Raw genomic sequence first — 121,854 nt, 5'->3', positions numbered from 1 at the left:
CATGCTTTCTCTCTCTATCTCATTCTCTCTCTCAAATAAATAAATAAATAAATCTTTAAAAAAAAAGGGTGAAGAAGCTTGCTGTTGAGAATCACGGTAGAGAATGAGGCAGAGGACTTAAGGAAGAAACTTAGAAATTCCTGAATCTAAATAATATTGACACATAAGCCTACATTCTGGGAAAGTTAATCTTGGGATGCTGGATTATTAAGAGATCGCTGCTCCTACTTTAGCAGTGGAAGTGGCTGGAGTTGACAGTTCCCTTGGACATAGACTGGGAATTATGAGCCTATGATGGACATTCTTTCCCATTTCGTTGAGCGAAAGAACAAGACTATCTAGTCAGTTCTGGTGGCTATAACAAAATATCACGGACTGGGTGGCTGAAAAAATAAACCTTTAGAGGTACCTGGCTGGCTCAACTGGTAGAGCATGTGACTTGATCTCGGGGTTGTGAGTTTGAGCCCCATGTTGGGTGTAGAGATTACTTGAAAATAAATAAGTAAACTTGAAAAATATTAAAAACTAACAAAGAAGCATTTATTTCTCACAGTTCTGGAGGCTGGGAAGTCCAAGATTAAGGTCCCGGCAGATTGGGTGTCTGGTAAGGAGGACTCTCTTCCTGGTTTGTCGGCAGCTACTTTCTTCCTGTGCCCTTACCTGGTGGAAAGAGAGGGCGTTCTGGTCTCTTCCTCTCCTTCTGAGGGCACTAACCCCATTATGGGGGTTCTACCCTTATGACCTCTGACCTCATCTAAACCTAGTTACCTCCCAAAGGCTTCACCTCCAAATGCCATCACATGGGGGCTTAGGGTTTCAACATACAGATTTTGAGGGGATACATTTAGTCCATGACAGAGACCACGAGCTGCTGTGATTTAATGGTCAAACCTGTTGCTTCATTCACTGGGTTTGTATGGAATCTTACTTCACGAGCTTGCCTCTTTGCAATCTTGGCAAATAATGCAAAGCTGTCAACGTAAATTTATTGAGCCAGATATATTTTTCTCTGCATATTGTGGGAGACATTTTTCTTTCATATTTCTCTCGTATTAGTGCTTCAAATGCCTAATACAGGTCCTAAGCAACTCAGGCTAGGACGTATGATCTCTTCTGAGAAGGAATATTGGAACCCAATCTTGGGATGTGGAAAGCAAAGACCTGACTGCCAAAAAAGAGCAGCATTAATATTTAAACCAAAATCTTCTTTGGTGCTTATCGGTGTCAGTCCCTGCTGGGAGCACTTTATGTATATATTAACTCATTTAATCAGTTCAACAACACTATGAATAAATACTGTAATTAGCTTCATTTTACAAATGAGGATGTAGAGGCACAGAGAAGCTAAGAAATTTAGGGAACTTCACGCAGCAAATGGAGGAACCATGATTTGAATCCAAGCCTTTGGTTCAGTTGATAATACTCTTAACCACTATTCTGATGTGTTAACAGATGGTAATAGCACTTTGCGTTGATATAAGACTTTAACAGATTCTAAAATTTTTGCTATACTTGGTCTTATTCAAAATAAGCAAACGTTCAGGATAAGATTTGGTTGCTGAAATAAAAAGTCAGTAGTTAATTTCTGTAACTTTTCAAAAAGATTCAGCTGTACAAAAATGATGAATTTCTCAGACTGATCCTTTAAAATGGATTGAAATAAATTTTTGGAGCTCTAGTGCTCCTTGAATCTATACTGTGTGTATGTGTTTGAATGGGTCCAGGGATATATGTACCTGAAAATGGGACTAGTAAGGTTGGACCTTGAGAGTATGGAGCTTTAACAAACACTGGCTTATTTTATCAAATAACATGTAACTTTCTAAATATTTTGGAGATTTCAAGAAATCTTTCTGTTGTTGATTTCTAGTTCAGTTCTATAGCAGTTATAGAAACTGCTTTATATGATTTCAGTATTTTTCAATTTATAGAGATTTGTTTTATGGCCCCAAATATGATCTTTTTGGTGCATAATCCATGTACACTTGAAAGGAAGTTGCATTCTGTTGTTCAGTGGAGTGTTCCATACATATCAATAAGGTCAAGTTGATTGATAGTCTTGTTTAAGTCTTCTATAACCTTGTTGGTGTTCAGTCTGCTTGTTCTATCAGTTATTGAGAGTGTTGACATCTCCAACTGTAAGTGTGGATTTATCTATTTCTCCTTTCAATTCTATCAGTATTTGCTTCATCTATTTTGAAGCTCTGGTATTAGGCACAAAAACTTTTAGGATCGTTAGGTCCTTTGATGAAGTGACCCACTTATTGCCATGAAATGTCTCTTTATCTCTGATGAATTCTTTGTGTTAAAGTCTACTTTGTCTGGTATTAATTTAGCTATTCCAATTTTCTTTTGACTAGTATTAAAGTAACATATATATAAGTAGTATATATATAAGTAGAGTGTTTTAGGATTCTCCAGAGAAAGAGAACCTATCTCTCTCTCTCTCTCTCTAAATAAAAAATATATGTATATTATATATTTATTATTTCTCAGTGATTGTTAGAGTTTAAGAAGTTCCATTATCTACCATCTGCAAGCTGTAGATCCAGAAAGCCCCTGGTATAAATTCGAGTCCACTTATGTGTGACTGCATCTTGCACAGAATTATCTGTAAACCAGGCCCGAGTTTTCTCTTCCTCTGTCAACTGATCATAGGGAACACCCCTTGAGGCCACAGGTATACACTGGGAGAGAGAAGGCAGTGTAGCTGGAGTAAGGATAATTTGGGTCACTTCTTCACGTAACTTGTGACTTTAGGACATGCTTGGGCCCGATCACTTCTATGTGATGATGGAGTGTTGCTGTGCCTGCCCAACTTTATGGTTTGGTGTGTCAGATAATATCCAGTAAATGAAGGGCAGCTCAGGGTGCATGGTAACTTGGTGGTCCACAATTAAGCATTTGGGCTCTAATAAGGCCTACTAGCAGGCCAAGAACTCTTTCTCAAAAGGAAAGTAGTTATCTGTGGAGAATAGCAGGGTTTTGTTCCAAAATCCTAAGGCCCTAGACTGGGATTCCCCTATAGGGACCTGCCAAAGGCTCTACCAGCATCCCTATCTGCCACCAACACTTCAAGCACCATTGGATGTGCTGGATCATATGGCCCATGTAGCACAGCAGCTCACAGAGTAACCTGGATCTGCCGCAGAACTTTTTCTTATTCTATGATCTACTCAGCACTGGCATCTTTGGGGTCAGTCAGTAAATGGACTGGGGTAACATACCCAATTGAGGAATACATTGCCTCTAAAATCCAAAGAGGTCCAGTAGGCATTGTGCCTTTCTTGGTTGTAGGAGGGGCCAGATGCAACAACCCATCCTCCACCTTAGATAGGATATCTTGACATGCCTAGACACTGGCCTCCTAAAAATTTCACTGAGGTCCTTGAATTTAGTCAGATTTGTGTCCCACCCTCTGATATGCAAATGTCCTACCAGTAAGTCTAGACTGCTATTTCTTTCTTATTTGGTCCAGTCAGTGTAATGTCATCAATGCAATGAGTTGGTGTGTTATAGAAAAGGAAGGTGATTGAGATCTCTGTGAACTAAACTATGACATAAATTCCACTTGATCATGTGTATGATCCTTTAAATGTGCCTGAATTTGGTTGGCTAATATTTTGTTGAAGATTTTCGCATCTGTGTTCATCAGGGATATTGGTATGTAATTTTCTTTTCTTGTGGCTTCCTTTCTGGGTTTGGTATCAGAGTAATTCTGGCTTCATAAAATGAGTTTGGAAGTGTTCCCTTCTTTCTTGTATTTTTTGGAGGAGTTTGAAAGGATTGGTATTAATTCTTTAAATGTTTGGTATAATTCACCATTGAAGCTGTCTGGTCCTGGACTTTTGTTTGTTGGCAGGTGTTTGATTACTAATTTAATCTCCTTACTACTAACCTGCCCTGTCATTTATTCTTATATTTCCTTAGTCTGAAAGTCCATCACTACTGTCTGATTTACTAGTTTATCTACTCTGTTAGTCATATGCTAAAGTACTTATTTTATCATTTTACTACTTTGATCAAGAACTTCTAGTGGGGCGCCTGGGTGGCTCAGTCATTAAGCATCTGCCTTGGGCTCGGGTCGTGATCCCAGGGTCCTGGGATCGAGCCCCGCATTGGGCTCCCTGCTCGGTGGGGGGACTGCTTCTCCCTCTTCCTCTCCCCCTGCTGTGTTCCCTCTCTCACTGTCTCTCTCTCTCTGTCAAATAAACAAATTAAAAAAAAAAAAAAGAACTTCTTCTGGCTACCCACTATCTTCCAGATGCAGTATAACTTGATTTTTCATTCAATATTTAGCCGTCTTTATTTCTTAATAAAACATTTCTGCTGTAGTCAGGTTTCATTCTATCTAGAATGTTACAGACTAGAAAATGGCCATGCCCATAGGCCTGTCTACCTTCATCCATAGGCCTGAGCAGAACCTCCAAGGGTTAGATAAGATTTTTCTTATGATTCCAGTGGGATCAGGGTAAAGATAAATTCCCTTTTCTCTCTTTTTTTAAGATTTTATTTATTTATTTGAGAGAGAGAGAGCACTAGCCAGGAGGTAGGGGGTGGGGGTGGCAGGGAGAGGGAGAAGGAGGATCCCCTCCCCGCTGAGCAGGGATCCTGAAGCGGGGCTCGATCCCAGGATCCTGGGGTCATGATCTGAGCCAAAGGCAGATGGTTAACCAACTGAGCCCCCCAGGTGCCCCTAAAGATAAATTCCTATTCCACCTCTACTCTCTGAAAAATTAAATGAGTTTTAGTTAACCTATCCTTCAGGCTAATAAGCAATTCTCCAGGCTTTCCAACTCCAAGACAGGGCCTCTCTTTGACCACTGTGGAGTTAAGAAGTTGTTAGGCATTGGTCAGTTTAAGCCTCAGGATTTATCTCAGAATATTTGGAGAAAATGGTGGGTAATGTAGAAGGATTTCTTATCTTATGGTTTTTAGTGGCTCCCAAATTGAAAAAGAAGCTATGAGTCACATATATTTATAAAATTGTGCTCTCTAAATTTATCTTGCTTTCAGGATAACCACATAATTCAACAAATAAAATCCAGGACAGTTTGTCCAGAAGGACTACAAATAAGTAAGGATGTTCTGTTGGGTAAATAAAGTTTGACAAAGTAGAAGTAAGAAGCAAATGCCATTTCTCGTGTCACGACTTGGCCCTTTTATACACACACACACTCGCACACACACTTTTGTGATGAATCCCACTGTCTCCCCCTCAGGTTGCTCTTGAGTCTATATGTTTTCTACTGTCCCGGTTTTAGGGATACCTGCCAAAAATGAATAAGAAAGAGAAATTCCAAGAAGTGATAATTCCCAGAGTGTAGCCAGATAAAATTGCTTTTCAGAAAGTTGCTCTCTGTCAGGGGCTTAGATGAAAGCTCCTGATTAGCTCACAGGTTCCTACCATGTTCAATGGACCAGGTATTCTCTAGTTACATGCTTAGGTAGTCTAAAGGATAATGGTAGGGTTGGGGGCTAAATCTAGTAATAAAAGAACACTATTAGAAAATCTCTGTTACAGTCTCAGGGTGTCTTGAGGGTTCCAGATTCTTCTGGAATCTGGTCTTGTACTTTATCCCTTAAAACTAGGGCTGTGCAGGGACAGTGTCAATTAAGCAATTCCCTGGCTTCTTTCCATGGAAGCCCATTTCTTTCTTCTCATCTGTGATCTTTGTTCTCCTCTTTTCTGGTAAAATTATTTTAGCAGGGTCAGCCAAGCTAAATGTCCCTGATTTACCAGCAGAGCCCTGGCTTTCACTGTTGGGTCAAAAGGCAGAGTACTGAATTGCAAAACAAGTGCTCTTGAGCCCTTTAAAGAAGTGCTAGCCCATTAAGCATCTCTAGCCTAAAGTAAACACGAGTTAAAAAATGATTATTTGTACAAATAATAGTGAGGCAAGCAACAGGAGTGAGGAAGCTGTTAATTTCCTCAGTGGTTCTTTTTTTTTTTTAAAGAGTTTATTTATTTATTTGAGAGAGAGAGAATGAGAGACAGAGAGCACGAGAGGGAAGAGGGTCAGAGGGAGAAGCAGACTCCCTGCTGAGCAGGGAGCCCGATGCGGGACTCGATCCCGGGACTCCAGGATCATGACCTGAGCCGAAGGCAGTCGCTTAACCAACTGAGCCACCCAGGCGCCCTTCCTCAGTGGTTCTTGAGCATGCTTTTCCTCTGTAGCTCTAATTTCCCTGAGACCTCCCCAAAGTGTTTCTCCCTTGGGTGATATGCATGTGTTTGAACCATGGAGATGAACGTGTTGGAGGACTGACTGGCAATAGAGGCTTCAAGGCAGGCTGGGGGCAATGCCGAGAGGGAGGGATTAATAGAAATAATTGTTGGGGAGAGCTAAGAGATCTAAACTGTTCCTGCCACACAGCCTGACTGTGGCTAGTGTGATGTGAAAGCCAGTTGGAAGGCTTTGATGTGTACTGCAGGGACTCTGAGGTAGCCGCAGCAGGAGTACCAGCTGCTGAGCTGGGATCTTCTGACTGGGGCGGGGGTGGGGGAGCTTGGGGGGAGACAGTCTCATTTTCAGCCTCCCAAGGAGGGCAGCAGCGTTCATGGGGCCAGCAACATGGCCCCATGGAGGTGGTGTAATCAGCTGGCTTTATATACCAATTGCTGAGGTTACATTAAAATTTGTGAGTCTAATGATACATTTGTTCATGTTATTAATATGTATATTGTATAGATAACATTTACTTAACCTTGATCCTGGGCCAGATTTCTAAATGCTTTGCGTGTACATTAATACATTTAATCCCCACAACAGTACCTTGAAGTAGATATTATTACCCTAATTTTACAGATGTGGAAATTGAAGTACAGAGGGGTGAGTTAAATGGTTTCCCCAAGTCACACACAGCTTGTAAGGGCTGTTGCTGGGATGTGATAAAAGTTTGCTGGGAATTCTTGTTAAGAGAGAATCCTTCTAAGATTAGGGTTTAGACAGATAAAGTTTCAATGGCAATGTGGGTTTCATGTAGCTGTACTACCTAATTTATTTTTAAATTGAAGTACAGTTGACACACAATGTTACATTAGTTTCAGGTGTCCAACAGTGATTCAACCAGTCTAGATGTTATGCTGTGCTTACTACAAGTGTAGCTCCCATCTGTCCCCATGCAACACTATTACAATGCTAGGAGGGATGGAGAGTAGTAGTGGAGATATATAAATTAGTATCAGACAAAGTCCTGTGTCAGTCAATTTATACTTATGTTGAGAATGTCCTATAGTTCTGAGGTGGCCCAGCTCAAATTCTCTTAGGACTCTTTGCCCCAAGTTTGGAAACTTGTCTTGTATCTGCTACTACTTGTATGTACTACTGTAGCTACTAGCTACATATGGCTACTTAAATTAAACTTAAAATGTTAATTCCTCAGAGAGAGTAGCTACATTTCAAGGGTTCCCGTTGCCCTATGTGGCTAGTGGCTACCATATTAGTCAGTGCAGATATAGAATGTATCCATCACTGCAGAAGTTTTAGTGGACAGTGCTATTTTGAAAAGTCTTTTGACTTGAGATAACCTGCCAAAAGAGGCTGAATAGACCCATATCTCTTACTTTCTTTTTCTTGCTCTGTTTCATATATATTATGCTTGGGAATAGCTTCTGAGTTCATTAAGAATTTAATGAAAGCCATTACCCTGAAAATGCACCTACACAATTATACACAGAAATTTGCATACAACTTTGGTGGTATCATGGACTTTTCGTGTAATAGTTACTCACCGGTGCACAGCAAATTACCCCAAAACTTAGTGGCTTAAAACAACAAAGATTTATTATCTCATATAGTTTTGTGGTCCAGGAATTCAGTAGTTCAGCTTAGTGATTCTGGCTCAGGACTCTCATTAGATTAAAGTAGGGTTGCCAGATTTAGCAAATAAAAATACAAGATGCTCGTTTAAATTTTAATTTTAGGTAAACAATAAATACTTTTTTTCAGGGTAATAATCTTATACTTTACTGAAAAATATTCATTGTTCACCTCAAATTCAAATTTAATTGGGCATTCTGTATCTTATCTCATAATCCAGGCATGTGTCAGCTGAGGCTTTCATCGTCCAAAGACTTTCAGATGAGGGCTCATGGATCCGTTTCCAAGATGGCACATGAACATACCTAGCAAGTTAGCTCTGGTTGTTTGCAGGGGGCATCAGTTCTTTGCCACATGGAGCTCTTTTTGGACTGCTTGAGTGTTTCCCTCACATGGCAGCTGGCTTCCCCCAGAGTGATTCAAGAGAGTTCAATACCATTTATGACCTTACCTTGGAAGTCACACTTTGTAATTTCTGAAATATTTTATTGATCACACAGGTCACTTCTATTCATTGAGGGAGAGGATTAGATGAATACCAGAAGCAAGAATCACTGGGGGCCATCTTGGAGACTGGCTCCATCCTCTGGAATTTATACATGGAGTTCGTAGCCTATAAGTTCCATGACAGTAGAATTTTTCTATTTTTTTTCCTTCATAGTCATAGCCCTGGTGGCTATAACAGTGCCTTATAAATTTTAGGCACTCAATAAATATTTGTTGAATGAATGAATAAATGGACTCAATTCAAATGCTCAGACCTAAAACATTCCTTTGGTCCCTAGAAGGTCTTGTAGGAAAAAAGATGCTTCCCCAAAGAGGTGGAGAATAAAGATATTAGAATATAGTAATAGGGATTTGTAAAGGGATGCATCAATTTAATCATGTTCTTAATGAATGTTGGTGATGGTGGTGGTATTCAACAAGGGCCAGCCTCTGTGTTAGAAACTTCTTGGTATGTACATAATTTCATGTAGGCATTGTGAAAAAGAGTAAGGAGTTATGATTCAAATGCTGTGAAGAAGGTTAACAGATGCATGTGCACACATGCACAAATAGGCACACGCACCCACCCACAAACACACCCATGCACCCACGCCTTTCAAAGGAAGGAATGCTCTGGGATAACAATAGAAAGGAAACCATGAGATTTAATACAGTGTCAGAATGGGTGTTTTGTAGAAAACACCTGGCATAGTCTCGACACAAAAATTACAGCCTGAGAAAGAACACATAGGTTAAAGTTTATCATAAGGCTGCTTTTTAGAAAGTAAAGAGTGTGGGTTGTAATTCAAGGCAAGCAGCGATAATAAAGGACAGGGCTATGTGTGGAAATAACTGTGGTCCTCTTAATGGCAGCAGACTTGTTTCAGGTTCTGTTATTTTTTGGGATCTGCTGGGACATAAGCTTCCCAAGATAGAGGGGTAACCTGCGCAAAGGTCATGTAGCCAGCACCACTCAAATCACAGGTTATCGCTCAAGTGAATTTTTGGGATTTACTTTTTACTAATGGAAGTTGGCAGGGAGACCCTGGAGGGTAAAGAATACACCATCCCTTCAAGATCCCGTGCTAGGCACCATCTCTTTCCTCAAGATGCTGTACGTTTGTAGGTTGTGAGGATGAAGACAGGAGTCAGTTGTAGAAAAAGCCTAGCAGTTTATTTCCTGATGGTTTACAGAAGGACATTTAGCTCTTTACACCTTCTCAGGAGGGTCTGCAAGGCAGCTTCGGCTGCTCTCTGGACACTGATGCAAGGGTCTTGCCGAAGTGCTTGGAGCCCTGAAACAGGAGGAAAAGCAGGGTTCAGCGAACGAAGAAAGCCAAGGCTCAAGCTATGCTGCAGGGTGAGGCTCCATGTGAGGGTCAGCTCTACATGGAGCTGGGGCCCCATGCTTATGTTCTATCCCAATGGGTAGGATTTGGATCTGCAAGCTGAAAATCTATTTTAACACTGAAATAGGGGAAGAGAAGATCCTGACCTTGTAATCAGTAGGTTTACAGACAATCGGAAAATAACAGTCTGTTGGGAATGATGCTTGCAAAGGGCTGGAGCAGGGGGTTGTTTTATACTCGGGAGAAATTCCAGTTTCTAGGGAGCATTAGAGACAATCATGAGGTACTAGGATTTTCAGTTTCTGGGATAACAGGGAACTTGGTGCAGCATTAGCTTCTCTTTCTCAAAGATATGTCTTTAACAATATGCTGAGCAGAAACTAGGGTTGGTACTCACGTGTGGTCAGTTGTTCTTTGTCTAATAAATGCACATATTGGTTGGTCAAGTTGAGAACAATGGCATCTAAAATCAACAGGGGAAACAGATACTAATTTCATTATGGAGGAAGAGGCCATGAAAAGCATGTCAGGTCAGACTCTACACCTGGTCAGAAGTTAAGTGGTCTGGCTAGTGAATGAGCAAACTATCTGATTCTTTTTGTGACCCCAGGATGATGCCAGGGTGATGTCTCTTGGGTCTTGAGTGCCATGTCTGGAAGTGGTCCCTCACCCAACATGTACTTGGGAAAGATGATGCAGTGTCCTCCCAGAGGGTGCCAGTTGTTGTCAGGGTTTCAAACATGTGCCAGATAGGATCCTTGTCTTCAGAAAGTTTACAGTGTAGCTGGAGGGATCATTCATATGATCCAATTAGAAACCCTTAGTTTTTAACTGTCTTAAGGGTGGCCAAGAGAGTAAGCCTATTCATGGTGGGCTGGATTAGTTAGAATAGGCGTCATGATAAAATTTAGAATTTCATAATTGAAGGATCCTCAGGGATTCACTTACATTCCTCTTTTATTTCATAGATCAGACAAAGAGGTAACACAGAGAAGTTAAGTGAATCGTCCAGAATCCTATAGCAGAGCCAAGATCGGCTGGTCTCCTCACTGACACACTTTCCACTTGTATTATGTAACTGCTAAAGCTCTCAGCTTCAACCCAGCTTAGGTTTACTATGGCTTATGTTAAGGGAGGATGCAAACGAAGCATTTAGGCATGGCAGCAGGCTTGGGGCAAAGACTTGGGCAGAAGAAGGAGCGATGACTTGGAACCAGAAGAGACATGGAGTGGGGAGGGTTTAATGGGAAGAGCAGCAGTTTTGGGAAGTCAGAAGACATTACAAGTTTTCATTTGCAAAAGAGAACAGGTTCCTTTGAGGGAAGATATTCCAAGATGCAAAACGAGTTCCTCTCTGGCATTTTGTTGTTTTGTTGTCATCCCAGTCATACCCGTGTTCATGGTGGAGTAGCTTCCCGCTGAAGCAAGACTAGATGGGAAGGAGCAGATCCATCTGAGTCGGGAGTGCCAATGTGCCCTCACCTGTGAGTTTGACGGCAGCACTCCGGATCATCTCCCAGGTGCTGCTGAAGAAGGTGAATGAGTGTGTGTGGAGGATCCACAGGATTTCCTGGTTTTTCTTTGCCTAAAGGAGATGGATATTACAAAGAGGACACCTGGGAAGTGATCCATTATGAAATTTGGCATCTGGTATGTCCTACAAAAGGAAACTAAAGGCCATGAACACTCACACAGCCATTAATCATTCTACTGGAAGATGTCTTATGGTTATTTCAAACCTGAATTTAATCAGGAAAGTACTGGGCCTTTGGGACTAATCAACAGGTGTGTTTCAGGAATCCCAAAGAACATAGCCCAGTCAGGACTTGGGAAAGAGTGGAAGGTAATGGGGCCAGACACCAAGAATCTTTGCGATCCTTCCGACTGGGCCACAGATCCCTTGCTGTGTTATTTGCCTTTCTGGCATCTGCCTGGACTCAGGGCTGTGCAGCGCTTGCAGGCAGTGTTTACGACACACTCACCAGTTTCACACAGAATTGCCTGTAGAAATCCCTGGCCCTTGGTAGATCTTGGCCATCGAGGAGATGATCTAACACCCCATAGAGTTCCTGAAGGCCCAGGAAAGGGATGCAGATGATCAGAACATCACGGCAAGCCTAAGAAACAGAGTGTTTAAAGTCACCGTCTATAATGCTGGATCCCCTTCTGGAAGGGAAGGTTGCTGCCTAGTGCTGGGAGTGGGGCAGCGGACACCAGTGATGTGAGGGGCTTAAAGTCAGTGCTGGTACCTTCCCAGTTTCAAAGACGGAGGAGCAATCTCAGACAGAGAGAGCAGGCAAGAAAGAACCTAGGGTTGAAGAAGCAGTTTTCAGGTTCGGTTGAGAGAGGCGGCCTCAGATCCAGCTTCTGGACCAGCTAGACCAGACTTATTGGCACTTGCTGGCCGTGGGGGAGGAGGAGGTGCAGGTGTCTGTACAAAGTCCACTTACTGCTCCGATCTTGGGATTGGGATCCCAGAGGTGGAGAAGGAATGAAATCATGCTCTTTTTTATTTCCTCCGCAAAAAAAATCTTCCACCTTCTTCCTGTTAGGGATGCCAGATTCTCAAATAAGAGGATGGCGGTCAGTCTCACATCATCCTGCTCCTGTGATGACAGATGCATGTCACGGGTGAGTCCCCCTCATGGGCCACTCCTGGCCGGCACCCACTCCCGCCCCGCCCTGCCCCATGTCAGCAGAGGGAGGCTGCAACACAGGTGCTGCTGTGCTCTTGTCACAACCCTTATGCGCGCCAAGAACGCCCTTCCATTCCTAGCAGCTCCGTACTCACGCTCTGTGAGTTTAAATGACCACGGGTCTGGGGGTTAAGTGATGCTCTAGAGCTGGAGACTTGGTTTCTATCGTTGAGTAGCTACTGGGGAAACAGACCACAGGAATGGTAAACAGGGAGTACTGGTGGCAAGAGGCCAGGGAGGGTTCCTGCTTATTGTGTATTTTATACAAATGAGCCTGATGGCACCACTAACCTAGAATTCTGGGGCTTCTAATTTAAATTGCCCAAGGCCCAAAACTCTTCTCTGAAATCCCAAATACTTTCCAATGGGATTAAAGGCAGCTCAGAAGTTTGGGCTCCGGGTATCGGAGACAGAGAAGAAACAAAGAAGTGCCTAGCCCTACGTTTGCATATGTGAAATTTTGGAACTTCCTTGCTTGTTGTCCAGGATGGTAGCTAATGATTTTAAGAACCAAAGGGTGAGGTGGTGGAGAAAGACGGCCTCCTGTTATCCAGACACTTTGCTGACACTGATCAGAGTTCTAACAAACGCTGATGGATTTTCTGAAGGTTTTTCTTTCTTTCTTTCCCTCCCAGGTCTAGCAAACTAGTTTAGAATACCCGTATAAAGGCAGAGGGATGAAGAGAAAAGTCGTCCTGAGTAGCAGAATATTATTTTGGATTAGCAATAAACAAGGGCCAATGAAAAGCATCCCCGTGAATATGAGGAAAAGAAGACAGAGTGGTATTAATTTTGATGGCAAGGTAGAATGTGTCTGAAATGGGCACATAAACAAAAAAGCCACAGAAAAGGAAGTTAATAAAGATCTTCCTGAAAATATAAAGATGGCTGGTTGGGACAATGCCAGAAAAGTTAAATGAATACATGAGACATGACCTCGTATCATGGAAATGGAAGTAGAAATGTTTAAATGTACTAGGAATGAGGTCAGGATATATTTTTAAAAGGTCTATTTATTTAAAAGATTATTTATTTATTTATTTACTTATTTGTGAGAGAGAGCACGAGTGAGTGTGGGTGGGGAAGGGGTGGAGGGGTAGGGAGAGGGGTAGGGAGTGAATCTCAAGGAGAATCCCTGCTGAGCATGGAACTCAATGTGGGGCTTAATCTCACAACCCTGAGGTCATGACCTGAGCCGAAACCAAGAGTTGGACGCTTAACCAACTGAACCACCCAAGCACCCCTATTTATTTATTTATAAAATATTTTATTTTTAAGCAATCTCCACACCCAACATGGGGCTTGAACTTACAACTCTGAGATCAAGAGTTGCATGCTCTGCTGACTAAACCAGACATGTGCCCTAAAAGTTCTTTTTATTTTTTAAAAAAGATTAATTAATTTATTTATATGACAGAGAGAGAGAAAGAGGGAGGCAGAAAGAGAAGCAGGCTCCCCGCTGAACAGAGCGCCCGACGCGGGGCTCAATCCCAGGACCCTGGGATCATGACCTGAGCTGAAGGCAGACACTTAACCGACTGAGCCACCCACAGGCGCCCCAAAAGGTCTCTTTTTAGAAAAAGAAAACAGACCAATTACAAAACACCAAAAAGGTAGAAAGGTATTTACTTTTTCCAAATCTTTTAAATTTTCTGAAATCAAATGATAGGACCTAATGATAGGTCAAGGAATGATAGGAAAAAGCAGAAAAGCAGCAGCAAACCTGTTGTGGGTGCTGAGATACTAGAGTTTAGTGTCCTTGTTTCGAGTTGAGAAAACAGAGTCACACAGAGTAAGGTGACTGCTTGGGGTTGGTGCAGGGACAGGAGTGAACAGGGCACGGTGCGTGGGGTGGCCGCCATATTTTCTGTTCTACCATTTTGTTGAAGTGTCAGCATGTTTTGAGAATTCCAAGAAAGTGCTTAAATATTGAAAGAAAGGGAGGAGGGAGGAAACTTGGAGATGACAGAATTGTATGCTTGATCCATAGAAAACTATTGGGGCTAAGTTTCATAAAGTATAGTTCAATTTACTTGTGGGAAGGGAGCATTAGCAGAGAATGAGTAGCATGTCATTACTAAGTCCTAAGTTTTTTTTTTCTTAATCAAACTTCACTTTTGTACAAAAACGATGGAACTGATACCTATTGGGGATGAGAAAGTTCTAACCTAACAACCTAGCAAGACTTTAGAATTTTTTCCTTCCGCATAACACTGAGAAATATTATCTTGACCACAAAACTCGTAGGTGATTGTTGGAGGCTCAGATCCAGGAGAACTATCATCACTGGACCCACAACAACCCCGGGGAAGCTAACAAACCGGCGGGGCGCTGTAGGGGTGACTTCAGCCCTTTGCTGTCGAAGATTGTCATCAGTTATCTGTGTAATGAAAAAAGGAACATCTTTGTTATTTTACAGAAGATACTATATTGAGTGGGAGCCAAGTAAGCAGTTTTGAGGACAAGATGAAAATTAAAAGGAATGTTGGTACACTGGAGAAAGTAGCTGGACACAAGCAGAAAGCTGCTTTCAAAGGCCGGGATTAAGCTAGCAAGGAAATAACGGAAACTGAAAAATAAACAACTGGAGAATTATCGGCCATGGGCATATATTGCAGACTAAAATCTAGAGGCCTGTGTGGTTAACAAATTGCCAAGGAGTCAGGAAGAAAGGGCAAGATTTAAAAAAAAATTGGAGTGGCTAAATAGGAAAAAATCAGACCTGAGAGGTAATTCTTCTTTAGGTTGTATTCAGTACTTTGCAGGCCACATCTAGAGACACAACAGAGTTGCTGGTTTGTAAAATATTTAAAGAGCTGAAAAATTAGGTTTATGATGCATAATGGAGGAAATGAAGACTTTTCAGTCTGGAGACTGGAAGGTAGAAAGGTAATTTAATCAAGCCTTAATGTTTAAGAGGAGGAAACCAGCAGTTTTCCATCTCCTCTGACAACACAACATGAGGAAAGAGGTCTCGATCACAAAAATGTATGTAAGTTGGAGGGAAATAGATTTTTATTCTGATGACAATGAATAAACCAAAATAAATAATAAAATCTAGTTTTCCAGGAGGTACAAAGGAAAATGACCTTCCTTTGCCTAGGGTTACTGACTGATCTTTTTTTGAATTGATTTCTAGGCTACTGACTAGATTGGGGGTTTTAACAGAAGCTTTTTCTGTGAAAGGCCAGACAGTAAATAATTTAGACTTTGGGGGCCATATGGTTTCTGTAACAACTAATCAGTTCTGCAGATGAAGTGTGAAAGCAACCATAGACATTATGTAACCGATAAGCATGCATGTGTGCCAATGAAACTTCGTTGATGAAAAGTTGCTCCGGGCAGGATTTGGCCCTCTGGCTGTGGTGTATCCTGATTCCTAGATTAAATGAACCATGCAAGCATTTTGAACCTTTGCATCTTGGATGTGGAGAAGAGTGTTGGAGGTGAGAAGGCCTTTATTTGGGTCCTTGCTCTCTGTTGAGTACCGTCATAATTTGTGGGAATGAGACAGGGAAGAGAGGAAAGCTACCCAAAGGGAATATTAAGGAGTGTATTTCCCTTATGCGCAAGTGGGGCTCAATCCTTCTGACAGAGGAGGAAGCTGAGGAGTTCATTTGCAAACTTAACATTTCTTGTTGTTCGAGGGTTCTCCCCCAACACGTCTGCACTCCCCGCGCCTCCCCCCCCCCCACCCCAGAGCGATCATGATACCAGGCCAGAGAGTCCCCTCAGGCAGAGGGAGAGCCAGGAAGCCAGCAGCCTGCATCTCTGTGCTGGGGACACACAGGGGGAAGGCCAAGGAAGAGAGATAGGACAGCGACCTTGCCTGCTACAAGAACTACCTGAATCTTTCTCTGTTCGCTCACTGCTGGGGAGGGAAGATTCCTGAACAGGCTCACTTACGTCTTCAAAGAAGGTTCTTGTTTGCAGCACTATCTCTTTGAAGTAGAAGCTCACGTCTCGGTCTGTGAGCAGTTCCAGGATCTTTTTTAGAGCCTTCAAGCTTTCACAGACGACTTCGGTGCGGGCCAGGTGATACAGGCCTCTGATGACAGATTCTAATATTATCTGCTTATGCTTCTTCACCTATTTTGAAATAAGGTCTCTTAATCTCGAAAACTGTTCTACGTGCAGGTGGACGAGGGTAGGGGACGCCCAGCAAGGAAATTAGAATTCTGTTAGGGTCACAGTTTCTTCAACCCGAGAGATACCACTGTAACAATTTATTTGGATTTTTACTTAATTACTATGCAACCACGAGGTGTGGGTTAGTAAATCATTATTTTAAACTCTACTTACATGTCCCCCCGCCCCATACTCCTTTTACCTTGTGAGGGGCTCCAGAAGCTGTATTACCAAGTCCTCGGATGGCCATTTGCCTCAATGTGGCATTGGAGTCCCAGGCACTCTGATCCATGAGGATCAGCACTTCCCGTAGATTCCCATGCTTCCAAAGGACTGGCTCCTTCACGAGCTGAAAACAACCACTTCGCCCCTTTAGTGAAGGGAGTGGCCTCCCTCCAGGACAGTGACAAGTGCATCATAACTACAGTGAAAGTGTAGTAGGGTCCAGCCACTCACGGAGTGGAGGAGGTAGCCCTGGGGTGAATCAGCAAGTGTTGCAGAAACTAATCTCTAGATACAAGCAGCCCCCAGGTCAAGGTTACGTGGTGACAAGAACCATGAGACCTAGTTAAGAAGAGGTTTTCTAATTGAAATGGAAAAAAGGGGAAAACGGGAGTTACTGACAATGTTCCTTCTCTGGGTCGGCTGCGACAACCTTTGTGCCAGGGTGTGAGGTGACAATAATATACCGTTGACTACTTTTTGTTTTGCCCCTGTCATAATTATTCTCCAGGCTTCTCTGTCCTGGGAGGGTTGGTTTCTTCAGACTGGAGCGAAGGAAGAGATTGGGGGTGGGTTCTCGTTTTTTTTCCTCTCTCATTCCCTTCTCGGGTACCATATTTCTGGCAGTGGCTGGAGCTCTCCACTCCCCAAGCTTCCCCGAAGGGCCAGCTCCCACTGAACTCTTGACCCTGAGAGGAACTCCCCCAAGGGGACCCAGACAGCCTGCTGAGCAGTGACACGGCCCCTCTCTCTTGCCTCAGAGAAGAAAGCTGTGCCGGTGACCCGGTAGTTCTCCGAGGAGGAGGTGAGAGATGAGAAGAGTTGCTCCATGATGTCCAGTATGATGCCACGTTGCCACAGTGCCATGCTCCTAGAAAACGCAAGGCTCCAGTTGTAGCAGAGACTTGGTTCTTTCTAAACAATGGAGGACATTTTGGTCTATTTCTCTCTCAGGAAAATAAATGATCTAAAAGGGGATGTTCGACGAAAGAACACTAATGCTTGAACTTGAAAATAGCTTATCCAAGTGCCCAATCTAGGGGCAGTTTTCCTAACACTGTTCATTGCATCACTATATTTTGGGGGCATGGTGGGATCTGGGTTGCTCCCACCACCTCTTCCCACGTCCCTCTGCTCTTTCTTCCTTGTTTTTCCTCCTGAACTATAAATCCTTAGTGAGTCCACTGCTCCCAGTGAAGCTGCTTACATTGCATTTTTACTCAATTTTTCATTTTCTCCTTTGTGTCCAGTTCTAGAAGGCCCGCTCATTACCTGGCCAGTGCACACACTCCTACATGGTGGGTACTGGGACTGCTGAGGAGGGTCCACAAGTTGTCCCCCTCATCAGATTCCTTGGCAAGACCTTCTTTCATGGCTTGGGCTTGCACGCACTTCAGAGTCACCGTCGAGAGCCTGAAGGAGACAGTCGGCATCACAGAAGTAAGCCAACCCTACGCAGGGAACTGTGAATCCCCAAGTTCACTTTGTCTGTTCCCCACAAGGCTCCCTCACTCCTGGATGAAGGGACACCACGCAAGGGGAAAAACCGGCTGCCTGATCTCACACTTTAATTTGGGGTCAGAGGGGACATGGAGATTATCTGAACCAGTAAGTAAAACGCCACAAAACCTCATCAACCTCTCAGGAGAGAATAAAGCCCAAAGGATGGAACATGCAAACTCCTCTCTTTTGTTGATTCTCAAACAGCCCTCCAGAACCAGGCTGCGTCTCACAGTGGATGGTGTGTTGTGACGGTTGGCCAGACAGTGGTCGTGCTGGAGTCAGGAGGACCGATGCAGGCCTGGGTACGTGCATGGATGGAGGCAGGGCCCTTGATACTGCTGTCATTTTAGTGAAGTGACATTTATTAATGGAACTACATGTGTTGGGCCTAAATGTTGCTTAGAATGTCTTTCAAAAGATTGATTTGACACTGGAATAAAAAGTTATGCAAGAAGACGGAAACAGAGCCTTGCGATAGAGGATAAAAATCTATACCTAATCATTTTAAAAGAGCTCTTTGAATAAATATATAGCAAACATTTGAAAGTATAAGAAAGCATTGATTCATGGCTTAGTTGGGATTCTTTCTTGCTTTTTTAAAATACACAAAATAATTTTGCTTCCTTCAATGGGTGACGTCTTCAGTTTGATAAAATATGGTGTCAATTTTTATTTTTCTTCTTTCCTTGGTGGCCTTGGATATCACAGAATTCCAGCCTTCCTTGAAGGGTCTCAGTGAGAGAAAACAAATGAAACAGAGCTCTGTGGAAGCACACAGAGCAGCTATTTGTTGTTCTGGGACCGTTCTGGGCAGCGACCCTGGGGCCCGGCTCAGGGAAGAAGAGTACCAAGGGCTCAAGGTCAGCAGAGCCTTGTTTGCTCCTGGGTAGTGGAGGCCACAGCAGAAGGCATAGGCCTTGACTGCCACGGCCCCTCGTCTAGCGTCTGGGATCCCCACAGCTGGGGAGGGCCCTCCTGCCTGGCCATGTACCTGCAAGGGTCTGCTGTCTGCTGCCGTTCTCCCTGCTGCATTACTCGCCGTCTGTGTCTCCAGGGGGAAGTGGGCATTTTCTGGCCCAGTGTGCAGCTGACCAGCTTCAGAAGAAGAGTGAACACCTCTGGGTACAAGCTGGTGATGGGGGTGCCTGTTGATACCACTTCATACATAGCACAGGCCACCTGAGGGGAGAGAGGACCCTGCAGTCAAGCAGGCCCCTTTCCTCCCAGGACATCTCCCGGGCCTGATCTTCAAGTTTGTTTTCCTCCCCAGAGGATTGCTTTCCAAGGTGACCACACTCATGGTAAAAACAAAGCAAAACAGAGCAAAACAAAAATAAAAACAGCCCTAAAAGAGAGGATGTATTTGTCTGGAAACTTCTCAACTCAAAATGTGTTTCTCTCTCAGGACTGCCATGTTGGGCAGCTCCAAATTCCAGTGGGGAACCAATCAGGTTAAATGAAATCCTTTCCAGCACTGAGGTCTTTCAAAAAGCGTGGCTTTTGGATCTCTTGAAGACAAATTTGGAAATATAGATACATGAATTTTCTTTGAGATGATGAGAAATTTGGTTCTAAATGTGACAGCCACAGACAAAATTGCCACCATATTTGTCCAATATAAGTTGGAGTTGATTAAAAATCAGGGTATGAGAGGGGAAGAAGTATGATTAATGCTACATCACCAAGTTCCAGGTGGGGACAGACCACGGAGTGGGACGCTATTCCAGGCATGTGATGGGTGGTCCAACTCACTGAAATCGCCTCCATCCCAGCTAGGTCATCTTCTAATTCATTCTCAAGTTTGTCTGTTAAGGCTCTCAAGAGCTTACCACTGGAGGCTATGTTCTCAGCCAGAGCCTTCCACAATGTCTTTGTGTCCCTAGGGTAGTGAGGCAGGAAGCTGATAAGAAACAACTCTTTGGAATATGAGCATTTTCATCTGTTCCCCTCTAAAACAACATTATGACTAATCAAAATTTCAAGAACAGATAGAGATGCTAACATGCCTGGAGATAAGAAGGATGTGTGATTTAACAGTCCAGCATTCTGGACGTGGGTGACTTAGGTTTGTTGATGTCCATTAAGGCAGAAACCTCTCCCATAGGTGTATTCTAGGCAACCAGAAGGAGGAGAAATACTCATTTTTCTAATACTCATTTATTCCTATGATGAATTTAAAAAAATCTCATCATTTAATGAGGATATGTATATGAAAAACACTTGGTGAAACATCCCTTGTGATTCAAACACCATTTTTGAAATTATTATTTGAGATGTTCTCAACCTTTGTTTTTGCTTTCTTTCTCTCAAACCACCAATTCTTTCTCAATGCAGATTAGCCTTTCCTAGGAGAATGGACTGGTTCAGTTAGGATCTACCTGTCAAAGGGCAGAGGCTTCTGTAAAAGGTTGGCAACAACTGCATCCATGTGAAAGCTGGCGATCTGAGAGATGGCTTCCAGCATAAACTGAAAACTTTCCTCGTTTTGTCTGAGGACTGGCATGTGATGGTAAATCATGCTCAAGATCTCCAACAGCTAAAAGAAAAAAACAAAAAGCCAAATCAAACAGGAAGTTGTCATTTTTCCTCTACATGAATGGCTTAGGACACATATAGTCAGCATATTATTCATGGGTGGTTGATGAATTATAAACCAGGTTAAAAATAATAATCCGTTCTGCATGGCCTATCTCTTACTCAGGGGAATTCGAGCTATATTGGGTATTTATTCTTAAGTCGATGTAGCAAATATTTGGTGAAAGCCTGCATTAGGCCAAATATTGTGCTAGGCATTGTGGGGAATTTACCAAAGATGAATAAGATGTGGCCCTTTCTCAAAATGAATCAGTATTCTAATAAAGAATGTTAGCCATACAGGGTGATAGACATTGGTGAGGGTATGTGCTATGGTGAGCACTGTGAATTGTGTAAGACTGATGAATCACAGACCTGTGCCTCTGAAACAAATAATACATTACATGTTAAAAAAAAGAAGAGAGAAGACAGTAGGAAGGGAAAAATGAAGGGGGGGGGAATCGGAGGGGGAGACAAACCATGAGAGACTATGGACCCTGCGAAACAAATTGAGGGTGCTAGAGGGGAGGGGGGTGGGGGGATGGGTTAGCCTGGTGAGGGGTGTTAAAGAGGGCATGTATTGAATGGTGCACTGGGTGTTATACGCAAACAATGAATCATGGAACACTACATCAAAAACTAATGATGTAATGTATGGTGATTAACATAACATAATAATAATAAAAAAAAGAATGTTAGCCATATATCCAAAGGCCTGTGCAAAAGGCAATGTATGGCAAGTGGTATATAAGAGGTTCACAGGACTGATAGGGGAATCCAGAAATAACTGAGGTCACTTTGGACACAAAGATGTCCTTTGGAGGGACATCTGGTCTGAGTCTTGAAGCATGTATAGCAATCTCAAAAGGCAAGGTGGAGATGGTGGGGGAAAGTCATCATCAGAAGGAAGAATACAGATAAAAATGTAAAATAAAAAAGCATGAGAATAGATAAAGCACAGAAGATTTTTAGAGCAGTGAAACCATTCTGTATGTTACTGCAATGCTGGATACATGCAATTTTACATTTGTCAACGCCAAGAGTGTACCTTAATGGAAACTATGGACTTTGGGTGATAATGACGTGTCAACGTAGGTTCACTGATTGTAGCAAATGTACTACTCTGGTGTGGGGTGTTGATAGTGAGGGAGGAGGCGTGTGTGTGGGGAGAAGAGGTATATGGCTATCTGCTCTATTTTGCTGTGAACTTAAAACAACTCTTAAAAAATTCTATATAAAAAAATAGCAAGAGATCATGAGCCCGAGCAAATATGGTGAAGATTTCTGGAATAGGAGAATGGTCCAGTTTGGAACACAGAGAAAATGAGGGTGATAAAAGAAGATAACAATAGAAAATATGAAGCCAGATCCTAGAGAAAACTGAAGGTCGCCCTTCCAAATTTGGGTGTTAATCTGTGGGTAGTAGGGAATGATATTATACATTTGGATTTTAGATGTGGAGAAAGGCAAGTCTCTCTGCTAAAGTAACTTTGCTTTTAGTAGATACTTCTCTTATTTATTATTTTTAGGTTAAACAATACATTTCCTCTGAATTATAATTCCTTAAAAATAAATATCTGGCAAGTATGACTACCACAGAGTCTCATTTCAATGATGTTAGGAGAGGATTTAGGTCCCTATTATTCCCCTCTGTGCTAAACACACGAATACGACATTACAAATTTATAAGCCTTTGATTCTCTCATGTTTGGCCTAGTGCCTGCCATAGTATGCACACATTTTTTGGGGTGCCTGGGTGGCTCAGTTGGTTGAAGGTCTGACTCTTGGTTTCAGCTCAGGTCATGATCTCAGGGTCGTGGGATTGAGCCCCACGTTGGGCTCTGTGCTCAGAGGGAAGTCTATTTGGGGATTCTCTCCTCTGTTCTCCCCCCGACTCACGTGCTCTTTCTCTCTCTCTGAAAAAAATAAATCTTTAAAAAAATAAATGTTTTTGCATTTAAAGAAGAATTAATACCTATTCTTCTGAAACTTCCAAGAAAATAGAAATGGAAGGAAAACTTCCAAACTCTTTTTATGAGGCCAGCATTACCTTGATCCCAAAACCAAAGACTCCATCAAAAAGGAGAACTACAGACCAATATCCCTGATGAACATGGATGCAAAATTTCTCACCAAAATACTAGCCAATAGGATCCAACAGTACATTAAAAGGATTATTCACCACGACCAAGTGGGATTTATTCCTGGGCTGCAAGGTTGGCTCAACATCTGCAAATCAATCAATGTGATACAACACATTAATAAAAGAAGAACAAGAATGATATGATCCTCTCAATAGATGCAGGAAAAGCATTTGACAAAGTACAGCATCCTTTCTTGATTAAAACTCTCCACAGTGTAGGGATAGAGGGTACATACCTCAATATCATAAAGACCATCTATGAAAAACCCACAGCAAATATCATTCTCAATGGGGAAAAACTGAGAGCTTTTCCCCTAAGGTCAGGAACACGGCAGAATGTCCACTATCACCACTGCTATTCAATACAGTACTAGAAGTCCTAGCCACAGCAATCAGACAACAAAAAGAAATCAAAGGCATCCGAATCGGCAAAGAAGAAGTCAAACTCTCACTCTTTGCAGATGATCTGATACTGTATGTGGAAAACCCAAAAGACTCCATCTCAAAACTGCTAGAACTCATACAGGAATTACTAAAGTGGCAGGATATAAAATCAATGCACAAAAATCAGTGGCATTTCTATACACCAACAACAAGACAGAAGGAAGAGAAATTAAGGAGTTGATCCCATTTACAATTGCACCCAAAACCATAATATATCTAGGAATAAATCTAACCAAAGAGGCAAAGGATCTGTACTCAGAAAACTATAGAATACTCATGAAAGAAATTGAAGAAGACACAGAGAAATGGAAAAAGGTTCCATGCTCATGGATTGGAAGAACAAATATTGTGAAAATGTCTATGCTGCCTAGAGCAATCTACACATTTAATGCAATCCCTATCAAAATACCATCCACTTTTTTTCAAAGAAATGGAACAAATAATCCTAGAATTTGTATGGGACCAGAAAAGACCCTGAATAGCCAGAGGAATGTTGAAAAAGAAAAGCAAAGCTGGCGGCATCACAATTCTGGACTTCAAGCTCTATTACAAAGCTGTCATCATCAAGACAATATGGTCCTGGCACAAAACCAGACACATAGATCAATGGAACAGAATAGAGAGCCCAGGAATGGACCCTCAACTCTACGGTCAACTCATCTTTGACAAAGCAGGAAAGAATGTCCAATGGAAAAAAGACAGTTTCTTCAACAAATGGTGTTGGGAAAATTGGACAGCCACATGCAGAAGAATGAAACTGCACCATTTCCTCACACCACACACAAAATTAGACTCCAAATGGATGAAAGACCTCAATGTGAGACAGGAGTCCATCAAAATACTAGAGGAGAACACAGGCAGCAACCTCTTTGACCTCAGCCGCAGCAACTTCTTCCTAGACACATTGCCAAAGGCAAGGGAAGCAAGAGCAAAAATGAACTACCGGGACTTCATCAAGATAAAAAGCTTTTGCACAGCAAAGGAAACAGTCCACAAAACCAAAAGACAACCGACAGAATGGGAGAAGATATTTGCAAATGACATATCAGATAAAGGGCTAGTATCCAAAATCTATAAAGAACTTATCAAACTCAACACCCAAAGAACAAATAATCCAATCAAGAAATGGGCAGAAGACATGAACAGACATTTCTACAAAGAAGGCATCCAAATGGCCAACAGACACATGAAAAAGTGCTCAACATCGCTCGGCATCAGGGAAATCCAAATCAAAACCCCAATGAGATACTATCTCACATCATTCAGAATGGCTAAAATTAACAAGTCATAAAACGACAGATGTTGGCAAGGATGCGGAGAAAGGGGAACCCTCCTACACTGTTGGTGGGAATGCAAGCTGGTGCGGCCACTCTGAAGAACAGTATGGAGTTTCCTCAAAAAGTTGAAAATAGAGCTACTGTATGACCCAGCAATTGCACTACAGGGTATTTACCCCAAAGATACAAATGTAGTGATCTGAAAGGGGTACGTGCACCCCAATGTTTATAGCAGCAATGTCCACAATAGCCAAACTCTGGAAAAAGCCTAGATGTCCATCAACAGATGAATGGATAAAGAAGATGTGGTATATATATATATATATATATATATATATACAATGGAATATTATGCAGCCATCAAAAAACATGAAATCTTGCCATTTGCAGCAACGTGGATGGAAGTAGAGGGTATTATGCTAAGCGAAATAAGTCAACCAGAGAAAAACAAGTATCATATGATCTCACTGATATGTGGAATTGAAGAAACAAGAAGAATGCTGAAAAAGAAAATGCGAAGATTATAGACGAAGGGAGGGAAAAATGAAACAAGATGAAACCAGAGAGGGAGACAAACCGTAAGAGACTCTTAATCTCAGGAAACAAAACGAGGGTTGCTGGAGTGGAGGGGGGTGGGAGGGGTGGGGTGGCTGGGTGATGGACATTGGGGAGGGTATGTACTATGGTGAGTGCTGTGAATTGTGTAAGACTGATGAATCACAGACCTGTACCCCTGAAACAAATAATACATTATATGTTAATCAAAAATAAATATTTTTGAAAAAACTGATTGGAGAGTAATTAGCACAGAAATAATTTCTAAAGGTCATACATTAGAGAATTCTTTAATTTAGGGTGGTTGACCCTGGGATATGGGGACCATAACTTTCAAGTATTTCCCTTGAGGTGACTTCATTGAGTTAAAGATTCTCTTTCTCCTTATTAATCGTTGAATTGCTTGACTTCTGCTTCTGACCTTAAGAGAGAGAATAGAGCATCTCCATCTGGAGCCCTTAACCAAGCTTCCTGAACTCAAATCTTCTTCACGCTAACTCTCCAGCTGGGAGCAAGGATTGAGGACTTTCCCCCAATCAGTTCTCCAATGATAGCCTTCCTTACCAGAGAACCAACCCTAAAGTTGTGTGGAAGAGCAGCTTGACGAGTGGCAGAGGGATTAGAAACTCTACTGGCTCTTATTGGCTATTCCAAAGGAGATCCACATGGTCACCCTCCTCCTTACAGATCTAACAATCCAGTTTTCCAGGACCAAAATGCCCTTGTTCAGAGCGGCTGTCTCTGGCCAGAGAGCAACATTTGGGCAAGTTTTGTTTTGTTTTGTTTTGTTTTTTAAATCACAGAATAGAGAGGCAATTGAAACAGGTTGAGACAGGCACTCAACATGAGCCTGGTTGTTAGTACATAACTTGGGTCTCTGAGGAGGTCTCCTAAGGCTGTGCATGCTCTTGCCTATTGCCTATCAGAGGACAAACTGAGGAATGGCAACCAATGTGGCATTTCAGAAGTGTTAAGAGTTCTGCTCAGTGGTCAGACTGGCTGTCAGTTTACCTGTTCTTCCAAAGCAGCTCCCTGTTCCTTCAGGATCGTGATCATCCATATGCCACAGGCCTGGGTACAGGTGGAGTTAAGGCTCTCCAGACCATCCAGGGTTTCCTCCAGGAACATTAGAATTTCTTCAACTGGGATGAGTTTACTGACAATCTGAGAATGTATGCAGAAAGATTCATGTTATCAACCACCTCACTACATACAACATGCTGCTACTGTTTTAGGATATTGGAAACCATTGGAATTTCCAAACAGCTAACCCATGACTAGGGCATAGAAATGACAGAAAATACAAAAAGAGACATAGACATTACCTTGAAACTCTAGGCAGACTTTTCCTGGAGCTGTTCTTTTATTATTTTATATTTATTGAATCCCAAGCTTGCTGAAGAAATTTCTTCTCCAAACTTCAAAGTTATAGTGTACCCCACAAGGGAAAAATAATGTGTGTGGTTTTACATGATTTTATGATATAAATTACTCTCACATACGTTTCATATATCACAGAAATATGTCATGTGTCTTCCAAAGAAAAGCTAAGGCTTGAGAATTTAGGAAAATTAATCACCATGTACTAAGTGCCATGTTCAATACCGGATGTATCACAATATCCATGTAAGTATGAATTATTATGAGTTCTGTCTTTTGCACTTTCATGTTTCAAAATTAAGAGTAGTCAACAAAAGTTCTAGAAAATAAAAACTTTGCAATTTTGGTCTCTAAATACAAGAACCATACAAATGGGTGATAGCAGTGTGTGAGTATGAGTGTGTGTGTGTGTGTGTGTGTGTGTGTGTGTGTGCGCGCGCTAATGAAAAGGCAGGCAGGGAGGTGAAAAGTTGGAAGTTTGAATGAATTCCAGGGACATTGTCTGGGGCTTTAATCAAGGAAGATGGTCATGATTATGAGTTTGTAGGTATGAAAACATTCCTATTCACAACTGACTTCCCTCTGCATTAAGTGGTCCAATGACTGATATTTGGTAGAACTGTTCTTGAAAGAAATTAATCTCTTTTCATTAGTAGGTGCATGTCTCAACCAGTTTCTGAGTCATTTTAATTCCAAGATCAAAGGACTAGACTGCCACGTCTGTTCTATGTAACACCAAATGCTTGCCTGGGCTCCATACTCAATGGTTACCTGTGTTTTTTCTCTTCTCATATTGGGATGGATGATGGTTTAGGAAGAAAGGAAGGAGCGGGGCTCATGTTTCTGAGCACCTACTATGTATCAGTCACTTTCTTAGGCATTTGACATATGTTCCCTCTGTGCCCCCCAACTGGCTTCTCTCCCTTATTCTGGTCACCTTCTTGTCATCTCTGCTGTTGCCACCTTAGTCCAAGCCACCTAATCTCACACCTGGATTCTTGTAGTTTCCTCCAAACTGATTTTTTTCCCATTAATTTCACTCTTGTTGGCCTATATCATAGTCTGAACACAGCAGGTAGATGACCCTTTGGAAATATAAATCTGATCATGTTCCTTCTTGCAGAAACACCACGAGCTTAGAAGAGGTTTTTACAAATTAGGAAGAGACACTTTGTCCTCAAGACAGTTCACTTCTCTCTGTAAGTATATGGTCATAATGACTGAGGGTAGGTGTTTTGTCTTTTTCTATTCTTAGAGCCTAGAACAATGTCTGGCATATGGTAGGCGCATAGGGCATAGTAGGTGAATGAATAAATGATTAAATAAATGAATGAATTCATTGACCAATTCTCGGAACTCTGAGAGGTAGGTTCTGCATTTTTTTTTTTTTGAAATGAGAATGGGCTTCAAGCAAGTTCACACAGCATCATCTGATAGACTCCAAAGCCCTTGTATCTTCTACTCCACCACACTGCCTCCCTCATCCTGAAGAGGGATGCTTGGTTCATAAGATTTCCCAGAGTATGAAGTGATCAGTAGCAGGTGTTGACTGGGCACATGTACCCAGGGTTAACACATGATAGGACAAAGAATGGCTAGACTGTTGCTCTCCTTGGTAGTGGGGTGTACACGGCTTACTCATTTGGAAATCAACTCAGAATCATCTTTACATCCCTTGGCCAGTCCTCCATATCTATTACCTTTGCTATTTTAGAAGAAATCTTGATCTGGACCTGCACATCGTCACATTGCAGCCCTTCCTGCAGACTCTGAAGTCTTTCCACCTCCAGGTGAGTGCCTAAAATCCACAAGGGGAGACAGATGCAAGAGTTCAAAGACCTGATAGGGGTTAAAGAGGTTGGCTATACTCTGACATGACCCTAATTCAGCTGCTGGATGCTTTTAACAAATGCACCAACGCCTGTCTGATGAGAGGGTGGGTGTAAGAGCAAACACATATTGAGTAGTTTCTGCATGCTGGCACAGGGCTAAATGCTCTGCATACAATGATCTCATTTATTACTCGTCAATATCATCTGCGGTAGAGGCTCCTGATTTTGCAGACAAGAAAGTTGAGGCAGAGAGCTATAAAGCCATTTGGCCACAGTTATCCAGAGACTAAAAATAGGAGAGATAGAATTTGAGCCCTGGTCTGCCTGGCACCAATGCCTAAGCTCTCACTATTCTGCCACACTGCTGTCTCCGTTGGAGTTCCCTTTCATAGTAAGCCACTTCTGGGAAAATGGAAATGGAAAGCTAACTATTGCAATAGGAACATCAGCAACTTTGCAACTGATTGCTGAAACCAATTAATAAACTCAGACCTAAACAGTAACCATTTTCTATTTGCTGTTTGAATGTAGAGTAATTGTGGAAACTAACACCTGAACCCTTCTATGGAAGGCAGCCCAGATTGGTAGAACTGGTAGAACACACAGACCTGGGCTCATAGCCCAGCTCTACTACTTTCTGGAGCTGGTAAATTTCTTAATTTCAGCGCTCTCATCTCAAAACTGAGTTTTAAGTGGGTATTTAATTTAGCATCACACTAGTTACTTGTATTCAGCTGGTGTTTAATAATCATATTCTTTCTCTCTGCCATGCTATTTGATCTATCAAGGAAAAGAGTTAAAATAAATAATGAAGTATGGGATTTTTTTTAAGATTTTTATTTATTTATTTGATAGAGACACAGCGAGAGAGGGAACACAAGCAGAGGTAGTGGGAGAGGGAGAAGCAGGCTTTCCGCTGAGCAGGGAGCCTGATGTGGGTGCTCAATCCCAGGACCCTGGGATCATGACCTGAGCCGAAGGCGCACACTTAACGACTGAGCCACGCAGGCGCCCCTGGGATTTCTTATTAACAAAGAGTATTTGAGAACCTGAATTTTGCATGTTTCAGGAAAATAAAGTACACTAAAGGAAGAATAGGTAGAACAATAATAGGATTGAAATTCCTCTCTTCCTATGAGGTTCCTCTCTGACACATTTCTTCTCTTACTGGGATGGCCCCTTAGTTCTTACTTCCTTAACCCATTTTTTATTTTCTGGCTTGGTACAAGATAATGAATTATTTTCCCATATCCCAAAGGACTTTCATACCTGTTTTGACTCTGCTAAATAGTTGTTTTTTCTTTTTCTTTTTGACCAACTAACCAACCTGTCCCTTCCCCCCAACCAAATCCCACCTTTTGGCTTTAATATACTTTTCTTATGTGAATTTTAGAATTGTAATTATCTCTGTGCCTCCAGCATCAGAGAAGTGCCTGACACATGGAAAGAACTTAATAAGCATTTTCTGAATACCTAAAAGAAAGAGGAGTGGAACACAAGTGTGAGATGGCACTAAACCTAGACCAGTGTTCCTGGCCATGCCAGGGCTGCACAGAAATGCGCATGCGCAGGGCAGGGCCATTCTCGGGGAAGCACCTGCTGATTTAACCTGGACCCAGGGCCCTGATTTGTTGGTTTCAGCCTGAGACTAAGGTTTTAAAATTCCTTACATTTCCTGATATTGCCACTCCACATATACTTGGACAGTAGACAGAGGTCCTGCTCTGGAAGCTGCAAAAACCTCCACAAAGTTGTCTCTCTTAGAGAACTTTGAAAATCACTTAGCATCGTAATAATAGTACAGTTTCCTCCTGAAGAAATCCACGTGATAGAGGAGGCATTGCTAATACTCCCAAGTGCCCAGTGATTTAAATCAAAACATTTTTACCTACCTCAATGGACCTTTTTGATGCTTTGGTGTTATTATCTTTATTTTTAAAAAGAGAAAAACAGAGCCATTGGGGAAAAAAGATCCGAAAGAGAGGCAAATTCTGTGACATAATGAAGGCATTAGAATGCAGAAATGGCTGAACTGGAGAGAGAGAGAGACAAGGAGGAAAAACCAAGAACAAAAGAAAACAGGTATCTTCTCTTCATTTGTGGGTTTCTCATCTTTCCCTCACCTTTTATACAGAACAGACCAATAGTGGAGCTAGCAGCCGCTTGACGGATGGTGGGCAGGGTGTCACAGGAGTGAGGAGCCAGGAGGCCGAGGAGTGAGCCAATTTTAAAGTTCTCTGGTGCCTGCAGGATAAAGGAGACCCCCAAAGTGATGGGATGGCTTGATGACATCCCAGGATAGTCCCAACAACACTGGATGTGAAGTCCCTTGTTTTCCCCCTAAAGGTCCTTAGAATGAAATTGAATCTTGAACCTTCCCTTTAAGGGCAGTGGAAAAGTGAGCTAGGGAGCATGCAAAGGCAACCAAATAGTTTAATCCCAGTGTGCTTGCCACATCCTGGGGTTCTGAGATACCTCTTAGGTGGTTTTCTGGGAAGCACTCCATTCTGGGCCTGGAGCTCCATCATGCCGGGGCTTTGGATTCCAGAGGCCTCCAAGATCCCTTTTGTTAGCAAGCAGTGAAATCTATTCATTCCAGGGGATTACTTACCTCAATATCATTTGTCAGCACTTTTGCAGTGATCTGGAAGGCTCTTTCTCTTTCCCAATCTTTTTGTGAAACAAGCCACATTCGGAGAAGCTGTTGGTCAAAGAATAAATGTTCTTTCCTCAGTACTCCTCATATTCACTCATTCCCATTCTCTGGCTCTTGCTCTCTCTCTGTCTCTTATAACAGGATGCTCACCTCCCACAAATAATTCTTAAGTGGACTGGCCCTATGTGATGGGTTAAATGGGTCAGGCTGCACATCTCCCTGTGAAGAGCATGAGGTAGGGTCTGGAGTGTTGCCCTGTAGCACAGACGAGGGAATGCGGGACTCAGTTTGAGCAATGGCCCGACTCACATTGAACATTTCTTGGCAGGCCTCTGCTTTCACATTATCCCACATCATGGTCTTCAGCAACCTTCCGAGAGCATCCATGGATCGCTCGTAGAGAAACTGAAATCCAATGTGAGCATGCGCGTCAGGCTGAGGCGGGAGGGTAGAGTCCCACAGCAGCTCTTGATTCTACTCAAGCCTCACCCCCACATACATTAATATGCTCCTTGTCCTTGTCTGTCTCGCCTTCATCTTTGAGTTTTTCCAGAGGTGGCAGGGGAAGCAGTCTGCGAATATTCTCTTCAAGAATATTTAGGTGGTCATTTAGTGAGAGCTGAGGTTTCAGTTTACTGAAATGAGAACCATATGGAGGGATGGGTATTATGAGGACAAGTAAAACATAGCTCAGAAGAGTTCCCAAGAACTGCCAACCACATCTTGGGGGGGGGGGTCAGATATGCTTGCTGACATGTTAGAATGTTGAGGGAGATGGTGACAGAGGTAGGGAGAGGTTGGGGACATAGAATCAAACTGTACTGGTGCGCACAGTCAACATGTCTCATTTCTAATTTATTAGAGTGATAAAGAAATCATCACTAGCTTTGTGTTACTTAGCCCTTTATTATAGGTCCTGTGATAACATTAACCTGCTTGTTTTTTCTAGTGCTCATGGGTTTTGTGGGGAGGGGGTGTGGGGGGAAGATTCTAAGTTTGGAGCTGTTTTATCAATTTCATATGTCTTCTCATGCTATTAAGTAGTGTTACGCATACTGAATGTACTTATAGTAAAGCGGCTGGAATCTTCCTTCCTTTCTCCCTCCCTCCCTCCCTCCCTCCCTCCCTTCCCTCCTTCCTCCCTCCCTTCCCTCCTTCCTTCCTTCCTTCCTTCCTTCCTTCCTTCCTTCCTTCCTTCCTTCCTTCCTTCCTTCCTCCCCTTATTTCTTTCAGCTATTTACTATAAGCATCGTGAGGATATGAACAAACCTAGACATAACTTGGAAAAATGTTCAATAAACATGAAAATCCCCATTGATTATTTAATAAATATAAATATTATTTAATAAATGTAAATCAAGACAATACACTACCGCTTGTCAGCTATCATATTAGCAAAGAAATTAAAAATGATGACATGGTCAGGGCAGGGGGAAATTGGTTCTCTCATAGGGGAGTAAAAGTCAGTACCAGCTGGGACAGGTCTATTGAAAGTGTTAAATATGTAGATATAAACCAAACAGTCTTTTCATCTGGCTGACTTAAAAAAAAATCAACATATTGACATATAATTTATGCACAACAAGCTGCATCCATTTAAACTGTGCAATTAAATGAGTTTCACACCCATGAAACCACCACTATAATCAATATAGAACATCCAGATTTTTCCTTATGCCCCTATGCGGCTCATCTCTTCCTTCACACTGGCCCCGGGCAAACGCTAATTGGTTTTCAGTCATTAGAGATCAGTTTGCAAGTTCTGTACGTGTTCTGTCCAAATAAGGGTAGCAGTAACGTAGCTATCTAGCACCTGAGTGTGGCTAGTCTGAATTAAGACATGCTGTAATTATAAAATACACTGGATTTTGGAGATTCAGTATGAAAAATCATGTAAATTATCTCATTATCTTTTTAAATATCAAACACATGTTGAAATGATAATATACTGAATACATTGGATTAAGCAAAATAATTATTAAAATTATTGTTTCTTTTTTACTCTTTTAAAAGTGACTACTAGAAAATTTTAAATTACATGTGTGACTTGCATTCTATTTCTACTTGACAACCCTGTCTTAGAGCCTAGTTAATTCTTTTTTTTTAAATTTTTTTATTGTTACGTTAATCACCATACATTACATTAGTTTTTGATGTAGTGTTCCATGATTCATTGTTTGTGCATAACACCCAGTGCTCCATGCAGAATGTGCCCTCTTTAATACCCATCACCAGGCTAACCCATCCCCCCACGCTCCTCCCCTCTAGAACCCTCAGTTTGTTTTTCAGAGTCCATCGTCTCTCATGGTTTGTCTCCCCGTCCGACTTACTCCCCTTCATTCTTCCCCTCCTGCTATCTTCTTCTTTTTCTTTTTTCTTAACATATGTTGCATTATTTGTTTCAGAAGTACAGATCTGTGATTCAACAGTCTTGCACAACTCACAGCACTCACCATAGCACATACCCTACCCCATGTCTGTCACCCAGCCACCCCATCCCTCCCATGCCCCCACCACTCCAGCAACACTCAGTTTGTTTCTTGAGATTAAGAATTCCTCATATCAGTGAGGTCATATGATACATGTCTTTCTCTGATTGACTTATTTCACTCAGCATAACACCCTCCAGTTCCCTCCACGTCATTACAAATGGCAAGATCTCATTCCTTTTGATGGCTGCATAATATCCCATTGTGTATATATACCACATCTTCTTTATCCATTCATCTGTTGATGGACATCTTGGCTCTTTCCACAGTTTGGCTATTGTGGACGTTGCTGCTATAAACAATGGGGTGCACATACCCCTTCGGATCCCTACATTTGTATCTTTGTGGTAAATACCCAGTAGTGCAATTGCTGGATCGTATGGTAGCTCTATTTTCAACTGTTTGAGGAACCTCCATACTGTTTTCCAGAGGGGTTGCACCAGCTTGCATTCCCAACAACAGTGTAGGAGGGTTCCCCTTTCTCTGCATCCCCACCAACATCTGTCGTTTCCTGACTTGTTAATTGTAGCCATTTTGACTGGTGTGAGGTGGTATCTCATCGAGGTTTTGATTTGGATTTCCCTGATGCCGAGCGATGTTGAGCACTTTTTCATGTGTCTATTGGCCATTTGGATGTCTTCTTTGGAAAAATGTCTGTTCGTGTCGTCTGCCCATTTCTTGATTGGATTATTTGTTCTTTGGGTGTTGAGTTTGATAAGTTATTTATAGATTTTGGATACTAGCCCTTTATCTGATATGTCATTTGCAAATATCTTCTTCCATTCTGATGGTTGTCTTTTGGTTTTGTAGACTGTTTCTTTTGCGGTGCAAAAGCTTTTTATCTTGATGAAATCCCAATAGTTCATTTTTGCCCTTGTTTCCCTTGCCTTTGGCGATGTTTCTAGGAAGAAGTTGCTGCGGCTGATGTCGAAGAGGTTGCTACCTGTGTTCTCCTTTAGGATTTTGATGGACTCCTGTCTCACGTTTAAGTCTTTCAACTATTTGGAGTCTATTTTTGTGTGTGGTGTAAGGAAATGGTCCAGTTTCATTCTTCTGCATGTGGCTGTCCAATTTTCCCAACACCATTTGTTGAAGAGACTGTCTTTTTTCCACTGGACATTCTTTCCTGCTTTGTCAAAGATGAGTTGACCGTAGAGTTGAGGGTCTATTCCTGGGCTCTCTATTCTGTTCCATTGATCTATGTGTCTGGTTTTGTGCCAGGACCATATTGTCTTGATGATGACAGCTTTGTAATAGAGCTGGAAGTTCGGAATTGTGATGCCGCCAGCTTTGCTTTTCTTTTTCAATATTCCTCTGGCTATTCGGGGTCTCTTCTGGTTCCATACAAATTTTAGGATTATTTGTTCCATTTCTTTGAAAAAAGTGGATGGTATTTTGATGGGGATTGCATTGAATGTGTAGATTGCTCTAGGTAGCATTGACATCTTCACAATGTTTGTTCTTCCAATCCATTAGCATGGAATGCTTTTCCATTTCTTTGTGTCTTCTTCAATTTCTTTCATGAGTATTTTATAGTTTTCTGAGTACAGATCCTTTGCCTCTTTGGTGAAATTTATTCCTAGGTATCTTATGGTTTTGGGTGTAATTGTAAATGGGATTGACTCCTTGATTTGTCTCTCTTCTGTCTTGTTGTTGGTGTATAGGAATGCCACTGATTTCTGTGCATTGATTTTATATCCTGCTACTTTACTGAATTCCTGTATGAGTTCTAGCAGTTTTGGGGTGGAGTCTTTTGGGTTTTCCACATACAGTATCATATCATCTGCAAAGAGTGAGAGTTTGACTTCTTCTTTGCCGATTCGGATGCCTTTGATTTCTTTTTGTTGTCTGATTGCTGTGGCTAGGACTTCTAATACTATGTTGAATAGCAGTCGTGATAGTGGACATCCCCGCCTCGTTCCTGACCTTAGGGGAAAAGCTCTCAGCTTTTCCCCATTGAGAATGATATTCGCTGTAGGTTTTTCATAGATGGCTTTTATGATATTGAGGTATGTACCCTCTATCCCTATACTCTGAAGAGTTTTGATCAAGAAAGGGTGCTGTACTTTGTCATATGCTTTTTCTACATCTATTGAGAGGATCCTATGATTCTTGTTCTTTCTTTTATTAATGTATTGTATCACGTTGATTGATTTGCAGATGTTGAACCAACCTTGCGGCCCAGGGATAAATCTCACTTGGTCATGGTGAATAATCCTTTTAATGTACTGCTGGATCCTATTGCCTAGTATTTTGGTGAGAATTTTTGCATCCATGTTCATCAAGGATATTGGTCTGTAATTCTCCTTTTTGATGGGGTCTTTGTCTGGTTTTGGGATCAAGGTAATCCTGGCCTCATAAAATAAGTTTGGAAGTTTTCCTTCCATTTCTATTTTTTGGAACAGTTTCAGGAGAATAGGTATTAATTCTTCTTTAAATGTCTGATAGAATTTCCCTGGGAAGCCATTTGGCCCTGGGCTTTTGTTTGTTGGGAGGTTTTTGATGACTGCTTCAATTTCCTTAGTGGTTATAGGTCTGTTCAGGTTTTCTATTTCTTCCTGGTTCAATTTTGGTAGTTGATACATCTCTAGGAATGCACCCATTTCTTCCAGGTTATCTAATTTGCTGGCATAGAGTTGCTCATAATATGTTCTTATAATTGTTTGTATTTCTTTGGTGTTGGTTGTGATCTCTCCTCTTTCATTCATGATTTTGTTGATTTGGGTCCTTTCTCTTTTCTTTTTGATAAGTCTGGCCAGGGGTTTATCAATCTTGTTAATTCTTTCAAAGAACCAGCTCCTAGTTTCGTTGATCTGTTCTACTGTTCTTTTGGTTTCTATTTCATTGATTTCTGCTCTGACCTTTATTATTTCTCTTCTCCTGCTGGGTTTAGGCTTTATTTGCTGTTCTTTCTCCAGCTCCTTTAGGTGTAGGGTTAGGTTGTGTATTTGAGACTTTTCTTGTTTCTTGAGAAAGGCTTGTATTGCTATATACTTTCCTCTCAGGACTGCCTTTGCTGCTTCCCAAAGATTTTGAACAGTTGTGTTTTCATTTTCATTGGTTTCCATGAATTTTTTTAATTCTTCTTTAATTTCCTGGTTGACCCATTCATTCTTTAGTAGGATGCTCTTTAGCCTCCATGTATTTGAGTTCTTTCCGACTTTCCTCTTGTGATTGAGTTCTAGTTTCAAAGCACTGTGGTCTGAAAATATGCAGGGAATGATCCCAATCTTTTGGTACTGGTTGAGACCTGATTTGTGACCTAGGATGTGATCTATTCTGGAGAATGTTCCATGGGCCCTAGAAAAGAATGTGTATTCTGTTGCTTTGGGATGGAATGTTCTGAATATATCTGTGAAGTCCATTTGGTCCAGTGTGTCATTTAAAGTCTTTATTTCCTTGTTGATCTTTTGCTTAGGTGATCTGTCCATTTCAGTGAGGGGGGTGTTAAAGTCCCCCACTATTACTGTATTGTTGTCGAAGTGTTTCTTTGCTTTTGTTATTAATTGGCTTACATAATTGGCTGCTCCCATGTTAGGGGCATAGATATTTACAATTGTTAGATCTTCTTGTTGGATAGACCCTTTAGTAGGATATAGTGTCCTTCCTCATCTCTTATTATAGTCTTTGGTTTAAAATCGAAATTGTCTGATATAAGGATTGCCACCCCAGCTTTCTTTTGGTGTCCATTAGCATGGTAAATGGTTTTCCACCCCCTCACTTTCAATCTGGGAGTGTCTTTGTGTCTAAAATGAGTCTTTTGCAGACAGCATATCGATGGGTCTTGTTTTTTTATCCATTCTGATAGCCTGTGTCTTTTGATTGGGGCATTTAGCCCATTTACATTCAGGGTAACTACTGAAAAGTATGAATTTAGTGCCATTGTATTGCCTGTAAGGTGACTGTTACTGTATATTGTCTGTGTTCCTTTCTGGTCTATGCTGCTTTTAAGCTCTCTCTTTGCTTAGAGGACCCCTTTCAATATTTCTTGGAGGGCTGGTTTCGTGTTTGCAAATTCTTTTAGTTTTTGTTTGTCCTGGAAGCTTTTTATCTCTCCTTCTATTTTTAATGACAGCCTAGCTGGATATAGTATTCTTGGCTGCATATTTTCCTCGTTTAGTGCTCTGAAGATATCATGCCAGTCCTTTCTGGCCTGCCAGGTCTCTGTGGATAGGTCTGTTGCCAATCTAATCTTTCTACCATTGTAGGTTACATATCTCTTCTCCCGAGCTGCTTTCAGGATTTTCTCTTTGTCTCCGAGACTTGTAAGTTTTATTATTAGATGTCGGGGTATTGACCTATTTTTATTGATTTTGAGAGGGGTTCTCTGTGCCTCCTGGATTTTGATGCCTGTTTCCTTCCTCACTTTAGGGAATTTCTCTGCTATTATTTGCTCCAATATACCTTCTGCCCCTCTCTCTCTTTCTTCTTCTTCTGGGATCCCAATTATTCTAATGTTGTTTCATGTTATCGTATCGCTTATCTCTCGAATTCTGCCCTCATGATCCTGTAGTTGTTTCTCTCTTTTTCTCAGCCTCTTTATTTTCCATCATTTGGTCTTCTATATCGCTGATTCTCTCTTCTGCCTCATTTATCCTAGCAGTTAGTGCCCCCATTTTTGATTGCACCTCATTAATAGCCTTTTTGATTTCCACTTGGTTAGATTTTAGTTCTTTTATTTCTCCAGAAAGGGTTTCTCTAATAACTTCCACTATTTTTTCAAGCCCAGCTAGTATCTTTAAAGTCATGATTCTGAACTCTAGGTCCGACATCGTACTAATGTCCGTATTGAGTAGGTCCGTGGCTGACCGTACTAGTACTACTTCTTGTTCTTTTTGCTGAGGTGATTTTTTTCATCTTGTTATTTTGTCCAGAGGAGAATAGATGAATGACAGAACAAAATGCTAACAGGTTAACAATGTCCCCAGCAAATATACTCTATACAAATCAGAAAAGTCCTGAAACCAGGGGAAAAGAAAGGGAAGAAAGAAAAAAGAAAGAGAAAAAAAAAACAAAAACAGTAAAAGATAAAAACAAAAACAGACCAATACAAAGAAAACAGAATATGATCAAATATGATCAGGCTAGTGCCTAGATCAGTGCCACACACTAGATTTTGGGCGTATTTTGGTCTGTTAGAAAAAAGTGCCTCCTAAAATTTTAAAGGAAGAAAGACTTATATATGTACAAAATAAGGGTTGATACAATGAAGGGATGGAAGATGACTGTAAAGATGAAAATTATAAAAGAGTTTATAAAAGGAATTGATAAGATAAGAGGTTGTTTGAAAAAAGAAAGAAGAAGATTTAAAAAAAAAGAAAAGGAAAAAAAAAGGGAGAGAATGTGATCAGGCAGGACACTAGAACAAAGCTATACACTAGTGATTTAGGGTATATTTTGATCTGTTAAAAGAAACTGTATCTCAAAAATTTAAAGAGAGAACAACTTATATATATATATGCCGAAAATAAGGGTAACTACTATGAAGGGATAAAATACGACTCTAAAAATGAAAAATGAAAAATGTTTTTTTAAAAAAGGGATTGATAAGATGTTGGTTGAAAAAGGGAAAAAGAAAAATTAAAAAAAAACAGTTAAAAAATTAACTTTGAAAAACTAATGAATCATGGTAAAAAAAAGCCATGAATTCTATGTGCAGTATTCCCCTAGCGCTGGAGTTCTCCCGTTCTCCTTGATCGGTAAACTTGGTCTTGGCTTGCTGGCTGTTCGTGCTGACCTTCTGGGGGCGGGGCCTGTTGCCGTGGTTCCCAAATGTCTTTGCTGGAGGCGGAATTGCCCTGCCCTTGTCGGTCCGGGCTAAGCAAGCTGCTCGGGTTTGCTCTCAGGAGCTTTTGTTCCCTGCAAGCTCTGGTACAGCTTTGGAGGAACAGGGTGAAAAAGGTGGCCTCCCTATCTCCACCTGGAGGAGCTGAGAACTCGGGGCCCCGCTCCTCAGTGCGCCCCCAGAGAAAAGCAGTCACTCCCGTCTCCCCGGTCTCCGGCCGCACTCCGCGCTCACCCGGCCTGTGACCGAGTGTTTCTATCTCTGGCACCCGACCCCGTGTGGAGTCTCCAAACCCAGCAGATCCCTGCGGTGCGCTCCCGCGCCGCTCCTCCCCGGGGGAGGAAGGGGCGTCTCCCCGGCTCTGCCGCTTGTTGGGTCCCTGCTGGAGGAGCAGTGGCCCGACTGGGCCGCGGATCACAGTTTATGGCAACCCCGAGCTGAGAACCTGCGCCTCGGCTCCCTCTCTGCAGCCGGCTTCCCCGCTCCGATGCCTGGGAGCTCTGGCGCACTCAGGCACCCCCGGTCTTTCTGTGACCCCGAGGGTCCTGAGACCACACTGTCCCGCGAGGGTTCCACCCCCCGCTTAGCCACTGGAGCGACGTCCCTCAGCGGAGCCGACTTCTAGAAGTTCCGATTTTGTGCTCCGCGGCTCTAGCACTTGCCAGAAGCGGCCGCCGGAGGCCCCCTCCCCCGCCGTCTATCCTCCGGAATATCGCCTCGGATTCACTTCTCCGCACGTCCTACCTTCCAGTAAGTGGTCGCTTCTCTGTTCAGTTGTTGCTACTCTCTTCTTCGATCTCCTGTTGAGTTCGTAGGTGTTCAGAATGGTTTGATCCCTATTCAGCTGAATTATTGGGATCAGACGAAATCCAGGTCTCCTACTCCTCCGCCATCTTGCTCCACCTCTCAGAGCCTAGTTAATTCTTAACTCATCTTCAAGATTTATTTGAGCTTTCTTCAAACTTCACTTATCTTTGTAAACATGACAACCTGTGCCTTCCCTTATGTTGGTTCTTACTACATTTCAGAGAAATTAGGTGGGTATGTTTTGCATCTATTTTACCCAGTAGGCAAGGCCATATTTTGTTAATGATTATCCTTTTTAAATCTATCTCCATGCCTGATACATGGATGACACTGAATAATATTTATTGAACCAAATTGTCAGCTTTAATAAAAGTTCAGAGAGCACTTTTCGCACAATGGTGTTCACCAAAATATTATTTATAGTTTTAAAAACTGACAAATATAGCAAGAGGAGGTTGGTTAAGTAATATGAGACACATCTATGCAATAAGTTATTAAGCAGTCATTGAAAATGCTGTTTCTTACCTCAATATAATAAAGGCCATATATGAAAAGCCTACAGCTAATATATATCAATGGTGAAAGACTGTACATTTTTCCTCTAAGATTTAGAGGAAAAGCTAAGATCAGTAACAAGATAAGGATGCCTGCTTTTGCCACTTTTATTCAACATAATACCATAAGTCCTAGTCAGAGCTATTAGGCAAGAAAAAGAAATAAAAGCCATCTAGATTGGAAAGGAAGAAGTAAACTATCTCCGTTTGCAGATGACATGATCTTATAGGTAGAAAACCCTACAGTTCACAAAAAATTGTTAGAATAAACAAACAATGTTGTAGAATACAAAATGAGCACACACAAATCAGTTGTTTCTATACATTAACAATGAACAATCAAAAAGGAAATTAACAATTCCATTTACAATAGCATCAAAAAGAATAAAATACTTTATTTAACCAAGGAAGCAAAAGACTTGTACACTGAAAACCATGAAACATTGTTAAAGGAAATTAAAGAAGATACAAATAAATGGAAAAACATCCTACGTTCATGTATTTGAGAACTTACTATTGTTAAGATACCCATATTACCCAAAGCAGATTATAGATTTAATGTAATCCCCAAAAAATCCCAATGGCAGTTTTTGTAGAAATAGAAAAATCCATCCTAAAATTCATATGAAATCTCAAGGGATCCCAAATAGCCAAAATCATCTTGAAAAAGGACATGGTTAGTTTCCATTAAGGTCATGATCTCAGGGTCCTGGGATTCAGCCCCGTGTGGGGCTCTGAGCTCAGCGGGGAGTCTGCTTGAGATTCTCTCTCTCCCTCTGCCCCTCCCCCTGCGTGTGCACTCTCTCTCTCTAAAATAAATAAATAAATCTTAAAAAAGAAACCAGAAAAAAACAAGTTTTGGCCAAAATATGGAAAAATTAGAACGCTTATGCCCTGATCATAGGAATGTAAAATGGTATCACTGCTATAAAAAGCAGTATGGTAATACCTCAAAAAATTAAAAATAATAGAATTATCATATGATCCAGCAATCCTACTTTTGGGTATATACTCAAAAGAATTGAAAGCAAGGTCTAGAAGAGATATTCATGGACCCGTGTTCATTAGCGGCACTATTCACAGCAGTCAAAATATGAACACAACCCAAGTACCCATTGGATGAATGGATTAACAAAATATAGTGTATACACTAAATGGAACATTATTCAGCCTTAAAAAGAAATGAAATTTTGACACATGTTATCACATGGATGGACATCATTCTAGTGAAATAAGCAAGGCACAAAAAGAAATACTGCATGATTCCATTTATATTAGGTAACTGAAGTATGTAATTCATAAACACAGAAGGTAGAATGGTGGTTGCCAGCACTGGTGGGAGGAGGGAATGGGGAGTTTGTTGTTTAAGGTGTATACAGCTTCAGTTTTGCAAGATGGGAAGAATTCTTGAGGTTGATAGCATAACAATACGATTGTACTTAACACTACTGAAATATACACTTAAAAATGGTTAAGATGATACATTTTATGGGTATTTTACCACAGTGAAAATATTCCTTTAAAACAATGAAGAACAATGTTGGTGAAGAATTGGTAATAATGGGGGAATATGTAAGGAGAAGTAAGGAAAAAGTAAGATGCACAGCCATATGTAGAGTAGGTTCTCAGCTCTGTACTTAATATGAAGAATTAGGTATAAAAACTTGAAAGGCATATACCAAAATGTTGAAAATAGGGGTGATTTTTATTATTTTTTAAAAAGTTTTTATAGTTTCCAAGTTTTAACTATGAATTTATATTTCTTTTACTGCAGGGGGAAAATATTATTTTAAAAATTTGGTTAAAATCATTTTCTTCTGCTGGTTTATTGCTACTAACCAACTAAAATATGATTAGGGCTTTCATAGGTTTTTAATGGGAATATTAAAATTTGCCAAGGTCTAGGAAGAGACATTTCCTTCTGCACAGAAACTTCAGTCCTCCTGTATCAATAAATCTAACTCCTCTGAGTAGCTCTTTATCCCTGTCAGTCATCGAAGGGTCGGCCTCTCAGTCAGTTCTGTAAGTTTGAAAAGAGGGAAAAGCCCCTATTTGAGAAAGAAAAAAAAAAAAACAACAACCCATTGATGAGCTGTGTTCAATTTGGGGGGAGGGTACACTGGAGTATCCACTGATTGATAAGTCAGTTGATCAGAAGGAGGATTTTGGGGAGGAAATATTTTTTTAAGCGAGAGCAAGAAAACTTTTCTACCTGAGGTATCTGATGGCGATTAAGGCTTTCCACCGAACAGGGCTAGCTAGGGAATCCAGGGGCTCATCCCTGATGAAGTCCTGCAACACAAAGGGGGGGGGGGAATTCTAGAAAGGATCTGGGGGAGTTTCCAGAAGCAGCTGCAGCCCCATTGGACTGTTGGGTGCCCTTGGTCCATATAATGGCAGAGATCTGTTACCAGGGACTGGCGCATTGTACCCATTTAAAAAAAGACAGCTCTGACTCTTGGTAACAGACTTTTCAAGACCTTGCCCATGTCCTCTCTGCACACTTACCAGCATGTAACCCAGCAGCACCTCCTTGTAGGAGAACTTGAATCCCTTATCCTCAGCATCGTGGACAGCAATCCCAATCTCAGTGATAGTTCTTGTGAAACTCATTTGCAGATCCATGTCCTAAAGCAAAATGATTCACAGCGCAATCCAAAGTCTTGGGTTCCATACCTGGCTCTATAAACCCAGTTCTTGACTTAGGGTTGAACTATGTACCCAGACAGAAATGAGAATCTCTGCTTCTTTTGTTTTCTTTACCTCAGTCCAGGGTCAAAGTTGCAGGGAAGTTAAAAACCAAGGTCAAATTCTACTCCCCCCCAAACCCTGTCCCCCATAGATTGAGGTTCTATACAGCAGTGGCTTTCAAACTTTTTGGACCATAAACCACACAAACTTTAGGAAACAGTTTACATGCACTATATATACATATAACATTATATATATATAATAACTGAAATGAAAGTTTTATGATACTTCTTATTGCTAAATGCAATGTACTCTTCTAAATTTCTCTTTTATTTCATTACAAAAATTTGCTGGTTGTGATCTGTTAGATCTATTAGACTGATTTCATGGTCTTCTGGTGGGTCACAGCACGTAGTTCTAAGAACACTGCTCTAGGTTGCAGTATAACTCCCAAACCACCTGGAACCAAATATATCTCTCTGTTCTGTCCTGATTAGTCTCAGGGATCCTGGCTTCAGGATCGGATTGATTAGTTATATGTTGGGATTTTTTCCTCTGGAATCAAACCAAGAGGACATCTATGCCTACTGCATTTCCAGGGAGCATGCTATGTATTCAAATATATCAAATATATTGCATACCTTGCTCATCACAGACATGCCCAGAACCTGCAAAACCAAAGGCAAAAGCAGATACTAGAGCAGCAGTTAAGAGTTCCCTCCACCAGCAAAAAGACCCACCCACCAACCTGAAAACAACAGCTAAGGAGGACACTGAGTCTTGCTAAAGGGCAGGGGCTGTTCACTTCCTCCCCCATTTCCAAAATGAGACCCTGTACATTGGCAGACTTTTTCCCCAGGTGAGTCTAATCTACAGAAAGCAGCATAAAGAAATCAAGCCTTTGGGTTTCAAGCCTCATGATTTAAAGAGGTTCTACCAGACTTCGATAAGAATAAGGGTAGAGGCTTTTGGCAGAAAGAGCAGTGAAAAGCTATAAAATGAAAGTTAATAGGGCAGCTGACTTTGGAACTGAGATACAGTCAGTTCTGCTATGATGCTTGCCTTGAAAAATGCAAATTTATTTCAGTGAAATTGGTATGTGAGTAAATACTTCTAGTACATTCTGAATTTTGTGTTTGCTTATGCATAGTTTTGTCCATGACAGCAAAAGGTGAGCTAGCTGAACTGACCCGTGTGGGAATACTCACACGAACACCTCAAACATGCCAACTGGTTCAGTTTACCATGGTATGAGCTGTTTCCCATTCAAATCTGCCATTCTAGCTGTCTGTCTGATTTCAGGTGACCTTTCGTCCTTATCACCATTTCACAATCAACTTGTAACTTTCCCAAGTGAATTCAGGTGTTTTTCAAGAAAAAATGCTATAATTTTTTTGTAGTTTTTATGTACTTCTTAGATGGTTTTTAAAATTAGATCTCAGGGGCACCTGGGTGGCTCAGGTCATGATCTCAGGGTCCTGGGCTCAAGCCCTGCGATGGGCTCCCTGCTCCATGGGGAGACTGCTTCTCCCTCTCCCCCCCCACCCCCCTGCTTGTACTCTCTCTCGCTATCTCTCTCTCAAATAAATAAATAAAATCTTAAAAAAATAAAATTAGATTCCTATTTTTTATATGTCCTTGATGGGGTTTTTGAACGTTGTGCCCCTCCCCCATTTTCTCCATAATTCCTGTGTTTTTCTTGTACTATCTTGTGCATATGTTGTGCTACAGAAGAATTGACTGTACCTTGAAAGTGTACAGTCATCCTTATCTAAGACATCTTTATCTCCTTTCCTCTTGTATTCTTATCATAATATTCCTCAATGATTGACTAAAAATTAATATAACATGAACCATCTTTTTTTCAATTATGTTTTTGGTTTTCATCATTGCTTATCAAATTTTGGGTACATCAGAATCACCTTTTGAGGAGCATGTCAAAAATACATATTCAGAGATCCATCCCTGAAGACTGTGACTCTCTAGGATCTAAGGATCTAAGGATCTCTATTTTTAACAGGGCTCCAGGTAGTTCTCATGCAACTGAAGTGTGAGGATCACTGCCCTATTCCCTTCCACCGGCATACACTTATATCTGTGATATCACGAGTTCCCTATGATTCCATTCTTATCACATACACCCATGAATAAATGTCAAGAACAGATTTACCAAACAGGTGGTGTGTGGAGAACACAGAAGCAGAGATAAGGGAGCATAAGGTACAAGCCCTAACATCAAGGTGCTGACAATCTAATGTGGGAACAGATGTGCATGTAATCAGTAGAAGCTTCTGAAACCTGGCTATGGATAAGAATCACTTCTAAACCTCTTAAAAATACAGATGTCAGATTCCAACCCAGACCTACAGAATCAATCTCCCTGAAAAATGGCTCTGGGAAGCTGTATTTCAAATTTGATCCCAAGGTGATTTTTAGGTGGTTAACCTGGTACTTGTCAGCAAAATGGCCAAATTGACAATATATCTAAAGCACTTTATTAAAGATATAAAAAGTACTATAGGGGACAGAAATGATCAGATGAATTCCAACTCAGTTGTAGGGTTCTGAGGCAGGAATATTCCTGGCCTATTTGAGGAACATCAAGGACAGGAAGGGTGACTGGTATGAATGTGTGTGTTGGGGAGTGTGTAGAATGGTACAACATGAGGTAGATTAAGTAGGTTGATTAATAATGTATTTTTATTCATTTAAAAATACATGTGTCGCACTTATTATTCGTGAGGCAAGGTTAAACTACCATCAGTAACACTTCAGAGACTATAACAGGGAAGTAATGAACCAGCTGCTCTAAAGTAGTACTGGAGTAATTATTTTAAGTTCAGACTTGGGGGAGACTGCTATGGGTACTTGGTCTAGGAAGGTATCATAGGCCATGAACTACCCAAAGCCTTAGGCAAGAAATGAATTACCTGGCCCTGTTTCATAATGCATTTTTCTGTTCTTTTATGTTCTCATCTTCCAAACATAACAGATGCTATCTTGCCTTTTGTCTGTATCCTTTGAGCATGAATATTCCCAAGAGGTGAGCCCCTCCAAAGTTTAGGAACCCCAGCCTGGAAATTGAGGCACCCTGTGCTGGCTGTTACCTGAGAGCACTGGCCATAAAGAAACAGGACTTGGGAAACAATGTCTTGATCAAGCCTGGTGAGGAGTTGACCCTTGGGAGCATGGAGGGCCACGGCTCCATAGATTACCATGACATCAGTCTTGGTCAGGCTCTTTTTCCCAGAAAAAATACCCTGAAAGAGAGACATGAAAACTATGACTGAAGGTGTTTCCTTTCCTCCATGTTGCTTCCTAGTCTTACGGACCACGACAGGGCTTAAGAAATGGGACTGAGATGATGAAAATTAGTCTAAAACTGATACTCTTGCTTGGTCACATTTAAACACCTGGGACTGTATTGTGAATCTATCGGGCTTTAAAAGAGGTCCCCGTGAGAAAGCTTGGGTTAATTTTTATTTATTAAATCCCTTTCCTTCAGGGGAGCAGAGTGTACGCAGTGGAAACTGGCCATGAGAACTGAGCAGCTGGTAGAGGGACAAAACTAGGCACACAGAGAACTCCTTAGGACCTTCTAGGTCAGCATTAGTGACAGAAACTGGAGTAGACCTGTTAGACAGCTGGTCATTCTACAAGGTCTGGGCTTGGGCAGTTCTCACCTGGAATAAAGACCTGGGGACAGGAACAAGTATGATATGGAAAAGGATGTTTACTGAAGGAATCAGTGTCGTTTGCCCTCGCTCTGACCAAAGCTTTGGGAGAGAAGGTTATTCCTTTTACCTTACATCGATTCATGAAAAACTTTTCCCGATCTTGGAATGTTTTAAGAACTTTTAAAACAGTATCCAAGTGGCTCTCAGCACAGTATCCTAAAATAGATGTTATTCCCTAAAGTCAGAAAAGATAGGAGTTTTGAGTTTAACCATTCACTATTCAACAAATATTTATGGAGCACCTGTTATGTGTCAGGCACTCTTCTAGGTGCTGGGGACACAACAGTGAACAGAACACACCCAAACTCCCCATCCTTGTGGTGCACACAATCAGGGGAAGTGACATTAAATAAGCACATAAATTCAGTAAACATATAAATATATAGTATTTCAAGGGTGACCCATGCTATGGACATAAGGAAAACAAGGAAAGAGAATAGCTGCTGTAGGTTAGGGGGAGTTCTCAATTTAAATAGGGCAGCTAGAGAAGGCTTCATAAACAGGGTGACAATTGAGCAGTATTCTGAAATAAATGAGGGAGCAAGTCAGTGGACTGTGTGGGAAGGAGAGTTTTAAACAGGATGGGGAAAATGGTGTTAGAAATAATGCCAAAAGCAATAAGATAACAGAACATCTGACGAGGAGAAAATAAATAACATAATACAGTTTCAAAAGTTCTGGAAGTCTAGTGGTTTCTGAACGTTTAATATGGAAGAAAGGATCCTCTAAACATCTCAAAATTTCTGAGGAGAATGTATAACAAAATACATTAAAAAAATTTTTTTATACTAGGTGGTCTTTATTAGCCTGGGGGGTTTTTCTTTTCTTTTTTATTTTTTAAATACACACACACTATCCACATTCACATACATTCTGCAGCCTAGTTAGGGTAAGGAATAGGCCAAATTGCTTTGAAAAAGCACTCCAGGTTATGCTTATGTTTTCTCTAGGTTGAAAATCAATGGTATATAAAGTTACTTTCAGCTTGTAAATTCAATGATTTTTAAGTTTATGGTCATACCCTTAAGTTAAAAAGTCAAGATCAAAATATACTAAAAATACTTTTATTAAGGATAATTGAAATACATTTTTCAACATTTTTACAAACCCAGTTAAATAAATGAAACATTGATCCTGGGATGCTGGTTCAATATTCACAAATCAATCAACATAATACACCACATCAACAAAAGGATAAAAACCATATAATCATTTCAATAGATGCAGAAAAAGCATTTGACAAAGTGCAACATCGATTCATGATAAAAACCCTCAACAAAGTACATTTAGAAGGAACATACCTCAACATGGTAAGACCACATATGAAAAACCCACAGCTAACATGATACTCAATGGTGAGAAACTGAGAGCTTTTGCCCTAAGATCAGGAACCAGACAAGGAAGTCCACTCTCACCACTTTTATTCAACATAGTACTGGAAGTCCTAGCCACAACAATCAGACAAGAAAAAGAAATAAAATGCGTACAAATTGATAAGGAAGAAGTAAAACTTTCACTATTTGCAGATATTATACTCTGCATAGAAAATCCTAAAGATTACCAAAAAATTAGTAGAACTGATAAATGCATTCAGTAAGGTCACAGGACACAAAATTGGTATACAGAGATCTGTTGCATTTTTATACACTAATAATGAAATAGCAGAAAGAGAAATTAAGAACATAATCCCCACTTATAATTGCACCAAAATAATAACATACGTAGGAATAAACCTAACTAAGGAGGTGAAAGACCTGTACTCTGAAAACTATAAAACACTGATGAAAGAAATTGAAGATGACACAACTGGGAAGTTATTCCATGCTCATGGATTGGAAGAACAAATATTGTTAAAGTGTCCATACTACCCAAAGCAATCTACAGACTTAATGAAACCCCTATCAAAACACCAACAGCATTTTTTTCACAGAACTAGAACCAATACTCTTAAAATTTGTATGGAACCACAAAATACCCTGAATAGCAAAAGCAATCTTGAAAAAGAAGAATAAAACTGAAGGTATCACAATCCCAGATTTCAAGATACACTACAAAGCTGTAATATTCAAAAAGTACGGTGTTGGCACAAACATAGACAAATAGATCAATAGAACAGAATAGAGAGCCCAGGAATAAATCCATGATTATGTGGTCAATTAATCTTTTGACAAAGGAGGCAAGAATGGTGCTGGGTTGAAGATTATTTGACCATCGAGTTGAGGGTCCATATCTAGGCTCTTTGTTCTGTTCCATTGGTCTGTATGTCTGTTTTTGTGCCAGTATCATGCTGTCTTGGTGATCACTGCTTTGTATGGTGACTAACATAACATAATAAAATTAAATTAAATTAAAAAAAATGGTGCTGGGAAAACTAGACAGCTACATATAAAAGAATGAAACTGGACCACTTTCTTACACCATACACAAAAATAACCCAAAATGCATTAAGGACTTAAATGTGGGACTTGAAACTATAAAAATCCTAGAAAAGAGCAAAGGCCGTAATTTCTCGGACATTGGCCATAGCAACATTTTTTCTACATATGTCTCCTGAGGCAAGGGAAACAAATGCAAAAATAAACTATTAGGACTACATCAAAATAAAAAGCTTCTGCACAGCAAAGGAAACAATCAACAAAACTAAAAGACAACCTACAGAATGGGAGAAGATATTAGCAAATGACATATCTGAAAAAGGGTGAGTTTCCAAAATATATAAGGAACTTACAGAACTCAACACCCAAAAAACAGATATCCAATTAAAAATGGGCAAAGGATATGAACAGACATTTCTCCAAAGGAGACATACAGATGGCCAACAGACACATGAAAAGATGCTCAACATCACTCATCAGTCATCAGGGAAATGCAAATCAAAACTACAGCGAGATATTACCTCACACCTGTCAAATGGCTAAAATCAAAACCACAAGAAACAAGTGTTGGCAAGGATGTGGAGAAAGGGGAACCCTCTTACACTGTTGGTGGGAATGCAAACTGGTGCAGGCACTCTGGAAAACAGTATGGAGATTCCTCAAAAAGTTAAAAATAGAACTGCCCTATGACCCAGCAATTGCACTACTAGGTATTTACTCAAAGGATACAAAAATACAGATTTGAAGGGACACATGCACTGTTTATAGCAGCATTATCAACAGTAGCCAAATTATGGAAAGAGCCCAAATGTCTATTGACTGATGAATGGATAAAGCAGACGTGGTATACATATAATATTACTCAACATCAGAAAGAATGAAACCTTGCCATTTGCAATGACGTGAATGGAACTAGAGAGTATTATGCTAAGCGAAATAAGTCAGTCAGAGAAAGACAAATACCCTATGATTTCACTCATATGTGGAACTTAAGAAACAAAACAGATGATCATATGGGAAGGAAAAAAAAAGAGAGAGGGAAGCAAATCATAAGAGACTCCTAATGATAGAGAACAAACTGAGGGTTGATGGAGGGAGGTGGGTGGGGGATGGGCTAAATGGGTGATGGGTATTAAGGGGGCCACTTGTGATGAGTATTGGGTGTTATATGAAAGTGATGAATCACTAAATTCTATACCTGAAACCAATTTTACCATATATATTAACTAACTAGAATTTTAAAAATTGAAAAGGAAAAAAAGAGAAAAAATAATAATATACTAATACTAAGTAAAAAGTAAGAAGTCAGAACTTCTGCTAAAATCCATCTATCAATGATATCAAAGATAACAAACAGTCCTTTTCTGAATATAGTTTCAAAGCAGCTACACTCCATTGCTCTTTTAGTAAAGAATAATTATCCAATTAGAGTTGGATACAGAAGTTGGTTCCTGGAAACTATTCACATTAACATCAAAGAGAACCCATGACTTGCTAAAAAATGTCTGGCAAGTCAAAACATTTCAACTCTTCCCAACTCCTCCCCCACCCATGTATATTCAGGTATAGAATTTGGGAAATATAAACCAAAGAACATTAATGAAAAACCAAAAATCATCCAGAATCCTCCACCCAAACATAATGACTACTTAATATTTGGTATATTTCCTTCTAGTTTTTATAATTGTAAAAATTAGGATCACTCTCTTTATTCAGCTTTGTATCTTCATGTTTTGCACTTAATATTAAAAACACTTTTCCATGTTGCTAAATAGTTTTCAAAAACATGACTTCTAATGATTGTGTAGTATGATACACCATACTCATTATAACCATTCCCCCACTGTCAAAATTTGCAATATAATAAGTAATGCTGTGATAAATATCTAAATCAATTTTTTAAAAAAAGGAAAACAGAACTACCCTACAATCCTGTAATTGTTCTACTGGAAATTTACCCAATGAATACAAAAACACTAATTTGAAAGGATATATGCACCCTTACGTTTATAGCAGCATTATCTACAATAGCCAAATTATGGAATCAGCCCAAGTGTCCACTGGTAGATGAATGGATAAAGAAGATGGGGTATATATATATAATGAAATATTACTCAGCCATAAAAAAGAATGAAATCTTACCATTTGCAACAACACGGATGGAGCTAGAAAATACAATGCTAAGCGAAATCAGTCAGAGAAAGATAAATACCATACCGCTTCACTCATATGTAGAACTTAAGAAACAAAACAAATGAACAAATTAACCAAGGGACAAAAAAAGAGAAGGAGAGAGAGAGACAAACCAAGAAACAGACTCAGCTATTGAGAATAAACTAAAGGCTACCAGAGGGGAGGCTGGCCATCTATATGTCTTCTTTGGAAAAATGTCTATTCCTGTCTTCTGCCCATTTTGTAACTGGATTATTTGTGTTTTGGGGTGTTGAGTTCTGTAAGTTCTTTATATATTTTGGATACTAAGCCTTTATCAGATATGTTATTTGCAAATACCTTCTCCCATTCTGTAGGTTGCCTTTTAGTTTTGTTGATTGTTCCCTTCACTGTGCAGAAGCTTTTTACTTTGATGAAGCCCCAATAGTTTATTTTTACATTTGTTTCCCTTGCCTCAGGAGACATCTAGTAAGAAGCTGCTACGGCTGATGTCAAAGAGATTACTGCCTGTGTTCTCTTCAAGGATTTTAATGGTTTCCTGTCTCATATTTAGGTCTTTAATCCATTTTGAATTTATTTTGTGTATGGTGTAAGAAAGTGGTCCAGTTTTATTCTTTTGCATGTTTCTGTCCAGTTTTCCCAACACCATTTGTTGAAGAAACTGTCTTTTTTCCATTTGATATTTTTTTCTTCTTTGTCGAAGATTAATAGACCATATAATTGTGTGTTCATTTCTGGGTTCTCTATTCTGTTCCTTAGATCTATGTGTCTATTTTTTGTGCCAGTACCATACTGTCTTGTTCACTACAGCTTTATAATATAACTTGAAGTCCGGAATTGTGATGCCTCCAGCTTTGCTTTTCTTTTTCAAGATTGCTTTGGCTATTTGGGGTCTTTTGTGGTTCCATAGGTAAAGGGGTTTAAGAGTACACATCATGATGAGCACTACATTATACACCTGAAACTTATATAACACTGTATGTCAAGTGTACTAGAATTAAAATAAAAAAATAGCAAAGCATTGATATTTAAATAGGGAAGCATCATTTTCTGAAAAATTCTGTTGGATTATAATCAATGTATCCATGGATTCTTGGTAAGTAAGACATTGTCATAAGACCTGTCAGTGGCTTTCCAGATGGAATTAATTATCATCATCATAAGAGGAAATTGAGAGAAAGGGGTCCCACCTGTCGCTGATCCCCCAGTTGGTGGGGAGCAATCAGAAATTCCTCAGTCTGTGAGCTTACAAAGTCTGTATCTTGGCAGGATGCTAAGGTGGTTCCCAAGGCTTTCCAAAGGAATTTCTAGAAAATAAAAGATAAGCAACAGCACGTTAAATGTTGGAAAGAAAAACTCCAATGAAAAGTGGAAAGCATTAGAACAGTCATCCAAAGGAAGGAAATTTGGGTGATTTAATGACTACTTACTAAACATGTACTTCAAGTATTATCTCTTCCTGAAAGTGTTTTCTCCCCCTGCCTACACTCCCCCAGGCTCTGTCCTTACCTGTGCTCTTTTGTATTCCTCTATGCCTTGTGCTACGCCATTATAATAACTTTTACTTCATAGTAACGTTCAATTTTCTTGTTTGTCTTTGTGCTCAGAATTTCAGTTCTCCGTTAACAGAGGGTCTTACTGATTACTTTCAGTGTACAGTTCCTGGTAGCTAATAAATGCTCAATAAATGCTTTTAGAATGCACATGTCAATGAAAATAAGGTTATTCGAAGATGATGTCATCAGATAGTTTCAATCTCTGAGGTATATTAACTTATTTTATAGTTTAGGAGATTTAACCTATAATAGTTTTGAGAATAATACTTTGTAAGTTCTATTATTATCTCTCTCTCAGGAGTAGAGTGAGTTGTCCAGAAGTGCTACAGAATGGTGTCCAGGGTGAAGGAGAAAAGTCATACGGGAACTTTTACATACATGTTGTGTCTTTAGCAAGGGACTCTGAGTGAATTGGGGAGGAAAAACTCCCGATGAAAGAACACTGGCAAGAGAGTATGTGAGAGATCATTCTGTGGCTTCCACATCCCTTAGAGTTGGTGAGAATGTTGGATTCATTATGCTAGCCCTAACACGGATACTTCTGCAATGTCCAGATGGAGGAAAGGCAAGCAGGACAGACATGACTTCCTCTTCTCTTTCATTATGAGCTACAAGATTTAGAAGTTAAGGCTGAGGGAACAGGGTAGCCCAAGAGTGACTTCTGTTTGAACACCACAACACATGTCTGGATGTAAATATGTGTATGTATATGTGTGTATACACATACGTGTGTGTTACATATAGATAGATCTATATTCTTGTGGAGGTAAGATACAAGGAAAATATTCACAAGAGAAGATACTTGCCATATGGCTAGAAAAATGAGGTCATGAAGTCCTAATTTGTTTTCTAAGACAAATCATTTGTAGCTATGTAATATCAGATTGCCATCTCCTTATTTAAAATGTCCATCTTGTCACACACAGGAGAAAAAACTGGCCAGTTGCAGGTTTATTCCAAGGACTCTGCAGGGCTTGAAGGATTGTAGTGATTGAGTGATCATTATGGATCAGAAGGAATCTATGGCACAGGAGGAAAGGAAAAACTGGTAGCAACCGGGAGAGTTCAGTTAGTACACTCAGGAGAAATTGTACATATCAGGCCAGCTAGGGGTGAGTGGTGACACCTGAGGTGACAGAACAGGAGGAACAACTGACCGAGCAAGAATCTGATGAGGCAGCACCCATTGCACTCTTGGATTTCTGGGCAAAAAGCCCCCATGATAGTGTAACTATGATGAGAAAAACTGTGTACCACACAGGAGTAAATATGAATTAGGGCTAAAGCTGCTAGAGTCCACTTAACCCCACCTTGGAGGAGGGACAAGGGAGAGCCTGGAAGAGTCCTGTGTGGCAGAAAAAAACCCCAATGTTATGAAGGGGACTTTTGTGTAATGGGCTGGCCTCAGTGCCCCCAGTACTGTTGAGCTGTTGTCTCTCGGCTGATGTTGGTCAGATTCAGTGTCTTATGCATTCCTCCTTTGAGAATTGGCAAGGCATCCTAGAAATCAGGAACCCCAAACTGGGAAAAAATGTGGCCAATTGCAAAAATAGCCAGAACCTTTCTATCTCACCTCCATCCATGCCTCCTTACTGTGAGAGTTTGCAGCCCCTTCTTTTACTACAGTCTATTTTGTCACTCCTCAAATCTGGGCTGGCCTGGTGACTTGCTTTGGCCCACAGAATGTGGCAGAAGTAATAGTGTGCCTCTGCTGAACCTAGACCTCAAGAGACCTTGTGTACTCCATTGCCACAACCATGAGAACAAGCCTGGGCTGCCCTGCTGGAGGAGGAGAGACCACAAGGAACAGAAACAAGTTGTCCTAGTTGAGATTATGGCAGACCAGCCAATCCCAAGTATATGCCAGTGGGACTAGTTGAGCTCAAATGATTGCCCAGCTGAGTTCAGCCCACAATGTCAACCTGGAAAATTGTAAATGAAGCAGAAAGCTATTATTTTAAGCCACTAGGGGTAGTTTGCTATGCAGCTAAAACTAATTGGCACACTCTTACTTTCCTGTTGTTAAGTATAATGGCTGAGAGCCATTTAAGCAGCTCATGGTTTGAGTTGCTCTGCCTGTCCATACCACCATTACCTTGGACTCATCTCGTGAATCTGGAAGTGTATTACATGAGATGCACAAGTCTAGTTTGTATATGTGAAGATGAGGCATTGCTCACCAAATCCTCTTGATGAGCATGTCTGCAGGATTGATAGACCAATTTGGAGAACCAGTACTCTACCAAATTAGAGAATCAATCAGTGAGAGAAATTTTGAATATTGAATAGGAGAGTTGAAAGTTGATAAAAAATAATTTGTTGGGACAGACACTACTAGACTTGATGAGTTAGGAAATGTTTTTCCAGGAAAAAAATTAGAAATGTTGTAACCATAATGATAACCTTGATCTACTTTTTATTGAGCACAAGTCTTGGGCCAGGCACATACTTCACTAGGGACTTTATATACTTTATCTTGTTGAACCCTTATATCACTACAGTCCTCAGAGCTGGATGTAATTTCCATTTTAGGTGAATATACTGAGGCTTCAGAGAGGTTAAATAATTTTCCTACACTTACATATGTAGTACATAGCAGAAGCTGGATTCAAACCTCATTGAGAATGAATGGCTCCAACGCAGAGGGCTAGGCAGAAGCCATTTGGGGACAAAAGAAGGAGAAGAGTGGCTTTTGAGCATTCTTTTATCTCTAAGTTTTTGTTAAATTGCAGTAGATTGTTTCTTGTAGCCAGCCTCACAAAACTGGCCCAGTGGAAACCAAGATATTTAAATTTATGTCAAACCAGTGCTGTGACAGGGACTACTATTTGCCTTCACTATCTATTTTTCTTCCTTCTCTAAAACAGAACACTTGAATTTCAGCCGGGTACATGTCCATCTCAAAAGCACTAAAACTACTCAGTTTTCCTTGCAGACAGGTGCCGTCCTATGAGTAATTTTTGGTCAGATGAGAGGTGAAGAGGAGGTAGCATTTTCCTAGCAATTTCTCCTTCTTTTTGGTGGTAGTACAGACAAATTGGAACTTGAGCAGCTATTTTAGGTCATAAGGTAGGCTGTGAAGTCCCTTAGTTGAAAAACCAACCTTCTCAAGGGAGGTGTTGCTGTAACTGCCCATTTGATCCTTGAAATCTTGACTCAGTTGAATGGTCCAGGCTATGTCATTGATCTTCCATAGAGATTCTTTGAGCAACTGTTGCAGGAAGTGGAAGTTAGATATGAATACAACTGTTTAGTGTGCTTTCTTAGTACTTTTTTTGTTACCTTATTTTTTTTAGGTATAAATATATAATATATAATAAATGGAGTTATTTCCTTTCCCATTTAAAAAAAAACGGTTATTTTGGAATCTTTCCTCTTATTTTATTAAAATTTATTTATTTATTTATTTTTAGTAATCTCTACACCCAATGTGGGGCTCGAACTCACAGCCCCAAGATCAAGAGTCACATTCTCCACCAACTGAGCCAGCCAGGCTCCCTTCTCTTTGTTTATTTTAACAGCCATATGCTGTTACGTTCTGAATTCCCATTAAGAACAAGTTACCCTGAAGGTGGAAGTAACTCCATGTAAGTGCCTTCCTTTTTCCTCTTAAATAAAAATTGCCCAAAGGCTTAACATAGAAACTAATCCGTTTTGAAACTTAAATTGAAGTTAACACTTTTCAAGTTTTAAACAGATTTGGAAATACTTCATTTGTCAATGTTAGTTTGTTTTATTACATACTAAAAGAAAAAGAAATGGACATTTTTTGAATAAAGAAATAAAATGTCTTGAAGAACCAATTAAATGTACAAGTACATTTTGCTAACTTCAACTGTAGTAGCTAAACATTCCTGGTTTCAACAACTGTTCTGAGCCAGGGCCTCAGTCAGCCATCTGAACCTATTTCCTTTGTCACTGAACAATACAAAAAAGGTGTTTTTGTTTTTTTGGAGGACGAAATCCACTGCAATTTCTAAAGTCAATTATTTCTCCTGCATTTTCCCTAGTTTAAGCTTAGAAAAGGACGTTTAATGTCAAAGCCCATGAAGATTTCTGGGTATTCTCTTAGTAAGAACTCATTTGGTGAGTGGGCTCTTTGATGATTTTTTTTTTTTTTAAAGATTTTATTTATTTATTTGAGAGGGAGAGAATGAGAGACAGAGAGCACGAGAGGGAAGAGGGTCAGAGGGAGAAGCAGACTCCCTGCTGAGCAGGGAGCCCGATGTGGGACTCGATCCCAGGACTCCAGGATCATGACCTGAGCCGAAGGCAGTTGCTTAACCAACTGAGCCACCCAGGCGCCCTGAGTGGGCTCTTTGAAGAGAAGAAGTTAAACAGCCTCGGAAGCCTGAGAGAAGGCAGCACATGCAAACAGTTTTGGGAGAAGGCTAAATGGAAGTATACTCAAGACTGGAAGAGGGAAAAGAACGTTCTCGAGGCTTCCCTCTGGAGAGAGAACCTTCCTTCCTAGTAAGAACAGTTACTTTAAAATGGTAGCAGGGGAAAATAAGGTAGGAATTTTGAGGAAGAGAAGGGGGAAGATAAAAGCAGCATGAATACAGGAGAGGTGGGTGCTAGAATTAAAGACCAGGAAAGTACAGCAGTTGCTTTCAAATCTCATACTGGGTAAGAATCACTTGTGGGAGTCTTTCAAACGTGCCAGTTCTCAGGCAGAATCTCTTAGAGATTCTGACTCTGGAAGGGGCAGTACTGGAACATGTAGGTGATGTGGACAGGTCACTAAAACTTGACGTTTTAAAGAAGCCATAGTTAAATTCTATGTAAACGGCTTATGGACTGAGACGCTGCTAGGTTAAAAGCTCCCTTTGTATGGGCTCCTTGACCTGTAGGCTCCTGAAACAAAAATCCTCTCTGTAGAGCCAATGTCGGCTCCTACATGGCAATTGACCGTTTTGGGGATTTTGGACCTTTGCAACTGGTTGCAAACTGGTTGCAAAGGTCCAAAAAATTTATGGATGACTTTTTTTCCCCCCTGGAAAAAATGGTATAATGTGGCCCTTTGGTTTTTACAAATCAGGAAAAAATACAATGAGAAGCAGAAAGTTGAGGAAATAGAATTGTATTTAGAAGCACAGAAGTGGACATGATATCAATTTGTTTCTTTATTTAAATGGTAAAAGAATGCAATTACAAGGAGAGGAAAAAACTGGAAATTAGAGAAGATTTAAGAAAGACACAGAGAGACTGAGTGTTGCTGGAGTGGTGGGGGGTGGGAGGGATGGGGTGGCTGGGTGATAGACATTGGGTAGGGTATGTGCTATGGTGAGCGCTGTGAGTTGTGCAAGACTGTTGAATCACAGATCTGTACTTCTGAAACAAATAATGCAACATATGTTAAGAAAAAAAAAAAGAAGAAGATAGCAGGAGGGGAAGAATGAAGGGGGGTAAATCGGAGGGGGAGACGAACCATGAGAGACGATGGACTCTGAAAAACAAACTGAGGGTTCTAGAGGGGAGGAGGGTAGGGGGATGGGTTAGCCTGGTGATGGGTATTAAAGAGGGCACATTCTGCGTGAAGCACTGGGTGTTATGCACAAACAATGAATCATGGAATGCTACATCAAAAACTAATGATGTAATATATGGTGATTAACATAACAATAAAAAATTAAAAAAAAGAAATACAGAGAAAAATATTAGTAAGTGAAATCTTCAATACTATCTCAAACTCTTAACCAAACTGAAAACTAAAGATTATTGTTCAAATTATGGTGATGCAGAAACTGTAATTCTTGAGCGATCACTTCTAACATTCTAGTCCATTTCCTAAGGAAAGGAAATGTTGTTTACTGCCCTTGGGAATCTGGATCTTTTTTGTTAAGATGGGTGACTCTAGCTGATTTTTATCACCCCATCATCAACAATTAGTCTAGAAGCTACCCTTACCTGAAGCAGCATGGTTTCCCATAGCACGATGCTAGCATTCTTTCCTAGAAATAGAATTTAAAAATAGAAAATAAAGTCAGGACCCTGTTTCTCCCTTGCCAGGTCCCCAGTGGATGCTGGAGCCCCACTTCAAGCTTTACAGAGGATGATGATTTCAGATGAAATTTACTATGTTGCCAACTTTAAGTGCTAGTCAGGCTGGCAAAAAGTCTTCAATCCGTGATACAAATCTAGGCTTTTTGCTAAAAATAGTAGTGACTTTTTAGAATAACACCAAAAGGGAGTTTCTCTAAATATAAGAAAAAGACCAGAGCAAAAGTAAAAGTTTCTGCTAAGAATATTACCCACCCGATCCTCCTGTAATACAAGTATGTGGTAGAGAATTAGAATATAAGGAATCAAGGAAAAAATATAGTTGTCTACTTTGCACATCAAGTTCATTGTTTTAATTGCCTCAAATGAGCCTCAGGCAGAAAAGTGGTGTCTCATTTTCTTTATGTTCTTGCCTCCTTGGATAAAGACCTGATTCTACTCCCTTGTACCTTCCAGAGGCTGCAGGAGCTCAGGAAAGCGTGTTTTCCACAGGTCTACCAATTTGGGGTGAATTATCTCAGGCAGTATCTTCAAAAGTCCTATTGCACCAGCCCCACATAATTTCCCTAAACTGGCAAGCATAGATATTACCTGAAAAATGGAAGATAAAAAGTTAATCAACTGCAGGGGTATTTAAAAGGCCCACCTGCCTTTTCCTTTTATCACTGTCCTGGATGCCCTTGATTCCTACATTAGATCATCTTTCAACCAATCATCAGTCTATTTCTTACTTATTTTAGTGCAAAGCTAATACTTAGACAATCCTCCCCAGTTTTCATCTGGGGATAAAGGGGAAAACATATATAGAAAGCATCAATCAAAAATAAATGGAAGGTACCAACACTTAGATACATTTATTAATTAAATAAGGCCATGTGGAAATGGTATCTGAGCAAATGATACATATGGGGGAGAAAAGGAAAGAAGGAAATCTAAATAATAGACGTGGAATTTATTTGAATGGTACTTGGGGATCAAATTCAGTTTATTCTTATTTTAAAATAATAAATTAAGTTTAATGAGCATTTCAGAGCGAGAAGATAATCTTGCCAGTAATCTTAAGGAGTACCATTAGTGTAGCAGAACATTTATTATGCCATTTTAGTGTTTCTTTTGGTTTGGAGTTGCTGTGTAATTTTTATTGACATTTATTTAGAACTGAATGATCTATAGTGACCTAAATTTATCCCACATTAGTTATTCATAACTCACTCACCAGAAGTCTGGCCAATAGCTGTTGTGGCGAAGGAAGTTTCACTGGAAAGAGAAAGTGATTTTCATTATTGCTGTGGGGGCTAGAGAAATTCAGATTGGGGTTGGGTATGTAATCAAAGCACTGTAGCCTTTCTGGAAATGAGCCTCATAAGAGAAGTGTTTTGCTTTGTTTTTGAATGCACACACCAGCTCCGGTAGAGATGACAAGTGCTGTTGACTCCTTGGCATCATTCTTCTTCTTCTCCTCTGCCATAATCAAACTTCTGATGATATTAAACAGGTAATCCAGAGTTCCTGTATATTCTGCAGGAACTACAAAAGTCAGGATTCTTGGCCATAGCACCTGGGGAAAACAAAGCAAGATGCAAGGATTTTGGATTCATCCATTTCTCCTTGGTTCTCACTGTGTGTTTCCCTCTGATTTAGAGCATGTTCTCTCACCTGTTATTTTTTTGCTCTTCAGGCCAAATAAAAATGAAACCATGAAATAAAATCTCTGCACTACACATTCATTTTCAGGTGCTAGTTGTAGTGTTACTCAGTGTGTCTGCATGGGTTTGCTGCGGGAATTTGGCGCAGGACAATTCTTCCCTGTGAAGAAGTGTTCTAGGCAGTGCAGGAGGTCTAGCATCCCTGGGCTCCACTCACTAAGCGGTACCAAGCCCTTTGTCAGTGTGACAACCCAAAGTAAGTCATATATGTCCCCAAACCCCAAGACTGGAGAGAGAATGATTGGGAATGGATAGTGAATGGGCTGCTCCAGGTGCTGACCTTCCTGCTCTGGAGTTCTGGCATACTTGGTTTCTTTAGTCAGTCTGTTTCATATTCTCTGGAAAACTCCCTTGTCCTAATGGAAACCTAGGTGTCAACATGGACCCTGCCCTTTGTCTTGCCATCCAGATTTAATCACCAAGCCCGGTCCTTTTTTTCATTATAAGGTCTTCCATGCCCATCCATATTTCCTTCCTACTCTCATGACCCTGCTCCAGTTCCTGTGAGTTACATCTGATCTCATGCTCACTCTCTTTGCTCTTAGTCTACCCCTACACAAATCCACTGATCTCTTACAGTTATTGTTTTAAATATTTAGCACTTGCTTAGCATTTTGAATGGCTCATCAATCACAAGGTAGGAATTTGGCATTTCAGGCCCATTGGAGTCTGGCCCTAGACTTTATCATTTATTTTTACATTGAAATGTTCCAACTTTAGGATGTATCAGAAATATTGGGATTTGTTTGCATACAGATTCATGGACCCTATGCCCCAAATGCTGATTCAGTAGATGTGGGATGTGGCCTGGAGATCTGTGTTTTAAATAAATATCTTAGAGAATCCAAGGACTACACCTTAAAATGCGATTCTAGATGAAGCCTCTGATCCACTTAAATTGGTCTGTTGATTGTCTCTTGTCTGTGCCATGCATTTCTAGCCAGTTAATCCTTTCACAGGTTATTTTGCTTAAGGAAAATACAGATTCCAAGGCTCCTCCCATCAAGGTACAGATTATTTTTAAGCCTCAGGTGTAGCCTGAGAATGTGTGCTTTCAACACCTTTCTAGATGAATGAGGAAAGTTTAGCATTCACTGAATTAGAATCACCACTCACCACTTAATGTATGTCTAGGTATGCTAAGGGAAGAAGAGACATTTTTGAGGAACTACTCTGTGCTGGGCACTGAGCATTGCAATGTACTTCCTCTAATCAGAGCATCAAAACGCTGATGATGACACATGAAGGACAAATTCATGTCTTTACTCCTAAATGGACAGAGCTTTAGAGGGATGATCAAAGTAACTGTCAGTGGTGATAAAAGACCCCTTACCTGGGGCATTCCAATGACCAGTGGGTCTAGGGTTTTTAAGACCTCGAGGCTTATTTCCCGGACAGATTTCTCTCCCCTTTCAATCTCATGGGAGTTAGGTTTCATTGGTTTTTCCTTCAAGAAAGATGAAACAGGTGATCTGTTAATAATCCTTCCTGTTGGTCCCCTCTGACCTTACTTGGATGTGTTCTCACACTCTGGGGTGCAGGATGCAGTCACTCAACTTAAGGGGCTCATGGAACCCAGCAATTTTGGTCTCCAGTACTTAAGTTCTGTTTTAATGTGCTCCTTGGAGGAATTGGTTAGGAAAAACACTGCTGGATAAAGCAGAAAAGCCAAAATTGTGAAGGTTCTTGAACTATAGATATTCTCTCTCTCCCTCAGGCCTTTGCTAATGTCTCAGGGGCAAGATTTTCAAAAACACTGCCTCTTAGCGGAGGGGACTGTAATTTCAGCTGTCATGGACTTGCTAAGATCCAGATCTTACACACATACTTTTTAGGAAGTTAACCCCATTTGGCAAATATGGATGTCTTTTGTTTCCTCTGAAGTAATCCACTTTCTCCAACCCTGTCTCAAGCTTTTGAGGACAGGTTGCCTCCTCAGGGAAAACCATGATTTCACCTACCTTGAATTTATCATAAGTTGTAAGTGATACCCGTGAAAGAGAACTGAGAACGCTAGAGGCTGAAAAATTTATCAATAAAAGTGATAAGACTGAAATATAACTTCTAAATCAGTCATTGAATTGAGCCCTAGTTGAGTTAACTGCCCTTGTTACAGTGTAGCTTTCAAAACTGCACACTCTTCATACCAGGTTCTTGTTGGACATGGCAAACTGGGAGAAGATATAATCGATCAGTGGCCATCCATCCCGGGCTTCAATGAAGCATTTCTCACACATGGTTTGAATGAGGAGGAGAGTGGATTTCCTCACCTAGAATCAGAAAAATGCATTTGCAGCATTTTACTACGTTGGGCAGAACATTAATTTAGCTTCTCGTACTCTTTAACCTTCATGGATCGTTTAGTGGGAACCTTTCCAAAAAGGAGTATCAGTTGAATGATGTGACTATAAATAGATGGAGCAGGAAGCCAGCTATAGCTTATGATTTAAGGGTTACAGGAAAGGCTCTCTTTAACCAAAATCTTTCTCCTTTGCTCCCAAGACATACCCTCTATTACCATAGATTATGAAATGTTGGTATTGTGGGCTAAAACACCACCTTGCTTTTAAAATCTGCAATGAAAGATAGCACGATGAACTACAGATCTACAATCCTTTATTTACAATTTCAAAACCCAAAAAACTCCGGGAACTGGAATTTTGTTTCTTGAGTTTGGCGCTAACTCATTTGGTGGAGCAAAACCCAACTCAACTGTTTTAAAACTGTTTGTAGTCTTTACTTATTCTATATAGTGTGGATCTGCATATATTTTCTTTCAGAGGTATTAATGAGTTTGATTGTGGCTACTGTCACAGTAATGTTTTTCTAAAATCAGGAAGGTTGGGGCACCTGGGTGGCTCAGTCGTTAAGTGTCTGCCTTCGGCTCAGGTCATGATCCCGGGGTCCTGGGATCAAGCCCCACATCAGGCTCCCTGCTCCGCGGGAAGCCGCTTCTCCCTCTCCCACTCCCCCTGCTTGTGTTCCCTCTCTAGCTATGTCTCTCTCTGTCAAATAAATAAATAAAATCTAAAAAAATAAAATAAAATCAGGAAGGTTGTGAATTCTGAAATATATCTGGCCCCAGGGATTAGAACAAGGGATTATGAACCTGTATTATAATTTTTAAATAATTATGTTTGCTTATTGAATTGCTTCCCTGGAGGATAGAAAGCTCAGATCTAATTCTTTACTGAATGGGTCTTTTAATGGAGAGTTGGGGAAAAAAGAGTAATTTTGAATAGGGAGGCAGGGCCACAAGGTAGCGATTAGCAATTAGCATAAAGGCACCTGTAGTCTACCAAAATGAGGGGGAGAAAAAGTTATAAATTCTCTATTTTTGCCTGGGGAGCTGGACTTCCTTAAAGTTTCTGTCCTCTTTTATTCTACCCTAAACTCTTTTAGTCATATTTTGATTGGCTTCGCCACTTACTGGGCCGAGTTTTTTTTTTTTCCATTAAAATTGTTTGTTCCATTTCTTATTTATTATAGCTTTTAAAAATTTTTTTATTATGTTATGTTAGTCACCATATATTACATCATTAGTTCTTTTTTACAGATGTTCTTATTTTTTATTTTGTTATGTTAATCACCATACATTACATCATTAGTTCTTGATGTAGTGTTCCATGATTCATTGTTTGCGTATAACACCCGGTGCTCCATTCAGTACGTGCCCTTCTTAATACCCATCACCAGGCTAACCCATCCCCCCACCCCCTCCCCTCTAGAACCCTCAGTTTGTTTTTCAGAGTCCATAGTCTCTCATGGTTCGTCTCCCCCTCCGATTTCCCCCACTTCATTCTTCCCCTCCTGCTATCTTCTTCTTCTTCTTTTTTTTTTCACATATAATGTATTATTTGCTTCAGAGGTACAGATCTGTGATTCAACAGTCTTGCACACTTCACAGCACTCACATCATTGTTTTTTAACTTTTTAAAATTTATGTTTTATTTATTTATTTTTGTTTCAATTTTTAATTTAAATTCTAGTTAGTTAACATATAATGTAATATTAGTTTCAGGAGTAGAATTTAGTGATTCATCACTTACATATAATGCCCAGTGCTCATCACAAGTTCCCTCCTTAATGCCCATCACCCATTTAACCCATCCCCCATCCACCTCCCCTCCAGCAACCCTTCGTTTGTTCCTATCATTAAGAGTCTGTTTTATGGTTTGCCTCTCTTTTTTCCTTTCCCCTGTGTTCACCAGTTTTGTTTCTCAAATTCCACATATGAGTGAAATCATATGGTATTTGTCTTTCTCTGATTGATTTATTCCACTTAGCATAATTATTGTCATTTATTGTATAACTTTTGTTATAGTCACTGCAGATGAAAGTCTCTTAGGGGAATTTTCTTCTTTTCATTGGTTTTTGTATAGGGCTTTGATCCAAAGAAAATATGGTTTTAATAAAAAAAATAATAATTTCTATTTTTTATTTGTTCCAGTACAAGTTATATATCTTATCTAATATGGAATACTTTAATCAAATAATCAGGAAATATTGTGCAATCTACTGTGTGCAAAACTTGCTCTAGATCTTCCTTAGCTGGAAAATAAGATATCTAAGCTAAAAAAACACAACAACAACAAACAGACTTAGGGGTTATTATTTTTTGGAGGAAGATACATTATTTTTATAATTAAGAATTTTAAAACCATTTGAAGAGCATAGCACTGTGATGCTCTGGGCAAAAATCTTTTTTTTCCTACTGAGAAGCCCTTGAACTGAATGTACTTTAGAACTTTACCTTGATATAGTTTATTTTTGGGGAAAGATGGAATTGTATTAAAATTCGAATTTATCACTGAGCTCTTTATAAAGCAATCTTAAAGTAGATTCTTAAAGAATCAAAGCCATTTAATTAATTCCTAAAACTACCATCAACAAAATTAAAGTCCCCATTATTTCTCTTACTTTTATATTGAAGTCACCCATGACGACTTTGACTGTACTTTCAATTGAAGTGATGTGATCTCGCAACTTGGGCTCTGAAAGATAGGGAGAGAAATGAAGAGATCAGATTCAGTAGGAGTATAGTCTGTTCTAGGATTGATGAAAACCCATTAGAGTTTATGGTACATAATTTCAAAGTCTTTTGTCCATAACATTTCATGCTATTCAATTTCCTCTTATCTTCTCCATTTTTAAAAAGATTTTATTTATTTATTTGAGAGTGAGAGAGTGAATGAGAGAGAGAAAGCACGAGCGGCAGGGTCGGGGGGGGATGCAGAGGGAGAGGGAGAAGCAGACTCTCCGCTGAGCAGGGAGCCCAACACGGGCTTCATCCCAGAACCCTGGGATCGTGACCTGAGCCTACGGCAGACCCTTAACCCACTGAGCCACTTAGGCACCCCTCTTCTTTTTCAGTTTATGAAAGATGTTTATTGCTCTCTTTGCTCCATATTATATTTGATTTCATCTTGTTTAAAATGTTAGGTTCCAAAGTGGACTCAACACATCATGCCCAATGGATTAGCTTTAAATTCTGTGAGACTACTTCATATTTCTTGTCTGCTGATTCTTCATTAAATCTCAGGGCTAACTGAATTTTTTGAAATATTATAATATAGGATAAAAATGAGTTCTCATTTTTTATTGAATCCAAGATATCATCAATTTTATGAGATAACAGTATTTTATATTTTATCAAAAAAACCTTATAGTGGCTGATTATAATTAAAGATGCTATCAGTTATGAGATAAATTCCAATAACATGAAAATATGTGCTTCTTGGAATTAATGAAGTATGATATTCCATTAAATTCTGCTCTTTTCTAAATGTACTAATCTCTAGAATATTGTGCATTCCTCCCACCTACCCCCTATTTATTGGGCTACTTAGCCGGCTTACTAGATCTTCTAAATTCTAAATTTGATTTTCAAATATTCTACTTCTTCTCAACTACGTATATCCATAAGTATCATGAAAGAAGAGAGGTAACTGAAAATGCCATTTAAAAGTATTAGATTATAGGGGCACCTGGGTGCTCAGTCAGTTAAGCAGCTGCCTTCAGCTCAGGTCATGATCTCAGAGTCCTGGGATCGAGTTCTGCATTGGGATCCCTGCTCAGTGGGGAGTCTGCTTCTCCCTCTCCCTCTACCCCTCCCGCCTGCTCATGCTTTCGCACCTTCTCTTTCTCTCTCTCTCTCTCAAATAAATAAATAAAATCTTTTAAAAAGTAGTAGATTGTAGATGACCAAGAAGACAGAGCTTTACTTGAATATGATCTTCTATAAACACCCCAAAGACATAGAATAAAGTTAGAGAATGCACAGGCTTCAGTTTGCTTCTTGGCACAAAATAAACCATTTTGGCTTCATTCCTTTGCTTACCCTCAGCATTGATAGCTGATCTTAACAAAGTCAAGATTCCCATTCGAGTAGTTTCATTATTACTTCTCATTTGTTCATCAAAAAATTCCATCAGGTCTGCAGGGTTGGAATGGGCTGCAGGTTTAAGACATACTGGAGTCATAAGAACTCATTTTCACCTTAGGTAAAATACTTGTAAATGGAAAAAGCAGAATTTCATGAAGATTATCAAAGTCACTCTTTGGTTGGTAACTAGATTTTATTACATCGATGCATCTTTAGTATCATGGAATTAAGCAGTTTGGTCACTAAGAGAGATTTATATAACACATTTGTTCATACCTGTGAATATGATTTTATTTAGAAATTAGTTTTTTTTACAGATGGAATCGATTTAAGATAACGTTATTAGGGTGGGCCCTAATTCAGTATGAGATGAGAAAAGGAGAGGAGATAAGGGGAGAACGCCGTGTGAACATGGAGGCAGAGATTGGAATGATGCTTCACCAGCTGTGGAGCTAGAGAGCTACAAGAGTAAGTCAGGAAGCAGGGAAGAAAGAGAAAAGGTCTGATTGGAGTAAAGCGGTTTGGGTTTGAAATTATTAGAGATAGAATGAAGTAGTTAATTAGATTGAGCATAGAACAGAGGAAAGAATAGAAACAAAGGGACCAGTTAGTGGAGAACTAGAACATAATAGAAAGGTAACGCAGTGAAGTAGTAGAAATGACATATTTGGGAGAGGGTGGAGGTGGAGGTATGGGAGGTATGGGATTGCTCTTGTCCTTACTTTTCAGGGTCTATGTTGGAACATAATTTGTATACTGACTCTGAGAACTTGGTGTCTCCTCTATGACCTGCACCAGGTATTCTAACCAGACAAAGGGTGGGACTGTGATGTGAGAGCAGGAAGGAAGGGGAAACAGTGAAGGAGAGACAGAGAGAAAAGGAATAGACATTAAAAAATGACCAGGGCGAAAAAAGCATGACTTTGGGTTTGACACAGTCTCAAATAATCTCAAATACCAAGAAAAAAAGCATCCCCTATCCCTAGGGTTACCAACTCACCTTGGTTTGCCTAGAAATAAATCCATCCATATGTGGCCAATTAATTTTTGACAAAGGAGCCAAAAATATATAATAAGGAAAGGATAGTCTCTTCAATAAATGGTGTTGGGAAAATGGACAGCCACATGCAAAAGAATGAAACTAGATCCCTACTTTATACCATATACAAAAATCAAATCAAAATAAAGACGTGAATGTAAGACCTGAAACCATGAAACTCCTGGAAGAAAACATAGGTGGTGAGCTCCTTGACATTGGTCTTGGCAATGATTTTTTGGATTTGACAACAAAAGCAGAAGCAACAAAGGCAAAAATAAATAAGTGGTACTATATCAAACCAAAAATCTTCTGCTCAGCAGAAAAAAACCCCACAAAAACCATTAACAAAATGAAAAAGCAACAGATGGGATGGGAAAAATATTTGTCAACCATATATCTGATAAGGGGGTTAACTCCCAAAATATGTCAGAAATTTTCTGGTTTTAGAACTGAAAGTTCTACCCTTGGAAGTCCATTAGTTCCAGGCAAACCAGGATGATTGGTTGCCCTACCTGTTGCGCTTCTCTTGGGAATGGGAGGACAGGGAGAGGCACAGGATACCATGAATTGAAGATATAGTGTGTGTGTGTGTGTGTGTGTGTGTGTGTGTGTGTGTGTGTAATAACTAATATGACAGTTTGCACACCCTTCATCACGGGTGTCATCATTACTGGGAGACATTTTTATTAAAAACCCTCTGGACGCTGGATCCTACCTAGAATGAGGAAACAGCTTGAAGCTTCAATTTCATTTTCCTTCACTGGAGGCTCTGGAACTCTGCACACCTGAATGAGCAAGAAGAATCAGGTGGGAGATGTTAAAAACAAAACCGGTGGAAATGAAACAATCAGATCTGACAGCAGGGTTTTCTTACCTGGTGGAGTAAATTGATAAAGATGGTTTTTCTCAAGCCCTTTGGAAGGGCAGTGTCATAAAGGACCACCGCGGTCAGTATTTGTTTTAGACTCTAGAATGGAAGTTCTCAAAGGTTAGTTGGAGGCTGCCCGTGAAGCAGCAGCACAGGATGTGGAAGACAAATAATTATGCTTTTTGTGAGGAGAACAAACCCATAACCTTCCTGCGGTTACCAGTTTTCTTTAGTGATTCTGGGCCCCCCTGCCTTAGTCAGTGCCTCAGTAGCTTGAAAAGAAAATTCTTAACCCCTTTTTTGGAATTCCATCCCCCAGCTATGCCAACCTCTTCTCTACCTCATGTTTCTCAAAAAGTATTTAAGTTTAGCTGCCCAAACCAGTATCTCAGTTCTTTGGGACCTCTGGAGCCTTACTGTCTTCCAGGATGGTTACAGACAGACTCTCTGAATCGGTTCCTTGAGGGTGTGGCTCTTACCTGAGTGATGTGAAAATCAATCTCTTTGTCTTTATACTGGTTCAGGAGCCAGGGTACCTGGTCCAGGGCATAGTCACAGAGGTCTTCCCGATGGAGCAGCAGGCTCACTGTGGGGCCGTGTGCCTTAACGATGGCCAAAGTCTGCAGAGACCGCCAACAAATACCACTTCTAATACTTCACTGTGCTTTTTGTACAGTTCTCAGAATACCTGGAGCTTTAAACACCCCCAAACAACTTTCCTCACTGCCTCCAACCAAGAGAGAATTCTTTAAGAAATGTTTAGGTTAAGATCACTGCATGAGGCAGTTCCATTTGTATTTTCAGCTCTATCTACATCTATATCTATATGATACTCATTTCAGTATTTGCCCCTCTTCCCATTTCTTAAACCTTTCTCTACTAGTCCCTTTCTTTCAATATACTAATAAATTGAAAATTTCCCTCATACTAAAAAAAAATCTTCGATTCTATATCACTTTGACCCCAATTCTGTTTCTTTCCTTTCTTCAAAAAAAGTAAGTGGTGAATCACTAAATTCTCTTCATGAAACCAATATTACACTATATGTTAACTCATTAGAATTTAAATAAAAACTTGAAATAAACAAAAAGCAAAGCTTTCTGAAAGAGAGGTCTACATTTGCTATCTCCACTTCCCACCTCTCATTTACTCTTCAATCCACTCTGGTTTCTGTTGACATAAAAAATGAATAAGTATAAAATATAAATGTAAATAGGTTGATTGTAAAAATTTAGAAATCACAAAAGCTATGAAGAAGAAAACACAGTATTTGCATTGCTGACAGTATCCATAGATAATCACAGTTTGGTGTATTTTAATATTTTTTTTATTTATTTGACTTATTCTTTCCCATATTTCCTCTATATGTTTTAATTTTTAAAAAAACTAATGCCATTCTTTGATATATAGTTCTACATTCAGCTTTTTCTACCTAATATGATGGGATGAATTTTTTTTTCCTGTCGGCTTAGTTTTGTTGTCTAGCAAACCATCTCAAAACTTAGTGGCTCAGAATAACAACCATTTATTTCACTCAACTGTGTGTCAGCTGGATGATTCTTCTAAGCAATTGGACATTTCCAAGCAATGGACGCCTTTCAAGATTATTTTCGGTTGAGCACTGTAACAATAGACTCCATAGATCTCCCTTTACTTCTTGAAAATTATTCTTTTCTTAGTTTCTAAGATCTCATTCTCCTTGCTTAGAACCCTTCCAAGGTTTCTTATTTCCTATTTAAAAAAATGTCCAAACTCCTGTGTAGCATTCAAGGCTCTTCATTTGGCCAAGACCAAAACCTTTTCTGGTTTTATTTGTTTCTGCTTCTTTCTATCTCCTTTCTCTTCTCTTCCTTTTCTCCCACCGGACTCACTCAAGTGTGCATGTTATCTTGTCTCCAGCCTCTGCTTCAGCAGCTTTTATTGCCTCTTTAGGGAATGCCTCTTGCTTGGGTGAATGTCTTTATAGGCTGCAAGATCAGTTTCAATGTCACAGCCTTTGCATTACTCACCACAGGAGTTAAGTGCTTCTCTCTTTCTGTTCCCTCATTACTGTGTGCACCTTCTTGTCACTTGTCTACTGTGTGCACCTTCTTGTCACTTGTCTAACTCTTTCTGTGGGAAGCTAAGAAAGTACTTGTATTGAATTGTGTTTTTCAGGTGCTTTGAAGAAAAGACTTCTACAGGATATTTTAAAAGTTCCCTGTTTGCTAACGATTTAACTACCCCAGCATGTTAAAAAAAATAAATGCTTTGGTAGCTTAAAGCATAGGAAAGAAACTGAACTAGAGAGGGCTAAGAGTTACATCTTTTATAATATAGGAATAAAAGACCTAAGTAGGATGTAATTTAGCCCCCATTTAAATATTATACCGATTAAGCAAGATAGACATGGGATTCCATGTGCACACACTTTGTAATCTCTTCTGCACAAGGCATTATGATCTTTTGAAGCAGCCATGCACATCCTTTAGATGTTATTTTATTTCACTGTCATCTTCATAAACATGGGAAACTTTTGTGGGCTGTTGTTTTTTCTAATCAGTGACTCAGCCCAAATATGGGTTATAAGACATGAAATAACACATTTCTATATATTTTACTCATCTTCAGTTAGTTATTGTTCTTTCCACACACTGGAATGTCAGTTCCATGAGAGTGGGGATTTTGGTCTGTTCAATCCCTGCTGTCTCCCCAGCATGGGGAACAGTGTCTGACATGTCATGGGGATTCAATAAATATTAGTTTAAGAATGAATAAATAGTGATTTGAAACAGCAAAAACAAAAGCATTGATAAACCTGATAAAACACAACTTATAGCTTTCCAAAACAACTGAGATTAATGATTATATCAGAGAGTGGAGGAAGTTCAAGCAGCATGGAAGGAGAGCTAGCTTGGGCATGCTGAGGCCCCCACTCACTTGCATGGGTGAGGTAATGGGGGCCCACTTCTCCATTATATACCGGAACAGCATGAAGATCTTGTCAGATAGTCGGTTGGCATCCAATCTTGGATAGGGGAAGTCTCTCCAGTGGTTGACGTACTTGTAAATGGCCTTGCTGAATTTCTCAAGGGCTGCATTTTAAAAACAACCACAGACTGAGAAAAGTATTAAGATGGGAGGGACCATAAAATAATTTGAGACGAGTGTACTGATGATTAGCAAATGTGTGATAGTTTCTATAAAATGTTATGACTGTCCCAAATAAACATATAAAAAGTATTCAGTCACGTTAGTGAAATGTAAGTTAAAACCATAATGAGAATACAACAGACCGTCTAACCATAATGAGAATACAACAGACCGTCTAGAACTGCTAAAATTTCAGACAATGTCAAACTTTGGTAAGATTAAGGTGCAGCTGGTGTTTTCATGTACTGCTGGGGGGAGCATGAATTGATATAAACACTTTAGAAAACTGATACTATTTACCAAAGTTGAATATGTGTTCTCTATGACCCAGAAATTCCACTCCTAAGTATGCGGTCGTTAGATACACAAATAGATAGGCACTAAAAAACTTGCACAAGAATGTTCATATTCACTTTCTTTTTGGGTCATAGCCTTAAACAGAAAACAGAAAATGTCTGTCAGCAGGTACAATGGACGAATTGTAGTATAGACATGCAATAGAATACAGAAGTGAACATGGACTGAGCTTCACACAACATGTATGAATCTCACAAATAGGTGAAACTAATCTATGGTGTTGGGAGTCAGGCTTGTAGTTATCCTTGGAAAGGATGGAGATGATGATGACTGGCCGGAAAGCTGAGATGGGATTCTGGGGTATTAGTAATGTCCCATTTCTTGACCTGGGTGGTGGTCAAATGAGTAAGTTCATTTTGTGACAACTCATCAACCTGCACACTTCTGATTTGTATGTTTTTCCATGGGTCTGTTTCAGTTCAATAAAATAAAAAAATCTTGGGCCTGCAAAAATATCATTTGGACCATGAACCCATATATATTTGCATCAAATGCATTAAATAATATAATTTGTTCCTTCGGCCCTCATGTTTCACTAGATGATGAAGAAAATTCATTGTTTACTCTTCAATGATATTTCACATGCAAAGAATACTCTGGAAAGATCCCGAGTATCTTAGTGCTGGCCATGTATTGACTCATTCACATTCCCTTTAGACTGATAATCTCCTGCTATACTTTGTCATAATCGTGTGTGTGTGTGTGTGTGTTTGTCTTGCACTGGCCAAAAGCAACATGAGGGAAAGGATGTCTTATCTATTGATGATATCAGAAGCAATGAGCACAATGTCTGCTTATTGGCTGATTGATTGAATGAATAACTAGATGGACAGATGGATGACTATGTAATTTTATACTCTTCTTTCGCGGCAGTCAGGCAAAAGTTGCTTTAGGACCAAAGGGCACTAGATAACTTTATAACACAAAGACAGAGAATCCCTTATTCAATGCCATGACGATTTCTAATTTTATTTCCTTTCCCCTGTTGGGTTGTTGATATTGCAGGTAGAAATGCTATTACAAGCACCAAAGTTTATTTGCAAGAACACAGTGTTAGCTGTGATAGTAAGTCAGAAAAATAAAAAGTCTTGAAAGGTGGCCTGATCTAGTATAATTGCTCAAGTTCTTGAGCCAGACTCTCATAGTTCAGATCTTGGCTCTGCCACACACTAGCTATATGACTGCAGGCAAGCTGTTAACTTTCTATGCCTCCATTTTCTCATCTGTAAAAGGAAGGAAAATGTTACTTACCAAATGGGGTTGCTGTGAGGTTAAAGGAAATGATAATCTTAAAATGCCCAAGGCAGTATTCAGGCACACAGTAAATTCTCAGTATATACCAGATACAGATATTGCTTCCATTGAGGACAGAAAAGAGAAAATGGCCAAAACAGAACAGAAAAGACTTGGTTGAGAGGTAAAGATGACATCCCTGACAGCATGGGCTTTTAAATATTACAAAATAGTAGTGTTGGGGGGTGTTGGGGTGGGGGAGAGGGATCCTAGCAATCATTTTATTTAATGTGTTTAGAGGTGAAAATGAGATGGAGAGAGGGCAGAATCACCTGATGGTTCAGTGGATGATCACGGAGAAGAGTCGAGGTCTCCAGACTCACCCAAGAAGCCTCTCACTGTGCTGTATATGCTGTTTCCTGGAAATTCCAGGGCATTTTCTTCTCTGTAGACTCTTGATTACTCTAGATGTATTTCAGTTTCGGGGTAGAGGGAATTTGTGACCCATAGTTTACCTATTTTCCTTAATTTTATCATTGCTTGTACTTTGATTAGATTGATTACTTATCATTATTACAATATTGTGTTATGAAGCGATACCAACATTTAGCCTACTGCTAAGAGCTGGTGAGCTCCCAGAACCACTGTGGGGGAAGTGTGATCCAACTAAAGAAGGAGGCTCATAGACATGGAGGCTATTTAGGGTAGTGGAAAGTGTACAGACCACAGTCACATAGACTTGAACACCACCTCTCCATTTCATTGACTGTCACCACTTTAAGGAAATTGCTTAATTTCCATGACCCTCAGTTTCTTATCTGTAAAATGGGGGGAGGGAGGTAATAGTACTTACCTTGCTTTGAGGATTGAGACAGAGAGAATTATAATTGCTTTGAGGACTGAGAGAGTTAAGTCCCTGTAGAGAAACTTCCATGTGGTAGGCACTCAATAAATGATAGTTATTATTATTAAAAAGAACAGAACTAGAGTAAAAGGAAAAATAAAACATTTACACAATTCACAGTCTGGTCTTAACAAAGAGGAAACCATAGGGATACCCACCAATACAGAAAACTTTCTTCATCCTCTCCTCGTCGGCAAGCCTGAGCATGGTTTGCATGGTTAGCAGGGTCATCATCATGAAGGGAATACTCTGGGACACTGCCAAGAGGGGCACAAGAAAAGAAAAGCATTATCCTCACACCGGGGAGTTTTGCGCTTCTCCACGTCAGCAAGAAGCATGTCGAGGCTGTGTCAGGGAGACAGATGAGGTGCAGCAGGAAGATATTCTCCTCTATCCCTCTTTTGCCATAATGCCTGGCTGTAGTTTGAGAATCAAGGAGTGGTTGGTTTAAAATAAGGTGATAGGCATAAAGACACCTGTACCCGTTGTTTGTAGCAATTGCCTATTTGGAAAATTGTTTGATTAATGTCCATCTCTCCCACCAGAACTTGGCTGCATCCCCAGGGCCTAGCCCAGGTAATAGATGCTCAATAAAAATATATAAGTAAGTAAGTAAGTAAATAAATAAATAAATATCTGTTAAATAAAGTGACGTAGAAAAACAATCATAACAAATTCTTACTTCATGTAAGTGTTCAGTGGTTTTCAGAACATGCCTTATGGAAAAAAGGCTTTTGCAAACACAAAGCCAGATGAAAGGGCAGTAAGGGTGGGAGAGTCCAGTCAAATCCAGAGCAGCATGGACTAATGGCAGGTCAGCAGGCTCATCTATGCTCAGAAAGGACTGCCTAAATCCCACTATCGATGCTTTTTAGTAGGATGGAAGGGAAGTATGGTCTCCCTTCTGCTGTCTGCACCATCTGGTTTTAGACAGTGACTCAGGGTGGATGCTTCCCAGGCAAATGTGGAGATGCTCCCTCCATACCGTAGCTGGTTGCCAGTTCAGCCAGAGCAAGCACGACGAATTCATCTGGTAGTTCCAGGATCCTGAAGTTACTTTGTACTTCATACATCACAGAGTTGAAATCATGTGCAGCAAGAGACACCAAAACCTCACCAGCCAGCATCCTGGTTTCTCTGAGGATCTGAGGAAGAAACAACAATAACAATTAGAGGAAGAACAGGGGGAGTTTTCAGAGAGGTAATAGTCTAGATAATATTCTAAGTTCCACTGGCTTTGGGATAGAGAGAGAATAAGATGTTACAAGCCCAGGGGGAAAAGCCTCTAGAGTGGGGGTCAGTAGCTGCCAAGCAGAGGTAACTTTAATGAACTGTAAAATCAGGTTTTAATAAGGTTCTTGTAAACTTGAGATTAATATATATTTTCTTGCTAATTGATTAAGCACTATAAACACAGGATCTATGTTTTATGTGTGAGTGATGAATCACTGTGGTTGAAAGACTGGAGAGAATGGTGAAAGGGAAATGGGACCAGGAGTCTAGACTTTTGGGTTTTAATATTGTCCTGATCTAGTTATCTTTGATACTGGAGATATTTGGAGGGACTTCTGTTTTTGATCACGCTGAACTAGGTAAATTTGATCAACTCTCCTGCCGAGGAAAATAAAAAAACCTGGACAAACTATTAGAAAATATACTCATAAAAACATCACAATATAGGGTGGAATGAATTACTAAGTTGAGATCTACAAAAGATTGGGAATCCAGAGAGATAAGTCCTATATTTGAGGCTGCTTTGCAGTATTTTGGGAGAATGGACAGAATTTAGGACCAACAAATGGTGACACTCTGGTCATCCGACTTCTTATCTTTTGGCCTAAGACTCCAAAAGGCTGCATTTAAATGAAAGGTGCACTTGACCCTCCATGGACTGTAGTCCAACTTGGAATCACAGAAGTGCCCCTCTGCCAAATCTCAAGTCCTGAAATTAATCATAGATTAATTTAATTTGCAATTAAATTCCTTACCTACCCTTGGCAGGTAAATATCCTTTCTGGAAGAAAACATCTTAAAACTCAAATTATTTCTACAAATAATTTTTTCAGATATAGTGCCTAGCATAGGTAGCTAAGTAGGCACATAAAGAGATAATAATTCATATGCAAAGCAAGAAAACTGGGTTCTAGTTACTTGTTCTGTCAATAGATAGATGTGTTATTTTCAAAAAAATCTCTTCAAGCATCAACATGTTCATCTAAAAGTGGAATGGATAATATTACCTCTAAAGTATTGTTTTTTAGCTTTGCCTCAGTTTCCTTATCTGTGAAGGGATAAATAATTGGTACTGTAATAATATCCAAGTTATCGTGAAGGAACAAATGAAAGTGATTTGCAATTCAGGCAGCAATGTACGAAAATTTTATAAATGTCTCCATGGTTGCATTTGGGTCACTTAAAGATCAGTTGCAACCCTGACATTGATTCATCATTAAGAATCAAACTTTAGTATATGTGCTGCCGAAGCGAGCACATTAAGAATCAAACTTACATTGTTGTCTCTCATGTCCTTAGAAGCATAATAAATCAACCGTTGGACGATTGCATCATCCAAGATGTCACTATTCTGAATAATGGAAGTGAGATGACTATAAATGTCTTCCTGTGAACATACAAGTATATAGGCAGAATTTGAGTTGCAAAACTAAGGAATCAAACAAAGTGCAAATGATTAACATCTTCAAATTGAGCAATGTATTTCTACTTCACAATGGATTTTATACATTTTTTTTAAATTTTAAATTCAATCAGACAACTTATATAACATGATTAGTTTCATATATAGTGTTCAATGATTTATCAGTTTCATATTATAACACCCAGTGCTCATCACATCACATGCCATCCTTATTGGGGGATTTTATATATCTTAATTGGGGCTTCCTGAACATAATATGCAAACTTAGGAGACGAAAGCTTATATATAAAGCAAAGTTCTTTCTGAAAACTATTTTAACCTGACTACATTACTATGACAAAATCTAATTGAAGGTGGAGGCAAGCTACCTAACATATCAAAGTCTTGGAACTCACTGGAGTAGGGCCCTCAGGGGAATGGAAATGCTCATTACCCAAACCATTGCTCCTACCACTGGGCAGTGACTATGGTATTAAGAAACGCACTGTGATTCCCAAAGAGGCTGATAAGCTGTGAAACTGGATCCTAAGGGAGATTTATAAGTCCTTAGTTTTATTCATGCCTTATAGAAAGAAAGTTGTGACTTCTTTTGGACAGAGCTGCAGCCTCGGAATCATGGGGCTTGACCAGGTGCTGTGTGAGAGAGCTCTTCTCAATCTCTTAGGTGGCTGCATGGTCTCTGATAGATGAGAGACTGGGGTCTTGAAATGCCCAGCAGCCTCAAGCATGTTGCCTTCAAGGTACAGTGTCCATGTTGAAGGTGGGAAGTAACTCCCTCTACATAAAGGTTTCTAACACGCAGTCAGGTTGAGAACCCCCAGATTAGGAGATAAAGGTGTAGACCCTGTCCTTCACAGGGAGGCTGCATTGGATCCTGACTAGGAGCATTGTTTTGGAGTCAGACAGGCTTGTGTTCTGGTCATGTACCTGCTCTGGGTCTCAGTCCTCTTAGCTGTGAAATGGAAACGGCCATGCCTACCTCATAAAGGTGTGAGGGGTGACTAGAATACAAGTCACCGTGTTTAGAAAGCATCTCGGGTGCTGCTTCCTAGATAAGTGTCCCTTGGAGGTAGCTGCTGTTATTTTACAAAAGGTTGTTGGAGCCAGAAAAGCCTTCGCATCCCAGAGAAATAAATCTCTAATTGTGGAATAGCATCACAGATGAGTAGGGGAGACCTTTGGGGATTTTCATAGGAACTCTCAGCTTCTACAGGAGGAGATTCTCATCTGCATGGTTGTAAGTCTGGCCTCCCCCTCTTTCCACATCTGCCTATATAGAAAGGGGTATTCTTTAGCTAGCTTCCAGAATTGGATACTCTGATTCCTCAAATGCCAAATATCATTGTTGAAACATTACAATGACTTCCCTTATAACTCTACTTTTTGAAAGATTGAATGTTGTGTGTGAAGCCAGAGAGAAAAGAAGAAGTCAAGGGAAAGAAAGAGGTATATGAAGTGTTGCAATAATTGCACTAGGAAAAGTAAACGCAAAAGAGATTTTTCTCTATTTTCCTTACCTTACTAACATTATCTTCCATGTTCAGCATGCCTAGAGTGAGGTTAATATCTCCAAAAGTCTCTAAAATGTACAGGAAAAAAAGAACTCTCTGCTGAAATGCTCTTCTATTAATTCTTATGCAAGAGTTACAGAAATTTTTTTTCCTCTTGACTTCTCTCTCTCTTTCCTTTGCCCCCGACCCCTCTTCTTCTTGACTGTCAGCTCTTTGATGACAGGAGCTGTGTTTTATTCATATTTCATATACTTGACATACTTGCAAATAACAGATACTTAGTATTTTTTTCAAAACCTGAATTAAAAGTGAAGGGGAAGATGAAAGATGCTACATTCTGGGGCGCCTGTGTGGCTCAGTCGGTAAAGCGACTGCCTTCAGCTCAGGTCGTGACCCCGGGGTCCTGGGATGGAGCCCCACATCGAACTCCCTGCTCAGTGGGGAGTCTGTTTCTCTCTCTACCTCTGCCCCCCACCCCCTAACTTGTGCTCTTTCTCTCTCTCAAACAAATAAAAAAATCTTTTAAAAAAAGATGCTACATTCTTATTTATCCCTCTTGTCATGTAGGTATCACCCTATGTATCCTCTCAAGGCACAGCTCTCAGATGCCATGAGTTGAAACCCTTCCACCCTACTTGAGAACAAGAAGGCAATGGTGTGATATAGCTGTTTACTTTCATATCCCTCTCAGCACCTCCTCCATATCCTTTTCCACCATCTGTCTACCTCTCTTTCCCTCTGTCTAACCTTCTGGCTTTGCCATGTCCCTCTTCTGGCCCCAAGCTCATGGAACCTTCGGTTTTCTGATAATGATCTAAATTAGTTTGACTTGCACTTTCCAGGCATATCTATATTTGAATAAAGCTCATTGGAAAACTGAAAAAAAAATATGTGAGTCAAAAGAATAGAGCAATTCAGACCACATGACAAATTGGTAAGAGAGAAACCCTTGGAGGTGAGTCTCCAAATCAAGCCACAGATCCCTTTAGCACAGTCTTTTTTGGCAAAGCAGATAGGCAACCATGCTTGAAAATTAGGGGAAAATATTTCCAAAGGACTCTTCCAGTATTTAAGGTTAAATAAAAGACTGTCCTTCTTTGTGTTGTAGGCACCTTCTCCTCAGGTAGACTATGTAATTTTTAAAGACAGTAAGGCACCATCATCTCTCAGGCTCCTAGTCTATCACTGCCCCTTTACAATCAATGTGGTTTATTATTTTGGAATAAAAGGAGAGTAGAGAGAAATAATCTTACTTTAGTGTACTTTTCATAACACTTTTAAGTTGTACAGACCCTCCACAATGACTCACACCATCCCCCATCCCACATAAACTTATGATCGCACAGACACAAAACAGTTAGCTCCTCAGGATCCCATGATGCTCACCTACAGTTTCCTCCATGTCCTGAGTCATGTCTTGGCTGTTTCAGGCTCTCTAAGAGACAGCACCTAAGTATCAGAAATAGTAAGGCTAAAAAATTGAACAAGCAAGTTGGCAAGTTTCTCACAAAAGATTCACATGAGGTTCTCTAAAGGAAAGTCCCCCCTCCACTTGATTGGCACAATGATCTGGAAGCTTCCAGCGATGGGCTGCTATTGAGGAGGATGATGCTGTATTCTACCACTATGACATTTTCTTGCTTCTGAGCTCCTGCTGACCAACAAAATGGCTGCATCTCACCGAATATTGTCCCTTGGGTGGAGACCAGAGTGTCTGAGAAGGAAGAAGTTAGAGACTGGGACTCAAAGCATTTTTGTAGACCAAAGGAGATCCTCTCCCTAAACTTGGGTCCATTGATCACAAATTTGGGAATGGTTTTCAGTAGTCACTTTACTGGCCTGGTGTTGGTAAAGCCTTTATGGTGATCTTGTTGATTGTTCTACTTGGTGAAAGTCAGTCACACAAACTGGGCATGCTCAGTGGACCGGAATGCCCACCAGGGGCAGTTGAATGGAATGTCCAACTGACAGCAGCCAAGCAAAAGCCTTCTCTGCCTCCCCTTTCCGTTCCCCACTCCCCCTCCACCATTCACTCGGTCTAGGTCTTGGCCTCACTCCAGGCTCAGGCTTTTTTCTTTGATTCCATTCTCTTTTCCTGTTTTCAGATCATTTTTTATCCACACCTCTTGGCTATAATGCTTTCAACTTTATTAGTATGGACCTAAATCTGGTCCCAATGCCCCCAACCCTAAATCTATATGACCAGAATTTTCAGTGTATGCCCAGACTGACTGGATATTAATGAGGCAGGTGTTAGGGAAGGGGGTGCTAGGAGTCTATAGGTCTGGATGTGAAAGGGACCAAGAGAAGGGGCTCATGACAATTCTCATCCTTGACTGCTTCTCCAGTCATTTTCCCTTCATTGGTGAAGTTTATTTCAGATTCATAGGTCAAATCCTTCCAACTAAATCGTTGAATTCATCATTCTTTTTCCAGACAGATTATTTTGCATTGTATTTCTTATAGAGGACATCAGCAGGCTGTTGGTTAGGAATATTTTGAGCTTCCCAAGTCAGCATCACTATTTCCCAGATTGCGTTCATAAGTGCCTGGCAAAAGGCATCACTGTCCTGGTGTCCTTCTTTAAAATGTTCATCCCCAGGTCCACCTCAGGCCTGGTCAATGAGAATGAAGGGCAGAAATCTGTATTTTTAATGAACACCCCTAGTGATTCTTGGGCTTTACTCAAGTTTGAGAAACTAAAGTCTGAGAAACACTGTCTAAGCTCATTGCCCCATCACCCACTAGGGCATAATTGAAAATTTAGCAGTTATTTGAAGGGTGTTTGTTGTGGTTGGGCAAGAAGAGCAACCGCTCATCTCCAGTGCCATGACTTGCTCACCCTTGAAAAATAGGGTGAGAATTGGTGGGTCCAAGGGGTACTGAGGCAGCCTGAAATGCTTAACATCTTGTAGGGAAAAATGACATTGCAAATTACATGCTCTTAGAATCTTAAAGAACAATGTGCAATAGAATCAATAATAAGAAAGGTAGCTATTTAGATAATTGCTATAATCAATTTCTTACTCTTTTTGTGAAGAGTAGCAAATGATTTTTCTAAATGTCTGTATATCAAGGTTTCCTTGATTTCATAGAGCTAAGGGAAGTTAGGAGATGATTGATTTATATTGACTTTGTAATTTATTGGGGCAATCAAAACACATCTTTTTGCCAAATATTCTTTCAGATAAAGCAAATTCACCCATCGATCTCTCTTTTTATAAAGCAATGTTGCGGATAGATTTTAAAAGTCAAACTTCAAAACAGCAAATTTGCTATCATTTTTATTCCATTTTCCTGGGGACATCTTGTTTCATTTCCCCATTATTTCCTTTTTTCTCTCTACACTAGGTTAACACAATACAGGTTTGATGTCTCCTAAGCCCTAGGAGCACTGATTCTCAAATTTAATAGGATGGCATGTGCTAACTAATGGAATATTGTTTTTAGATATCTGTTTGCAAGGGAGTTCAAATTCAGCTTGCCAAAGAACTGAAGAGTCTCCCTGGGTGTATGGTAACCATTCGCTTTCAATCTAACTTGACAAGTGATACTACCTAATCCCAGAACTACTGTGCTCCCAAATGAGGTCTTATCAGACAGGAACATTAATAAGGCAGTAAAGGCAAAATATAAAGCTAGGGGAGAATAGCTATCTATCAATCTAATATCAAAATTTATAGAAATTTACATTTTTGCGGTTTTAGTGGTTTTAGAGTACAATTCCTTTGAATTCTGACATGAATCCTTTTATTCTTTAAATGAAGCATTAGATTCATAAAACATATTTAAAATGAAATTAGGCCCTGCTTTTTTTTTCAGTCAATTTTAAGACATAAGCCTTTAAGACGTAAGCCATACACCTTACACTCTGGTGTATAAAAGGCAAGAAATAGTAGATGATAATTTTTTTAAAAGATTTTTATTTATTTATTGAGAGAGAGAGAGAATGATAAAGAGAAGGCATGAGGGGGGGAGGGCCAGAGGGAGAAGCAGACTCCCCGCCGAGCAGGGAGTGCGATGCGGGACTCGATCCCGGGACTCCAGGATCATGACCTGAGCCGAAGGCAGTGGCTTAACCAACTGAGCCACCCAGGTGCCCTGGTAGATGATAATTTTACACAGAGCTAATATTCCTGTGCCATTAGTGGCCTCTCATTTCCTCCTTTCCCTCACTTCCCCTCTTTCCTCCTTCCTGTCCGCTTTCTACTGTCCTCTTCTCTCCTTTTCTCTGGTCTCTCTTCCCTTCTTTGCTTTTTCTACTTGTAGTAATTTTACTAAGCATGCTGCATTTTTAAATTGAGAATATGGTTTTAAAGTCATCCCCTCAAGGGGCACCTGGGTGGCTCAGTCACTGAGCATCTGCCTTCGGCTCAGGTCATTGTGGGACTGAGCCCCTCATCGGGCTCCCTGCTCGGCCGGGAGCCTGCTTCTCTCTCTCCCACTCCCCTTGCTTGTGTTACCTCTCTCGTTGTGTCTCTCTCTGTCAAATAAATAAATAAAATCTTCTAAAAAATTAAAAAAAAAATAAAGTCATCCCTTCCGGAATTCAGAAGGAGTTTAAGAATTTAAGCTAGAGAGGGAATTTTCAGATGGATTTATAAAAGGATTTCATTCTCAAGTGATAGATAATTGAAGCCCTTGCAGACAAGTAATTTTCCAGCATAGTGTTTCCCAAATACCGCTCATGTTAGGCATTTCTAGCTTTGTTACCAACAGGGGTCGGGACAAGAACACAGACTGGCTTCATAATTTGAGTAAGTGAGAGAAACAACGGGAGCCCTTGACCTCTGAAGACCTTCCCTAGTGGTCTGGCATCCCGGGAATTAGCTTTCTGTGTTCTGGAGCTCATTCAGCCTTTCTCAGAGCTTTTAGAAGGTCTAGGTTTTAACTGTCAGTTACCTCTTAGATGCTCAGGTCATGTTACTGTGAAAGTCATCTCTTTGATTGAGGAATTCAGCTTTAATGGCTGCTAGGTAATACAAAGTAGGATACATTCATTCTCTCAGCTTTTCATAATAAATTACTTGGGCCCCACAAGTGCCTAAAGAAATAAATTTTAGAAGAAACAGCCACCTGTATTATATTTTTAAGGGTTAAAAGACAATTTTATTACCTCTAGGTGATTATCTTACATTTAGAAAGAAAAATTTTTTACTTTTTTAGAAATTTTTATTTATTTATTTTTTAAAGATTTTATTTATTTATTTGACAGAGAGAGCAAGAGAGTACAAGCAGGGGGAACAGTAGAGGGAGAGGGAGAAGTGGACTCCCTGCAGGGAGCCCGATGCGGGACTCGATCCCAGGATCCTGGGATCATGACCTGAGCCAAAGGCAGACGCTTAACCATCTGAGCCACCTAGGTGCCCCTACTTTTTTTTAAAAGAAAGAAAGATTTCTCTGTTGTCTTTTGATTACTCTTATCATATTAAAAATGCATTTCTAATTCATGATTTTGGTGGTTTCGATAGCCTCTAGATGTGCCATAAAAATATGTGTATTTTCATGTTACTCTTAGAGATTTTTAGAATCCTCCATGTTCAATGAGTTTTATAAAAACTGATTAAATGAAACTGTTCTAAAGCATTTTAGTCAAGAAGTGTTGGTAAAATATTAGGTGAAGTTTCAAATAATAAAATTTATGGTTACCAGTTGCACTCAACTATGAACTGGGATTTTTTTGGGGAAGAAGGCAAATCATAAGACCATGATTTGGATCAAGGATTGAAAAGCAAAACATGACTTTGATGACTGGTCCTAGTGTTAATGTATGTGATTCTTCGTCTGCTTCTGTAGTGTACAGAGGAGAGCACAGAAGTTCAAGAAGATGAACCTGGAACCCATGCCAACATTTTGTGCTCACTACAGCAGAAAAGTAGATATAAATACTAGAGATGTTTAGCAGTAAAGTTACTTCCTCTAAGCCTCAGTTCCATCTTGCCTTCTGTAAAATGGTTAGTTGCACAGGGACATGCGAGGGAAGGTGTTGTACCAAGTTTTCACTAAATTATTGTTATCTGTTGTTTTGTTTGCATTGCTCTTGTTCTTGTTGCATTTACAGCTTAACCAAAAAATAGACTACTAGACTAAATTATTCCAGCAGCATCCTGTCTATCTTGGTCTTAAAAGCATGGTTTCTGGGGCATGTGGGTGGCTCAGTCAGTTAAGCATCTGACTTCGGCTCAGCGGGGAGCCTGCTTCTCCCTCTCCCTCTGCTGCTTCCCCTGCTGGTGTTCTCTCTCTTAAATAAATAAAAAAATCTTAAAAAAAAAAAAAGATCATGGTTTCTGATTTTAAGAGAAAGTGTTCTTCCGGGACTCTTTTTTTTTTTAAGATTTTATTTATTTATTTGATAGAGTGATCGAGAGAGAGAGGGAGAGAGAGAAAGAAAGAGCACAAGCGGGGGGAGAGGCAGAAGGACAAGCTGAGTCCCCACTGAGTAGGGAGCTGGTCTTGGGTCTCGATCCCAGGACCCTGAGATCATGACCTGGAAGGCATGTGCCTAACCGACTGAGCCCCCTTCCAAGACTCTTTATGAAATAATCATACTGATGATAATCTAATTGTTAGTTACTCAATTGTTAATTATCACATGTTAATTACTTCTTAAGCATTTTCTCTGTTTTGTATTATATTTCATAAAATGATATTCTCTGAATCCTCTCTGGTTCTTGGTAGTATATTAATTTTGTAAAAGCAAATGTACTGATTGTGTTCTTTGCTGTTCACAACCTAAAGTATGTAATTTCTAAGTCTGTTTCTATTTATTGATTCTTTCTATTCCTCTCATTGGTTGTTTTCCCGCTTCTTTGAATTTTTTTCTCATTGGATGTTAGACATTGTAAATTATGTTTTGTTGGGTGTTGAATATTTTTGAGCTTTGTTCTGTGACACAGCTAAGTTACTGGGGAACAGCTTGATTCTTTCCACGCTTTCTCTTCTGTCTTGTGAGGTATAAGGACCAGACAACCATAATGAAGGGCTTCTTGGGTCCTACTACTGAGGTGATGTTCTTCTGAGTACTATCTGCTGTCCCATGAGTTTTGATGTTTTCCGCTCTGGCTGGTTGAAAATATTGATTATTCCTAGGCCTGGGTGGGGTTTGGGGATCATTACTTTTGTTCTTTTGATGGTTTTGTTCCCCAGTCTCTGCTCTCCTCACATATGTGCCTTATTCAGCACTCAGCTGCAGACTGGAGGGGAATACTCTGCAGATCCCCAGAGCTTTTTCCATTGGCAGCTGCCCTCACCAATCCCCAGCCCTCCCCCCAGCCACCACCAACCCCCCTGGTGGTCTGCCATAATGACTCTATCCACATTGCCCTGCCTGGACTCCCAGCTCTGTATCTAGAAGCTTTCTCCAGGAAGTAAGCCTGGGCAATCACTGAAACTAACTTCATATTTTCCCCCTTTCCTAGAGACCAATGTCCTGCATGAACTGGTGTTCAGTGTCTGAAAACTGTTGTGTCTTATATTATGTCTGTTCTTTTACTTATTTTACATGGAAATGTAAATCCAGTCCCTGTCACTTCATCTTTGCCAGGAGCAGAAGTCTGCCAATATTCTCACATATATTTATGTTGTTTCTGTATTGTGAATGGCTGCCAGGCACTTGTTCCCAGGAACATGAGTGTGTAAGTTAGGAATATGTTTCCTTGCAAAACAAACAAATAAACCAACAAAACAGAAACCCAGAAAACCCTCTTAACCTTAGCTTAAATATACAACATTTTGTTGTTCCTATATGAAAATCCATCTGGAGACAGGAAGCTAGAACTAAAGCAGCTGTTCAGCAATGTTCTGGGTCTAGGTTCTTTCTTTTCCTGCTATACCATCTTCAGCATGTGTTTTTGATCTCTTAGTTGCAAGATGGCCTTGCTATACCTCTAGACCTCATGTTTGCCTTCCAGGAGCAAAGAAGGTAGAAGAGTACAAAGCTTTCTCCATATAAGACTTTACATTTTAAATTTGAGAAGAGAAGGCATTCACAGTGACTCCCATTTACTTTTTTTTTTTAATTACGTTATGTTAATCACCATACATTACATCATTAGTTTTTTTTAATTTTTTATTGTTATGTTAATCACCATATATTACATCATTAGTTTTTGATGTAGTGTTCCATGATTCATTGTTTGCATATAACACCCAGTGCTCCATGCAGAACGTGCCCTTTTTAATACCCATCACCAGACTAACCCATTCCTCCACCCCCTCCCCTCCAGAACCCTCAGTTTGTTTTGCAGAGTCCATCGTCTCTCATGGTTCGTCTCCCCCTCCGATTTCCCCCCTTCATTCTTCACCTGCTGCTATCTTCTTCTTCTTCTTTTTTCTTAACATATGTTGCATTATTTGTTTCAGAAGTACAGATCTGTGATTCAACAGTCCTGCACAATTCACAGCCCAAAGAAGACATCCCATTCACATTTTTATTGGCAAGAATTTGGCCATTCTTCACTGCAGTGGAGTCTGGGAAGTTATGTATTTTAGCTTCCATGCCTCTCAATAGAGGAAGATAGGGAAGAAAAGGGTTATGAGGATCTTTCGGATGGATAGTCCAGAGTGTCTGCCAGAACAAAAATCAACAACAACAAAAATATGTTTCCAATATTTAAGGGTAGACGATATTGCCATCAACCCCAATATGGCTAGAGATCTGTGGGAGCCAGACAGAGCCATTTATTTCCTATGTTTGATAACATTTTCCTTCTGTGTTTGTGAGCTGGCTTTGTGTAAATCATAAATAGTGAATAAAAGTGAAAGGAAGATGATAAAATTAGTTTAGGGTATAACAGATACATTCAAATGGAGACTATACCTCATATTATTGTCCTCATTTGTTTGGTTTAGTCCATTTGTCCTTGTTTATTATTTAATTTAATTTATTTCAGAAACTCAAAATCATTAATTTTTCCACTCTCACTGACTTAGGCTTTTGAGCACACACGAAGAGATAAACGTGCGCACACACGCACGCACATGCGCATGCACACACACGTGAATTTTAATACTGTTAAGATGAAATTTATGGTAATACAGTTTCTTTGTTTAAAAAATTCCAGTGTAATGATATACAAAGAGAATTGCAATTAGATTATATGATTAAACAGATGTTTTGGCCTGAACCCAAGATCTCAAGAGGTAGACTCTGAGCATAATTAATAATCTTTAATGTGTTCTTTAAAGGGCTGGGCGTGGTTAGCTTCAAGGCTTTTGTTTTTTTGTTTGAGAGTTGAATTGCTTAAGAAAATAGAGGAGTTAGAGAGAAAATGAGGTAAAATAGGAAAATCTGATAGCTGGTAGTTGAAGAAGGACTTCGCAGAGAAAAGAGAAATGTCTAAATAGATTTGTTTTTATTTTAAAAATATAGAAAGTATCAGACATTTATAAAAGTAGAGATGATTGTATAATGAATATTCATGTATTGTTTTCACCAGTGATTTCAATAATTATCAAGTCAGATTTCATCTTCTTTCCTCTATATCCTCTTCTGTTTCACCATTCGTGGATTGTTTAGAAGCAAATCCCAGACATTGCATGATTTAATTCACAAATATTTTAGAATGATTTTCTAAAAACTAAAGATTCAAGAGTCTTTAAAGAAAAAGTAAGCACAAAACCATCATTATACTTAAAAAATTAACAATATTTTCCTGATGTCATCAAATATTCGGAGTTTAATTTCCTCATAGTATCATTTTATTTTTTGAGTTCATTTGCTCTAGTATGAACCAGTTATGGTCTATCCATTGTAATTAGTTGATATCCTTTTAAATTTCTTTTAATCTTGGGATCTTATATTGGGATCTTATAAATTTGATTTCTGTGTAAAGAATGATGTATCCTAACTGGGATACATCATTGTATCTTATAAATTTGATTTCTGTGTAAAGAATGATGTATCCTAACTAAATCTTTTCTGTATCCTAACTGAACAGTCAATAAAATCTGTATAGTTGACTCATGCTATTTGGAATAGATTTGCTTTTGGTGCAATGAAATAAATGCTAAGTGTGGTCTTTTGTTCTGAGAGGTGGGTGGGGTGGGGCACTTCCCCACACCAGCAAGTGATTCTTGGATGCTAGCAGAGTCTGAGAATTCAACTCAATTCTAACACTATCTACCCAGACATAGCATCTGATTTCACAGGTAAAGGGCTCAGTCCCACAAGACCCTGCTCCCTGACCCCCAACTTCAGAGGTCAGTCACAAGCTAGAGTAATATCACCTGCACTTCTGACCAACTAGCTACAGATCTGCTCTAGATCAGAGGTTTCCACAAGCTCTTCCTCAGGTTCCATTAATTTCCTAGAGTGGTTCACAGAACTCAGAGAAATATTTTACTTACTAGATCACTGGTTTCTTATAAAAGGCTGTAACTCAGGAACAGCCAGATGGAAGAGATGTGTAGGTCAGGGCATGGGGAAAGGGCCCAGAACTTCCACGTCGTCTTCAGGCACACCATTCCCCCGGCATCTCCGTGTGTGCCCCAACCCAGAAGCTCTCCCAGCCCTGGCTTTTTAGGTTTCTATGAGTTTTCATTACATCAGCATGGTTGATTAAATCATTTATCACTGGTGATTGGACTCAATCTCCAGCTCCTCTCCCCTCTCTGGAAGTCTTGGGGGTGGGACAGAGAATTCCAACCCTCTAATCACATGGTTGACTGTACTGGCAGCCAGCCCCCCCCAAGTCACCTCATTAATATAGCAAAATCACCTTTATGACTCTCAGTGCCTAGGAAATTCCAAGGGTTTTGGAAACTGTGAACTAAGAAGGATGGATGAAGACCAGATGTATATGGCAAATATATTTTGGTCATCCAAATGGTCATGCAATCATTATATTGTATATGGTTTTAAGGTTAACACAAAGCAAAATCTACTATCTACCATGGCTTAACAACACGTGGGCTCTATTAGAGTAATTAAATTTACCCCTATTTACAAAACATTGATGTAGTAGAAAAAATGGTACTAAGGAAAAGATAAGAAAGTACGGTTGAAACAGCAATTCCATACTATTTCAGCTATAAACACTTGCCTTAGAAAGACAAACTTACACATAAGGAAAAATATTTTAAAGAGCGTGTGTATGTATATCATATTTGCATTATATATTGGCAAAGTATCTCATTTACAAGTTATAGTATTTAGACAGATTTGTGGTTCTGAAGTTGGCACTTAAATATTTCCCTCGCCTGTCAGGAAGTGTCATTTTTAAGATTTATTAAATGAGTACCATATGCACACTTAGACAGTTTTATTTTAGTGATTGAATTAACAATTTTCACAAGGGCCATTTTGTCTCAATTTGTGCGGACTGCACTGTTTTAGGTACAACTTTCTCCGCTGCAGGAGGAGTATCAGGCTTGTCTGAACAGTTTTCTAGTGCCTGTGAAACATCCCTTTCCTTTGGAAAGTAGTGGAGTAATATGGATGGATGACAGAATCTTCCAGTTGGAGGCGCTGTTAGGTGGTCCTATAGGCTGACAACATGCTCTACTCTAGACTCCCCCGCCCCTCTCCTCACCCTCCTTCCAGTTCTTAGCAGGTGGCAACTTGGCCTCTGCCGGAAAACTTCCAGGGGCAGGGACTCTACCGCTTTCACATAGACTCTTCCATTCTGACACAATTCAAATTGTTAGAAATTAGGTAATTAGGTCATGGATGGAATTAGTGCCCTTATAAAAGAGACTCCAGAGAGTTCTCTCTTCCTACTTCTGCCATGTGAGCATACAAGAAGTTGGCTGTCTGCAACCTGGAAGAGGGTCTTCACCAAAACCTGATCATGTTGGCACCTTGATGTCGGATTTCCCAGCTTCCAGAATTGTGAGAAATAAAATTTCTTCTGTCTATAAGCCACCCAGTCTATTGTACTTTGTGAGAGCAGCCCAAACTGACTAAGACAGTGAGTAAAAGAATGTTTTCCCCCAGGAATGGAGACTAAGGAACTGATTTCTGGGGAGTAGCACTAGAATTTTCACTCAATTCCAAGTTCCCATATTCTGGGTAAAGGAAGTTTTCAATGTATATTTTGCTTCATCATATTGGGAGGACGTGGAGAGTCAGTTTCTCGGGATGGGACAGACAAGGGCAAGAAAGATCAAGCAGGGGTTGAGATCTGTAGCCGGACTCTAGATTATTTTGTCCTTACTGACATTGAGGAAGCAGCTATTTGAGCATTGATCCTCAATAAGTCTAGAGATTTTTCTGTAAATACTCATCACATAGTGCTCTCTCTTGACTACACCACTGAAAGGGTTTTTGTTAAGTGCTCAGTTAAAATAAAAACACACCCTTTATGGTACTCCTAATGAGTCTAAGAATCATATCAACCAAGGCTATTCAGAGAGATTCAGAAAGATTCTTGGCAATCATATCTTTCTTTTCCACGAGCTTATTAATTAAATATTTACCAATCCACCTTAAACATTTTGGAGGGTATTAAATTATAGTTCTCAGGATCCACCTGAAAATTAAGACGTTTTCTCTCTGCAATATTTGTGTTGTTTTGCATTTCTCTCATTCTTTCAAAATTCTTAAATACTGAGGGTAAGTTCAGAACCACAGCTGCAATTTCTCCCAGCGCACTGACGTGAGTCATTCTGCCTTATCCCTTTTGCTTGATAACCTTGAACCTTCCACCAGCAGTTGGATCACTTTCCTGTATCTGCTTCCTTCCTTCCAGGATAGCTCTGAAAGTTCTGTGTTCTTTCATGAGTACATGCCTTATCACCTTCAAGTTGTGAATATTTCTACACAATGTTTAGGGTCTCTTGCTTCTTCTTTGTTTTCTCCTTTATTACATGAACATTGTACATGAACTTTCTAGTTCCCAAAGAAGGGAGGAAAAAGAATCCCACCAAAGGGAGAATTTAAATGTTGCTTTCTCCCCTTTATGCTAATTCTTCCTTCTGCACCCCTAATAAAAACCTCAAACAGTAAATTTTCACAGGTAGTACAAGGGGAGGAAAGTATTTATTGAGTATGTGCTCAATAAAATTCAAGACACTGTATCTTATTGCTTTTCATTATTTTAGTATCTAATCCTTCAAAAGAACTATAAGGTGAGCATTACTATTCTCATTTCACAAATAAGGAAACTGAGGCTCATAGAAGATATGATGAAAGGGATGTGGAAAGAGTTAGTTTTTATATACAAACTTGGTTCTTCTTGTCTAGTTTAAGTCATGTGGTTTAAGCAGATGAAATTTCTCTATACTACTTGCCTCCACATTTCCCATTTGGAACCAATCCTAATTTATATCCTCCTGTGTTCTACCCAAGCACATAAATAGTTTGTTTCAGTTCGAACTTGAATTTTCTCTCTTCAGTCCAAATTTACTCATGTTGTATTTCATTCTCTAAGGTATCACATCCATTTGGCAAGAACAAAATGGAATATTCTGATAACCTTCTCCTTGGGTTTACCCTTGAGGTTCAGTTGTTACCAACACTGGGTAGATCTGTGTATTGCCAGAGGGACTTCCGGAGACCCAATACTCAATCTAAAGAACAACATTGCAAGTGCAAACTTCTTGATCATGATAAACTAGGTTATATTGAGATTTGAGGGAGGAATGTAGTTAAGAACACAACAAGATTTTCAGAGTCTTTAAGACATCCCACATCCTGTGTGTTCAGGAGACATTCCTATTCTCTCACCTTTGGCTTATAGAGTGTTGTCATCTTCAAAATGTTTTCATATACTCCATCTTATCAAAGCCCCACAAGGTGAAGTAGGCCAGCTATTCTTAACTCTATTTTACTGTTGATGAGACCATGTCTTCCACAGACCTAGCAACTTCATCTCCTGACTTCAGGAATAATCCCCTTTGCTATTTTTCTTATTAAAACCAGCAGGTGCTCGTGCATTAGAAAATGGAATTATTGAGTATTTTAAAAATTGCGTTATTTTTGCTGAACACTGAGGAGTAGAACAAGAACAGGGTACTTCTGGGGGCTTGAAGGCAGAGATGAGAGTTGAGTGAGTGCTATCCTGGAGTATCTGGTTGTGGTGGAAGAGGCAGCAGTGAGCCAAGGGGGCAATTAGGAGGTGGGGGATCTTGAGTGGGACTTTGTAAAATGAGTAGTCACAAGATAGTAACAATAAAATTTAAAAAATCTGTGTGTATAATGAAACTAGAAACCACAGCTCTCTAAAAAATCATGGATAATAGATAATCCAGAGGTGTTACTTTATTTTGTACCTTAATCTCCTGTCAGGGAAAACCTGACTCTTTCCATTTAGACCTAGCAGCTTGGCACAACAATGACAATTTCCCAGTATCCTCCTCAATTTCTGCTGAGCCCTGACAGTTGGGATGCTTTTAGTGAGATCAATTATCAGTTTGGCAACTCAACAAGACTTCCACGAGAGAAGCTGAGAGTATGGTTTGAGACAAACACATTCGTGAGCTGTTTTCTATTATTCACATAGGCTACATGGATTCTTTGGTCAAAAACTAGAAAATTAATTGCTCTATCAACAGAGTGCTCTGAGAGGTGTCACTGTGGCACCTGGAAGCTAATAAGCTACCTTTCTGGGTAGCATATTTGTGGGGACTCCCTTAGGTCTCTCCTCAAAACGAAAGATACACAAAGAGAAATGGAGTTGGTGCGAGAATGTGAAAGAAGTTCCTTGTGTTCCCCAAGGGCTTGTTTATCTTCATGTCCCCATGGCCAGGGTACTGCTCCACACTCTGTGTCAACTTTGATTGCACTTCCATCTGCTTGTAATCGTGCTTCTATTTGTGTGATTGTGTGACTGATGTCTGTCTTCTCTTCACGAAGACAAGGACCATGCATGCTTTGCTATCCATTTTCATCCTCCATGCTTAGCTAAGTGCCTTGCCATGGCCCCCCACTAGATAACCACTAACCACTTAATGAATAAATAAGGGTCATCTGCCTGAGTATCATGTGTGAAGTTCACCCCCTTTCAGTTCAAAATGAAGTTTACCCCATACTAATCATGTGGTAAGCAAGGAAAAGACTAGATCAAATCCTGTGGCCATTTCAGGCGGTCTAAAATTACGGTCTTGTTTTAAATTTATTTCTCTAAATATCTTTCTTCAATATTTCCTGAATGGAAGTAAGGGGGGGAGTGGTTTTTATTAAAGAAGTGTACATAGAGACAGATTTACTTATAAACTCACATGCACTGACTACAGTGGATCAATTTTTTCAAAACTTGTCAAAATGTTTCCCTTCTAGCTCCATATTACAGAGACTCTGAGTTGTCTCTTCAATACATCTCTCTTCTGGAGTATATAGCAATAGATCTTTAAAGAATACATTCACTAGGGGCGCCTGGGTGGCTCAGCCAGTTAAGCATCTGCCTTTGGCGCAGGTCATGATCCCAGAGTCCTGGGTTCGAGTCCCACATTGGGCTCCCGGCTCAGCGGGGAGTCTGCCTCTCCCTCTCCTTCTGCCTGCCGCTCCCCCTGCTTGTGCGCTCTCTCTGTCACATAAATAAATAAAAAAACCTAAAAAAAAAAAAAAGAATGCGTTCCCCAGCTTTCTTTGCCGCTAAGGAATCACGTGACAGTGCTCTGGCCAGTAGGATGTGAGCAGAGGGGCTGATAAAGGAAATTTTCAACTTTTAATGTCTGTGGGCCCTGCTCCTAGGCTCCCAGGGAAGCTATACTTTTACCAAGGTCAGAGTGACTTATCGAACTTCAAAGTAGGGGCTCTATTCCTGCCCTCACTCAGCACACAATGTACATCTGTTTCGTTAGCAAATGATCTAAAAGAAACATTTCAGATTAAAGATAAAAGTCTCCCTAAGTTGTGCTCTCATACCTCTGAAGCCTGCGACCTGGCACATACTAAAAGCATAAGATAAAGTCTGTAATTTTCTAAAATGTCCTTAGTAGTGGTGATTCTAACTCTTGATGTAGCAAAAAACCTATACAACTCTGTATTGGACATTTCTTCTCTGGAGCTCTGGAGCACTGTCTATGAAGACGGTATATCTCGGCAGCTGTCCTCGCTTGGGCTCATCCTTCTTTTTTTTTCTTTAGAGGTTTGTTTATTTTGCAGCGACAGTGCTCTGTACAACTTGTTGGTCATGCCTTTAGAAGGAAAGGAGGTTGACCTCTGTTTTCGTTCTCCTCCCTGGGAGCTGGAATGTGGGGATGGTGGTGACTCATGTTTGTCTTGAGGAGAAGGGATCTAGGGATTGTAGAAAAGCCTGTCACAGACGTTGGTGAGCCTTTGTACCAACCAGGACTGCCAAACAAAACCTATATGGAGAGAAATAAACTCTGGGCATAACATCTTTACTTATCCAGATTTAACAATCTGAATCAATTTGTTGCTAAATGAGACTGCTCCCGTTTGCTGCAGACAACCCAAAAGAGTTAAGCCAGTGCTGGGAGTAGTGTTTTCAAATTTCTCCTCAAGGATGCTATCTACTTTTGTCGGGTTTATATATGGAATGAGATGTGGAAATGTGAGTTAGCTGATCCCAATGATGACTCAGCAGACTTTATAGATTGACCTTCCCATAATCTGACTGGACAAGAGGTTTTTATTTCTAAGAAAAGATTTGATATAAATGGCAGATTAGGGCGCCTGGGTGGCTCAGTTGGTTGAGCGACTGCCTTCGGCTCAGGTCATGATCCTGGAGTCCCGGGATCGAGTCCCACATCGGGCTCCCTGCTCAGCGGGGAGTCTGCTTCTCCCTCTGACCCTCTTCCCTTTCGTGCTCTCTGTCTCTCATTCTCTCTCTCTCTCAAATAAATAAATAAAATCTTTAAAAAAAATAAATGGCAGATTATTGTCAAGTGAAAAATTAGGTTTTTTTACTCTGTGATAGATGATATTAAACGTTGTCATCACGGGGAACAGGAAATTTAAATGGAAGCACACTCACTATGAATGCCCCTCAAAAAATGCCCAGTAATGAAGGTTGTAATCTACAGAACTGTGAGCCAAACTTAGTTATCAGAGGGTTTTGTGCTTTCTTTTTTCCTTTTTCTTTTTAAGATTTTATTTATTTATTTGTCAGAGAGCGTGAGCACAAGCAGAAGGAGTGTCAGGCACACAGAGAAGCAGGCTCTCTGCTGAGCAAGGAACCCAGTGTGGGACTCGATCCCAGGACCCTGGGATCATGACCTGTGCTGAAGGCAGACGCTTACCCGACTGAGCCATCCAGGCGTCCCCGTGCTTTAATTTTTTCTTTAAATTTATGGCCAAATGTCTTATTCAGATTTCAGATACAATAATGCTATATAAAATACAACTCCAGAAATCTCTGGGGCATGCAACAACAAACATCTATTTCTCTTGCTCATGGATCTGCAGGTCAGCTGGGGTGGCTCTGCTTCAGGTTGCAGGTCAGGGCTGGAGTCTGCTCTGTGTATCTGTCATTTGGGGATCAGAGGTTCTAGTGACACATTGAAAGGTCTGGTTAGACATGAAGTACAACCATCACTTATTGAAGCAAGTCACGTAGCCAAGCCCTTCCTTCGTGGAGTGGGGGTTGGTATTCTGCCTCAGTGCTGCAGCTATGTAATTCAGAACAATAATGAAATCTCTGTCACAGCAAGATTTAAAAAGGGGAATTTCATATAAAGTTGGGAAATTTTACATAAGAATCTGGATTCTCAAATCTTAAAAACTGGAAGACTTATCACCTCTGAGCCTATATTCCCCTATCGGAAAACTGTTAGGTGGATCTGAGGACAGCTTTCTTTCCTCAGATGGGATGTGGTCCTTCAGTTAGCCAGATTCTCCACTCCGCATGGTCACCATTTGTCAGCCCTCTTTCCTCAGCCTTACCCCTCTGACCTTTGGAGACAGTTCACTTTACGACTTGTTGCTTGGCAGATGGGTCAAAATGCACAAACATACCTCAAAACCCAACTGGAAAGTGTTGAGGTAATTTTTTTTTTTTTAAGTGCAAATAAATTTCCAGGAGAGAACTGTGGGGCAGAGATCATTTTTGGCTGGTGGCAAGTCATTAGGATAGAAAGAAAAGTTTATGGAGCTTTTATTGAAGAGCAAGAATTGGAGCTGAGCCTCTCAGCATGGGTAAAAGTTTGTTATATAGTAAACAAGTCTTATTCTAACAAGTGGACTGCAGACTCTAAAGAATGGGTGAGACAGAAACGGGTCCTGAGTGTTACAACAAGGTCATAACAAGCAACACTGGAAGATGAACTTATAACTGATCAGTTTATTTTCGTGCGATCCTTTTTTCCTCTTGTAAATGAGAATTAAGTTCTTTGGGGGAAGAGAGATTCTCTATGAAATTGTAGGACTGAAAGATAAAAACTAGTCAAACTTTATCTGTTTTTTTTTTTTTTGCATCTATCAGTTATTTTAAAGTGTAATTTTCATAGGTCAAAATTTTTATATGTCCTCTCTTTTCAGAGTGACAGCTTGCCCCTGTCTCTTAAAAGCACATCCCCTTTGTCCCTGGAATGTGATTACATTCTCTGAAGTCAACCAGCTGGTGATCTTGGGACTTAAATGCTGCTTCAGTGTGGACTGTGGCTGACATTTTAATATTTCAAGAGCTCTTACAGAATATTTCTAGGATTAATTCTTTGACCAAAAGGTTTTCCTTCATTGTGCATAGAAGCAATATTCAGTCCTTTGTAGGTTTCACAACCGTAGGATTGAAAAGAAAAACACAGCCCAATGCCTGCTCTGTGCTGGGACAGGGTATGGGGTGGGGGTAGATTGGTCAGCTACTGCCACAAAACTGTTGTGCAACAAATCATCCCATAGCTTAGTGGTTTAAAACAACAGGATTTACTTGCATAGATCTGCGGATTGGCTAAGGGTAGCTGAATTCGGCAGGGAGTGACTGGACCTGGCAGGGCATTCTGCTGTTCTTGGCTGTATACACTCATGTGCCTGCAATCCCGGTGGGGTGGGTTTGTTTTGTGGGTTTCTCCCTCCTCCCCTGGGCCAGTGAGTCTTTCTCATGGCACTGGTGAAGGTGAAAGAGGCCAAGCTCAATCAAGTAAATGATTTCAAGCAAATGCTTTCCACCCCCTGCTTGTATTCTATTAATATCCTATTGGCCAAAGGAAGTCACATGGTTGAGACTAGATGAGATATGGGAGTTACGTTGCCTACAGCCAGAGAACTCTAGAAGGTTACGTGGCAAAGGGCGTGGTATGCAGGAAGCAGTGACAAAATGGGGACCTTAATGCAATCTACCGCTAAAAGCTCAATCATACTCTCATTCGACATGTGCACTACAAAAATCAATGGTTTTGAAATTTAAACAGATTTGGATTCACATCTTGGCTCTGCTCTTTATTTTCTCAGTTTTGTCAACTCTAAAATGCGGATAGTAGGGGCACCTGGGTGGCTCAATCTGTTAAGCGTCTGCCTTTGGCTCAGGTCACGGTCTCGGGGTCCTGGGATTGAGGCCCACATGTGCTCCCTGCTCAGGAGTCTGCTTCTCCCTCTGCCTCTGCCCCTCCCCCCTACTCTTGCTCTCTCTCTCAAATGAATAAATAAAATATTTTTAAAAAATAAAATAAAATGGGGATAGTAACAATACCTACTTCCGGTGTTGCAGAAAGTTCTTGGAACCTGGTGGGCACTTAATGAACATTAGTCCCTTTCTCTTCAAACATGCTTTCTTTCAAATATCTTTTCATTTTGCTTTCTGTGGCTGTGGTTTATTTATCAGAAGCATTTTGGAATCTCTATCTTTAAAGAAACCTTCACTTGATATTGTTTGGTGGCATAAATCAAATACCTTTTAATCCTGCGCGAGGGATAGAGATGAACATATTCCACCCTCATCATACCTCCCCAGGAAGAACTCCTTCAATTATTTTTCAAAGCCTGCACACTGAAACTCTCCTGGCACGAACATTTTTGTCAGAACAAGAGTCTAAACTGGGTTAAGATGGATTTGTGATTTCTAATGAAAGTCGCATAACTCTAAAAATAAACATGAATTATAGACACACCACAGTGTTCCCTGAGCCTACAGCAGATTGAAGTCTAAAATAACAGAGATGCTGCATGCCGAGAGTGCATGAGGTGATATGTTTGAAACCAAATTGACATCACAGAACCGGATGGAAACAAATTTATTGTCATGGCAGAATTGTCAAGGCTGTATCAAATTCCCCTCAAACAAACAAAATACCATTTTCTAGAAGGAATACTTTCAGTGCTAAAGAATACAGGCTTTGGCTAGGAAAGGATGCCAGTTTGTGTTGTTGAGGCAGAATGGAAGGATGAGCCCAAATGGAAGTTCTACTCAAACTGAAAAAAATAAGTCTGGGAATATATCTCCTCTCTACCAGGATCATCAAGCCCATTTATCACATTTTCCTTTCTTCAGACACTGAAATTTTTATTTCCTCCAAGCTGAGTAGAAGTGATACAATCACTTTTATTATATTAGAGATGAAAATTATCCATGACATTTTGTTTAATCTCATCAGCCATTGGAGTATATTTATGAGTATGGAATGGAGGTCACCTGACTTTAAGCAGACTATAACCATTATCTGGGTAAAGTCAGAATGAGCTCTTAACGGCCATTTGTTTTTTTTTTGGTACTATCAAAGTTAAGCACAAAGATGAGAGTAGAATTTCAGCAACATCCACTAAAAGGGATTAGTATTTATTAATGAGCATACACAATATTATATAAAATTGAAAGCTGTGGAGTAAGGAAAGTGCATGTGCATCCACAGGCCTGTTTTAGTCTTAGCTATATAAATTAATAACTAATTGGTTTTGGATAAGTTACTAATGAGCATATCTGTCCTACCCTTTCTACAGAGTTGTTTTAAGTATTAGAGGAAACAACACATGAGAAAGTTCTTTTAAAATGTTCAAGTGATGTACCTATGTCTTTTAGCTGCCATGAAAACCCTCATTCGGGCATGCTTTTATATTTTTAGTACTTTCAGGTCTTTGGGGTTCCTTATTTTTTTTAAGTCAACTCAATTTAAAAAGTTACCAAGATTAAGCAGTGTATACTGAGGGCTTTAGCATTATTCATCCTTGCATGACCTAGTCCTGATTTCATAAATAAGCAATAAAACAAAGTTCTCATCACAGTGATATTTATAAAATAAAAATATTTTCAAAATATATATTTTTTAAACACCCATTTTGGGGGGGCACCTGGGTGGCTCAGTCGGCTAAGCATCCAACTCTTGATTTTCACTCAGGTCATGATCTTGGGGTGGTGAGATCGAGCCCCACATCGGGCTCCTGGCTCAGCAGGGAGTCTGCTTGAGATTCTCTCCCTCTTCCTCTGCCCCTGCCCCTGCTCACTCTCTCAAATAAATAAATAAAATCTTTAAAAAAACACCAGTTTTTCAATAAGGAGATAATTGAATAAATTATGGCATAATCACAACATGGACATTATAATAATTTAAAAAAGTTAATGACATGGCATCGGGCTCCCTGCTCAGCAGGAAGCTGCTTCACCCTCTCCCTCTGCTGCTCCCGTTGCTTGTGCTCACTCTCTCTTTCTCTCTGTCAAATAAATAAATAAAATCTAAAAAAAAAAAGCCAGAAATCCAAATTTGCATATGAACTCTCCCAATTTTTGGGGCACCTGAGTGGCTCAGTCATTAAGCGTCTGCCTTCGGCTCAGGTGATGATCCCAGGGTCCCGGAATCGAGCCCCACATTGGGCTCCCTGCTCAGCAGGGAGTCTGCTTCTCCCTCTCCCACTCCCCCTGCTTGTGTTCCCTCTCTCGCTGTGTCTCCCTCTGTCAAATAAATAAATAAAATCTTAAAAAAAAATTAATGACATGGCATAATAGAAGTCTTTAACTGGTACGGCACAAGTGCTAATATGTACAATTGGATGCACTAAGCTAGCATAGAGTTTCTGGAGGCCTCTTTTAGTGTCATGCATATTCCTCTAGTTTCTGAAATGTGAGGGAGTCTAAGGGCCCCAGGGGTGGAAGCCAAGGCAAATTCAGGAGGGGTATATGGAAAGCTTGGGGCAGCAACCATTTCTAACCACTATGGAAATATTTCAATATTTTAGTAACTGAAGTGGTTGGACTGTACATTCCAGCTTAATATTAGCTCATATGTGAACTCAAAAGGATAGAATGTAAAAGTGTATACATAGTATTATTGTATTAAATTGTATTTATATATAAGAAAAACGCTGAATATGATGTAATTATATTTTCTTCTTTAGTTTTGTCATATTATCCAAATTTTCTATAATGAATTTTTTTTTTTTTGGTAATCTGGCTATTTTCATTTTTTTGCTATGACAACCTAGAAATGACACGAACTTTTCCCATGTCCTCATGTAAAATGTGCAAGTATTTCTCCTGGTTATACTCTTAGATGTAGAATTGCTAGATAGTAGGGTATCTGGCTGCTCAACTATACAATATAATTCCACAGTATTTCCCCAAGTGTCTTAATTATACCCCATCAGCTGCATATAAATGATCCCATTGACAGCTATTCCCTTAAAGTCAGTATTGTCAGATTTAATTTCCTAACAATACGAGGTACGTTTGTTTTTCATTGCTCTTGATTTGCATTTTCTCATACATTTATGAGTGCCCCTTTCTATAACATTATACAGGCAGATGTGGAAAGAGGGGGAGGCCAGACTTACAACCATGCAGATGAGAATCTCCTCCTGTAGAAGCTGAGAGTTCCTATGAAAATCCCCAAAGGTCTCCCCTACTCATCTGTGATGCTATTCCACAATTAGAGATTTATTTCTCTGGGATGCGAAGGCTTTTCTGGCTCCAACAACCTTTTGTAAAATAACAGCGGCTACCTCCAAGGGACACTTATCTAGGAAGCAGCACCCGAGATGCTTTCTAAACACGGTGACTTGTATTCTAGTCACCCCTCACACCTTTATGAGGTAGGCATGGCCGTTTCCATTTCACAACTAAGAGGACTGAGACCCAGAGCAGGTACATGACCAGAACACAAGCCTGTCTGACTCCAAAACAATGCTCCTAGTCAGGATCCAATGCAGCCTCCCTGTGAAGGACAGGGTCTACACCTTTATCTCCTAATCTGGGGGTTCTCAACCTGACTGCGTGTTAGAAACCTTTATGTAGAGGGAGTTACTTCCCACCTTCAACATGGACACTGTACCTTGAAGGCAACATGCTTGAGGCTGCTGGGCATTTCAAGACCCCAGTCTCTCATCTATCAGAGACCATGCAGCCACCTAAGAGATTGAGAAGAGCTCTCTCACACAGCACCTGGTCAAGCCCCATGATTCTGAGGCTGTAGCTCTGTCCAAAAGGAAATGTTGGGGGGGGGGGTTAAGTGACAGTGAAGGTTTGACTCCCCGCCAGCCCCTATTCTATGTAAGATTCCCCTTCCTGCCTCTCTCCTTCTCCCCCCCTTTTCTCTTCGTCCTCCTCTTCCCTTCCTTTGCTTTCTCCTCCTCTCACACTGTCCAACCCCATTACATTTAAACGTTCCTTTCTATCTTCCATAAAATAATAAAAAAGTGTTGTCGCCTTGAAACCCCAAAGGAAAATAAAAGATCTGGAGCTCTCTAATTTCCTTTTGGTGTTTATCTTTTTTATTGAAGTTTTCAAATATACACACAAAGAAGAGAATATGTAATAAGAAACACACACATACCCTGTGAGTCTATCAACCAGCTTCAGTTCTTGTGTTTTTGTTTTGTTTTGTTTTGTTTTTTAAGTAATCTCTACAGCCAACGTGGGGCTCGAACCTTACACCCCCGGGATCAAGGGTCGCACGCTCTACCTACTGAGCCAGCCAGACGCCCCCAGCTTTGGTTCTTACCAACATTCTGGCATTCTAATTTCATCTAGCCCTCTCCACATATAACATTTGATTGTACTTTTTTTGTTTGAATATTTAAGGAAAATCACAGATATCATATCATTTCAGTTGTAAATACTTCAGTTTGTATCCAAAGTCTTTTAAAAAGTTTTCAAGGGTTATAACTTAGGGTATTTGATCTAGTGGTTGGAATGTGAGACAACAGAAGAAAGAACTCAGTGGTTTAGGAGAGCTTTCTCAAACATGGAATTTAACACCCTGGCAAGAACCCCAGGGAATGGGGCAATTTAACTGCCGTGGTGGTTGTTAGAAGCCTGGAGAAAGTAGTAGCCCACACTGAATGAAACTGAAATGCTTGAGTTGCTGAGGCAGTTTCTAGAGAAAGCAAAAAGGTTGAGGGAAGTGAACATCTCAGAATAGATATATTATGTGAGGTCAGTAGACCCACTGGAAGATTATATTTTGTGGGACACTCCACTCATTAAGACCACCAATTATGGCCAAGTAGGGCAGCCATTGAGAATGCTGTTTACAGCCACCATCAGAACAGGGCAAGAATAGAGGAGCAAGAGGCTGGGGACAGTTGCCCAATAAAATGTCATCATGATCCCTTGCTCCACCATTTTTTCCTTGCTGAGCCAATTTTCAGATCCGGAATTCAATGAGTCACAGGGGGCCAGGTCAAAAGGAAGGACCTTACAATGCCACAGCAAATATATACTGTAAAAATGCCTCCAGTCCTTCCCTAGTAGGACTGGGAGCTGTTCACCTGGGTTACTGTGCACTGGGGAAATAAGAATGTCAAAATATATTGAGGATTAAAGGACACAGGGTCCGAGTTGACATAGAGCCTCACTGGAGCCCCTCTGTGAGAGTGGAGACACAGAGGAGCTAGGTAATAACTGAGTCCTGGCCCAAGCCTGCCCCACAGTGGGTCTTTTCCTTGTCACTGAGTATATAATTGGAGTTGACACACTTGGCAGATGGAGTAATCCTCACATTGAGTTTTTGGCCTGTGGGTTAAGAGCTACAATGATGGGGAAGGGCAAATGTAAGACTCTGAAACTGTGTTAAATTGCAGACAAGATATTATATATAAGACAATCCTGGGGAGTGGGTTATGGATATTAGTGTCAAACTTAAAGATCTAAATATCCATGGGCAGTGGTTCCTATCATATCCCACTAATTAGTCAGCCTGGCCCTTGTAGAAACGTGATGGATGCTGCTCAGTGTAGACTTGTTCACTCTCATCCAGGGAGCAGTTCCCGTTGCAGCTGCCAACCAGATGTACTATCTTTGGGAGAGCAGCGTAATAATGTCTCAGGTATATACTGTGTGGCCTTTTATTTGGCAAATGTATTCTCTTCCATTCTCAGTAAGATAGAAATAATTTGCATCCATGTGGACAGCAGTTCATTCCAAGTTTTGGCCCAGGACCATGTTAACTCTCCCGTCTTCCATCATCACCTACTTCAGAGATCTTGACCCCCTGGTTCATGTGGATATCACCAGAACACCACACTAATCCATGACACTGATGATATGCTGCTTGGGCAGGGTGAGCAAGAGGTAACTGTCATGTGAGAGACCCAGGTTCTCCAGCAGGTGAGAGAGAAATACATGTTTGCAGGAATCGGACACCTCAGGAAAGTCTGTAGAGGATGTAGTCAGGGATATGTCAGAAAATCCCAAAGTAAAAGACACATTGCTACACAATGCCTGATGGTCCTCCTCAGCTTTGGGAGGCAGTGTATTTGATACCTCGGAATTGTGCTTCAGCCATATATGGTAACATGGAAGGCTATCAACTTGGACACAAACACCCTTGCCCCTTGGGCCAAATGATCCAGCCAACACTACCATGTCCTTGAAATGTATGTCTGAGGTGAGAAAAGATTCATTATGGAGTTTGCAAGCCTCAGTGGAAGAATTACAATGCAGGCCTTTGGTGGGGTGGAGCAAGATTGAGTCACTTGTGGTGGAGAATTATACATTTTTTGAGAAAAAGCTCCTGGAGAGTGACTGAGTCCTGGTGGAAGACTTGACCATGGGTACCAAGTGACTGTGCACCCCTCATTTCCTACTATGATCTGGGTTCTGTGAGATCTGCTGCATCTAAAGCCAGAGGGGCCAGAAGTCAGTCAGAAGATGGAAATGGTACATGGAGCATTGAGACTGTAGAGCTCAAAGTGAGTTAGGTGGGGTGATTTTATTCCGTGGGGGCAGGAGAAATACAGGCAGGATGCAAGGGATCCAGCTGGGTCTGGTTTTTACTCCCTAACCCATTACAGTTGTGAGTGGACAAATGCAGCAACACTGTCCTTAAGTCCTTAGAGTGTAATGTAAATTAATACATTTACCTATTGAGGAGGGTCTGATTACCAGGGTCTCGGGCCTCTCGGGAATGGGTAATATTAGCAAGTGAGCACTAAAACCAGCAGATGATCGCTGAGGGGGAGGGGAATTGAAAATGGATGGTGAGGGGGCGCCTGGCTGGCTCCAATAAGCCTCTGACTCTTGATCTCAGCTCAGGTCTTGATGTCGGGGTTGTGAGTTTAAGCCCCACATTTGGCTCCAGGCTGGGCGTGGAGCTTACTCAAGGAAAAAAAAAAGTGGATGGTGAAGGAGGAAGGCAAGGAGCACAAGTTGTGGCCCCAGATCAATGGTAAGGACAGAGGCTGCCTGGTCCTCCTTCGTGTTTACCTCAGGAATAAAGGCCCACAGGAGGTGCTCTTTGAACGTGTGGGGAGATGTGCATTGATACAGGACGTACGGTGGACTGTGGCATCTCAGAGGTAAGTTGCTCAGATCTTTCTTGACGAGAGAGGCTGCTGCAAGGAGCGTAGTTAGCAGACAACCCCCAACCGTTTTGGGACGGGTCACTGCATTTAGCCTAAGGTGGTTCTTTGGCTGGGCCGCTCCCAGCCACACGTACTCGAGGCAGGGGTACAAAGAGCCAAGCCTCTTCTGTCCACGCTGTGACTCGGGGAATGGGCAGTGTGCTCTGGGCCCCACCTCAGCCTGGCTGAGACCCCCTCAGAGCCGCTTTGCAGTTGGAGGGTCTTCCTGTGCATCCTCCTTCCTTTGGGGTATGTCTTCACAGGTGTGAAGGCTTTAAAATTTATCTTGTGATTAGCCTTCTAGTTGTCCTTGTCTTTATTCTTGATTCGTTTTTGCTCCTTTTGACTGCCTCTACATTATATCTTTAATCATTGCACCTCCATTACCTTGTTAGTTATATGCTTTTTTTTTTACTATTAATTAGTCAATATAGATTTAGAGGTTACAATCTGTATCCTTAAATTGTTAAAGTATAATAAATATAAATTAATACCTTTACCACTCTCTGGACACTGCAAGGACCTTAGGACATTTTAACGTCTTTTATCCTCCTCTCAAATTATGTAATGGTGTTTTCATATATTTTCTCTCCGTTTCTCTTCACATTTTATTTTAATCCTCATGCAAATGATTATGTAGTCCATATTCATTTACCCACATATTAGCCTTGCCACCTCAATCATGTTCTTTCTAGCTAAAGAAAACGTTTGTTATTTATTTCAAGGCACACCTGCTAATGCTGAATTCTTGGAAAATATTTTTATAGCACCTTCATTTTCAGAAGATATTTTTGCTGTAGAATTCTAGATTAGCAGGTGTTTTCTTCCTGTCCTTTCAGAATATAATTCTTATAACATTGGCTCCCTTATTTCTGTTTAGGAGTCAACTCAAAGGTAAATTGTTGCTCCTGAAGGTTTTTTCTTTTTTTTTTTTTTTTCATTTTAACAGCATTCAAGATTTTTTTCTGTCTCTGATTTTTAGTCTCTTGACCTCCATGTGGTCTAATTCAGCATCATTCTTAGGGTGTAGCTCTTAAAAGCTCAACCAAAACCTGGGATATTTATCAAGGCCCCTCTTTTTGTGTGGTCTCAGAACTCAACTTGTGGTAACCTCCCTAACTGCTATAAGGTTTTGCTCGCTTCTCCACCTGTCAGCTGTCATTTTCAGAGCTGGCAAGTACCTCAAAAAGAGGAGCTCACTTCTCTGTGCCTCTCTTCTCTGCCTGGATCTGGGTACCATAGATCCTCATTCCCTTTCGGAGCTCCCTGACGCTTTTTTTTTTTTTTTTTTTAAAGATTTTATTTGTTTATTTGACAGAGAGAGACAGTGAGAGCAGGAACACAAGCAGGGGGAGTGGGAGAGGGAGAAGCAGGCTTCCCACTGAGCAGGGAGCCCAATGTGGGACTCGATCCCAGGACCCTGGGATCATGACCTGAGCCGAAGGCAGACACTTAACGACTGAGCCACCCAGGTGCCCTCCCTGATGCTTTTATACAAATTTTGTGAACAAATCATCCAGATGTCCTGGTTGTTCTCAGTTGGAAGTTTTGTCTGAAAAAAAACCCCATCGTCGTTGCCGGAAGCAGAGCCCCCACATGAGACCCTCAGAACAGTGTACGGAGCTGTGGAAATATCACTCTTAAAAGCTTCTAGGTATGGGCTTGTTTTGGTTTGTTCTGTTGTGGATCACGAGTTTTCTTTCTGATCATTCCCATCTTCCTTTAACTCAGGAAAATCATTAGCCATGTTCTCCAGTCTTTAATTTTAGAACAATTATTAGGTATATGTCGGAGCTTCTCATCAGTTTTTTTAAAGACTTTATTTATTTATTTTTTCTATGGAGATTTGAAAGTCCTTAGAAGAATGTTTTGATATTTGATATTATTTTGGATAATATCAAAGTGATGTCTCCTGTTTGTGAGCTTTGTGATATTTATTTTTCTCACGTGTGCTTTTTATTTTACTTTATTTTTTTACCAAGGATGTATTTACATTGACATTTAATCACCCAAATCTACCCAATTTACCTTAGAGTCTCCTTGGTGTTGTACATTCTATGGGTTTGGACAAATGTGTGATGGCACATACCCATCATTATAATACCATACAGAGTATTTTTACTTCTCTAAAAATGTGCTCTTCCTGTTCATCTACCTTCCCACTCCCCCATCCCAGCAGCCACTGATCCTTTTATTGTCTCTATAGTTTTGTCCTTTCTAGAATGTCATGTTGTTGGAAAATATACAGTGTGGAGCCTTTTCGGATTGGCTTCTTTCACTTCTTTTTTTGTCAATTTGCCTACTGAAGGACATCTCAGTTGCTTCCAAGTTTTGGCAATTATGCATAAAGCTGCTATAAACACCTGTGTGCAGAATTTTGCATGGACATAAGTTTTTAACTCTTTTGAGTAAATACCAAGGAGTGAGATTGCTGGATTGTATATAGGAAGCATATGTGTAGCTTTGTAATAAACAGCCAAACCATCTTTCCAAGTGGCTTTGCCAATTTGTATTGTCACCAGCAGTGAATGAGAGTTCCTCTTGCTCTATATCCTTGCCAGCATTTGGCGTCATCAGTGTTCTGGATTTTGGCATTCTAATAGGTATGTAGTGGTATCTTGTTTTAATTTGCATTTTCTTGATGATATATTATGTGGAGCATCTTTTCATATGCTTATTTGTTATCTGTATATCTTTTTTTTTTTTACTAGTTTTTCCAGATTTTTTTTAAGGTTTTATTTATTTATTTGACAGAGAGAGACACAGCAAGAGAGGGAACACAAGCAGGGGGAGTGGGAGAGGGAGAAGCAGGCTTCCCGCTGAGCAGGGATCTCGATGCGGGGCTCAATCCCAGGACCCTGGGATCACGACCTGAGCCAAAGGCAGATGCTTAACGACTGAGCCACCCAGGCGCCCCTAGTTTTTCCAGATTTTTATTTAAATTCATGTTAGTTAACATATAGCATAGTATTGGTTTCAGGAGTAGAATTGAGTGATTCATCACTTACATACAGCACCCAGTGCTCATCACAAGTGCCCTTCTTAATGCCCATCACCGATTTAGCCCGTCCTCTGCCTACCTCCCCTCCATCAATCCTCAGTTTGTTCTCTCTAGTTAAGGGTCTCTTATGGTTTGCCTCCCTCTCTGTTTTTATCTTATTTTATTTTTCCTTCCCTTCCTCTGTGTTCAACTGTTTTCTTTCTTAAATTCCACATATGAGTGAAATCATATGGTATTTGTCTTTCTCTGACGTATTTCACTTAGCCTAATACCCTCTAGTTACATCCATGTGATTGCAAATGGCAAGATTTCATTCTTTTTGATGGTTAAGTAATATTCCAGTGTGTGTGTGTGTGTGTGTGTGTGTGTGTGTGTGTGTGTGTGTACCACATCTTCTTTATTCATTCATCAGTTGGTGGACATTTGGGCTCTTTCCATAATTTGGCTATTGTTGATAATGCTGCTATAAACATTGGGTTACATGTGCTCCTTTGAATCAGTCTTTTTGTATCCTTTGGATAAATCCCTTGTAATGTAATTGCTGGGTCATAGGGTCATATTTTTAACTTTTTGAGGACCCTCTGTATGGTTTTCCAGAGTGGCTGCGCCAGTTTGCATTCTTAATCAACAGTGTAAGATAGTTTCCCTTTCTCCACATCTTCTCATGTGCTTTGGAATTTTTATTTGGAAGTTTCTCCTGTGTAGGATTTATGTATATGGGTGCATGCATTTGTATGTGTTTTCTTTCTCTTTTGCTATACACACGTCTCTATGTTAGTATTTTACAGTTGGCTTTACCCAGTATGCTGGAGTCCTCATTGTGGAACCAGACCTTATTTTGGTAACATGGATCTATTATACTGGGAGAATATCAAAGATTTATTTTCTAAACCAGCAGATTAGCTTGACCTAAGTTTAGGATCTCAAATGCAGTTCCTCTCTCTAGATAGGATGAGCTTTTTATTTTTTTTATTTATTTTTTATTTTTATTGTTATGTTAATCACCATACATTACATCATTAGTTTTTGATGTAGTGTTCCATGACTCATTGTTTGTCCATAACACCCAGTGCTCCACGCAGAATGTGCCCTCTTTAATACCCATCACCAGGCTAACCCATCCCCCCACCCCCCTTCCCTCTAGAACCCTCAGTTTGTTTTTCAGAGTCCATTGTCTCTCCTGGTTCATCTCCCGCTCTGACTTACTCCCCTTCATTCTTCCCCTCCTGCTATCTTCTTCTTTTTTTTTTCTTAACATATATTGCATTATTTGTTTCAGAAGTACAGATCTGTGATTCAACAGTCTTGCACAATTCACAGCACTCACCATAGCACAACTGACAGAATGGGAGAAAATATTTGCAAATGACATATCAGATAAAGGGCTAGTATCCAAAATCTATAAAGAACTTATCAAACTCAACACCCAAAGAACAAATAATCCAATCAAGAAATGGGCAGAAGACATGAACAGACATTTTTCCAAAGAAGACGTCCAAATGGCCAACAGACACATGAAAAAGTGATCAACATTGCTCAGCATCAGGGAAATCCAAATCAAAACCTCAATGAGATACCACCTCACACCAGTCAGAATGGCTAAAATTAACAAGTCAGGAAACGACAGATGTTGGCAGGGATGCAGAGAAAGGGGAACCCTCCTACACTGTTGGTGGGAATGCAAGCTGGTGCAACCCCTCTGGAAAACAGTATGGAGGTTTCTCAAACAGTTGAAAATAGAGCTATCATACGATCCAGCAATTGCACTACTGGGTATTTACCACAAAAATACAAATGTAGGGATCCAAAGGGGTACATGCACCCCAATGTTTATAGCAGCAATGTCCACAATAGCCAAACTGTGGAAAGAGCCAAGATGTCCATCAACAGATGAATGGATAAAGAAGATGTGGTATATATACACAATGGAATATTTTTTTTTAAGATTTTATTTATTTATTTGACAGAGAGAGAGACAGCGAGAGAGGAAACACAGCAGGGGGAGTGGGAGAGGGAGAAACAGGCTTCTCACGGAGCAGGGAGCCTGATGCGGGCCTCGATCCCAGGACCCTGGGATCATGACCTGAGCCAAAGGCAGATGCTTAACAACTAAGCCACCCAGGTACCCCTAGGATGAGCTTTTTAAAAAAAAGGTTTTGCTCATGGCAAGACATCTCTGCTCATCTCTGTATTCATTTAGACCCTAGTTGTCTAAAATGTATGCGGCATTATAGTTTCTAATCAGCCACCTAGAAATTGATCTAGATGTTTGTTCTGGTTTTATCCTGAAGCTCAGTAGGTCTTCAGTCCTACCCCAAATTTAATTCTCTGTTTGGTTCATGAATATCTGCTTAAGATCACTTTAAGCACAAATATAACTTTTAAAAAATATATGCAAAAATTTGTTTATCACTGGTATGCATTTATAATGAAGTTTTTTATTTAATGGGTAATCTTATAATACTACCTTGATTAGGATGAAGTGTTATTATTGTCAATGGTAACACTAGTAACTGCAGAAATGGAGTAATGATTACAGTGTTGGCTCACATTAAGCTTGCCATCACCTAAAAGCCTCAGATTTTTTCATATGAACTGTTGCAAAGTCAGTAATTGATTTTCTACATGCACAATATTTTTGATGTCCATTTTTTTGTAAGCAGATGGAAAAAAACAGTCATATTCATGTGAACTCATTAAAGCTATTGTTTATAACAAAATATGGGGGGAAATAGATTAACTAAATTCGTCCACTTTTATTAAGAAGTGGGGGAGTAAATAAATTAAGTCACAACAGATACCTTGAGAGCCAAAAGTAAATAAATAAATAAAGTGTTATGAAAACCATAGATACAAAAATGATAGTAAAAATTCTGAGATGTTAACTTGATAATGATTGTCCTGTGGGTCATATGCTTTCAAGATATTTCATTGTTATTTAACTATTTTGTTTTGTGGGTTACATAATGGATGGATTTTTATCCTTTCATTAAATACATTTTCAAAAATTAAGCATATAAAAGACATCAGGCATTTTGTCAAAAGCACACTACACTGATATCCTGCCAAATTTGATTCTATATTAATGCATTTATAAATTACGAAACTGGCAAGAAACATTTAAGCTGAATGGCTTCCCAGCTGAAACGTAAACAGAATAAATATTTTCTTTAAGCATTAAGCAATTTCAGGAAACAGATACAAAATAGTTCTTTCTATGCAACAGTTTTTTCCCATGGGTTTTTTGTTGAATACCCACATATTCATACATCACTGGCAGCTTCTAGTTTGTGATCAACCTTTTCTTCCTTTCTGTTGTCTGTTTCTTAGGTGATGAGGTTAAGGGTTCCTGGCATGTATCTCAAGGGAACAATAGATGTATCAGCCAAGATAATCCAATTAATTTATTTGGATTTTAGTTGTAAAAGGTTGGATTAACCATAATTTCCAGATCACAGTACATTATCATCATTGGTTTAGGCATGGCCTTCCTGTTTTGTTTTTTTTAAAGAGAGTGCACATGTGAGTGGGGGAGGAGATGAGTGTGAGGGAGGGGCAGAGGGAGAGGGAGAGGAGACAGAGAATCTCAAGCAGGCTCCACGCCCAGCTCGGAGCCTGCCCCAGGGCTCCATTTCATGACCCTGAGATCACAACCCTGAGATCATGAACTGCGCTGAAATCAAGAGTCGGGAGCTCAACCGTCTGAGCCACCCAGGAATCCCTAGGCATGGCCTTCTTTTAGCCCTTTTTTTTTCTTGTTTGTGGAATAAAATTTTGACTTCTATTTCACATACAAATATTTTTGCGATTAGAATGTCATTTCCACTAAGTGGCTGAACAATCGTAGAGTCCTTGAACAGGCTTCTCTTTTGGTTATGCTCAAAGGCCAAATAAGGTATTTTAAAGAACAAAATTTCAACAAGTATATTTAAAGATCTAACTGGCTTTATTCAAAGATTCACGGATCAGGCAGCATCCCATCTGACAAATAAAAAGGTTGTGCAAAATGGAAGGCTTTTATAGGCAGAAGTGGTACAGGATGAGAAAGTTATTAGCAAAAGAAAAATGACTCTATTTGGGGCCTGTTGTTTCTTTTTAATGGGTGTTAGCAAACATATTTGCATCTCATTAGCAGGAGTTGGTACACTGCATGTAAATGTGTTCTAATTGGCAGGTGAGCGATTAAAAATATTTTTAAAATCAACTCTGAATACCTTTAGGGGTGATGAACCCTGTGAGTGCATCAAAAGAGCCCTTCTTCCCATTCTCTGTGATCATAAAGCTTGAGCTTCACCCACCTTTCGCTTCCTGGCTTTGAAGGCATTTGCATTCGCTGCCCATGTTTAAAGCCTCAAAGTCAGTATTTGACTGCTCCTGAAAATTGGACTCCTAAACACAAATATGTCTATGTAATGTCTGTGTGATGCAGACAGTTGTAATACTGTTGACAAGAATTCCTAAAGGAAAATTAACTTAGTATGGTAGAGAGTACTGGAATGAGCATCAGGAGACTTGGATGAGCATCAGGAGACTTGGATTCTAGTCCTTGTTTTGCTACTAATGAGTTGGTAACCTCATGAAAGCCTCTTAACTTCATTGAGACTTCCCTCAACTCCCTAACCCATTCTGCTATCATTCTACCCAATGTTGCTCAAGTCAGAACCTGAGGACCATCTTTGGTGTCTTTCTCTGATCAATTACATTCAAACTATCAGCAAGTCCTAATGATTCTACCTCCAAGTCCTAATGATTCTACCTTGAATCTAGCTACTTCTCTCCATATTTTCTACCACAATCCCAGTCTGTGCTTTGAGAGAGGAAGTGGCCATGTGCCTGAGGCCATTCACTTCTCCAATTTTATCACCAGCGTCCTGCACAACCCAAAGATCCCACGGGTTTCTCTTTCCCGCAGCAGTGGCCCCTGCCTGTGTCTAGCCCTGACTCTTGGCCTCTCTCTAGCTGATATACAAGATCAGCATGTGCTCCCAGGAACAGAGACAGAAGCTTAGCTCACCTCTGTAAGATTTCCTTCTCTGAAACATTATCCTCTTTCGTCCTTGTTATTTCTACAGTTCCTTTTATGCCTCAATATATGATTTTTAAATGTGTTCGGTTTTTCTTTTGGTTTTCAGCAGCGTCTTGGTCTCCAACCTCCTTGAAAGTAGAAGTCAAATGAGCCTCCTTTTTTGGAGAAGCTCCAGACTCTTTGTCAGCTCACCTCCAGACTCTCACCTCACCTCTTTACGAGGGTGTTCACACTGTCTGCTCCTTTCTCCCTAAGACTTCACGTGTCTTCAGCTTCTTACAGCTTCTCAGTTCTCGTCGTGGTCTGTAATAACTTATTTATTAGTAATTCATAATTTAGCTTTTGTCCCTTTCATAATAATCTATGCTCCATGAGAATCAAAATCATGTTTGTCCCTAATAATGCTTTTAGTAAGCTCTCAATTGAAAGAATAAATAAGTACTGAAATGAATTAGTGAATGAGTAATTCAAAAAAGAAAATTGGGCTTTGTTCTCTTAGGGAAATTATTTACTCAGCTTTTTTTGTCCTTGGTAGATGACTCCCAGATTTATTCCTCTAATCCAATATTTTCTTTATCTCTCTTATGCTTTTATTTTAAACAATTAAATATATTTTTTAATATTTTATTGTTATGTTAATCACCATATATTACATCATTTGTTTTGGTGTAGTGTTCCATGATTCATTGTTTGTTCATAACACCCAGTGCTCCACGCAGAATGTGCCCTCTTTAATACCCATCACCAGGCTAACCCATCCCCCTACCCTCCTCCCCTCTAGAACCCTCAGTTTGTTTTTCAGAGTCCATCATCTCTCCTGGTTCGTCTCCCCCTCTGACTTACTCCCCTTCATTCTTCCTCTCCTGCTATCTTCTTCTTTTTCTTTTTCTTAAAATATGTTGCGTTATTTGTTTCAGAAGTACAGATCTGTGATTCAACAGTCTTGCACAATTCACAGCACTCACCGTAGCACATACCCTCCCCAATGTCTATCACCCAGCCACCCCATCCCTCCCACCCCCGACCACTCCAGAAACCCTCAGTTTGTTCCTGAGATTAAGAATTCCTCATATCAGTGAGGTCATATGATACATGTCTTTCTCTGATTGACTTATTTCACTCAGCATAACACCCTCCAGTTCCATCCACGTCATTGCAAATGGCAAGATCTCATTCCTTATGATGACTGCATAATATTCCATTGTGCATATAAACCACATCTTCTTTATCCATTCATCTGTCGATGGACATCTTGGCTCTTTCCACAGTTTGGCTATTGTGGACATTGCTGCTATAAACATTGGGGTGCACGTACCCCTTCAGGTCCCTACATTTGTATCTTTGGGGTAAATACCCAGTAGTGCAATTGCTGGATCGAATGATAGCTCTAATTTCAACTGTTTGAGGAACCTCCATACTGTTTTCCAGAGGGGTTGCATCAGCTTGCATTCCCACCAACAGTGTAGGAGGGTACCCCTTTCTCCACATCCCCGCCAACATCTGTTGTTCCCTGACTTGTTAATTTTAGCCATTCTGACTGGTGTGAGGTGGTATCTCATTGAGGTTTTGATTTGGATTTCCCTGATGCCGAGCGATGTTGAGCACTTTTTCATGTGCCTGTTGGCCATTTGGATGTCTTCTTTGGAAAAATGTCTGTTCATGTTTTCTGCCCATTTCTTGATTGGATTATTTGTTCTTTGGGTGTTGAGTTTGATAAGTTCTTTATAGATTTTGGATACTAGCCCTTTATCTGATATGTCATTTGCAAATATTTTCTCCCATTCTGTCAGTTGTCTTTTGGTTTTGTGAACTGTTTCTTTTGCTGTGCAAAAGCTTTTTATCGTGATGAAATCCCAGTAGTTCATTTTTACCCTGGCTTCCCATGCCTTTGGTGATGTTTCTAGGAAGAAGTTGCTGTGGCTGAGGTCGAAGAGGTTGCTACCTGTGTTCTCCTTTAGGATTTTGATGGACTCCTGTCTCACGTTTAGGTCTTTCAACCATTTGGAGTCTATTTTTGTGTGTGGTGTAAGGAAATGGTCCAGTTTCATTCTTCTGCATGTGGCTGTCCAATTTTCCCAACACCATTTGTTGAAGAGACTGTCTTTTTTCCATTGGACATTCTTTCCTGCTTTGTCAAAGATAAGTTGACCATAGAGTTGAGGGTCCATTTCTGGGCTCTCGATTCTGTTCCATTGATCTATGTGTCTGTTTTTGTGCCAGTACCATACTGTCTTGATGATGACAGCTTTGTAATAGAGCTGGAAGTCCGGAATTGTGATGCCGCCAGCTTTGCTTTTCTTTTTCAATATTCCTCTGGCTATTCGGGGTCTCTTCTGGTTCCATACAAATTTTAGGATTATTTGTTCCATTTCTTTGAAAAAAGTGGATGGCATTTTGATGGGGATTGCATTGAATGTGTAGATTGCTCTAGGTAGCATTGACATCTTCACAATGTTGGTTCTCCCAATCCATGAGCATGGAACGTTTTTCCATTTCTTTGTGTCTTCTTCAATTTCTTTCCTGAGTATTTTATAGTTTTCTGAGTACAGATCCTTTGCCTCTTTGGTTAAATTTATTCCTAGGTATCTTATGGTTTTGAGTGCAATTGTGAATGGGATTGACTCCTTGATTTGTCTCTCTTCTGTCTTGTTGTTGGTGTATAGGAATGCCACTGATTTCTGTGCATTGATTTTATAGCCTGCTACTTGACTGAATTCCTGTATGAGTTCTAGCAGTTTTGGGGTGGAGTCTTTTGGGTTTTCCACATAAAGTATCATATCATCTGCAAAGAGTGAGAGTTTGACTTCCTCTTTGCCGATTTGGATGCCTTTGATTTCTTTTTGTTGTCTGATTGCTGTGGCTAGGACTTCTAATACTATGTTGAATAGCAGTGGTGAGAGTGGACATCCCTGCCGCGTTCCTGACCTTAGGGGAAAAGCTCTCAGCTTTTCCCCATTGAGAATGATATTCGCTGTAGGTTTTTCGTAGATGGCTTTTATGATATTGAGGTATGTACCCTCTATCCCTATACTCTGAAGAGTTTTGATCAAGAAAGGATGCTGTACTTTGTCAAATGCTTTTTCTGCATCTATTGAGAGGATCATATGATTCTTGTTCTTTCTTTTATTAATGTATTGTATCACGTTGATTGATTTGCGGATGTTGAACCAGCCTTGCAGCCCAGGGATAAATCCCACTTGGTCGTGGTGAATAATCCTTTTAATGTACTGTTGGATCCTATTGGCTAGTATTTTGGTGAGAATTTTTGCATCCATGTTCATCAAGGATATTGGTCTGTAATTCTCCTTTTTGATGGGGTCTTTGTCTGGTTCTGGGATCAAGGTAATGGTGGCCTCATAAAATGAATTTGGAAGTTTTCCTTCCATTTCTATTTTTTGGAACAGTTTCAGGAGAATAGGTATTAATTCTTCTTTAAATGTCTGATAGAATTCCCCTGGGAAGCCATCTGGCCCTGGGCTCTTGTTTCTTGGGAGATTTTTGATGACTGCTTCAATTTCCTTAGTGGTTATAGGTCTGTTCAGGTTTTCTATTTCTTCCTGGTTCAATTTTGGTAGTTGATACATCTCTAGGAATGCACCCATTTCTTCCAGGTTATCTAATTTGCTGGCATAGAGTTGCTCATAATATGTTCTTATAATTGTTTGTATTTCTTTGGTGTTGGTTGTGATCTCTCCTCTTTCATTCATGATTTTGTTGATTTGGGTCCTTTCTCTTTTCTTTTTGATCAGTCTGGCCAGGGGTTTATCAATCTTGTTAATTCTTTCAAAGAACCAGCTCCTAGTTTCGTTGATCTGTTCTACTGTTCTTTTGGTTTCTATTTCATTGATTTCTGCTCTGATCTTTATTATTTCTCTTCTCCTGCTGGGTTTAGGCTTTATTTGCTGTTCTTTCTCCAGCTCCTTTAGGTGTAGGGTTAGGTTGTGTATTTGAGACCTTTGTTGTTTCTTGAGAAAGGCTTGTATTGCTATATACTTTCCTCTTAGGACTGCCTTTGCTGTATCCCAAAGATTTTGGACAGTTGTGTTTTCATTTTCATTAGTTTCCATGAATTTTTTTAATTCTTCTTTAATTTCCTCGTTGACCCATTCATTCTTTAGTAGGATGCTCTTTAGCCTCCATGTATTTGAGTTCTTTCCGACTTTCCTCTTGTGATTGAGTTCTAGTTTCAAAGCATTGTGGTCTGAAAATATGCAGGGAACGATCCCAATCTTTTGGTACCGGTTGAGACCTGATTTGTGACCTAGGATATGATCAATTCTGGAGAATGTTCCATGGGCACTAGAGAAGAATATGTATTCCGTTGCTTTGGGATGGAATGTTCTAAATATGTCTGTGAAGTCCATTTGGTCCAGTGTGTCATTTAAAGTCTTTATTTCCTTGTTGATCTTTTGCTTGGATGATCTGTCCATTTCAGTCAGGGGGGTGTTAAAGTCCCCCACTATTATTGTATTGTTGTCAATGTGTTTCTTTGCTTTTGTTATTAATTGCCTTATATAATTGGCTGCTCCCATGTTCGGGGCATAGATATTTACAATTGTTAGATCTTCTTGTTGGATAGACCCTTTAGTAGGATATAGTGTCCTTCCTCATCTCTTATTACAGTCTTTGTTTTAAAATCTAGTTTGTCTGATATAAGGATTGCCACCCCAGCTTTCTTTTGGTGTCCATTAGCATGGTAAATGGTTTTCCACCCCCTCACTTTCAATCTGGGAGTGTCTTTGGGTCTAAAATGAGTCTCTTGCAGACAGCATATTGATGGGTCTTGTTTTTTAATCCAATCTGATAGCCTGTGTCTTTTGATTGGGGCATTTAGCCCATTTACATTCAGGGTAACTATTGAAAGGTATGAATTTAGTGCCATTGTATTGCCTGTAAGGTGACTGTTACTGTATGTTGTCTGTGTTCCTTTCTGATCTTTGCTGCTTTTAGGCTCTCTCTTTGCTTAGAGGACCGCTTTCAATATTTCTTGGAGGGCTGGTTTCGTGTTTGCAAATTCCTTTAATTTTTGTTTGTTCTGGAAGCTTTTTATCTCTCCTTCTATTTTCAATGACAGCCTAGCTGGATATAGTATTCTTGGCTGCATATTTTTCTCGTTTAGTGCTCTGAAGATATCTTGCCAGTCCTTTCTGGCCTTCCAGGTCTCTGTGGATAGGTCTGTTGCCAATCTAATATTTTTACCATTGTAGGTTACATATCTCTTCTCCCGAGCTGCTTTCAGGATTTTCTCTTTGTCTCTGAGACTCGTAAGTTTTACTATTAGATGTCGGGGTGTTGACCTATTATCATTGATTTTGAGAGGGGTTCTCTGTGCCTCCTGGATTTTGATGCCTGTTTCCTTCCTCACATTAAGGAAGTTCTCTGCTATTATTTGCTCCAATATACCTTCTGCCCCTCTCTCTCTTTCTTCTTCTTCTGGGATCCCAATTATTCTAATGTTGTTTCGTCTTATCGTATCACTTATCTCTTGAATTCTGCCCTCGTGATCCTGTAGTTGTTTCTCCCTCTTTTTCTCAGCCTCTTTATTTTCCATCATTTGGTCTTCTATATCACTGATTCTCTCTTCTGCCTCATTTATCCTAGCAGTTAGTGCCCCCATTTTTGATTGCACCTCATCAATAGCCTTTTTGATTTCGACTTGGTTAGATTTTAGTTCTTTTATTTCTCCCGAAAGGGTTTCTCTAATAACTTCTATGCTTTTTTCAAGCCCAGCTAGTATCTTTAAAGTCATGATTCTGAACTCTAGGTCCGACATCGTACTAATGTCCGTATTGAGTAGGTCCCTGGCTGACGGTACTACCTCTTGTTCTTTTTGCTGAGGTGATTTTTTTCGTCTTGTCATTTTGTCCAGAGGAGAATAGATGAATGAGAGAACAAAATGCTAACAGGTTTACAACGTCCCCAGCAAATATACTGTATACAAATCAGAAAAGACCTGAAACAAGGGGAAGAGAAAGGGAAAGAAAGAAAAAAGAAAGAGAAAAAAAAAAAGAAAAAAAAAGATAAAAACAAAAACAGAACAATACAAAAAAAGCAGAATGTGATCAAATATGATCAGGCTAGTGCCTAGATCAGTGCCACACACTAGATTTTGGGCGTATTTTGGTCTGTTAGAAAAAAGTGCCTCCTAAAATTTTAAAGGAAGAAAGACATATATGTACAAAATAAGGGTTGATACAATGAAGGGATAGAAGATGACTGTAAAGATGAAAATTATAAAAGATTTTATAAAAGGACTTGATAAGAAGTTGTTTGAAAAAAGAAAGAAGATTTAAAAAAAAAAAGAAAAAAGGGAGAGAATGTGATCAGGCAGGAGACTAGAACAGAGCCATACACTAGTGATTTAGGGTATATTTTGATCTGTTAGAAGAAACTGTATCTCAAAATTTTAAAGAGAGAACAACTTATATATATATGCCAAAAATAAGGGTAACTACTATGAAGGGATAAAATATGACTCTAAAAATGAAAAATAAAAAATGCTTTTTTTTTAAAGATTGATAAGATGTTGGTTGAAAAAGGGAAAAAGAAAAAAAAACAGTTAACAAAAATTAACTTTGATGAACTAATGAATCATGGTAAAAAAAAGCCATGAATTTTATGTGCAGTATTCCCCTAGCGCTGGAGTTCTCCCGTTCTCCTTGATCGGTAAACTTGGTCTTGGCTTGCTGGCTGTTCGTGCTGATCTTCTGGGGGAGGGGCCTGTTGCTGTGGTTTCCAAATGTCTTTGCCGGAGGCTAAATTGCCCCGCCCTTGTCGGTCCGGGCTAAGCAAGCTGCTCGGGTTTGATCTCAGGAGCCTTTGTTCCCTGCAAGCTCTCCGTACAGCCTTGGAGGACCAGGGCAAAAATGGTGGCCTCCCAATCTCCACCCGGAGGAGCTGAGAACTCGGGGCCCCACTCCTCAGTGCGCCCACAGAGAAAAGCAGTCACTCCCTTGTCACCGGTCTCCGGCCGCTCTCCGTGCTCACCCGGCCTGTGACCGAGCGTTGCTATCTCTGGCTCCCGACCCCGTGTGGAGTCTCCAAACCCAGCAGATCCCTGCGGTGCATTCCCGCGCTGCTCTTCCCCGGGAAGGAAGGGGAGTCTCCCCGGATCTGCCGCCTGTTGGGTCCGTGCTGGAGGCGCAGTGGCCCGACTGGGCCGCAGATCACAGTTTATGGCAACCCCGAGCTGAGAGCCCGCGCCTCGGCTCCGTCTCTGCAGCCGGCTTCCCTGCTCCGATACCTGGGAGCTCTGGCGCACTCAGGCACCCCCGGTCTTTCTGTGACCCCGAGGGCCCTGAGACCACACTGTCCCGGGAGGATTCCACCCCCCACCTAGCCACTGCAGCGACGTCCCTCAGCGGAGGCGACTTCTAGAAGTTCCGATTTTGTGCTCCGCGACTCTATCACTTGCCAGAAGCGGCCGGCGGAGGCCCCTCCCCCGCCGTCTATCCTCCCGAATATCGCCTCGGATTCACTTCTCCGCACGTCCTACCTTCCAGAAAGTGGTCGCTTCTCAGTTCAGATAGTTATTGCTACTCTCCTCTTTGATCTCCTGTTGAGTTCGTAGGTGTTCAGAATGGTTTGATCCCTATTCAGCTGAATTCCTGAGACCAGACGAAATCTAGGTCTCCTACTCCTCTGCCATCTTGCTCCCAACAATTAAATATATTTTGATCACTCGCTGTGCAAATAGCTCTGTGCCAATTATTTTGAGGTATATTAAGATTTTTAACATAGCTCCTTTCCTCATGTATATTGCGATCAATTTTAGTAGACATAATTAGTAAAGCTTATAATATCCTTTAGATAAGAAGCTTAAGCATACAGTAAATGCTTAGTAAATGTTAAATATATTATTATTACCTTGGCTGTTGTTGTTATTTAAACAAGCACCCCAGGTCAGGAATACTTAAAGTGCCTTCTGGGAACTGGTTTTGGCTGGTTTTCATGGGACAAGGAGCCTATGACAGAATTGGTATGAACTTTGTCGCTAATTTCATTGCTTAGTTTAGCCTACTTTTTTTGTTGTTGTTGTAGCAAGACTTTGTGGATGAAGGAAGCAATTTGTTGACTTACACTCTGGTGCCAGCTCCTCATCTTCTTGGAAACCACAATAAATAATTCACACTTAGCGTGGCACTCTGTGAGGCGATTTTGGTGCAGGTGCCGATGGCACCATCTCTGGGATCTT

General features: G+C 40.2%; 1 protein-coding gene across 1 annotated transcript; it reads right to left on the bottom strand.

Annotated features, from left to right (window-relative positions):
- Positions 1–9,497: 9,497 nt before the first annotated feature.
- MROH2B (maestro heat like repeat family member 2B) lies at positions 9,498–80,442 on the bottom strand. The gene is made up of 42 exons (XM_028098106.2): positions 80,415–80,442; positions 79,035–79,096; positions 77,371–77,481; positions 75,847–76,006; positions 75,020–75,118; positions 72,155–72,309; positions 69,715–69,855; positions 69,242–69,334; positions 69,083–69,152; positions 67,284–67,397; positions 65,864–65,937; positions 63,091–63,213; positions 62,277–62,390; positions 60,639–60,795; positions 60,454–60,494; positions 59,687–59,828; positions 59,145–59,188; positions 56,338–56,445; positions 52,869–52,985; positions 47,199–47,306; positions 46,502–46,654; positions 44,036–44,062; positions 43,212–43,331; positions 42,916–42,995; positions 31,568–31,703; positions 31,378–31,473; positions 31,024–31,113; positions 30,536–30,656; positions 28,281–28,378; positions 26,212–26,364; positions 20,586–20,743; positions 19,960–20,086; positions 19,199–19,386; positions 17,977–18,117; positions 17,461–17,575; positions 16,685–16,831; positions 16,261–16,443; positions 12,109–12,264; positions 11,641–11,775; positions 11,141–11,243; positions 10,056–10,121; positions 9,498–9,604 (listed from the first exon to the last, which is right to left on the bottom strand). Exons 1-42 carry the CDS (start codon positions 80,440–80,442, stop codon positions 9,498–9,500), a joined length of 4,761 nt encoding a protein of 1,586 aa, XP_027953907.1.
- Between the last annotated feature and the right edge of the window lie 41,412 nt (positions 80,443–121,854).

This window comes from Eumetopias jubatus, unplaced genomic scaffold (genome assembly GCF_037043125.1).
Source record: "Eumetopias jubatus isolate StellerSeaLion01/CBP00866 unplaced genomic scaffold, mEumJub1_p1.0 scaffold_5, whole genome shotgun sequence".
NCBI classification, from domain to species: domain Eukaryota; kingdom Metazoa; phylum Chordata; class Mammalia; order Carnivora; family Otariidae; genus Eumetopias; species Eumetopias jubatus.
The sequence above is the reverse complement of the archived record's forward strand: the minus strand, read 5'-3'. Positions and strand labels throughout refer to the sequence as shown.

What these genes read in the sequence shown, in the direction of transcription:
- MROH2B (XM_028098106.2), bottom strand. Translation starts at nt 80,442, where the DNA reads ATGACTCAGGACATGGAGGAAACTGTAG. An exon ending in GCTCCTGCAGCCTCTGGAAG is followed by an intron (nt 59,189 to 59,686) that starts GTACAAGGGAGT and finishes TTCTATTTCTAG; the next exon opens with GAAAGAATGCTAGCATCGTG. An exon ending in CAAAGAACAACTGACCACAC is followed by an intron (nt 9,605 to 10,055) that starts GTGAGTACCAAC and finishes CTCCTGTTTCAG; the next exon opens with GGCTCCAAGCACTTCGGCAA.